This window comes from Mustela nivalis, assembly GCF_964662115.1.
Source record: "Mustela nivalis genome assembly, chromosome: 15".
NCBI classification, from domain to species: domain Eukaryota; kingdom Metazoa; phylum Chordata; class Mammalia; order Carnivora; family Mustelidae; genus Mustela; species Mustela nivalis.
Window position 1 is genome coordinate 81,278,536 of NC_139034.1, and position 144,179 is coordinate 81,422,714.

General features: G+C 36.8%; 1 protein-coding gene across 1 annotated transcript; it reads left to right on the forward strand.

The window, feature by feature from the left end:
• Positions 1-31,120: 31,120 nt before the first annotated feature.
• LOC309849215 (uncharacterized protein) lies at positions 31,121-119,273 on the forward strand (the record flags this gene model as incomplete). Its single annotated transcript, XM_082701517.1, has 5 exons — positions 31,121-31,351; positions 99,733-99,865; positions 103,361-103,450; positions 117,891-117,961; positions 119,127-119,273. 4 exons carry the CDS (start codon positions 31,121-31,123, stop codon positions 117,953-117,955), a joined length of 519 nt encoding a protein of 172 aa, XP_082557643.1. The 3' UTR covers positions 117,956-117,961; positions 119,127-119,273.
• Positions 119,274-144,179: the final 24,906 nt, after the last annotated feature.

Sequence of the window (144,179 nt, forward strand, 5' to 3'; positions counted from 1 at the left end):
TAAAAAGTACAATAAAGAATTGTTAAATAAATTGCTGTGTCCTGAAGATGTACTATTTATGAGCCATTAAAATCACATTGAATGAGACTATTCTTAAGAAAAAAAATTTCAAGTTGTATTGCCTGAAAAATATCAAGCTATAAAGTAATATGTGTAGTATATTACCGTAATGGAAATAGGTATACAAAAATGCTAACAGTATTGATTCTGTGTCTGTGTAAGGTTGTTGAGCTTTCTGACTTCTCAAAGATGATGCCTGCTCATCTCTGAGCAGGCATTGCTTTTATGATTTAAAAAAAATTAAGAAAATTATAAAACCTTTGTCATCAGTCTAATTAGATCATTCAGAAAATATATTGATGTTTTCAGGAGCCATATGTTCAGCCTTCCTTCTTGTCATCTTAGGAATTCATTTTCAGCCCAGATCATAATAAAGCAGCTGTGTGACAGTACTGGAGCTTTAGATGGTGGATCCCATCTTTCAGGAGGACTGGGTTTTAAAGACAACACTTCACGGAAAAATTGCATAAAGATAAAATTACCATTAAAGATCCCTAGGGAAGAGACCATATAGGAAAAGGTCTTATCAGTTTTTCTTCCAAAATTGCATCAAATCCCCGTTGTTCAGTTGAGTGATTGACTTGTGTTTAGGGACCTCTGGGTGGCAAACTGATCATCATTTAGGAGGCAGGGGATGGATCAACTGGGGCATCAAGAGATTCCATCTCTCGTCTCACCTTTACTGAAAACAGGCACTTCCCGAGCAGAGTGCTGGGAGGAATCATGGGCATGCTTTCCATTCCCTCTCTCTGACCAACCACAGAGAGCACAGTCCTCAGATGTTATGTGTACATTTGCTTTAATGTCATTGTGCTTTTTTCAAAGTCAGCTCCATTAAGGAAAAAAAAAATTAAGAAAAATGTCAAGCATTAATTTGACAGTGTACTTGGCCCTGGTCTATTTTGATAAAAATGTGTTGAGCTGGCCTCCGCTAGTTGAGATCATGCATTTTTAAAGGGACATTAGGACCCCCCCACCCACCTTTCTTTTTTCCAGAACAAGGAGTCATTTTTGGAATTTAAGACTGCAAACAAGCTGCATCATTCTTGCTAAGGCATTTGGTATTAGGGATATTTATTATACTCTAAAACCTTTCATCCTGACCTCACAATTCATTTTTCTCTTGTGTAATGCAGCCCCTGACTGAAGTGACTCAAATTAGGAGGAATTGCAGATGAATACCCATCAGAGTATTTTAGGATCATGTGCACACACAGTCAAGTTCATGCATGTGGTCTGCTTTTTTAAAATGGAGAATACATTGCAAAGTGTTTAATGAGGTGCCAGAACTGGAGACTTAATACAACCTTCTGTAATTTCACACCCATATCGCGTGCATTTTGTATAGAGAAAATTAAAGTTTCCAGCTGCTGTTGCATGAGATGCAGAAGACCCCAGTACACTTATAAATGATATTTCCCTCCACATGGAAGAGATTAGGACCACATCTGCTGCAGTTTAGTTGACAGACTTGGGGTAGATGGTGTCAGGAATCACGCTGCACTGGATTCTAGTAAGAGACAGGAGGCCACCACCCACGGAGGGACAAGGTTCACAGGTTCTTATGGGACACCATTTAGGTAGGTTAGCTTAGTTCATTCAATAAGATGAAACACTACACACTACTCCCTGCAAGCTCTTTCATGATGTTTGCCTACATATGACACTCTACTTGAGAAGTATGCTAATCATAAATTTGATTGAAGTCATCAGTTGTGGTGTGTCTCCATGATAATGAACCAGTATCAAATGTACAGAAGGTTTGCTGTTGGTCACCGTTAGGCATGGAGACAGACCAGCTCAAGGGAAGGGGACATCTGGAATGTATGTAGGTGAATTAGTAAGATATCTCAACAGAGGGGAAGTGGTTGTTGTTCTGTAGTCCAATTTAACACTAGCCTAAGACCCATCGTAACAGTTCCAGAGGACATTGTTTTAAAAATGGCACACGTATTATTGCATGGAGCACTGGGTGTGGTGCAGAAACAATGAATTTTGGAACACTAAAAAAAATAAAATTTTAAAACAAATGGCACACATATGACAGCAACACGGCTTTCTCCTTTAAGGACTGGAAGAAAACACAACAGCAGAGGCATGAGTGTGCTTATCATAAGCCATTTTGATCTAAATGATATTTTGCACTTGCTTTTAGAGAACCACCCTCTGCAACTTTTCTCAAACAGCAGTGGTTCCAAGTGCTGTTAGAGTCACTGCTGTTTGTTCTCGATGTGGTGATTCCTTCTACAAGCTGGGGTTTTCTTTTTTTTCAAATCCTTGTGTCCCCCTAGGGTGCATTTGGTGTGTAGAATTTTTTTATGCAGCCGAGAACTGAATTGGTTGAGGTTTCTATTACTGAAAAGTCTGGTGTCATTTCAGGTTGCATCTTTTTGTCAAGGTCTTGTCTTTGTTTTCACTGCTGTCACTTCGGACGTTGTATCTCTCTTACAGCCTGCTGGTCTGCCATTTGATGGCTCAAAGTTTCCATGTTTTATCTTTCTGGGCTATCAAGTGAGAGCCTTGGAGTAGCCTGGACCCTCAAAGTCTCTTTCTTCTGAGTAATGATGATGGCTATCAGCAGTGATAAATTTACTTCAGGGATATTAACTGGATCTCTATTTCTATTCTGAAATTGCTTTTGATTATAAGTTTATAAGCAAAGATTGTGATGAGTTTTTCTGACTTTTTCCTTTCGAAACCTCTAGGGTAACATTTGGCTCAAAACTCTTCTACCTTAATTAGTTTGCTGAAACATTAATCCGTGTGCTCAGTGCTAGAGGACTCCACTTCCCTAATGGTTTCTAGGCCTCCGAGTCATCTGTAGGACTGAGAGTTAATGTAGAGTCTAGCCACTAGATTAACTTAAGGAATATAATGTGTAATGAGAAAGCACTCAGTAAAATAGGAATTGTATTTTATGATTCAGAAAAGCAGCATTTTGAGTTACCTGAGCGTGAGGTATATCATGCTCACCCACTTAAGCAGTTGCTAGGACCGCTCCTTTTATTCTTACTGTCTTGAAAATCGACCCACTCCATCTCCTTCCTGTTACCACTGTTCTATCCTGGCCCCAGGTATTTCCCTTCTGTCCTGTTGTGCCCCACTTGAGGATTTTTCAAATGTCCAGAGGGCAGGGGAGATGTTGGGGGGGCGGTGGTAGAGAACAATACAGGGGTGAATATAAGGGACAGCGGGACTGAGGTCTTCTGTCTCTTGGAAGCCTTGAATCAGCCCAAACAGGTAAAGTCTAGCCTGGGAGGGAGCTTCAGTAATAGGGTTACGTGGCCCGCACCCTCAGCCCCACCGATGTGGGCAGCTGTGGTAAGGACAGCAGTAGCTGTGGTCCCAGAAAGTACTGGAGAGCACAGGCACAGAAGGTCGCTGATTTATGTGTTTTCTTCTGCTCACCCTGCATCAGTTAATTCACTTGTGCTCTTGAGAGCCATGATCTTGACAGCTTTGTGGAGATGGGAAGAGAGGGGAGTGCTGGGTATTTGGCTAATGAACAAAGTGTACCCAGGTTTTTCTTACTAGTAAAATTTGCTTTTTAATTTTATATTAGTTTTATTTTTTTTTTGAAAGGATAAAAATACCATTATTCATAGACACACTGAGTAATTCCTCAGAAGCATGTTTCTGAATGGGCAGTTTGCAGATTGCTCCAGGCAGCTGAGTTACAGAGTCCTTCTCTGTGACCTAGAACTTCTCATGGGAGAGATGTTGACAGGAATCTGGAAGAGGGTTCTCAACCGATTCCTTCACTTTCTTTTCTTTACTAATCTACAGTCCATCATTCACTTGACTGGCCTCACCTCCAGAAAGCTTATCCCGGCTTCTCACTCTCCAGTACATTTTTATAATCTTTGATTCCCCCTTCTGTTGAACACAGTTTACCAAGGACCTGGCACATGCAGGGGAAGGATCTCAAGACACATTCCTGTTGAGCAAATGTTTATTTTGACTTTGTGATCTCTTTGGCTGTGAGTTCCTCGAATGTGGACTGTGTTAGGGCACCATCACGAAAGAAAACAACTGTGACAAATGAGTTAAGTATTTTGAATTGTTGTGTTATGGAAACACAGAGACCCTGAGGGGGAGGGCCTGTGCTCTATGCATGTTTTTAGCTGCTCTTCCTATAGCGTGCTGATGCCTTGACCTGTAGGTTCCTATCATATGTTTCTTATGACCAGGGTTTCTCTGATGTTGAAAGTCAAAAAATAGAGACCATTGTGTTCTGTGTCATGGATACAGGTCTTTGAGGGAAGCAATTTCTACTCTACACACAAAGCTTTTGTTTGAACTGAAACCCAGTTTTAAAGTATCTCTTGTGTAAATGATGAACACAAGATTTGGGCGCTATCCCCTTGTGTGTTTGATATCCAGATTTACTGTCTGATCTTGGATATAGTTCAATGAGATGAGACTGTTAATGATAGAGGAAAAGATATTTGTGAAACAGTATAACCGATAGCCATTATTATGAAAACAGAAAGCACTACATAAGTGCCTTATACAGTCATAACTGTAAGAGTTAATTTGGAGTAACATTTCCTTATTTGCTCAATAAATCCTATTTAATTATGTGCTATAGCATTAAACTTCCAAGGAAAGTTATGCATGGTCTCCACCTGTTTTAAATACTGTGCGTCTCAATTACAAACCTGCCCTCGTGAAACATTAGAGTCTCACAATCCATGTTAAAGCTAATGTTTAACTGGAAAACACATCAGTTAAATTTATCTTCTAGATTTTATGTAAAACCAGTGCATGCTGGCACTTAGGATGCCATTAACGGAGACTGGAATCCTATTCTTTTTTAAAATTTCATTTTCTTTTTCAGGACCATGAAATACCAAACTGAACTTGACCCTGAACAGGCTTTCGGTTTTCAACTGGATATGAAAACCACTTAAGAATCATAGGTGAGTCAATTTGATGGAAAGAGAAGAAACATTTAAAATTTCTAAGTCCTCTCTGAATTGCTAGACGCTCATTCAGCAATTCAGGGATGCAGCCCTGGATATACAATGACTTGAGTAATTGGTATTGCTATAGAGGGAACCTAACTTCTTTGTGTCAATACTATGCAACCCTCCCTCAAGTGCTGGCCTGTGTCTCCACATTTACAACTCTATCTACTGCCAAATGTGATACGAAGTGGATAAATGGGTCACTGGCTCTCCACAGGTGCGCACATATTCCTAAACCAGTTGCAGTTCACAAATAAATAAATAAATAAATAAATAAATAAAAAGTTTGGCTGGAATTCTGGAACTAGCACACCAAGTTATAGGGGTATAGCTATGTTTGCAATTTAAACTATGTCTTAGTTACAATAAATGGGGGGGCATTTGAAAGTAAGCTGGTGACCGTGAAAAGAGGGGAGATGTTCTAGCTGAGACTGTTGTTTGAAGCGTGACAAGGAAGGCTGTTGGCATCAGTACCTAATCTGCAGCAAGAATGGGTGCAAAAAGAAAGACTTCTGTGATGCTACACTAAAAATGGAGCTTTGCTTTGAGAAGGTCCTGTCTGCCAGTGCAGCAGTCACATGTTATAAAATTTTTATGAGTGCAAATTTATCTCTGGTTATTATACTCTGAAGTTGAAACTTTAAGAATAAAATCACAAAAAATTACTTTTCCAGTTTTTATAAATATAGGATATTACTTTGCTTTAGGGACCTGCTTTTTGATTCTAAGTAAAAAATGTGTAGAAATTCTGATAATAAATTTAAGTTTATTATTACAGTTATTTTATTAATTACATGACCATATATTCAATATTACTTTGTGCCAGGCTTTGTGAGACTCACCAAAAATATGAGCTTGGATAAAATAATCTTTGCCTTTGGGAAGGTTGGCTCAGTTTGAAGGAGGGACACTCAAAAGAATATTCCAGAAATTAACTACAGGATAAACATCACGATAAACACCATGATAAACACCATGATAAACATTAGTTCTCTCTCTCTCTTTCTCTTTCCTTTCTCTCTCTCTTTCTCCCCTTCTCTCTCCTCCTTGTCTTCTTCATCTTTCTCCCCATCTCTCCCCAAATTCAAATTTCTAGTTATTATAGAGGGCACCATGGAAAGATGATTGTATAGTGTAAAGACTGTGGAGTCCAACCAACCTGGGCTTGCATGGTCTTAGTTTCTTAACTCTGGGTGAATTATTTTATTTCTCTCAGTGTAGTTTCTACATCTGTCATGATGCTGTTGCAAGGATTTGATGAGATCATTTGGGTAAACGACCAAGGGCCTCAGCTGCCTCCATAAACACCCTGTCTTTCATGTTCAGACCTGAGGCTTCCCTTTAGTGAGGGGTCAGAAAGGCAGACGTGAGAAAAGTGGTAGTTCCTAACACCAGTGAGGATTCTTTAAAATAATCAATTAAGGTACAAGTATAAATTTTATTAAATTTCCCTTTTCTTTATCTTTGTGAGACTTTGGTTAAGTTAGTCTTTCTGTGTCTTGTGGTCCTCTTTAAAATAAGGTGGTTTAAATGAATGGCTTTGAACGAGCTTTTCTGCTCTATTTCCTTCTTTTCTGTTTGCTCTGAAACAAACAAGGAGGATACAAAAACAAAAAGGGAAAAAGATGATATTCCAATAGATTTAAAAGTTCAAACAGTGAAACAAAAATATGACTCTAGAAGAGATTAGTGTTGACTACTGCCACATACATCTTTCTGTGCAAAGAACAAGATCCCTGACTTGACAAGTATGGGTGTACAAATGTGTCAATGGAGACCATATTAGAAATCGGGACTCTTCAGGAATATTTAGGGGAAGTATTGCTTCTTATTTCAGTGGATCTGTTAGGATGATAGTAAATGGATATATTATAATCAGCAGTTGAATTATTGCCAGTTGATGTCTAAAAATAAAATGAGGCCAAAGTAAGCTTGTCAGAAGCTTTTCTACCTCTCAATCAAATGAGCTCCAAGAATGGCCAACTTTAGTTCTCAAGGAGCCAAAAACCTATGTGTAAGGTATCTTTTGGAAAGATACAATTACAACCAATGACAACAAGAATGAGAACCATGAAAGGTCTATAAGAGAGATCATTAAGAAGGACACTTGATGTGCACTTTTGGGGCAATACAGCTTGATATATGAATTGTTTTTATTGCCATGGAATAATATGGAATACACCAAAGAATATTTCAGTGTCAAGAGGCACATTGGAACCTAAGTAAAATGAGGTGAATCAATTTTGTGTAAGATTACTATATAAATACTTATAAATTTAAATGTCAAAGATAAATTCAAAGATGATGGTTTTCTTCTTCATTGTATTTCTGTCTTGTTCCCTCTATTATTATTTATTTCCTATTCTATCACAATACAGTTGTATCGCCTATGAGTACAAATAAACTCAGGGAAATTTTATATTAAGTATTCTTAATAGTTCTTTTATATAAAATAAGCTTAAGAATAAGAAAAATGTGTATTTTTTTGAATCCTTTTTAGAATTGCTTTCAAAGCCAATTTATTTACTTATTTGACACAGAGAGAGAGATCACAAGTAGGCAGAGAGGTAGATGGAGAGAGAGAGGGGGAAGCAGGCTCCCCGCTGAGCAGACAACCTGATGCAGGGCTTGATGCCAGGACCCTGGGACCATGACCTGAGCTGAAGGCAGAATCTTAACCCACTGAGCCACCCAGGTGCCCCGAAAAATGTGTATTATACTTAAAATTAATTCATTTTGTAGAGCAAAAGAGTCTCAGGTTTCTCAACTTCTCATTAAAATATTTCTTAATTCATGATTAAAATATTAAGAGTTATAGTAGTAGGAAAAGTTCAGTGAAATACCAGACACAACTATGCTAAGGTAGACAGAGAAGTGGGTTAGTTATTACTCAATTCATTGATTCCTATTACGAACTAGACATTGGGAGAGCAAGCAGACTATGGCAGAGGTCTTGATATCAAATAGCCACAATCTGTCTGGGAAGCAGGTTAATACTGATATCATAGTGACAATCACAAGGCAGTGTGGTGCATGCAGAAGAGACTCTTGTTCTTACAGAATGACAAATAAGGTTTCTGAGAGGGCATAGCAGCTGGACTTTATCTTCTAAGATGATGAATTTATAGATGTGAAGAGAAAGGCACAGTTAGCAGAGGAAGCAGAGTATGAGAAGACACAGAGAAGGGACATGGAACATTCAGAGATCTGTTGGTCTGAAGAAAGAGTTGCAAGCTGGAGATTGGTGAGAGATAAGGCTTCTGTAAATAGACAGGATGACATCAATATTTGACATTGATGAAGTAACAGGGTCTGGATTTATCTTCCCACATGGAACAGATAAACAATGGGGAAAAATACATGAAAGAACAATTTTTAGGCAACGCACAAGGTGGCACATGCAGTGAACCCAGACAGAGGAAACAAGCAGGTGAGGCTTACAATTGTTTTTCTTCCTTCTGAGAGGGTTTCCAGACCACAGCACAGCAGGGGGGAATTCAGATGAATTCTAAGTTTTTGCCAAGTTGAGAAGATAAGTCTGGGAGTTCACAAAGGCCAATGAGGTCACACATACAAAAAAAAAAAAAAAAAAAAAGAAAGAAAGAAAATATTTGAAACAATCCAACGTTCATTCCAAATAAAAGCTCTCCAGACATCAGAAAGAGAGTGGTAAGAGATGGCTCTGAAAAACGTACAGCTGCCATCATATTTGATGGTGGAAAACTTGAATTATCTTCCTCAGTTTAGGAATAAGGCAAGGGTATACACACTCATTATCTCTACTAATAGTATACTAGTGGTTATAAACAGTAGAGTAAGGCAAGGAAAACGAATAAAATGCACTGAGACTATAAAGAAAAAATTCAAACTGCCATTATTCACAGATGATGTGATTATCTAGATAGGACATCCTACAGAGTTTTGTTCATGGATCACAAGACACATTATAAGAAGTCTACACTCCTGGCAAATGATCTATAGATTCAATGCAATCCCAGTCAAAATTGTAGTAGACTTTTGTAGAAATTAACAAACTGATTCTGAAATTCAGATGGAAATACAAAGGATCTAGAATAGCCACAACATATTTGAATAAGAAAATTAAAATTAGAGGTCATGTGCCCTCTGATGTTAAGGTTTATACAAAGCTACAGTAATTAAGATACTGTTGTGTTGGGGTTTGTTTTAACAAATATATCAGTACAGGTGTAAAGTCCAGAATAGAGTCTGGATAGACCCACAAATACATGGTCAATGGATTTTTGACAACGGTGCCAAGATAATTTAATAAAAATCATAACCTTTTCAGTAATGATGGTGGAATGCTTTGATAGCCATCTGCAAAAAATAAACAATGAATCTGACCTCACAATAAATTCAAAACTTCAGCTGACATGGATTATACCTAAACTTAAGAGCTTAAACTATAAAACTGTAAAACACAGGAGAAAAGTCTTTGTGACTTTCAGTTTGGGAAAAATTTTCTTAGAACACAGGAAACACAAAGTGTAAAAAGAAAATTTAATAATTGAATTTTAACAAGAGTAAAATCTTTTACTGTTCAAATGACACTGTTATAAAAATTAAATAAAATACAGATGGGGAGAAAATATTTGTAAAACATATATTTGACAAAGAATTGATACCAAAAACTCTACAACTGAACTATAGAGACAAATAACTAAATTTTTTCAAATGGGCAAAAGTTTTGAACCAACACCTTGGTTATGAAAATATATAGATGGCCAATAAGTCCATAAAATAATGTCCAGTATTAGTTATTAAATAAATGTCAGTTAAATCTACAATAAAATATTACTTACATAACTGCCTAGAATGGTTAAGAATAAAAAAAAAATAAGAAAGGTCTGATCATACCAAGTATTTTTGAGGATGTGGAGCAACTGGAATGCTCATACTTTGCTCATACAGGTATTCTGGAAAACAGTTTGAGTCTGTCTTAAAAATGAGATATATATCTACTATATGTGCTAGTCATTCTACTCCTAGGTGTTTACTCAAAAGAAATAGTGCATATATTCAGTCAAAGACTTCTACATAATTGTTCACAACACTTTGTTCACAAGAGCTCTAAAGTGAAAACAAAATACATGTCTACTGATGAACGGATACACAGATCATCTATTCATTGGGTTCTTACTCAAGAACCAAAAGGAACAACTACTGATAGACCCAACCATATGGAGAAATTTCAAAATTATTATGCTTCATGAAAGAAGTCAGAAAAAATACATCCTTTATGATTTTTGTTTATACAAAATTGTAGAAACTGCAAGCTAATTTTTTGTTGTTGTTTGCTTATTTTTTGTAGTGTTACGTTTTTAAAAAATATTTTATTTATTTATTTGACAGAGAGAGAGAGACCACAAGTAGGCAGAGAGGCAGGCAGAGAGAGAAGGGGAAGCAGGCTCCCCACTGAGCAGAGAGCCTGATACAGGACTTGATCCCAGAACCCTGAGATCATGACCTGAGCCGAAGGCAGAGACTTAACCACCTGAGCCATCCAGGCACCCCTGTAGTGTTACATTATTAATGGCTGCCTGGAGATGAGGATAGAAACTCGGGGTGATGGGCATGTATAGTATCTCGGTTATTTTGATAATTCTACAGGTGTACACATAATGTCCACTCTCACCAGTCTGTATACCTCTTTTATGTGCTGGTCAATGATCTCATTAAAGCTAAAAAGAAACAGGAAGCGTTTTTACTTTTGCCATTAAATGTTATAGGAGCTCATTGTAAGACTGTAGGCAAAAATCACTTTGTTAGATTTGCATCTGGCGTGGGTCTCTTTAGACATGAAAAAGAGAGGAATTGAAGTACACTAGCAACTAGGGGATTAGCATGTTCACTCAGTAATCCAGGCAAGAGTGAATAGGGTTTAAGCTATGAGAAAAGTAGAGGGATGGAAAGATAGGGTCTAGGACATTATCCAGAGCAGGGAGAAAGTCTGGATTCTCAGTTACCAAAGCTGTGGCTCATGAAATATGGTTTCCTTCTTTGGTAATGTTTCTTCAACAGGAGAAAGTAAGGCACAATATCTGAGTATGAATTAAATAATATTATTAAATATTAATACCAGTTAATTCTGAGTATTAAATAAAATAATATACATGGGTATAGGCATCCAGTGGTAATGTGAATTGTCATATATTTGCTTTGAGTGTTTTAGTACTCTATCATCTTATTTAAGGCCTTGTTTTATGTCATTTTTATTTAGGTAGAAATAAATGAATGCCAATATTGTTGTTTAATGAGTATCAGTTTCAGTGTTGCAACATGAAGAGTTCCAGAGATTGGTTATACAATAATTTTAACATGCTTAACACTACTGAACTGTATACTTAAAAGTGGTCAGAATGGTAAATTTCATGTGCTATGTATTTTACCACAGTTAAACATTTTTAAAATGATGTCAATATAGTACACAAAAATTCTTAAAAATTGACATAGTATTAGGGGCACCTGGGTGGTCAGTTAACCATCTGACTTCAGCTCAGGTCATGATCTCAGAGTCCTGGGATGGAGCTTAGCAGGGAGTCTGCTTGTCCCTCTTTCTCTGCTCCCTCCCACTCATATGCTCTCTCTTTCTCAAATAAATAAATAAAATCTTTAAAAAAATTTGGCATAGTATTAGAAGTTTGCACATACTATGGAGTACCTGGTCTTAGCTGAGTCTGGTGTGTTACTGAGTTTCTTTCTCAGTGAGGTCTATGACCTGCCAATCATACGCAAGATGGCTCTTGCTAAATTGGCTTTTTGGGCCAAACATCGATATAGAAACCTCTACACTATATTTTTCTTTTTTGTTAAGTTAACTAGGCAAATTAATAAAACAAAAAATAAATTAACTAGGCAAATAAACTAAAGCAAGCTGTGGATACTCTCCTATTTACTCTCTTAGCTAAAACTCAAGTTTGGGATTTTAAGGGAAAGTTGAACCACGTATGTCTTCCAGAACCAGAGAAAATAAATCCAGAAAGAGCAAGAGGGGAGCACAGGTGAACATCTGTGGGAAATTCGTGTAAAAAGAGATGCCTGCATTGCCCACACCTCCACCTTCCAGGCTAGGTCACGGCCACATCCAGAGAGTAATGAGATTTGCTAGGTGCTTAGAGTTTTACATGCTCAACCCTCTCTCAGGAGGTAGATTTCATTATTAACGTTTCACAACTAAAGAAACTGAGATTAAAAATTTGCTCGAGTTTAGAGAAGTAGGAAATTTCAGAATACATATTCAAATCACAATCTTTTCATTATAAAAAAGATATATTATAAAGTATATAATATATATCATAAAAAGATGTATATATATATTTTGACAAATGTATATAGGAAAAACGTACAATATGCAAGGATATGCATACAGTAACCAAATAATATAATTCTGTTGTTTATTTCATTTGTCTATAAAATTAAAATAAAATTCTGGGGTAATACTTAACTGGGCCCCAAATCTGTCATCCAATGTTGTAAGAATATTGGCATGTGCTTTATTATAGCTTTATTCGGGTCTGATAAAAATTACTGAAATGTTTCATTCAATCATTTATTGTAGTTTCCATTTCCTAAGAACTGTGCCACTTGGTGAAAATAATAAATACATTGAAGAGATTTTTCCCTATTTAAAATGTTTGTAATTCCCCATACAGTCCATATATATTTCTTTTTATTTTCATGTAAAAGTGTTATAAATCATGCTTATTAAAAATATACTGTAGCATGAGATTTTAAAGAAGTGTTTTTACAGAAGCACTAAGACTATAAATTCTATATATTATATTCTGGACTTTTTGTGCACAAAAATTATTCATAAGCAAATCCAAACTAGATTACTATATACGTTTTAGTCTCAAAGACACGTTTGGTGTAGGTATCTTTACAAACTAAAGCAGTAGGATCTTAAGATCTGATTTAATGTGTTTAACTCTATTTGAAATTTAATGATTATCATAATAAAGACATCATTACAGAATGATAATCCAAATGGTAATTAACATTTCTATTTTGTTGCTTCAAGGTCAACATGGTGGCAGAGCAGCCTGTTCCTTCCTTGGCTCTGTGACATTCCATTTCACTACGCTAAACATTGATCGCACAGATTGATATGGCTTTTGGCCTCTCTCTCTGAGCCGGATCTGAATCTCCGTGGTTAAAGGCAGGGAAATTAATGAGTCCACCACTCTGCCTCATTCTCTGCTTCCCTCTTTAAATGGTAATTATAGTGACACCATTCATGCTATTATGGTTAAGCATTTCCTTTAGAAAACCAGTCTTTCTTCTGAGATTAATACTTTACCTATCAAAACAGTCTACAAATTAAAATCACAGAGAAAAACATATAAACCAAAAATACTGAAAGCTTAAGAACAAAATTGAGAAAAAGAGTAAAAACAGCGCTGCTATGTAATGTAGTAGAAGTTGTACACTGAACAATTCCAGGAAATGCCTTTCACATGGAGCTGTGCATCAGCACTTCTATGCTACAAATTAGGTTAAGAAACTTAAGCAGTGGAGGAAAGAAACTACAGCTGTAATAGGCTAAAAGTTAATCTATGAATAAGTACTCTAGAAATATTACATTAAAATTACGGAAGAAAGGCAGTCTTAGAGAAAATTTATCTAAGGTGTTGTGTACTGAGTGTGACAGATCTAGCTAGGACAGAAGCTACTGAAGGTGAGATTGTAAGAGCTGGTGAGTACCAGAAAGCTCCCATTACATCACATGGGAATGAGAGTTCACAAAAGGCGTCTTTTCCCCACTATTTGGTTCCTCTATTTGTAACAAAGGAGTAATGATCTGCTTTTCAGCTGGACCTGGGCAGCTGGCAAGGTGCAGCAATTGTTCTGAACTGCTGGAATAAACTAGATGTGTTTATTTAGAGATTAATTATTCTACCATGACAGATGGTCAACCAAACATGGTGTAGTCTGTTTTTTAGAGCATATTTTCTGGACTTCTAGTTTTTATTTAGGCCATGATACAAGGTGCTCTGAAACTCCACTCTATAGTAGTAGTAGTAACAAATTCATTTTAACCTTTTTTTTTTTTTTTCTGTAATTGGAGGCAATTTCGTTGAACCATGCTATAGAGGTCAGTGCAAGAGGGATCTATCAAATGAAAGGAAGAACATTTTGCCAAGCCCACTTCTCTTTACTGCATTGTCTTAAATTCTTATTAAGCCATTCTTCAGGGTTTATTTATTGAATTCCCCACTGAAAATGCAAATAAGTTTCCATTTCTTTTGCAGCTGAAAGTAGTTCAACCCATACATGAGAAAGAGAAGGTCTGGGGCCTGGGGAACCAAGTTGGTGTCCTAGGAAAACCAAGAGACTGGTTTCCTGGACAAGATACTGGGACATTCTAGCTCAACAGCAGTCCCAAGAGAGAACACCTGAGCTCCCACAGAAGCTTATTATTCTCCAAAATGCCTGGGGCCAAAGTACTGATACAGGAACAACCAAGGGCAGATGATGAAATTCATGACTTTTTATATTTAATACCTGGAGGGCCTGAAAGGGGGGGGGGGGGCTGTCCTCCGCTTTCTTTCTACTGCATGGCTGGGAATTTTCCTAGAATCCCAGAGGTTGGGATGGTCGTCTTTTCACAGAGAAGATATCATTTGATTCTGATAACAGATTCCTGTGACTGTCAAGAAGACTAACAGATATGGTCAAGATAATGTTCCCGATGTGAAGAGCTCAGAGTCTAGTGAGCATCTAAGAGCTGTCACTATACCAAAGCACATTAATAAGGTACATAGGATCAGAAATGTCAATGCAGCTAACGCAGGATGGGCGTGAGGTAGTCAGGAAAGGACTGATTAACATTTGTGTGCCCCTGTAGTCTTGAAAGGTAGAAAGCAGAGACCTTTTAGACACTCAAATGAAGGCAACTTACTCAAGGAAAAAGCTCTAGGTCGGTGTAAATCTGGAGATCTCATCAAAACTCAGATTCTGTTTCAGCAGGTAAGGGGTGGGGGGTCTGAGGTTCTTGGTTTTTGTGTGTTTTTTGTTTGTTTGTTTATATATATATATTTTGAAGTAGGCTCCACACCCAACATGGGACTCAAACTCATGACCCTGAGATTAAGACCTGAACTGAGATCAAGAGTAAGGCACTTAACCAACTGCGCCATCCAGGTTCCCCTAAGATTTTGCATTTCTGATATGTCTTAGGTCATGCTAATGCTGTTGGTCCAGGGACAGCCCTTTGAGTATCAAGACTCTGGAAAAGAAAAAAGAAGAAGCCACATTTAGACAAATATAAATACTATGTCCAGGGCACTATCTTCAAAGTGGTGAGCTTGTGTCCCAGGGGAATACTCAGGTTGGGAGTGGGAAGGAAATATTCTTTTATTTTAGTGTCAGCTTCTGAAATTTCTATTTTTTGTTCATGGTTAACATACATGATATATTAAAGCATTAATGAATGTGTAACACATGCAAACATATAAATTCGTATTTGTTTAAGGACAGGCTCAATTTTTTTACTAATAGAGGTTAGTGCTCAAAGAACAGCAAGATGGTTTTAGGCAGGAGAAGGTGAGGCGTAGACTTATCTCATTTTTCAGATGAAGACGCAGAGGCTTTCAGATATCGAGTGATTTGCCCAGTTTCACAAAGCTGAGGCCCCACCGTAATCCTTCTGACTCCTCGTCTAGTGCTCTTCCTTCCCCTCTGAGCCGCTGGATCTTAGCTTGGAGAGCAGAGCCATAAAATAAGTCAGAGCACCAGGGAGAAACCTCACCTACAAATGCACTTTCCTTCTGACCTCTAATAAAACACAAGCAGAAAAGGAAAATTAGAAGAGCCAGATTGTCTTACATAAGCATCTCATTTGAGATAAAGCCTGCCTTGCCAGGGCCGTTAATCACCTTACCTCTTCCCTTCCCCTAGGAACCCCCAGTGACGGAGCAACTACAAGCTGTTTTGTGTCTGTACTGCAGCCATCTCAAGATCAATTAGTATTTCTCTCAGAGCTGTCGCGTAGAAATACAACAGGGGATGTGGACCAAGTCAACCCTTGTGAGGCCGCCGTGCACAGTTGAGTTGCCTACAAGCCTGTGGGGACACCGAAATGGTTAGCACATTTAACGGTGTCAACCTGAACTTTGAATATGGCCATTTATGATTTTAATGTAGCAGAAGAATGAAAACCATAACCTGGGAAGAGATGGGACAGGAGGTTGACTATTATGGGTGGAAGTATTTGCTTTGTTAGCTACCCTGCAAATGAAATGAATGCCATTTGGACATTGCAAGAACTTGAGCAAGTCCCCTCCTCCAGGGCTGTGGTGCTGATCCAGGAATCAGAACCGGTAAAACGTCCTGGGCTTTCCTGCTCTGTGTATGAAAAGTAGAAAGTATAGGCAACACTGCGAAACAATTAAAAATCTACTTAGAATGTGCTTGTGTCTGTTCTTCAGGCACCCACCCCTTTACCTCAGCACTTGCTCCTTTGTTACTTTTGTTATCCCTGTGGCTCTGCCCTACAGTGGTTTGGACTCCTGTCAAGCCCTGATGCGGCATTCCTGACTTTGGGGGGCTCAGAGGCAGCAACTCCCCCCGGCTCCTTACCGTTTTGCCCGCTGAATTATTCTCGAGTACTTTGTCACCATGATTACAAACTAAGTCTCAGCAGCGTCTTCCTGTGGACTGATGGACTCATTCATTCGATCATTCACTCAGCTGTTCAGTTATTACCTTTAGCAAGGAAGCCTTACCTAGCGCCTACTCAGCGCTCATCATTTTGGGAGATGTGGAGGAGAGAGAATCGATACCATCCTCTCCTAAATGGAACCACCAGTAGGTCCGGCAGCTTAACAAGCAATCATGGTCTGATGGGGTGCATGCTGGGCCAGGGCGGAAGCAACAATACAGAACCGGTTTCTTGTCCAGACCCTGCATCTGTTGGTGGTGGGAGCTAGTACCCGGAAGGGCTTGGCCATCTCTGACACAACAGCAAGCATCACAATGGCAGGCAGAAAAGTGGCACTTACTGAGAATTGGGCTAGCTCTCTTCATTATCTCTCCTCTATCATCTGTCTATCATCTCTCTCTCTTGCTCTCTCTGTAACTTTTGCATGTATATACATTTATACACATAGACATATACCCATATATTTGAATAGAGACATAAATGTAGGGACATATACACCTGCACATAGAGTATATACATATATACTAAACATATATGTATGTATATACCTACAATTTAAAATTTTCCTCCAAACTATCCTGAGATATTTTCAATTTATAACAAATTAAATTAAAATTTAAAGGTTGTGAAGGAGGGGCGCCTGGGTGGCTCAGTGGGTTAGGCCGCTGCCTTCGGCTCGGGTCATGATCTCGGGGTCCTGGGATCGAGTCCCGCGTCAGGCTCTCTGCTCAGCAGGGAGCCTGCTTCCTTCTCTCTCTCTCTCTGCCTGCCTCTCAGTGTACTTGTGGTTTCTCTCTGTCAAATAAATAAATAAAATCTATAAAAAAAAAAAAAAGGTTGTGAAGGAAGAACCTGCCAGAGTTACTCTGCACCCACCCGGTTCTGGCTTCAAACCCAATCCTATTTCTGAGAACCTGTCCTCACTGGGCAGACTCATCACCTGGATCTTCCCACCTTACCATCCACGTTTAAACTGTGTCCACAGAAAACAAGCATGGTCATTGTTGTTTCAAACTTCTTTTGGTTATGGAAGCTACTCATCTTTTCTTTTTATGCTGGATTCTTTCATATCCTTTGGGTCACTATAAGAACACACCACAGTCCATTAACCTTTGGGAAAGGAATCCACGAAAAGAATGGCCACCAGATAACAGATGTTTCCATGTTAGTAACTCCCTTTTGGAGTGTTTGGATCTTAGACAATCCTCTTTCAACAATTGAGAAACCGTATTTTAGAACTTCAGCAGAACATGTCTTGTGTTATGTCCTGAAATGCTCAGTAGCTGTGAATCTAATCTCTTGAAAAAATATTTTCATAGATAATAATAGAAACAGACGTTTCTGCCTAATCCTGCTAGACATTTTCTAGGTTTCGCATATTAAATATATGCACTCTTAGGTCTGAGATTTAAGAAGCCTGCTTACTTGAGAGAGAAGGAAAGGGCACATAGTGAAGCATCAAAGCTCTTTCCATTTTTCCAGCCTATGGAGAGTACAGGTCATAGACCATCAGCTCACCTCAGGGCATCTTAAATTGGTTCAACCCAGCCTCTAAGCTTCCCTCACTTTGGTCAAAGTATAGATGTGGTAAGTAATCACCCTATCAGATACCCCACTTACTTGATCTCTTCATCTGCTTGGTCTGCCATACAGATTATCATAGACAGGGTGGCTTAAACAACAGAAATTATTTTCTCACGCTTCCATAGGCTGGGAAGTACAAGAGTGCTGGCTGATTTGGTTCCCTGGTGAGAGCTCTCTTCCTGGCTTGCAGATGGCCAGTCTCTTGCTGTGTCCTCACAACAAGAGGAAGTAATCTCTTTCCCTATCTCTTCTCATTAAATCGCAAATCCCATCATGAGGGCTAGCTCCCATGACCTCACATAACCCTAATTACTTCCCAAATGCCCCACCTCCAGTTACAACCACATTGTGGGCTATTGCTTCGACATATGAATTTGGGGAGGACAAAATTGAGTCCATACCACTCGAGTTTAGTGTCCTGGGCATTTGTGATGTCTGATGCTCAGGTCAGGCTGGGGAATGATCACTCATACCAATGAGTCATACTGTCTTGAGGCAAAATCTTGAGTTGTGGACCATTGTCACTCCTGGTGAGTTTTTGCAAGGGAGATACCGGAAGCTGATCAAGGAGATCCTCCACCAGTTCCTGAAAGAGTAGGCAATGAGAGCTCCCTTGCCCTCAGACCAGCAGTGGCAAGGATCACAGGATGAAGGAGGTGACTTCGTTCCCTCAAGGTTTCGTAGGTCCCCAATTGCCCCTCTTCCTTTTAGAGCAAAGTCCAACATCCAGTGTTCCATGCAATGCCTGCCCTCCATACACAAACAATGAATCATAGAACACTATGAACACTACATAGAACACTACATCAAAAACTAATGTGCTGTATGGTGACTAACAGAGCACAATAAAAAAAATTATATATATATATAATTTTTTTAATTTATTTTATATATATATATATATATATATATATATATATATATATAAAGTCAAGTCCAGAGATTTCTCTCCCTCCCAGCTCCTGCTCCACATTCCCTCCATTCCTACCATCCTTCTATCCCTCCTCTCCCCAGAGGCACTTCCTATTACGTCCTTCTTCATGCTCCTTTATAATTGACCCAATGATGCAGATTTTCAACAACTATGACAGGAATTAGTTTTTTCTCGATGGCCAGAAGGCTTTTTTGGAAACACTACCAGGATTTAGGAGTGGGAAAGGGAGGAAGCATTTGCATTGGTATTTATTTAACTTTTATTTTATATGATGAAGAAAGAAAAAATAAACAATAAAAATGTCACATTGCCCTTTTAAAATATCATTCACATTATTGCTCAATGGGAACCTAACTCTCAAAGAACCTATATAATATAGTGTGGTAATTGGTAAATTACTATATTACCAATTACCAATTACCAATTGGTAAATTAGTAAAACCAAACCAAACCACATTTCAAATATATGACATTGTTTTTGCCTGGGAATACGTCACTGGCCCTTACAAATAGAATTTAACATCTCTTCCCATCTGTGGCCACTGTCCCCATCGTCTACTTTCATTTGAACATCTATCATGAACATCTACAGAACTTCATGTAACTTTCCCACCCGGATCTGCACAGTTTTTGGAAGTAGGGCTCTATGGCATTCACCATGGTATACTGAGTGTTGAGCGAGATACCAGAGACATGGCAGGGCTGAATTGAAGTTTATTTGCTGAAAAAAGTCCTTTGAAGATCACGCAAACTTTAGTTCCTTCTAAGGCTATTGGGAATGTAATCCATGTGCTATAGATGTTGCTAACGTCACTTCTAAAACTGACCAGATGAGGAAATTCTTGACATCTTGACAACTCTTCATCTTGGCCATTGCACACAATGAATGTTTCTGGGGCTTAGTCCTGTCCCCATGGAACACAAAACAGACCTGGACTCAAGTTGCCATTACCTCTCATTAGCTAGGTGAGCTTCAGCAGTGTAACCAATGGGCCCTAAATCCTCTTGGGAAAACAAGTAGATCATACAGGGCGATGTCTTAGTTCACTTATATCCATTCTTTCATGTGCAACCATAGTATGAAGATGCTATAAGAGCTGGGGTTATTTTAACACAAGGCTACACCAGACAGCTTTGAGAAACTTGGAGAAATTGTGGACAATTATTAAATTTGCCATAATTCCCCAAGAGGAATCCTTTTCTCATTTTCTATAATTTTTTTTAGAAGAAGTTGCCATAGAGTACTCATACCAGCTGTGACAATGCAGAGTATTATTGAACACAATACCTACACTGAGCAGACTGTAAGACTCAATACTTTTTGTGAGATCCAGTGAAGTTTCCTGGCTGTTTGTTTGGGGAGAAGATACTGGAAAGGCTCTGTGAGCTGACGAAAAAGAAATAGAAGAGTGGGTCTTTAGTCAGTAAAGTACTACCAAATGGTAGTATTCATTGGATAAGGCTCAGGATGACTTGTTCTGAAAAGTTGGGCTTGTTTTTTGAAAAAAGAATCTGCAGAGACAATAACGTATGGGCTCATGGTTTGCATCTCAATTATACATTTGCAGGCGCTTTCCTCATGTTAATGAGGCTTTTGCCACCGCATGGCCCCAGTGACAGTTGGATCCACAAACAGCAGTTCATCAATTGATTGCAGGTGTTTCCCCTTGGAAAATAAAAACTGCATGTACAGACCACAAGGTGAGGGAAAATCGATTTTCAACAGCCACACAATCTGGTGAGTTCTGAAATGCAGCTTTGAGAAACAAATTCTCTTGACCCTGTTTTCATATATATATACATATATTCCATTTATAAAATATAAGACTCAATTTCTCAATAGTAATAGAGATTCATAAATTACAAATTGACGACAATGTCCAAAGGAAGGGACAGAACATTTGTTTCCTAATTAATAAAAGATAAAATCTCAAAATATTAAATGCCATTATGGACTTTTATTCTGATGGAAATTATTTGCATTTGTATTATATTTGCAAGTTCCTGTCAAAAGCATTTCTTAACATACCTAAAAGAATAATTTGATTAGAAATATGTCCAATTTCAGTTTAGGCAGCTACCAGTAATGCATATAGCCTTGCATCCCCCAATTTTGGCATTTCCTTTATGTTTATATTTTATTCAAATTCTCACATAAATGCTAGACAAAATCAAGTGTCACTGGACCCCTTTTCCAAATGAGATTTTCTTCTTTATACACATCTAGGCTTTTAGCAAAGAACCATGTTTTTCTGCTAATTGACCTTTTTCCCTTCCTTACACACTTGGCTATGGACGATTCCACCAACCCCAGCTTCTGGCAATATTTTTCACACCTTGGCCCAGCTGTCTTAGAGTCTAAATAAGAATGCTGTTATACCCCCAAAATTGCATAAGTTGAGATATATTCTTTGAAAAAGAACTACACGTATTGGGCTGTTTGTAGATAATAGCTTATATGTTCTATGATACAAAGATAAGCCCCCCAAATAAATACTGATAAATATCCAAATATATTCATGTTCAATAAGTTTTAATAACCCTAAACCTTAGGGATGAGTTTCTACCCATGTTTCCTGGCCTCAGTATGTTTTGTATAAGGTCTATATGTATACAAATTATTTATTATGATATGCTCATGTTCCCAAGTTTACCCATGACTTTTAGCTCTACATCTAGGGCAGTGTTTCTTAATCTCAGCACGACTGGCATTTGGGGCCAGATAAGTCTTTGTAGGAGGCTTGTTCTGTACGTGGTGGGGTGCTGATTCCTCACCTCTGCAAACGAGATGCCAATAACATCTGCCCTTGGAGTCTTGCCTCCAAAAGTCCCCTGGGAAGCAAAATCATCCTAGTTGAGAAACACTGACCCCGAGCCTTTCGGAGAAAATATGTGATTTTCTTCTCCCTGTACGTAAATTGAAACAATTGACAGCAGGCCATGAAGAAACAGGAGTTCTGGTGTCCAGTTTCGCTTCTGTCCAATTTTTAGGACCGTGACAATTTGGGAGAGAGCACTCTGAGTTAGGACAAGAGACATCAATTTTACTTGTTTGTTTTTTGTTTGTTTGTTTGTTTGTTTGTTTTGTTTTGTTTTCCACATCTCTGTGATTTGGGACAAGTTTCTTAAATTCTGGAGGTCTGATTTTCTAATTTATCAGAGGAGGTAGTGAGTCAATAGAGACTCTTGTGTTCTTTAAAATGCAGTAATTCTGTGCTACTCCTTTACACATTTATTTTAAGGATGAATGGTGGGACATGCAAATAATAATCAAAATTTTAAAGTTAAAATCTCTGCAGAAATGTAAGTACTACCTGTTCAGGTCATTCCTCGTGGCTGCTAATCCATTACCTTTCCGCCTGCTGCTGTAAGCCTGATTTGAAACTCACTCTTTCCAGAAGCCCTTTCCTGATGAAGTTGACCCTAATTCCAAATTGTGTAAGTCTTCCTTTGGAATTTTCTTCAGAGCCAGTTTATGAGTCATTCAAGGAAATAGGTCTCATTACTTTATAATCACACCTCGTTTGGGACCCCAAATAGAATTACATAGCCTGATCACTCACTTAATTCACTCAATTTGGCTCCAAAAGACTTTCACTGTTTCCAAAACAAAATCAGTTTTCAAAAGTTAAAGATTTGTCAACTTTGCATGTACTGCAAAGGTCATGCCGCGGACTCTGAAAACAATGGCAAAAGAAGTTTCGCAAGATCTGAGGCACAGTAATTTGTGGGACTGAACAAGTGAAAAGAGTGACTTTGGATGTGGGCAATGATCGTTTGAGTCTATTTCGTATTAGTTTAAAAAACCCTATCCCGCAAATATTTCCACGTCACATATGTTCGTATGAGGTTATTCATGCTTGTGTGTCTGTTCTGCTGTAATTATTTTGTTGCTCCTGTCCTCTGCCTTCTTGCCTCTTGCTGGCTGTGCGTGCTCTCTTCCCTTGTCCACAACCTTAGTTAAATCTGACTGTTCTTCACTTGTGCTTCCTCTGTCGTTTTAATAGGGCCAAAGTAAAAGACAGGTCATCTTGACTAGCCAATATCCTTGATTCTTTTTCCTCATACTCTTCCTTCAAACCTTCCTTCAAACAGTGAATCTTGTTAAACTGATCTACGATGTTTGTCCCGAGTCTGAACCGCTTCTCCCCACTCCAACTTCCACCCTGCCCTTAACAACAGCACGCTTCTTCTGGATTATTCCAACAACCTCATAACTGGTGCCATAATTTTACTCTCATTCTCTTACCCTCTGTCATTAAGACAGCATTCACAGTGATTAGGCATCTCTTTATAGAATGTCCTCGCTCTGCTCAAACCAAGTTTTTGTTTTGTATTGTTGTGTTGTGTTTCTCAGTAAGTATGTCAATCTTTGTAATAGCCTTTGAGGTCCTGTGTGATCTGACCTCATCTGTTTCACACCCACTTTATTTTCTGTAACCACCACTTACCCTTTGTAACTCAGAACCCTGCCTTTTCACTGGTCATCAACCAGGCACGTAACTGCTCGTGGACATAGTCTCATCTGTTTCTGAATGCCACCTGCTCACCGGGGGCTTTCTTCACCCCTGGATCTTAAATTGCCCCACAGCTCCCACTCCTGCCTATTCTCTCGAGGTGCACATCTTTTTTCCACCCATTTTATTAAGCATCTGTAACATTTCCATATCATGAAACCTAAATGGTATTATAATTCCGTTATTTAATTCTTATTGTCTGTTTCTCCCACAACAAAATGAAGGAAGAAAATTTTTAATTTTTTTCTGTTTAACACCCATATCTAGTTCAAGGGTCTAGACTTGTTCCCAACCAATAATAATGAGAGTTCAGTGAATTTTTTTTTCAATAAACAACAATTAAATGTCAATAAGAATTTGCCTCAGATGTCAGTGATGTTATATCTCTTAGTGAATTCAAATTTGCTTGAGTTCAGGAATTGTAGTCCGTCGCTCATAACCCTTACAGAATGCTAAGAACATATTTATACATATAGGAAGAGTTCAATAAATGCTTCCGAGATGATGAACATTTACAAATATAATCTTTCCAAAGCTCCTCTCAGTGTGGAGTTAGTCTAGAAATACACCATTTTCGGAACATTGAATACAAATGAAATAGACATACACATGGTGCAGGGCTCTCGTTAATGTAATGTTTCTCTGTTTCTTTTATTGACTGGCAATTGTAACAATGGAAGTGTCACTGTGGCAATATGTATGATGGGTAGACCGAAACAATGGTGTAAAAACGCTTGAAATTATATACATCTTTCAGAGAATTATTTGACAACTTTCTCTGTGTAGACAGTGATAACAGAATTACATTCACAAGCAAGAAGTGAAAATTAGGGAACTGATGACACAAAACTTGAGTTTTCTTAGAAAACTGTAGAAAAACAGGTCACACTTATGTCAAATTTGCATAATCCTAACAGTAAAAGAGGCAGGTGGGGCATGGAGGCTGTGCAGGAACCTTGATCATTGATCACCCCCACGTCGGGTGGCTGGGGCCTGGGAGAAGCATTGGGAGCTGTAGTAACTGAGCAGGTCAGATACACAATTTCTTAACCCCAGTGAGGATGAGTAGAAACAGATACTGGCACAGTCCACTTGTGGCCGTTTTTGCTTCTCACTGAAAAAATTATTTTACAAATTACTCAGGTAGTACGTGAATGAATGCTTTTCCTTTGTCCTCTGTCCAATTCTCCCACATCCAGAGGTAGCCGCTTTTTTATCATTGGGAGGACCCTTCCAAATCCATTTTCCATACCGTTACATGTATGTGTGTGTTCATAAGTGTACATGCACACATGCAGACATGCGTAAACTGGTCTTACGTTTAGTTAAGTTCTGCATATGGTATATATTAATTTGCGATTTATGATTTTCTCTAATGTTATGTCTTGGAGATGTGTATCTGTCATTACCTGTAAATCTATCTCTTCTCTTACTGAGGTGTAATTGACATATGACATTTTATTAGTTTCAGCTGCACAGCATAATGATTCAACATTTGTGTATATTGCAAAATGATCACTGCAGTAACTTTACTTAACATCCATCACCATACACAGAGAATTTTTTTTCTTTGTGTTGAGAAAGTTTAGGCTCTACTCTCTAAGCAACTTCCAAATATGCAACAGGTGTCATCCATTGTAGTTACCATGACGCACGTGACATCCCTTGGCTTGTTTATTTTCTAACTGGGAGATTGTACATTTTGACCTCTTTTATTCATTTTTGCCTACCTTCCCACCTCCTGCCTCTGGCAACCACCAATCTCTCCTCTGTATCTACGAACTTCTTTGTGTTTAGATTACACGTGTAGTTCAGAATATACGGTATTTGTTTTCTCTATCTTACCATAATGTCCTTAAGATCTATTCGTGTTGTTGCAAATATCTCATCCTTTTTTTTTTTTTATTTTAAGATTTTATTTATGTGTGTGTGTGAGAGAGAGAGAGAGAGCACAGACAGCATGTGTGAGAGAGCACGGGTGGGGTGAGGGGCAGAGGGAGAGGGAGAAGCAGACTCAGGCTGAGCAGGGAGTCCAACTCAGAGCTCTAACCCCAGTACCCCAGGGTCATGATGTGAGCCCAAGGCAGACGCTTAATAGACTGAGCCACCAAGATACCCTGCAGATATCTCATTCTTACTAGTGGTTTTATAATATTCTCTAGAAGTCGTACAAAACAGTTTAATGATTATTCCTATATTGATATACACTCGTATTGCTTCTAGCTTTTTACATTTAGATACAAAGGGCAAGTAAACACATGTACATGTCTGCCAGTGTTTCTGAAGGGCAGACTCTTCAGAAGCAGGACTGTTGGGTCAAAGAGAGTGTGGCCTTTACATCTGATGGATGGTGCTAAAGTGTCTCCACAAAGTTACGCCAATTTATGTTCCCTTCAATATTATTTGAATTTCTAGTTCCCTATTTCCTCACCAATGTTAGATATGATCTATTTTTAAAATTAAAAAAAAAAAAATTCCCAACCTGGTAGGTAGGAAAGGAAAACTTCTGATTACTTTATAGTTCAATTCTTTAACCTTAGCTGAGCTCATTGGCTTTCTATTTTGTATACCTATTAGTAGATTCACACTGGACTTCAAGATGTGGTTGGGGAAGAAAAGAGAGAACTTATGAGTTAGAGACATTACATCAGCATTGATTAGCTTTGTCTCCTATTAGAATTGCTTACCTTTCGGGTTTGTTTAGCTGTGTGTTAGTACTGATGTCTGGCCATACCCTAAATGTGTTCATTTAAATATTCTGGGGTGAAACCACAGAAATTTTTTTTTTTTTTAAAGATTTTATTTATTTATTTGACAGAGAGAAATCACAAGTAGATGGAGAGGCAGGCAGAGAGAGAGAGAGAGGGAAGCAGGCTCCCTGCTGAGCAGAGAGCCCGATGCGGGACTCGATCCCAGGACCCTGAGATCATGACCTGAGCCGAAGGCAGCGGCTTAACCCACTGAGCCACCCAGGCGCCCCACACAGAAATTTTTTTTTTTTCTTATTTCTCATGTAAGATAGTGTTCAGAACTATTTTTTGGGAAGTCCATTTATTCTTCTGGCTTCTGCTCAGTGCCTCTGGTAATGGTCAGTTTTTCAGGACATAGGATTTTTGTGGATCTATCCACAGATTGGTGAGATGAAGCCATTTTTGAGGTGTGGCTCTGGTTCCCTTTCCTGGTCAGATTACCTCATCTATATCACAAATAGCTTATGTTTACTTTTTAAGTAATTTTATTTTGGAACTTCCTCTCTCTCTCAACTCTTATAGCTAAGCATATACACTAATATATTTGTATGAAATGTAAATCAAGTCCTGCTGCTTAGGTGCAGGGGTTCCAGGTTCCACTGCAGGGCCACGGGTACTTAAGGCAGAAGATAGGACCACAGTCAGCCATTGCCTTGGCATTGGTCCACTGGGCGATGTTGCCCTTTTCTTGTTCAGTGTACTTGGTGGTCTTTGTAGGTGTCCTGATTATGTGCTACTGAGCAATGAATTATCCCCAAACTCATGTTTAACACAATAGCATTAATCCAGTTTGCTCGCTAATGTGCATCTTTGTCAGGGGGTGGGGGAGAGCTCACCTGCATTCTACATGGTGTCAGCTAGGTCAGGCAGCTCTGTGGGAAGGGGAAGAGCACCCAGGATGGCTCCTTCATGGGGCCCACAGAGGAGGTGCTGCGGTCAGGTCCTCTGCATGTGGGGCTTGCCCCAGGGGTCTCCTCGCATGGAGGGGTTGTTCTGTTCAAGAGCAGACAATGTCTGAAGGCCTGGGCAGAGAGGTCAGCACAAGATCCCTTCTTCTCCTCCCCCCCCCTTTTCTTTTTCTTCTTATTCTTTTTAAGATTTTTGTTTATTTATTTTACACAGAGAGAGAGAGAGAGAGAGAGAGCCAGAGAGGGAACACAAGGGAGTGGGAGAGGGAGAAGCAGGCTTCCCACTGAGCAGGGAGCTTGATGCAGAACTTCATCCCAGGAACTTAGGATCATGACCTGAGCCAAAGTCAGATGCTTATATGACTGAGCCACCCAGGTGCCCATTTCGCCCACTTCTAGATCCAAAGTCATTCCAATCAATTTGGGACCCTATTTTTCGCATTTTTAAAATGCCTCATGAAACAAAATCCTTGTTTATAAAATCTGTCATAAAATTCACATGAATTAAACTTTGGTATGTTTTACAAAAATTTTTATCCGAAACATGATTTTTGGTCTGTGAAAATAAGGCCAGATTCAGAATAAGGTACTGCCATGAACACAGCAGGCATAGAGATATTGGTATGGAAATTTATCTACACCTGAGAAATCCATCTTTACTCCAATTGAGCGCTCATAGCACATCTGAGGGGTGCAAATAATACTCATCCTATGCATTTTTTTTTAAAACATACTTTCACTACATGCACTTAGTTATGACATATTTCACAACCTGTTAAAGATTTCAGAGCCGATGAAGTGAAGTACTCCTGGTCAGTTGGTGACATCTTCTTAAAATAACGAACAGAAGATTTTATTAGTTTACTTGCACCTCGAATCTCTCCTATTTATTCAATGTGCATTAAGGAGACTTTGCCAAGGAACCTTGTTGGCAAATTTATCAAACAAAAGAGTATTGGACTGAAAGCGGTTCATTCTACAAACCACGTATGATGACACACTTTTGGTCGAATTACAAAGTTTCCATAGTTTCTAATTTTTTTTTACTTTTTTATTAGTTGAACCTATGTAATAAATGTCATAAAATGCAAATATATTTGTGAGCTAATATTAAAACTCACTCCACTTTTCCCCAAGAAATTCATCTCAGGAGCTACTATACGATTCTTGGATTGTTTTAATATAACAAAGCAAATGTCATCTTTTTTTTTTTTTGTAGCATGGCTCCCTTCAAAAAGTATGCTGAGCACCTATGAAAAGCAATGCTCAGAGGACGGGACCAGAGGTTACAAATGATATTCTCAACTACCTTCTGACTCCATTAGCACATTTTGCCTTGCTTGTGAATTCAGGCAACTTTTATTTATAAAAATTATAATACCGTATATGCAGAATGTGTAGATCTTTTGAATAAGATAATGATGCCATAAATTCTTCTACAATATAATAAAATCTATTAACACGAAGAAGTGAAACCCCCACACAAGAAATTTATCATTTTGTTCATTGGACACCTTGACTTTCAGTAGAGCTAGCTCTTCCTTTGATTTTTAGAAATGTCTTCAATTTCAGAAATTTTTATTTTTTTTTAATTTTTGATCATACTGCTTCTTCTTCTTCTTTATAGAAGGATGCATGTAACCTTCATAAACAGACAATTATCAAAAGGCAATGGATGAAACAGTACAGCAGCTCTTTACTGTCTTACATGATATTTGGGAGTAGAATCCTAGTGTATTGCTTTTTCTTACAATGATTGTATTTGCTAAAACTCAGTATCCTTTTGGTATAAAGTCAGCAATAGCTGAACATACAAAATAGCTCCATAGATCTCGGTGGTAGAGTGTAGCTAAGTAGGCAGTGGTAGTGGAAAGACAAAGGTTCTGGAGTCAGGCCTGTTTGTATTCTAATCCATATTCCATTATTTACAAACTTACTGCGCTATCAAACAAGCGATGACGTCGTACTGACGCTCTTCTGTCAAACGAAGCTGACAACATGTAACAGGAGGGTTAAGTGAGAGAGTCTTAGCAGAAGTCGCCGCCAAAACACCTGGTCCTGGATGAATATGTGTTTGTCCTCCTTCTGATTTTCCTAAAATAGCACATTCTTTGTCTGGCCAGGGTTTTCCACACTAGTAACACTGAAAGCGCTGAAAGCATGCCTGAGTGTGTGTGCACAAATAAGATGTGTTCATCATAAGGAATTGGCTTACATAATTATGGAGACTGAGATGTCCCACAATCGTCTGTCCCCGAGCTGGAGATGTATGTAGCGAGGCCTGTGGTATGATTCAGTCTGAGGCTGAGAACAATACACCCCAGCCCCTGGGCAAGAAAAGTTGAGATGAGATGTTTAACTCAAACAGGCAGTCCAAGAAAGGGGTCAAATTCCTCCTTCCTCTCTGCCTTTTGTTCTATGCAGGCTCTCAAAACAGTGATGGAGCAGGCAATCTACTCAGTCTACAGATGCAAAAGTTTATCTTATCCAGAAACAGCCTCAGGAACATACGGGAGAATAATGCTTAATCTGGGCACCGTGGCCAGTCAAGTTGGCATAAAATTAACTAACACAGTTCTCTTTTTGTATTGTCTCTGAAGTGCCAAGCAGCTTAATTCATTAAATGTTTTTTTTTAAGTATCATCTTCTTTTTGCCTTGTCTCCAAATCTGTATCAGTAGGCATTCAAAAATAAGGTTACAGCTTTACAATTTGCTTAGTTTAATTGTAACTTGAGCATAGAAAAAAAAATCACATAAGAGGAAGGGTTATTTACCTAGATAAAACAACAAAATATAGCCTCCCATGTGACCACGCTGCCTTTTTATTTTGTTGATGTCTTTACAGATAAGAAAACCAATAGTTTCCAAAGTCCAAGTAGAAAGACTTCTGCATCTTGTATTTCTGGTTGTTAATTCATTTTCCTTCCAAAGAACTTAGAAATGAGGAGGGACCACTCTAAGATCCAGGACAATTTAGTCTGTTCCTGTAATAATTTTAATTCTAATAAATTAATTTTTAAAATAACTTTATTTTATTTATGGGTTCAAAATACCCATACATTTTGTCATTTTTCTAACCTCTCCTCCCTTTTCGTCAGTAAAGTAGAAGGAGGCACCACAGAGACACTTGGCATTTCACAGCTGAGTTTGGGCTGCCAGGAGAACTGTGCAGGTCTGCTCCTCCTTGTCCCCACAGTGAATTATCCCAGCATGTTTCCTCGTATGGTAACAGCCCACACTTAGTTAGCATTTCATGAGGGAAAACTTTACAAGGAGAAGCAGATAGTAGTCTGTCAGAAGCACAGGGAAAAAATTGAGAAAATACTGAGTCAGCTGAACTACACCTTACCAGAGACAAAGCAAAACACCTAAGAATCAAATAAAGTTTCTGACAGGAAATGTGGTTGTCCATACCAAATGTTTACTCTGAAGGTGAAAGAGGAACATGCTGCCAATCAGGGCAAATGGTTTCCTCAAGATCCCAGTGAAGCAACAGGAACATAGTCTGTGAGACCGACTCCTACCACACCTTACACCACCGTCTTCCCTCATTCTCTCTGAACATGGATGTGGATGACCACGTTGTCATGTTATGTACTTGGGAATCAGTGATAAACCATAAATGAAAAGATAGAATGTCTAATGTTAAGAAGCTGCTATGATAGAGGAAGTTGGGAAATGAAAATACTGAAATAAGCATTTTTTAAGAGGAGATGAGACTGGAGAAGTTGGCCAGGGGCAGAGAGTACAGGGCCTGTTCACCATCCCACGCCTTCGAGACTTCTCCAGACGCTGTAGGAGCGCTGGCAACGCCGGTGCTGTCTTTGGTCTTCCATCTTACTCATGTTTGCTGGATGACGTCTCTTGGGGCTCCATGTTCCAGGACTCTTGGAGATGAATATACTTACCTGAGAAATGCCTGCCGAGGCCAGGATGGGAGGAAGGTTTTTCTGGCGACCCATGAATCTGTCAGAGATAAGACTCTCCCATTCCTGACCCACAGGTGGAACCGTACGTTCTCCTTAAAGGTTGGTGGTCAAGCAGGTGTATGCAAGCCTTTTGCGACGCGTGGGAACTCTTTGATCTCACTACAGTGCCCTTCAGCATGTCTCCTCTCTAAAACCTGGGGGCAAAGATCTGGGCTTTTCAGAGAACAATGGTGCAGCTTCCATGGATCACGCTACACAAGACCCCACTCCCCCCGGTCAATAAGTTACCCTGCATAAAACTCTATGTGAATTATACAGAGTGGCTTGCTTCATCTTTCAGGCTCAAAGTGCCTGCTCAGTTTGGGGACTCCTTTACTGTCCCTTCCTCCCGTTCCAACAGGCAATGTGGCACCAGCATAGGGCTTTTACTCAAGAAGGGAAATGAAGACATTTGCACTTTGGAAATATAACTCGCTGTGCTGCAGTGCTAATATGTGTGAGGGGTCAAGAGAAGCAGGTGTTGCATCTGTGGTCAGCTCGGTGGGGCATTGATTGTGGTCTGAAATGAGAGGTGGTGGCAGATGGGAAAAAGGACAGATTCAAAAGATGTCATGGAGAGAGAGCTTGGAAAAGTTGGTGATTGGTTAAGTGTTGCAGCTGAGAAAGAGGGAAAAAAGATGAACACCAGGCCTATGAACTAAACAACTGGGTGAATAACGATATTTTCTTTTTTTTAAAGAAAGGAGAGCATATTGTGAGGAAAGGCCATTATCCTTCTATTTATTGGTGTGGATATGTACCTATGTTTTAACCAGTTGGACACTCTGGTAGAAATGGAACGTAACATTTCTGATCTATAGGAAAAGTTGGGTTCGAGAGACAGACTTGAACTCCAAACACAATTAATGAAGTGGTGAGAACAGATGACTTAACTCCAACCGCCCGGTGTTAATATTTTCCCTTCCTCTCTTCTTTCCTCCTCTCCCTCCTTCCCTTCTTTCCTTCCTTGAGAGAACACGAGAATGAATGGGGGAGAGGCAGAGGGAGAGAGAGAGAGAGAGAAATTCTTAGGCAGACTCCGCACCCAGTGTGGAGCCCTACATGGGGCTCTCATGATCCTGAGATCATGATCTGAAATCAGGGGTCAGATGCTTAACCAGCTGAGCCACCCAGGTACCCCTGTCTGGTGCATAAGGGAGACGGGGGAGGAGAAAGAGGTTTTAAAATTGGGGGAAACTTTCTAACTAATTCCTTTTGTTTTAATGTTTCTCCCAAAGAGATGGGATTTCTGGAAGTATTGAAGTAGAATGAGGTGGGAATGTAAACATGAATTCAGCCTGAAGTTAATTTAACTGACAATTGTATGTGCAGTTGTGCTAATGATCAAAATCAAACAAAATAAAAGCAAGAGATCTCAGTTTAAAGAAAGGCAAAATTGTTGTCTATTGAATAGTGTGCCACAGAAAAAGGATTCTCAAGTTCCCAAGTGCTGTTTTCATCTGCTGCCTGCTGTCATTCTAACGTACCCCTTATGCATTGGAGATTGCCAGAAGGCATCCTCACTGACGTCTACTTTGCTAATTGCAGAAAACCCTGCATTTCCTTCTTCTTTTTAAGACATTATATCCTTTGCCTTCTTCAAATTAAAGATAAAATCTTGGTTCAAGTCAACATTTCTGGCAGAATTTTAAATGTTCAAAAGACATTAAAATTCAGTTGAGAAAAAGAAAAGGAAGAGAGGTACCTGTAAAATGCCCTGTCTATATTAGAATTAGAAGTGCATGCATTATGTGGTTGCTGACTTTTGGAAAGCATATTGATGCACTTGAATGATTTTCTTCCCCCTGCATATTTGCTGATTGATGTACATTCCTGCCAACCTAAGAGGTAAGGCTGGGAAATTAGGGTCATCTACGGGTTTGTGAGAAGAAGTAGCCAGCAGCTAGCCTCCAATGACAATGATGATTTTCAGAGGTTTAACCAGGCACTTGGGCAGCAGTTCTCCCCCCACAGAGACCCTAGATTCTATTTCTGTTCTCTCTTGAGCCTAGGATGACAATCATGATAAATTGTATCATACTGTGAGGTGGTTTGTGATGAAAACAAATTTCCACTAGGGACTGTAACACAACCTCCAAACTCATGCTCTGATAAAACACTTAGAAATGTTCAGTTGTCTCCTCTGTCCTCTTCCTTTCTTTCTCTTTTGTCTTTGTTGAAAACAAAAATGAAATTACAAGCAGAGAACTAAAACGTGTGTTGGGAATAATCATTTTTTTTTCTTAAGATGGAGATTAGAGTTTTGATGGTTTTTATCCGTATCTCTATTTCGATTTGGCTATCAACTATCTATCCCATCAAATTTTTTAAAATTCAATTTTAAAGTGGAAAAAAATAGAAAATGAATGGATAGGGACTGGAAAATGATGAATAGGGTGAGTGGAGTTAGGGAGTTGTTGAGTTAGGGAGGCTGAAGATTTCTTTTAAAAAATAGATGATGGCTTTCTCTTTGGAAGGGACAACTGTACCTCTATCCAGTGTTTCTCTATAGATATAGCACCATGGTAGGCATGTTGGTGGATTCCTTTTATTGGAAGGGCTAATGCATCTCATCACTTGAAGGCAGGGATTAAATGGGTCACCTCCCTGTTTGTGGATTAAGCCTGTTATTTGGTCAAAGTGAACGAAATTAGTCTTATTAAAGGAGAAATGCAATGATCTGGCGATTTTCATGATTCGATTTCTTGCTTTCAATCATTTCGGCTGTGTGGTACTCTTGCCTTTCTTCTCTCCGGGGTCTACTCAAGATCTTGGCAGATTACTTCTGTGACCTATCTTCATACCTTTGGAAGAGCACTCACAGAGCTTGGGAAATTCTGGAAAAGCTAGAGATACAGTTCAGGCTACTCTGCAGATGAGTATGGGTTCCCAGGCCATTTCTCAGATGGAAGATTTCCCAGTGAGGCAGCTCTAAAGAGTCTTCAACAAGGCAACTTGCTTACTTTGTCTGTCTTTAGAAGATGCGAGATTATATTAGTTGTTGCTTCTTGACTCCTGATCATTCATTCATTAATTCACTTATTCCTGCAGCAGGCATCTAATCTGATTTACTGTGCTGCATGAACACTGTGGGATTTACAAAGAAATCCATACTTGGACTGGACTGCACTTCCCAGGCATTCCCTATCTTATTCTTTCTATCATGTTTTCCTATACAAGACCCAGGTCTGTTCTAAGAGGTTGGGTGAGTCTAAGTCACATTCTTGGACCAGGGTCTTTCTGCATCTGATTAAGTTTCAAATGAGTCTGAATAATCAAATGCAGATAAAAATTATAAATAATGGAAAAATATAATGGGTGAGGTGAGACTATTACATAAAACAGATGTTTATGAAGGCAAAGCACATGTTATGGGCTGAATTATGTCCCTCACAAAATTCATGTGTTGAAGCTTGAATACCCAGTACCTCCGTATGTGCTCATATTTGGAGACAAGCTCTTTTATAAAAGTAAGTAAGTTAAAATGAAGTCATTAGGGTGGACCCCCGTCTAAGTAACTGGTGTCCTTATCAAAAGAGGGAGGAGACAGCCATCAACAAGCCAAGGAGAGAGGCCTCAGGAGAAACCAACCTTGCCAACTCCTTGATCTTGGACTTCCAGCCTCCAGAACTATGAGAAATTAAATTCTGTTGCTTAAGCCACCCAGTCAGTGGCACCTTGTTGCAGCAGTGCTAGCAAACTCATACAGCATGGGACTTGGAAAGTCAGTCAAAAGTAAGTATTGAGCAAATATTGTGTGTATGCCATAGCAAGTGATGAGTGGTAAACATTTATTTATCCAGGCCTGAAGCTGCATGAAATTCATTTCTCAGACAAGTGCAGTTATTCATTAGGTACCTGGAAACACAGACACACACACACACACACACACACACGCGTGCTCGCATGATCCTACAGTCAAGTGGGAAATGTCTGTTAAGATCGGCAGTTGGGAATAAAGATTAAAATGTAGGAAAAAGTCATACTAATGATAAAGATAATAATGACGATGGCAGGTGCTTCTGTTTTGTGACTTCTCTGTGCCAGACAGAGTAGTACTACGCATCATAACACCTCTCCTTATTAGAGGAGAGACTGTGTCTGTGTTGGTTGGTGATCTGAGGCTCAGAGAAGTTAAATCTTTTATTCACCCAAGATCTCGCAACTAGTATATTGACATAAACTTACCTGAGTCCTACCCTGAGGTTCTCATGGCTAAAGGGAGTGAATTAGCACTTGCTTTCCTTTGAGGGGCAGCATGTGCTTTCAAAGATCCACCAGGGGAAGAAAGGTTAGGTCTGCTTCCCAGGGGTCATTAATGCTGCTGGGTTGACCCTGGGTTTTAATAACAACCCAGAGCTCTGAAATCCATAATGGCACATTAAGGCTGGAGCTGTCCTGGGAGAGGTTGTTTTTTTTTTTCTTTTACGCTGGCCTCTCCTAAGTATTTCAGATCTCTAGGAAGTTACCCTACCCTTCCACCTTCCTCATGTATAGGAAAACATGATAGAAAGAAACCATCCAGTGGAGCTAGGAGTTGGTTCACAATAGACCTCTCCTTTACCTAGTGCTCTAAAACATTAGGTAGGAATTGTTGCTAAGGTCTTTACAAGGTCACAGCCAGATATGTGAAATAGGCAGGAGGACCACATATAAATTTGCATAAAAATATGCCTTGAATTTGCATTTAAATGTATTTTAATTTGCATAAAAGTCTATTATTATGCCTTTAGAATATAAATTTTATAATTGTTCTTTTTTAAAGCTGTCATTTATTTTCTTTTTTTTTCCCCCCTTCCCCCACCTTCCCAGTCCTTACCCAAGATTTTTGCATTCCAGGAGTGCCTGCTTTCATGACCCAATCACGATGTCATAGAGGTGCTGGTGTTTTTACATAAAGAGCTCACAAGGAGGAATGCTGGCCCCAGAAAATCCGCTTATGCACTTTTCTTCCCTTTTCCTGTCTAATGTCTGCCGTCCTCCATGAATGTTAAAACCGCCACTGTCAAAGAAATCATTGCATCAGATGTAGTTAAACAGAAAAGAGAAACTTTGGTCAAGACCATTGCAGCAGGAGAGAGACTGAACTCAGTTCTACTGATGCAGAAGATGGGGGAGTTGAGCACTGGGGGAGCTAGTTTAAAAGCACAGGAGGACATCAGCAGGGAAGTTGGATGGATGTGATTTTGGTAATTGGTGCTCCTACACTCCTAAAGAGACTGGGAGATAGAGGCACCATCTCTTCTGATTCCATTTCAAAGGGATGGCTCCCAGGTCCTTGAGAAGGACAGTCCTGGATTCTCAAAACTGGAAAGAGGCTGAGAGAAGATTTGCAACTCAAAGGACAGAAAAGGAATGTACAATTATGAGTTTTCTACAGTAAATGCTCCATGAAAGGGAGATGAGGGGCCCATAATCAGAAAGACACCTACCTAAAGGTTAGTCGATCTGAAAGAGAAATGTGAAGCCCTTCCAGGTCCATGGAGACAGGGATAAAGTCAGTCAATAATTATATATGCAGCCACGAAGTCCCTTCCTCATCTCTGGACTTACTGCCTTCTCTCATTAGCACCTCTGAAATGTGTTACTTCTCACTTTATTTTTATTAATGTGAAGGGAGAAAAAAGTCACAGCATGAGGCTTACATCTGGAGGCTCAAAGCAAGTACAACTCAAGACTGTAGTAAACAGGTTACTTAACAAAGTCCCCCACCTATCAATTAAGAACAATAAGGAACTTTCTCATTTTAGACATTTGGGAAGGATATCGGTCCTTTCCTTTTTCTGAGGTCCCCCCCCAAAAAAATCTTTGGTGACCTGTCATGATGTCATAATGATTTCAACCAGCATTGAGCTACTATTCTGCAGAAATTAATGGTTCTGATGCTAACCCCTAATGCTCTTCGTGAGATTTTGAGCAAAATTGCGGTGACCAAGTGAGATGACTTTCCTGGAGCCACCCAGCTGGTGATACTTAGGGCACATGAAATATTTCCCAGTATAGCTCTGCCACTTCCTGTCTCTTTGACCTTGGCCAAGTAACTCAGCTTCTCATAAATCAGCTTCTCATCTATAAAATGGTAATAATGACACTAAATCATAGGGTGGTTGGAGGAATTTGGTGAGAAATGAATTCAGGTACAGCCTGCGGAAGATCCCTGGGCACATAGGACGTACTTGACAAACTTTACCCATCATGACTTGCTGGCTCATTCTGTGTTCTGCCTGATTCTAGAAGTCATGCTTTCTCTCGTAAATTGTGATGTCATCTATGTTACTATCAACTACCTCATCAATTATCTAGAACTAAATTTGAACTAAATTCTTCCATTAAACATAAAATTCTATGGGTGTAAAGGAATGCATGATGGCCATGGATGCCATCGATATTTTTCCTGATTGTATTTTTCAGATAGATAGACTTTATTTCTCTTAATGTCAAATTCTTGCAGAATATAGAGTCTTTTATTCCAGTTGTCCAGGTATTAAGCCAATGTTCATGGCTACCTAATGTCTGGCTTGGTAGCTCTTTGTTCTATCATATTCATAAAAACAAGAAAAGATAAACTTTTGTGCATTTTATTTCTGCAGCCAAAATCCTAACAACAATATTATATGCTCCAGTTTTTACCCTAATCGAATTTATGACTCTCTTCTCCTTTACTCTCTTTGAAGTACATCCTTTCCTTCACCCAACTTATTGTTCTCTTTTTAAAATTTCCCTTGAGATTTTCCTTAAATTTAACTCATTGTCTGAATTTATAATCCTAATTCATTCCCAAAAAACATAAGGTTGACAAAATGTTTCTCCCTCCTCAGTCATCTGGACTTTGGGGGTATCTATTTCTAGCTGTGGACGTTTCTAATTATCACAACTTGATTGTATTTCATGGGTAACTTGAACGGTATATCAATTCTATGACTTCTCTCTCCCAATGTGTATCTGCTTTAGATTGTAATCTTTCAGGGGAATAGAGTGACTAATGTTTATTCTGATCTTGACTACCAGCAGCTTGAAATATCTAAAAGAAAGCAGATTTATACCTCAATTGCTAGGATAATTCTGAGATGTTTTGTTTGTTTGTGAATGTGATATTACTAATTTCTTTTGGTGAAAATGAAACATGAACTTTAAAGGGGTTATCAGAGGCTAACTGCTGTCACTCAGTGTCAGTGTTGATATTTTGGGCATTGTTCCAACAGATCATAATCTGAGAGATAATGACTCTGGTTCTGTTTTTCCCAGCTGTTCTTACTAGTGGGAACAGCTGCCATTGTTACACTTGTAAACTCTATGCTTGGCAGAACTTGTGATGGGGTCTGAAAATGCATTTTTGTTTTGTGGGTTTCTTTTCCTGCATGGCCAACTTGTGCTCAGTTTTAAAACAAGAGCAATACAGCATGGTCGGGTTGACAATAACGACGCCTAGGAGATATCAGAGGGATTCGATTGCACTTACAGCCAACACCTTGGATTTTCCCTTTCTCCTGGTTGAGTGAACCATTTGTGAAAAATTTTTTTTTTTTTTTTAATAAACTTGTTTTACTTGTTAACAAAAACAAAAAACCCTCAAGGACAAATGTAGGTGACTGGAGTCCACGGTCTATTGTGAGATACAAGTTAACTAGGTTAGAAATTTCTGCAATTTTTGTAGATGTCGTTCCTCATCAGAAATTCACCTTCTCCCACCAGGGTCCCTCTGTGCCCGGTACCAAACTTGGAGACAGCTGGAGTTGATTAGAGGCATGTACCAAAGAGCTGTCCCCGTGTGGGGCCTATTGGCAGTACAGGGAGCGAACCAGCCACTTTGGCCTCATTAGCACAGTGTTCTACCAGCTGGCTCTAGGAAGAATTAATACTTGACATGAAATGATTTCTCAGAATGATCAAAAATAAAAGCAAATGGATTTGAATCAGAGTGTTTTTTTTTTTTTTTACCTGAGTAATACTGTATCCAAAGAACCTGCAAATTTCCTGTGTCATAAATCATCAGCGGGCATCAGACATCTCCCCAGATGTCAGATGCACAACTTTAGGATTATGATGTTTTAAACTGTATTTATCCGAACTATGGAGTTTTCTTTGTAATTATTATTATTATAAAAAGCTAGAGGTTTGGCAGAGACTGTTACAGTGTTTTCAGCCCTTTTTAGCTATATTTGAAAAACACTTCACTCTTTCCTTTAACAAAATTACTTTGAAAATTCAGGATCTTGAATGGAGCTTTGATAAAAAGAAAAATGCCTAAAACCCAATAAATGTGGATATGGTCCAGGATTCCTTCTCTTCTCTTTTCTTCTTGCTTTGTCTCTTAGACTTTCTCTCTCGAAAGAATACTCAACATCCAGTTTTGGAATCTTTTCTAAATGCGATCTTTTAACTACTCCCAGGTATAATTTTTAATATGCATAAATCCTTCCTTTCATCAAATTGCAGCGCATCTCCTATCAACTATATTATGTCTTAAACTGGCTTTCCCTTTGGTCATTTGTTTCTGTTGGTGTAGCTTCCTTTCCTCAACCACTCAAGTTGTCAATCTAGGTCCTGATTGCTTGTCAGCTTCTTTCAGTCGAGTGCATGTGCCTTAAGTACCAGAATCGTCATCCCTTATTCCCCACTGCCTCGCACAGTTCTTGCCACACTGTAGGTGTCAAATAAGCAGTTTTGGGATAAATGAATATATATATATGTCTATTTGATGAATATATAACATGTATATGTATATTATATATGTATATTTTAGCCTTTGCTTGCTCTGGTACTCTTGTGATTAAAGAAATTGAATAGATAATCAAAAAATTTGAATGCAAAATCCAAAGTTACAAAATATAAGCAAGGGAAAGTCTCTTGTTCTCATCCTCCGTCTGTACAGCCGTCCCCTCCACCCCACCACACACCCCCATACACCGGAGACCACGGCCACTCATTTCTTATGCTTCCTTTCAAAGTTCTGTTTTGTGTATGTAAACATACACATGTGTACGTTCTTATTCTTTTTGTGTACATACATAGGGGTGAGCCACATGCCACAGCCACTGACCCCACTCCCTGTCTTGTCCTCTTGGAAATATTTCCACATTTGAATACACTCTTACCAGTCTCTTACTTTAAGCTGTGTCACGCTTCATTATAAGGCGTTAACTGTTCATGTTATTCCCTATTGTTGGATATTTGAGTTCTTTCCCATCTTATAATCCTATCAAGGATGCTGTAGTGAATAATCTGGTCTCATTTCCCACGAGTGCAGGTAAATTCCTAGAATGTGATGGTTGGGTTGCTGGGTCCAAGTTCATAGTGATGGCACGAGGTTGCCCTCTGGAAGCCTGGTGCTAACCTACCCCAGCAATGTATGAAAGGGCCTGTTTCCCTGCAGCCCATGATAGAGTGAATTACCAGAATGCAATGTTTTTCCTTAAATGTCTGAAAAAAATATATATATAGTTCCATATAACTTCAGCAAACATTTCATGTACTATATGTGAGGCTGACCATCTTTTCGTGTGTTTAAAAATCCTTTAAATTTTCTTTTTGGTGAGCGGTCCGCTCACGTGTTCCTCCAGGGCTTCGTGTTGGTTTATTATCATTGAAACTTCCAGGCTTGATTCTTGTGCGAAGTTTGCACACTTGCTCCTTCTCACCCGCCGCCATCCGCCTAACTTTGTTTTGGATGAACTTTCTACAGCAGGAGGTTTTGATTTTTAGGCAGTTAAATTGATCAAACTCCTCATTTATGGCGTTTGGGTTTTGAGTCTTAGTTAAAAGACTTTTCTCATTTTAATATTATAAAAGGATTCAACCATGTTTTCTTCTAGTAGTTTCTTGGCTTACTTACTTCACATATAAATCTTTGATCATTAAAAGTTTATCCCGGTGTGTATTGTGGTGCGTGGATCCAACTTTATATTTTTTCCAAATGTCCACCTACTTTTTCTGCCATGTCGAATAGCCTCTTTCTCCTTGCTGATTTTCTAAGTTAGGAGCAATCCTTACGTTATACTAAATTCTTTTCTTTATTAAGTTTTTAAAAATTTTATAGATCCTGAATTCCGTTTGATGGACTATTTATATACCAATACCGCATTATCGTTATTATGGATGTCTTATAAGATATTTTAATATCTAACAGGACCAATGATTTTTATTGGTCTATCCATTCCAGTATTTCTTCCCTGTGTTTATTACTCCGTATTAACTCTATAACCATCTGGTCTAGTTCTAAATAGCACAATGTTAAACGTGCAAATGAACTTACAGAGAATTACAGAGAATTAATTTGTACAACGTTGAGTCTTCCTCTTAGAGAACATGATGTGGCTTTCCTTTGGTTCAATTTTTAGTTTTTGCTTTTCAGTGGTCTTTTAGAGTTGTTTTGTGTAAGTTTGGGATAGATCTGATTAAATTTATAGATGTTTCATCATCTTAATTTTCTTATATAAGTCCTTTCCTTCAATTGTATCTTCTAACTATTGTTTATATGTGCAACAGCGTCTGATTTCTTTATATTAATTTTATGAGATCTTTCTGAATTTTGTTGTTTGAAGCCATTTTTAATTATATTTTTCACTTTCTTAGACCTTTGTCTTCATCAGCTAAGACTGTTTTACTTCTTTCTTTTGGATTTTTACAAGTATAATTCTTTCTTTTCTGTTTTATTTTTTGCCTAGTTTCTCATTTATACCATAATATGATAGTAGTTCCATAGTGATCCTTGTTTTACTCCAGATTTTAGTTGAGTTTGTTTCAGTGTTTTCTGATTCAAGCATTCTGCTGACTTTTGGGCCTATCTATCTATCTATCTATCAATGTCCTTAAGGTATCTATTTATATCTCTATATATCTGTATTGATATCTATATTTATATATGTCTATTTGTATAACTACATATGTTCATAGGAAGCATATGTGTGTATGTGTGTATATATATTTATACATATATGATTTTTTAACATCTACATTGTTCACTTTTTTTTTAGATTTTTATTTATTTATTTGATAGACAGAGATCACAAGTAGTCAGAGAGGCAGGCAGAGAGAGAGGAGGAAGCAGGCTCCCCGCTGAGCAGAGAGCCCGATGTGGGGCTCGATCCCAGGACCCTGAGATCATGACCTGAGCTGAAGGCAGAGGCTTAACCCACTGAGCCACCTAGGAGCCCCTACATTGTTCACTTTAATACTTGTGTCAATTTGAGTTCTCTTAGAAGCAGACACTCAATGGGATTAGACAATCAAGAGAGTTAATGGGGAAAACATCTGAGAAGAATGAAGGGCAGAGAGCAGGAGGAGGTAGGAAAGACTTTACCATGGAACACAAGTCTGGCAGCTATGAGATGGGAGAGGGAAGGAAGGGAGATTTGGTGAAAAGGGTCTCAGGAGCTGGTGGGGTCCTGAGAGTCCTGAGAGTTTGATCATGATTATTGGGGGGAAGGTTTTAGAGCCCAAGTTTCCCCTTTGAGGAGTTCTGTGAACATGCAAATTGGAACTTCACTAGTACCCTTTCCATGCTGACTCTGCTGGGAGGAGCCTGAGGGGAGTGTGGCACTGGTGTTTCCCGAGATGGACGATCCAGCAGGTGTCTGCTAGGACTGCCGATCCCATGGCAATCTCTCTTGAAGCAGAGCTGAGAAGCCCATTGGAATGGCTTCTACAATATTATACTTCCAGTTAAACGCTGGATTCCATTTAATTTTTATGTAAAGCATTTGTAGGTCTACTGCGTGAGCATGTTGGAATTCTCCTGAGTGAAGAAGGGAGCTCCATTGCCTTTCCATTCTTAGGCAACACTCATGATCATGAACTTGGTGGATGTGTTCCTACCCCACTAAGTCACACTTAGATGCTTATAGTATCAACTTTTAAACCTGAAGATATTGAATGCAGGAGAATTACTTATTCTGGCTTCTTCAGTAACTCAGGATAGAAAAAAGGAAGAAAAAAATATAAAAAATTATTTTGAGCTTGGGAGTAGAAGAAACACAAATTCTTTAAAACCTGAGAAACAGAAACTATACAAAGTTTGGAATCAAATATACCTGGGTCCAACACCTGGTCCCTATCAGAAATTATTTGACACTCAGAACCTAAAGAATGCCTTTTTTGAACACACAGGTGGAAAACATTTTCTAGGGCTCTTTGTATTGGTCATGGGTTTGAGTTCTTTCCCGATGAACATGAGGGGAAATGATATGTGCCACTTTCAGGCCTGGTCATAGAAAATTCAATATGAGATTTTTTCCTTCTCCTTATGGGATTCAAGTGACAATGAGCCAGTCAGGGATGGTAAAGTCACAAGATAGAAGGAGCTCTCCTTAAATATAAGTTAGAGGACAAGGGCCATTCTTCCATAAGCATCCATCTAGGATTCTTCCATAAGCAGGAAATAAACATGCCATATGTCTTAGCTGTTCAATTATTAAGTCTATCTATCATTTAGAACACTGATAACATGATAAAATGAGAATCCAATACCAATGCATAAATTATGTTGAATTCATAGTAGATGAGCAATAAGTTTTAATTCCTGTCTTCATCTATGGCATTACCATAATGTATAGTTTTAAAACAATAGAGATAAAATGTAAATAATCTCAATCTAGGCTACTTTTAAAGCATATATATGTAGTAATCAAATTCTCATTAATCTATTATTTTATAGCCTATTCCTGCCTGTCAAATAGTAGCAGTAAAGCAACTGCAGATCTTTTCCATAGTTTTCCTTAACTTAAAAACATGTAAAAGGATGAGTGTGGAACTTTTACTCATCTACATATGATTTAAAAGAAACCCTTACCCAATGCATAGAGTTCTTTGGAGGAGAGCACTAGGGAAGGAATAATATTTTGTAGCTGACATTTAATGAGTGAGTTTTGGGGAAAAGTCATGACTCTCTATTTTTGGCACCAAACAACATCTGCCTGATTGCAAATTTAGCAATATTCAAAACAATATTTTTTTGAACAACTTTGATGTGTCGGTCATCTTTTGAAGCATGTAAATTTTACCTTCCACATCACTCACAAAAGGCATAGAGTAATTGCACATCCTATTTAGTAAAGGAAGAAAATACAGATTTCCTCATCCTCCATGAGAACACTTAAACCTAACTCTGCTTCTACTAGGAGCTCTCAGTCAAACCTTAGCCCTGTTGATAGGAGACAGAAGATGTGTGCATAACGGCACAAATCTGCAGGATGGCATTTGTGGAAGGACTGGTAGAAAACACACACCTAATCTCCTTTGAGCCTCATACTAGCCCCTTGAAATGGGCATTTTCCACTTTTTAGAGAAGGCATAAGTGAACTTGGGTGAAGGTAAACAAGCAGAGGCCATGGGACCCAAGTGTAAAACATCCAGCCTGGATTTGATTACAGGCTTGACTGTGCCCGGACCCGCGTTGCCTCCATCAGGACTAATTTCCCCAGGATTATCTGTGTTTGGTTGAGTGTATTCCCCACACAACAGAAACTCGCCGCCTGAAGACATAAACTTTCCACAATTAATTTGTACGGAAATCTTTCTAAAGCCCAACATTTCTTAAGATAAGTTGTTACACATTATCTATTGCGGTATGACGCCAGCTGCACCATCATCAAAGATATTTACTAACTGTGGGATTTTGGTTAAATTATGTTTTCTCTGATGTTTATTTTCCACCTATGGCAAGTGTGGATATTAATACCTATCTCAGAAGATTATTGTGTCAGTTTAATGAGATACATAAAAAAGCATTTTGAAATCTAAAAATGGCTCTACCAATATTAACTGGTATTTTTTTTTTGTATTAAAATATAAAGATGTCAGCACTAAAAAGTTCTTCAGATATTCTGAGCAGCAACTCACATCATTGGACATTTACTCATCTGTTCGCAAATGTCTCAAATTCTAGCAGAATGTACTTCCACTGTTTGCCTTGATTGGAAGGAAAGGGTTATATATTGCTGTTACGTGTGATTATGTACCTTGTGTATGTGTGTATGGGTGTGTGCACTGTGCATGTGATATGTTGCAAAGCATCCTTATATTCTGTTTTTATTTACATATTTGCAACTGCAAGGTAGTCTTCAGCCTTCTATTTCAACACAACAAGTAATTCCTTCCTTAAAAATAGAATTGTGGTCTGTGTCTCCTCTGTGTACTTAGGTTGCATTGAAGCCACATGTGACTCCCAGCTCTAAAAGTCTGATCCCATCACGGTGGAACTGTCTCCTTCTTTTCCCTGTGCTTTTGAAGTTTATGGTCACACTTCATTGAATCAAGCCACAGAAGTGATAGAGGCTGACCCAGGTTTATGTGCTATTTTCAAAGGGTTGATCATGGCTGTTTTATAACAACAGTTAAACCTAAATTATATATTGAAGTTAAATAATACTCTTTATTTAAAATTTAACATTGTTTCAAAAAATCTATACTCACCTGGCAACTTTAGTAATGGGTCCCTGGGGCATGTAGAAAATAATCATAGAATCTCTCTCTTTTTTTAATGCTACATGAAATATGAAGAAAAGAAGATTTTGGGAGGTAGTTTCTGAACACAAATGCAATATGACTATGTTATGACTAACGTTCATGTTTCTGAACTTCTCCTGATGGCCAGGTGGGTAAACTATTTGCCATAAATAAATCACAAAATATGGGACAATAAAACGACAGCTGGTTAGGGTTTGTCTGAGATGTGTGTGTGTGTGTGTGTGTGTACTCACAAGTACCAACACACACATACACACTTGTATACACACACGCACACACACACATAGACATCCACATATTAGAGACAAATATTATCCATTACTTTCATTGTCTAAGTGACATGGAAAGTACCAATAAAGATATTTATCTGGGCAGTGTTTTCTGTACCAAGTGATGTTTCGGTTCTGTCCTAACTTTTGAAGACCTCCTTTGGGAACAGCCTCTTCTTCTAGAAGTTCTGTTTCAGATGGAAGAGGCCTGGCGAGCTGGCTTCAGACTGTAGAGGGCAGCCCAGCAGGTTTTTCATGCGAGCGCTCCTGCTGCTATAACTTCTGTCACCCGAAAAACACAGCTCTGAGGGTCACTTGTGTTGGTGCCAAAGCATACTCCTGGGTTGTGGGTCAGAGGGCACATTCTGCTTATTCCTGTGCCAACACGAGAAAATCGCAGTATTAATGTCTTGGAGACTGAACCAAATTCAGAGTGGCCTCCTGGCAGTCCAGAGAGCAAGATGGAGAGAGACAAAAATGATGTGTAGGGAAGCTTTTAAAGAATAAGCTGTTTCTAATTATTACCCCTGATGAGGGGACAAGGAACTACCTTAGACTGGCGAGGAAACTCTACATTCTCTGAGTTACACAGGTGCGGTTTGCCTTAACTCCAGAAATCCCTTTGTTCAAGCAGAAAACTTAATGACTATTCTCGCATCTCTAAGGATTGTGAGTCAATCCTTAGAGATGCTTTTTGAGTACTTTTTGCTTTGTAGTCAATAAAACAGTGGTTTTGCATTAAACCATTTATTAAATGTAGATTTTTAAAACCAAGTCATAGTTCTATTGACTTTTACAATAAAGATAATTCTATTGGCAGTAAAATATTAAAAATTGTATTTTGTCCTATGAAGTAAAACAAAACAAAACAGAACAAAACAAAACAACAACAACAACAAAAACCCCAAAAGATATTTCTTAAGGAATGACTAGATTGTACACCCATGTTCAGGTATGTGTGAAGAAGATTTTTAACATTACTGGAACCTGGACTTTTGATATGAGTGTGGTACTTTTCTCATTAAAAGAGTTGAAGTCCACAGGAGTGAGTGCTGTAAATGGCTCCCAGTTGGGTTGCAAGTCATGCGTGTTAAGATATCAGACCCTTATGAAAAGACAGATGCCTAAAGTGGACCTCTTATGTCTACTCATTGTCTCTAGTCATTCATCTGAAGGATCTTTAGCTTTTCTATAGGGTTGAGAAGTGCTTTGCTCTGTAGTTTTAGTTGTTCCACACATGCATTTATTTACTTTTCTTTCTGTCTGGAAGGAAAACTTGGGAGAGTTCAAGAGCTCTTTTCCTAACCTCTCCTGATGGTGATGTCCTCCAAACCCAAACCTAACAGATTTGAAGGGTTTCTGTTTTCATCACTGCTTTTGCCAGCATCTAATTATAACAGGTGTGTCATTTTAGAATATCGCCATGTTTGATGCTCTCCCTTGAATGGGTTTGAGGTCCTTGAGGTCCTTGAGAACCTGTAGCATGTTTGTGAATTCTTACTTGTCAACCATTAATATATGCTGAGTATTCACAATGCTAATTATTCACAAGAAGGGAAAATTATGAATAACACATATCACAGAACCTGTGGTGGTATATATTACAAACCCACCTGATTGCCTTTTTCATTTTGATTACTAGAAAATCAGTCATTTCCTGGCAGTTAATCAAATGCTACAGAGATCCTCATCTTGGTTTCAGTTATCCTGCTTATTCCATTTATTTTTTGATTTATAAAAAATTATTACCATAACAGTCTTTCAGATTTGATTACTAGTGAAGTTAACAAACTCATTTGCAGTCACAAACCTTTCCATTCTAAGCAGGCTGTTACCTACTGGTTGGTTAAAATGTTATTTCATTAATTAAGCATATTATAGGTTCATATAGCCTTCAATTTATTGCCATTCAAGAAATTTTGCATATACATCTCATTAAACTACTGTGTGTGTTAATTATGATATCAGAAAATACAGAAGTCTACTTATCATCCACAGAAATATCAACATTCAACTCAGAAGAGTGACATTGAATTTTTTATTTTTCCTATTACTCAGATCAACAGGCATATTTATTAAAACTATTTCTTTCCCTGGTTTTAAGGCTTCTTTTTTCTTCGATTGTTAACTTCTATGACCAGGATTTTTCTCAGTCTTTTCAAGTGACTTTATATATGCCCACTTCTTATTTTACTTTTAAAAAAAGATCTATTTATTTATTTGGTGGGTGCAGAGGAAGAGAGAATCTTAAGTGGACTCCAAGTTGAGTATGGAGCCCAATGCGGGGTTCGAGCTTATGACACTGAGATCATGACCTGAGCCGAAACCAAGAGTCAGACATTGTGACTGTGCAACACAGGTGCCTCTATAGGACTCCTTTTTAAATGTTTCTTTTTTTTTTTTTAAGATTTTATTTAATTATTTGACAGAGATCACAAGTAGGCAGAGAGGCAGGCAGAGAGAGAAGGAGAGGCAGGCTCCCTGCAGAGCAGAGAACCTGATGCAGGGCTTGATTCCAGGACCCTGAGATCATGAACTGAGCTAAAAGCAGAGGCTTTAACCCACTGAGCCACCCAGGCACTCCTTAAATGTGTCTTTCTGTGTGTGGTTTTGCCCTCAATATTCTTGTTCCTTGATTCTGCACATTCTTCTTGGCCACTTACTCTCATGGTGTCAATTGCATCTCTGTAGACTAGTCATGGGCACAAATATAAAACTGTCTTAAAATACACATCTATAAATATAAGATCTGTCCATCTATCTACATATTCACATGCTAAACAACTTAAATATGTGCCTTTCACACTTCTTACCATCTCAAAATACACTTCTAAAATGGGTTTGTTTGTTGCCAGAGCAATTATCCTCTATCTGACCTTGAGTCCAACATGCCATTATCTCTTAGCTGCCCAGCAGTGGTCACTTCTGCTGCTAGCAGTTCCCCAGCAACCCCAGCCAGGCCAGATCTGATGGGCAAAGTATTTTGGTGCTTCTCTTGTATCATAGTAGTCCTCTCAGAAGGTAGGAGATTGGGGCGACTTTTATAGATCTTTCATTTGATGACTCCCCTGGCAGGTGACGGAATTATCAGTGGCTTAGGACAGGTCACTTTCATATGGCTACCTAAAAAGTCCGATATGGATAGATACTGGAGTTCTTGAAATAGAAAATGCTTATATTTAAAAAAGAGTGTGAGACCTAGTTATACAGAAAATTACGTCACTAGATGGGATCTGTGCATGCTTCTCTCTTTGCTTATTCAGCCTTTTATAATATTATGGATGCTTATGAGAAGAAACAAGGGAAGGTATATTAATACCCACAAAACATTTGCCAAACATGTACCTATGTCTTAGTTTGATCAAGAATTAAGTTTATCTTCCACAGTTTACTTAATAACATAAGAATAGTACACCTTCTTATAAAGAGCTATTATTTCCAAAATGTCTCCAACATCTATTAAGAACTTCTTCTTCTCTTACCATCTACTATTTGAATTCATTTTCCTTCATCTAAATTCCTGCAGTTATTTGTGTAACTTACTTTTAGTATCTTCTACTCCTGCTAATCCATCTTGCTTTCACCAAATGAAATTCTGGCAATTTCTCCTCTTGACATAGAATCTGTCCAGGTTTACTGTATTTCCCACATAGACCAGTGCAAACTCTTTAACACAAGGTCTGACATAAAACTCTGTGACTCTTCCTGCCAAAATGTTTGACTGACTACTCCCCTTCCCACCCCTACAAGCCAGATAACCCCTATGTCTTTCTGTTCGTATAATGAAGCAGAGTCTGCATGTTTCTGCCTGGCTTTTTCTCTACTTGGACGTCCCTTATCCTCTTCTTTCCCTATCAAATTCCAACTCACACTTGGTCAATCCAAAGCAAAGGATACTTTTTCTTTGAAGACTTGTGGAGGTCCACTGTGAAGAAATGGGTACTCCCTTTGTTACGTGCCCATAGGATGTCTATCAATAATGTCAGTTTCTGTCCACTCCATTGCACACATATTCATTTCTGAATTCCTTCGTAGATTGACTGAAACCCTCGAAATCAGTCCCTTGTAGGCATCTTTATTTATAACAGAATGTGGCATAGTATAAAGCACAAAACAGATGGTCAAGAAACATCAACAGTGACTTACAGAGTTGATAAATCAATTCTACTTACAAATAATGAATTATAGGTTTCCCCACTATCTGAAGGTAGAGCATGCGTATGAAATCTCTCACAAACTGAAATGTCACAAAGTGAAGAGTATCCCCCTAATTCAGGGAGTTTTTGTTTTTCTGAAAGAACTACAGTAATACCTGCTGCTGTCAACCAAGAGATCGAAGAGGCCTTTTGCTTTTATGAAAAATCATTACCGTACAAATATAGGTCTCCTGTAAAAGTCAAGCGGCGAACTCAAACTTTTGGGAAGCAGGGAAACCTGCACGTACACGTCTGTAGACTTAATCCAGTAAAAGGTGATTCTGTGCATCATTTAAGTCTTGATGGAATCGGTATTTTTGATAATTAAAAATCTCCTTATTTGTACTGTCTGAAACTTACATGAGGGTTGAAAGAAATTAAGACACTGGGAAACATAAAATAAAACTCTTCCTTTGGAAATGAAGCATTTTTGAAATTTAAAACACTTTGAGCCAGTTAATGATTAAGAATTCTATGAAAGAAAAATGATTTTTTAAAAGATTTTATTTATTTATTTGACAGAGAGAGATCACAAGTAGGCAGAGGCAGGCAGAGAGAGAGGGGGAGGTAGGCTCCTCGCTGAGCAGAGGGCCCCATATGGGCGGGGCTCGATCCCAGAACTCTGGGATCATGACCTGAGCTGAAGGCAGAGGTTTTAACCCACTGAGTCATCCAGGCGCCGTGAGAAAAATGATTTTAGATGTAGTGTTAAATAAAGAAATTTGGGGGGCACCTGGGTGGCTTTGTGGCTTAAGCCTGTGCCTTCAGCTCATGATCTCAGGGTCCTGGGATCAAGCCCCACATCCGGCTCTCTGCTCAGCAGAGACCCTGTTTCCCCACCCCTGCCTGCTGCTCTGCATACTTGTAATCTCTGTCTGTCAAATAAGTAAATAAAATCTTTAAAAATAAAAAAAAAAGAAATTTTGGGAAAGGAACTAAGGAGCGTCAACATAGAAATAGCAATAGAACTTACATTACAGTACGTTATTTTCAGTTTCATAGAAAAGCTCCTGGTTTTTATAAAGTTCAGTTCTTTGAAACAGCTCATCAAAATCAGGCTCAAAGGAAGTTTTATTTCACTAAAGATATGATCTCACTTAGATCACAAATTTCCTACAATGAACCTTTAAATATAGAGGAAAACTCTTAAGCAATTTGTAATGTTTGTGATTTTGAAATGTGTAAAGCCGATCATCTATATATTGAGGAAATACTCCAATTAAGGAATATCAGCATGAATTTTTATACAATGTGATGAAAATGATATTTATTCACTGTCCTTATTCATATTAGTAGTATATTACATGGAAATTGGGCTCTCCTAAGAAAAGCCACTTCCATCATATAGACACTTCACCAGAAGGTATGTTGACAATCTCTTTTTTCAAAAAAGTAAGTGAATTAAAGAAGAGATGCAAGTAAAAGGAAGTTTTTTTGTGAACTCATGTATAATAATTGAAATACAACAAAACCGATTTTTTCTATATTATAATTTTTGCAAACTAGAAAAAATAAATGTATAGATTAAAAATATATTTTAAAATATAAAATATATACATACCCAACCAGTATAGATTTAGTCCAATGTTATAACAAATATAACTATATAGTTAAAATTAATGTTCATAATGATGATGTTTAATTCTGAAGTGACTTCTGAAGTATACGAATTTTGGTGTTGATTATATTATAATTCTGCAATTTGTTAATTTTCTAAATATTTTGGTATTCTGTGCTTGGCTTATGTATTAATTTTTAGAAAATCAGTATGTTCAATTCACCAAAATAAAGAAAACTGATGAATTCTTGCACTGGACTTAATATGTCCTGTGATTTAAGGTTTCTTTCAGAAGAATAATGAAAGAGAAATAATAAAAAAAATTTAATTGCTCCTATAAAAAGGTGAAGCCAGACCTTTCAGAAAGATATTAAGAATAATGAATCATAACCCAACATCTGGGAATCTGTATTTTGAAAGGAAATTTTATAAAGCAACTAAGTTATTAATATGAAATACAGTCTAGTGGAAGTTCATTCTATAGATTCATAATTATGCTACTGTTTATATTTTAGCAATGATGGTAAACTAGGATTTTATTTCCTTAATTATATTTACATTTATTTTTGCTTAGTTTCTTTGGTTTATTTTTCTGAGCATATACACTTATGCTGGTGTGTGAATGGAGGTTGCGATTTTAATGACAGGACACCAAAATTCTTCACAAACTAAAAACAAGAAAAGGTGACTTGTAGCAATTAAAAGGATGATAAGATTTATTATGTATTCTTTAAGGCACAAAATAATTAGAGGCATTGATCATATAAAACTTTGGCTTTCTTAACATTTGCCTAATACAATTAAATATAACCAACAATAATGCTATATTTAGGTGTTTTGTAGATTTCATTAATTTTTTTTTTTCATGGATAAGTATTTTTAATTTTTATTTTTTATAAACATATATTTTTATCCCCAGGGGTACAGGTCTGTGAATCACCAGGTTTACACACTTCACAGCACTCACCAAAGCACATACCCTCCCCAATGTCCATAATCCCACCCCCTTCTCCCAAACCCCCTCCCCCCAAAAACCCTCAGTTTGTTTTGTGAGATTAAGAGTCACTTATGGTTTGTCTCCCTCCCAATCCCATCTTGTTTCTTTTATTCTTCTCCTACCCACTTAAGTCTCCATGTTGCATCACCACTTCCTCATATCAGGGAGATCATATGATAGTTGTCTTTCTCTGCTTGACTTATTTCGCTAAGCATGATACGCTCTAGTTCCATCCATGTTGTCGCAAATGGCAAGACTTCATTTCTTTTGATGGCTGCATAGTATTCCATTGTGTATATATACCACATCTTCTTGATCCATTCATCTGTGGATGGACATCTAGGTTCTTTCCATAGTTTGGCTATTGTGGACATTGCTGCTATAAACATTCGGGTGCATGTGCCCCTTTGGATCACTACATTTGTATCTTTAGGGTAAATACCCAATAGTGCAATTGCTGGGTCATAGGGCAGTTCTATTTTCAATAGAAAAAATCAACGAAAGTAGGAGCTGGTTCTTTGAAAGAATTAATAAAATTGATAAACCCCTGGCCCGACTTATCAAAAAGAAAAGAGAAAGGACCCAAATAAATAAAATCATGAATGAAAGAGGAGAGATCACAACTAACACCAAAGAAATACAAACTATTATAAGAACATACTATGAGCAACTCTACGGCAATAAATTTGACAATCTGGAAGAAATGGATGCATTCCTAGAAACATATAAACTACCACAACTGAACCAGGAAGAAATAGAAAGCCTGAACAGACCCATAACCAGTAAGGAGATTGAAACAGTCATTAAAAATCTCCAAACAAACAAAAGCCCAGGGCCAGATGGCTTCCCGGGGGAATTCTACCAAACATTTAAAGAAGAACTAATTCCTATTCTCCTGAAACTGTTCCAAAAAATAGAAATGGAAGGAAAACTTCCAAACTCATTTTATGAGGCCAGCATCACCTTGATCCCAAAACCAGACAAGGATCCCACCAAAAAAAGAGAGCTATAGACCGATATCCTTGATGAACACAGATGCGAAAATACTCAACAAAATACTAGCCAATAGGATTCAACAGTACATTAAAAAGATTATTCACCATGACCAAGTGGGATTTATTCCAGGGCTGCAAGGTTGGTTCAACATCCGCAAATCAGTCAATGTGATACAACACATCAATAAAAGAAAGAACAAGAACCATATGATACTTTCAATAGATGCTGAAAAAGCATTTGACAAAGTACAGCATCCCTTCCTGATCAAAACTCTTCAAAGTGTAGGGATAGAGGGCACATACTTCAATATCATCAAAGCCATCTATGAAAAACCCACCGCAAATATCATTCTCAATGGAGAAAAACTGAAAGCTTTTCCACTAAGGTCAGGAACACGGCAGGGATGTCCATTATCACCACTGCTATTCAACATAGTACTAGAGGTCCTAGCCTCAGCAATCAGACAACAAAAGGAAATTAAAGGCATCCAAATCGGCAAAGAAGAAGTCAAATTATCACTCTTAGCAGATGATATGATACTATATGTGGAAAACCCAAAAGACTCCACTCCAAAACTGCTAGAACTTATACAGGAATTCAGTAAAGTGTCAGGATATAAAATCAATGCACAGAAATCAGTTGCATTTCTCTACACCAACAGCAAGACAGAAGAAAGACATTAATTTTGATAAAATATATTTGTTAATGAAGAGAAAATAAGAAATGTTTGCTTTTCTAGTATTTATTTATTTATTTTTAAATTTGTTATTTATTTAGTTATTTGAGAGAGAGAGGGAAAGAGCCCTGTGTGTGCACTTGCTGGGGGTGGGGTGGGGAAGGCAGATGGCGAGGGATAGTGAGAGGGAGAGAGAGAATCGGGGGCGGAGTGTGGAAGACAGTACAGGGCTCCATCCCATGGATCCTGCGATGACCACCTGAGCGGAAACCAACAGTCCTTGGTGCTTTAACTGACTGAGCTACCCAGGTGCCCCATTTTAGTCTGTATATATGTACATTATTTTTTTAAAAAGATTGTATTTATTTATTTGATAAAGAGAGAACGAGAGAGAGAAAAAGTATAAGTAGTGAGAATGGGGGAGGGAGAAGCAGGCTCCCAGCTGAGCAGGAGCCCTACCTGGGGCTCTGTTCCAGGACCCTGGGATCATGACCTGAGTGGGAGGCAGATGCTTAACCGAATGAACCACCCAGGCACCCCTCTAGTATTTATTTTTAATGAAAAAATAGTCCTTACCAACATAAGCTTGTTTCCCAAGAAGACGTTAACTTCCGGATTTACTGGTTTATTCATTATATTTTCTGTTGAAATGAAAAAAATCATCGGAGTTATAGAATCATAAGAGGCCAAAAAAGTTGTAGGTTTTATTTTTTATTTTATTTTTTTATTTTTTAAAGATTTTTATTTATTTATTTGACAGAGAGAGATCACAAGTAGACGGAGAGGCAGGCAGAGAGAGAGAGATATATAGGGAAGCAGGCTCCCTGCTGAGCAGAGAGCCCAATGCGGAACTCGATCCCAGGACCCTGAGATCATGACCTGAGCCGAAGGTAGCAGCTTAACCCACTGAGCTACCCAGGCGCTCAAGCTGTATGTTTTAAACTATAGAATTTTATAAAGGAACAAGGGAAGATCAGTTGAAGCAATATATTTTCATGAGTTTTCTCTAAACAGAATTAATTCATTTATAGGGTCTGGCAGATAAACATTCATTCTGCCTGAAATAGAGCTCTATTGATGATGGCAATTTCAAACATTCTAGTATATAAATAATTATTTATTAAGCGGTGATAGATATTTCAGAAAGAGCTACAGAAATAATGATCACATACAATAAACGTTAAGCCAAAATATGTTATTTTTTCCCTTATATAAAAGCTGGTTAAAAAGCAAGTGTGTTGCTGTCATCAACATATTGGTGAAGAAACTGCAAAATGTCTGAATTCCAGAATTCTTGCAGGACAGTGGAATAATGAAAAACTTACCGAGGCATTGGGTGAAATTTCAGTAGAAGCTATATAAAAGATTTGAAGGCATATATACATTTCTGGATGTTTTCAGAAATTCTCTGTTAGAAATATGTGTCCTTCTGAGGTTGAAAACCCATTAAGAAGCTTTCAAAGTGGTTAAGAAAGTTTTGTTAGGATATATAACTTCCGCAACTGGTTAGGGATGAAGGAGATAGAAATTCCTTCATTTACAGTTAAAATAAATTTATATCTCGAAATGCCAATTAGCAGGCCCCCATTGGCTCTTGGTGATTCATTCTTTAATGAAATCATAAATGTTTCTGTAGAGCGATCCTGCACATCTCCCCAGAGAGCAGCAAATGTATCATGAGACGGAACTTGGACACCTGCCATGTCCCACCTGCAGGCAGTAGGGGTTCTGATTTCCTTGAACAGCAGTGTCCAGGTGGAGGCACGAACACACAGGGCATCTGGCTTACACATCATGTATTATGTACATCTGGAGCAATGTCAAAGCCATAATTAACACAAAAGCATATTCTTCCACTATATTGTGGAGCACCAAAAACCCCAGGGTCGGACACATTACCATTTTCTTCTGAAACTTACCTCTTGGATGCCCCAAATAATTCTGAGTTAAAGGAGAACCATTAAAATTGTTCTTCCCTCCAGATCTATAGAAATATAATAAAAAGTATTTAAATGTAGATAGGATTTTTATATTATTCCACCTAAAATTAAAAATTCTGAGGACATTGTGAAATTTTAAGAAAGTATTGCTGAAAGTAAGCTCAAGAAAACTAATTTCAGATTTTAAAAATAAATTCAGTGAGATCGAAAAAACTAATTAAATAAAAACAAATTTCAGGGCAAAAGAATCTAAGATAACATGTATTGTAGCATAAACTATGAAATTAAAGAGAATTTATAAATTTTGATTTTTCTTAACAATAGTATTTTCACTGTACAAAATACATGACAGTTATATTGCCTTTATGATAAATATCTCTATTTTTAATGATACTCTGAAATTGTAGCTAAGGGCCCCAATAATGCAGAGAGCTTATTTTTTCTGGCATTTTATTATGATGATAAATCCAAAATGCCTCATCCAAAAAATTATTCCAATTTCATGAATAACACACTGATCTGTTTGATTTTCACTGTTGAATTTAAAAAACAAGTATCAGACATTATCTTTATGAATTAAAGATCTTTCTATGTCAGTTATAAGCTCTGTTTTGGTTTAGAGAACTTATCAGAAAATATTTCTCAAAAGAAAAAAAATTCAGAAAATTTTTAGTAGGTGTTACACGGAATAAAATAAAAATTAGAAGGAAATGACAAATTATTTTCAGAAGGTCTATAATGGAAATGTATTCCTTTCATATGTTGAGTTTTTCAACCTTCTTGGAAAATTAATAAAAATTTTATTTAATGTTCTTGCAGAGTTATTTGACAATTTAAAAATTACTTTTCACATAAAAATGATTCCAGTTGAATAAAATATTAAATATAACATAAGAAAAAATACACCCAGGTAATATCCAGCCAAAGAAAATAAAACACTAAAAGATTTCGATTTCAAAATAGGAAAGTGAGGCACATTTAGCTCATGGTCCCTCATGACACTACTAATATCAACAAAAGAAAAAAGAAAAAAAAAACAATATTGGTCCTCTGTCTAAACATTGGCATAAATGTAACAAAAGAGAAACATTAGCAAATGTTTTCTGAATGACCTATGTAAGAAAATAAATTATCAGAGAAATACAAGATTTCCCAAAATTGTTTTCCATTCTCTTTGAGAAGTTTCTAAGAATTCCTCTTTAAAAAATGAGGAGAGAAAAAAGCAAATTGTAATACATACAAGGGCTTAAGTATGGAATTATTCAATAATAAAATGAAATGGCAGGTAAGTTGACAGATCTTAGAAAAGAATCAAAAGAAATTATAGACATGAAAAAACATTAAAAACAGCAACAGAAATCCCCAGAATACACAGGAGCTAAAATAATTATAGATGTGTTAGACAGGCTGCAGGAGAGGAGATTGGAAAATGACAAGTGTATGACATAGGATGGTGGATACAGAAGAAAACACAAGAGGGGCAACAAATCAATTCCCAACAGATCCATCGTATATGTGACAGAGTAAATGAAAAACAAACATTCAAAGATGAAATAGAAAAAAAAATCCAAAGTGTAAGAAGAACTGAATCCAATTGGAAACCACCCATTATATATATATAATTTTATATTTTTATAATATAATATAATATGTATATATGTATAAATATAATATAATATGTATGTATTTATATATAGAACTCCTTAAGCTTATAAATGTATGTTGAGTTCTTTCTTATTGGATTTAATTTAAGAGTTATTGTATCTCCTTGTGAATAGTGCTTATTTGATCATCCTCTGTTCTAATTTAATTTCCATCTCTCCTGTTAATAAAATTGACATTTTAATTCAATCACTTGAATTACTAAAATGTTATTCACAATATAATTGTTATTTCTGTGACATTTTTGTTAATATTTAACTCTTTATATGTGTGTCTATATATCTATCCTTCTCTCTATCATAAAGAGATATCTGAAATCATGTTAATCAAGTACTAATAATGGTTGACTATAAGTGGCAGAATACTAGGCAATTGTTTTAATTTTAATAATTTCTGTATTATCTGATAGTTTTTAGATGCTATTGTTACAAAACAGGTAATTATTTAAAAAAAAAGTTGATGATTCCTTTTTACTAAAAATATTTAAAATTAATACACACACATTTCTTTTTCTAACATATGTAAGTACACATCTCTGTACATATGTTTGCTATGGAAAGTCAAGTCTGTATGTGATTGTGGAAGTTCTTTTTATTACTTGTGAATCATTCTGTATATCTAGAATATGGACTTATTAAGATATTTTTTATTTATGTACTTAGTTATTTTGATCTTATTTCATTTAATTTTATGGATGCACAATACATGCATTTACACAAGTATTAAAATAAAATACATAATATATTTAAACATTTATTACACATTATATTAAATATAAAATCCATATATGGAGGTATTCAATGTAAATATAAATGTATTTTATGTTAAATTTGAAGTAGATATAAAATTAAAATAAAAACACAGGAAAAAATTAAATGAAATAAATAAAGTAATGATGGATCAATAAGTAAATCAATAAAGCAACAAAATGTTACCAGGAATCACCTGATAAGGAAAGAGGTAATAGCCTTATTATACAGACTTCTAGATGTAGAGAAGGCACAAAGAAATAATGATTCTGGAAGGGTCTAATAAGCATCTAATTCCAAATGAACTCTTCCTCAACTTTCCCGTCTCCACCCCTGGAGTTGTTCTAAGAAACAGTTCACAGAATCCTGAGAATCCATATTAATGCTCTCTGGCTGGAGAAAAGCAGACTGGGGGGCCAGTGGACCCAGGGCAGAGGTCAAGAGAGTCTTGAAGTATAAAAGCTTCCGTATACCACTCTGAGATTTGATCATAGGGAGCAGGGGCTACTTCTTCCTCCAGGGCACTGGCTAAGTTGGGTGAACAAGCGTTTTCCAGATGGATGGGATACCCAACTGCCTGTGAGAAAGAGGTCCCCCGCATATTTTAGGTCATCTTAGAAGAGAGGTGACTTCAAGTGCCCAGAATGCAGGTCAGGATTCAACCCATTGAGCCTGCTGTCCTGTCACACCAGCTCCTGTGGGACAGAAGAAATACAACTAACTGACCTCAAATTGTAGTATAAAAGGGAGAAGACCATCTATCAGCTAGAAATATCTGGAGAGAGCTGTTGTCTTTAAATATAAGTAAGATAAGAAGAAATAGGACAAAGATGCTGCGCAGTACTATTGCAGAAACAAACAAACAAAAAATTGTCCGGGAAGGAAAATTGCATGTAAAGCATACTCTGAAAAAAGAAAACACAGCCCAAGAAACAGAAGATTGCACTTTTATGTTGTACATTATATAAAGTGAATTAAATAAAAATAGAAATGTAGGAACATACAGATGAAAAGATACAATGAGAAGGAAAGATAAAGCAACAGATATAGGCAACAGATAGACAAACTAAGTTGTGCCGTTCCACAATGAATGCACGAATTTGAATCAGAATTTGAATCTGAAATAGAAAAGAAACACCCGAAATGTGGAATACTGACAGAACAAGTCAAAAGTCAGAAGAAATGATGGAATATAATGTGAAGACAGAACTGAGCATGACCATTGAAAGGACATACTAGGCATCACAAAAACACACATGCAGGAGATCAACATACAGACACATCACATCGCGGCAAGGCAGCGGAATGCCGGATCAAGCAAGATTTCTCAGCACAGAGAGACTAAAAGGCGTCAGGCTGTCCCAAGCATCTCCAGAACTAGGAGACGAGACAACAGAGAAAAGCCTACATACATTATTCCGAGGGAAAGGACGTGTGACTCCAACATCTCATACCCAGGCAAGCTGTTGTTTGAGCATCAAGTAAAAAGACATTTTCAAAAATAGTACTATTTACATGCCAATTAAATAAGAAACCCCATAATGAAATACAGCCACTCCATAAAAGACTCAAAATAAAGAAGTATGAAAAGAGCAGATGTGGTAAAATGAATGGGTTTGAGAATTAAACTCATCTAAATAAAGAAACAAAATTATACATCTGAGCAGGATGTAAATGCAATTAAAATATGACAAGGAAAAAATAATCCCAGCAATAAAAATAGGTCAGTGGGGATGGAGGAGTTAGAAGGGAATAGATGGCTACTAAAATTCTCATTTTTATAGCGTGGAGTCAATCTCATAGAGCTGAAAGTAGAAATGTGTAGGTTAGAGGAAACCACGATGACTCCAAACTCAATACCAACATTTCTTCTTTCAACCTTGAAGAAGTTTTTAAAGAGATAATATGTCCTGGCGTGAAGAAACATTCACATGAAATTTCAGAATTCCTTCAGTATCAGTTGAGTTTGTTTTTCTTTTCTTAGATACAATTAAAATTGAATTTAATAAATTTAGTCCTCTTTGATGTAACCGAATCATTATAAAATTATTTCTTTCTGGAGCTCCAGTCTCATTCATTCTCGAGAAGTCGGTGGCCTGACCCACCAGACGGTGCCTATTTTTAGGAGACCTGATGCCAGGTTGTCACTTAGGCTCTTGCTTGGTGAGGTTTCAGTTTTCTTCTTTGTTTCCCATTTTCTCAACCTGATGCTTTTAAGGAGGATGTATTATTTTAATAAATCAATGCATTCTTTGAGATAATTTATTAAAAAAACACAACCCAGTAGGTGAATGAGGAAAATAAATACATAGATAAATGTGGAACTTTAAATATTTAATGAACAGGAGGGTTGGTCTGTCGAAGGTTTACTTCATAGATAACAAAACAAATAAAAATGTAAAATATTGAGGGAGTGTAGGGAACAAACTGAGTATTGCTGAAGAGGAGGTGGGTGGGGGATGGGCTAGTTGGGGGATTGGTAGTCAGGAGGGCACTTGTGATGAGCACTGGGTATGACTGAATTCTACTCTTGAAACTAAAATTACACTTTTGTTAACTAACTGGAATTTATTTATTTATTTAAAAAGATTTTATTTATTTATTTGGCAGACAGAGATCACAAGTAGGCAGAGAGGCAGGCAGAGAGAGGAGGAACCAGGCTCCCTGCTGAGCTTACAGCCCCATGTGGCTGGATCCCAGGACCCTGGGATCATGACCTGCGCTGAAGGCAGAGGTTTTAACCCACTGAGCCACCCAGGTGCCCCAACTAACTCGAATTTAAATAAAAACTTAAAACCAGATGGGACCGGGTTGGGAGACATACCGTAAGAGACTCTTTTTTTTTTTTTTAATTTTTTATTTCTTTTCAGTGTAACAGTATTCATTGTTTTTGCACCACACCCAGTGCTCCATGCAAACCGTGCCCTCCCTAATACCCGCCACCTGGATCCCCCAACCTCCCACCCTCCACCCCTTCAAAACCCTCAGGTTGTTTTTCAGAATCCATAGTCTCTCATGGTTCACCTCCCCTTCCAATTTCCCTCAACTCCCTTCTCCACTCCATCTCCCCTTGTCCTCCATGTTATTTGTTATGCTCCACAAATAAGTGAAACCATATGATAATTGACTCTCTCTGCTTGACTTATTTCACTCAGCATAATCTCTTCCAGTCCCATCATTGTTGCTACAAAAGTTGGGTATTCGTCCTTTCTGATGGAGGCATAATAATCCATAGTTATATGGACCACATCTTCCTTATCCATTCATCTGTCGAAGGTCATCTTGGTTCTTTCCACAGTTTGGCAACCGTGGCCATTGCTGCTATAAACATTGGGGTACAGATGGCCCTTCTTTTCACTACATCTGTATCTTTGGGGTAAATGCCCAGTAGTGCAATTGCAGGGTCATAGGGAAGCTCTATTTTTAATTTCTTGAGGAATCTCCACACTGTTCTCCAAAGTGACTGCACCAACTTGCATTCCTACCAACAGTGGAAGAGGGTTCCCCTTTTTCCACATCCTCTCCAACACATGTTGTTTCCTATCTTGCTAATTTTGGCCATTCTAACTGGTGTAAGGTGGTATCTCAATGTGGTTTTAATTTGAATCTCCGTGATGGCTAGTGATGATGAACATTTTTTCATGTGTCTGATAGCCATTGGAGAAGTGTCTGTTCATATCTTCTGCCCATTTTATTATATGATCGTCTGTTTTGTGTGTGTTGAATTTGAGGAGTTCTTTATAGATCCTGGATATCAGTGGATTTCTTATACACTAACAATGAAAATACAGAAAGGGAAATTGGAGAATCAATTCCATTTACTATAGCACCAAGTACCATAAGATACCTGGGAATAAACCTAACCAAAGAGGTAAAGGATCTGTACTCAAGGAACTACAGAACACTCATGAAAGAAATTGAAGAAGCACAAAAAGATGGAAGATCATTCCATGCTCTTGGATTGGAAGAATAAACATTGTTAAAATGTCTATACTGCCTAGAGCAATCTACACTCTTAATGTCATTCCAATAAAAATTCCACTGATATTTTTCAAAGAGCTGGAGCAAATAATCCTAAAATTTGTATGGAACCAGAAGAGACCCCAAATCACTAAGGAAATGTTGAAAAACAAAAACAAAACTGGGGGCATCATGTTACCTGATTTCAAGCTTTACTACAAAGCTGTGATCACCAAGACAGCATGGTACTGGCATAAAAACAGACACATAGACCAGTGGTACAGAGTAGAGAGCCCAGATATGGACCCTCAACTCTATGGTCAAATAATCTTTGACAGAACAGGAAAATAATATACAGTGGAAAAAAGACAGTCTCTTCAATAAATGGTGCTGGGAAAACTGGACAGCTATATGTAGAAGAATGAAACTCAACCATTCTCTTACACCGTACAGAAAGATAAACTCAAAATGGATAAAAGACCTCAATGTGAGACAGGAATCCATCAGAATCCTAGAGGAGAACATAGGCAGTAATCTCTTTGATATCAGTCACAGCAACTTCTTTCAAGATATGTCTCCAAAGCCAAAGGAAACAAAAGCAAAAATGAATTTTTGGGACTTCATCAAGATCAAAAACTTCTGCACAGCAAAGGGAACAGTCAACAAAACAAAGAGGCAACCCACGGAATCAGAGAAGATATTTACAAATGACAGTACAGATTGTAAAAGACTCTTAATCTCAGGAAATAAACTGAGGGTTGCTGGAGGGAGGTTGGTGGAAGGGATTGGGTGGCTTGGTGATGGACATTGGGGAGGGTACGTGCTATTGTGAGTGCTGGGAATTGTGTAAGACTGATGATTCACAGACCTGTACCCCTGAAACAAATAATACATTATATGTTAATTTTTTAAAAAGCAAAAACAATAAACTTGAAACAAAAAAGAAAAGAAAAACACTGTGGTAATAAAAGCCCATGAAGATAAAGTCACGTGGGTACTGGGAATGTAATGTATATGAATTTCCAAGAACTGTCTGGAGATTGCATCCCAAAAGGTAGGGTCGATTTATGTCCTTTATCTATGTGACTCACTTTAAGACACAGTCTGTGGAAATAACATGAAATGAAATGTAGACAAATAACTGATGCTTGTAAAGACTCTTCCCTGCATTATTTATAATTCAAAAAATAGGTGTAATGTATTATCTGCCAAAGGAAAGATTTTATATAAATATTATGCATTTATGATAGTCTACCCTACAGAATGAATGTTTTGAAGAATTTTGAGCAGTTGAAAAATACTTGCAGTATTAGGTTAAATGTGTTTTCAGAATTGCTTGTTCAGTCAAATTGCAGAATATATGTTTTATAATGTATGTACTAAAGTATATGTGTGGGTGTGCACCTATAATTTAGTATGCCAATAATTTACAGTGGCTTATTCTGGATTGTTGGATTATGAAGAGTGATTTTTTTCAATTTATTTATTTTCAGAAAAACAGTATTCATTATTTTTTCACCACACCCAGTGCTCCATGCAATCCATGCCCTCTATAATACCCACCACCTGGTACCCCAACCTCCTACCCCACCCCCCGCCACTTCAAACCCCTCAGATTGTTTTTCAGAGTCCATAGTCTCTCATGGTTCACCTCCCCTTCCAATTGACCCCAACTCCCTTCTCCTCTCTAACACCCCTTGTCCTCCATGATAATTGTTATACTCCACAAATAAGTGAAACCATATGATAATTAACTCTCTCTGCTTGACTTATTTCACTCAGCATAATCTGAAGAGTGATTTTTTTTAAATAATTTATGTTGCTTTATGTATTCTTTGGTTTCCAAACTTTTTACTGTGAATTTTATTATTTTAATAATCAATAATAAAAAGAGTTCAGCTCGAAAATATCTGATATACTTTAATAATTTTTGTACCATGTGGATGCTTATGCCATTTGAGTTGGAAAATTATGTGTAGTGAGACGATTTATTGGAATATTCTTTTACTTACATTTTTGATGGTCTGTTGTGTACCTGGTGTTAGGTTGTACCCTTTTGGGTCTCGTTCATTTTTCATGGCTGTGTCTAGTGACATCGCCTATAATGAAATTTAAATATTCTTGCTCAATATAGCAACAATTGAAGACTAAAACTTAGTGAAATGTAGATGGATTTTTTAAAATGAAGACATTGCTTATGAGTTAAATGATATGAAAACAAATTCTAGTTAATAAAGGAGCAGTCCAGCATACATAATGACTACACTCAAAGTCAAAAGGTACCACTTTATTTTTCATTGGTGAAACTGCTAAATTTCCCACTATTTTCACTTATAAAGTGGTTATTACAGTTCTTTTCACCTACCTACCTTGCAGGGATGCTGTGAGGATTAATGAGATCATTCCTACAAAGAACTTGAGTTCCTTGGGGATGAGAGACATAGAATGTTATTATTATCCTGTCATTCATACATTAGCTTGCTCACTCTTCCAGGACCTCAAGGTAGAATCAAACAGAAACAAATTCTGATCCACAGTGAGAAATATTTAATGAGATTTTTAAAAAGTTTTTTCCGTGTTTAATACCTGAGGTTCCCAGTACTAGATATATTAAATTCATTTCAAAGACTTTTTGCATACCAATTTGATATCTTTTACATACAAACCTGGATTGCTTTAGGTTACTTTAAAAGTGAAATCAGATGTGTATTATTTTCATTTGTTTGAAATGAAGTCCACTGCTTTGGCTGAATTAAACTATCTTCCAATTTAGAAAATTAAGATACAACATTGAGCTGTTAAACAAGAAAGGTCCGTATAGATGCCCATAGCACAATTAAATTATGAGTTCACTTCTTTGTGTTCTAGCTAAGCCATTACTGCTTTGCAAAATTTCTTTTTAATTTTATGTGTTCAAATATTCTTACCAGCTGTTGAATTACCTGTTAGCTCTAAGAACTGAAATATGTCTTTCTTATAAAGCCAAAAAGTATTAAAACTTCTATTAGACATCGTTTAGTAAAGCTGAACTATAATTTTTTCCAAGTGTTTATTACCATCCCACAGTTTCTAAGACTGCATATGTCTAAACTGTGGTACCCTATAGGCTGCCCATCAAAGTGAAAATACTCCTGCAAATTGGATTATGTCAGTACCACCTTGTCAGAAATGTTATTTAATTTTCTATGATTGGCTATTTAATGTATAATAGAAAACATAAAGTTTATTGACAAATTTTAAAAGGGATTTTGATGATTTTTTAACCTGCTGTAATCTTTTTAGAAGAGGATTTTATATTGGGCTAAAGTATTGCCAAAGTGAAGAGAATTTTTTGGTCTTAAATTTCAGACTTTCTGAATAACAAAACACTGACTGCAGTCTTTGCAAAAATCCGGCAAATTTTAATATTGGTATTTCTTAAGAGAATGTTTTTTAGTATATGTGCTGCTGAAGCAAGCACTCTCAAGATAATGTTTATAAAACAAATAACATTTCACATATTATTTCAGACATTTTCTCCAGCTACTCTAGAGTAATAACAACAAAATAAAGTGTTCTCAAACTCTTACATTTTGTGTTTAAAATTTTTAGGTAAATGAGTTAAGTCTTCATAAATAATGAATGAAACCTTGCTTCACTTTTCTAAAATCTTGATTTTAGTTTTCAAGAGATACTTGCAACCAACACAACCATACATTAATGAGTTATATAAACCAGTACAACCATAAATTGTTATAGCCATACTCGAACTATGATAATACTATTTTTAAGTCACTTCAAATATTTCATGTCTTAATTTATACTGTCAAATATAGTGTTAACATTATACTAGAATTTTACTGTATTTATCTGCATGGTTTGTCTATGATTTTTGAAAAATTCAAGCCTATAGGGGTATAGAAAAAATAATAAATTTAACATATATTTCTTAAACAAGTCACATTTTGTTGATCTTTTGTTACTGTTTTTCTCCTTCTCTGTGTCTTTTACAGATACACACACACACACACACACACACACAGACATTTTTCAAGTGGTGTGTCTCCTGAGACTGACATAACCTTACATGGCTAGAGTAACATTATACATAAGACTACCAACATTACTTTGAAAAGTCATGTAGTATGTAGTCTATATTCAAATGCCCCAACTTATCCCAAAAATATCATTGGAAGCTTTTCCCTTTCTGCACATCTAATCAAATCAAGATTTACACATTACATTTAACTGTTTTGTCTCTTTATTCACTTTGGATTAAGAATAGTCTGCTCACATTTTTTTCTTTTTCATTTTACTGTGTTGTTTTGAAAGTCTGAATCAAGTTCCTGTAATCAGGCCAGGCAAAAATAGCCTGCATTCTGGGTTTATTTATTTCCTCATCATAGAAATACGTTACACATTAGTGGTAAAATAAAATCTAAGTGATAAGAGTTATGGCATCATCTTAATGATGGCACATGTCAATGACACAAGTTTGATCATTTGGTTAAGCGAGAGTCCATGGATCTGTCTACCCCAAGATTGCAACTCCCCCCTTCCCTTTTGTAATTGGTGGGTTATCTATGTATGGGGTGATAATTTGATAATTTGAGATGAGGAGAACGTTCTTGATTGCATCACTATCTTTCACCCAAAGGCTTTAGCCCCAGTGGATGATTATCATTTGGGTTTGCAATGCAGTATAGTGATATTCTAATTTTATTTTTTTTCTATTTATTTATTTGTTGGCATTTTGTTTTCTCTCTTTTATTTTTTAAATGAATATTGCTATAGATTCATGGATTGGTTTTTAGTTTAATGTGATATAATTCAGTATAAACAACACTATTGGACACTCCCCTTTCCCCAAATTCCCTACAAATTCCCTTCTGCTTTGTTTTTGTCATGATTTTGGGGAGGGTTAATTTTAAGATTCCAAATGCTTGATTTTCATACAATTGATTTATAACAGTTGCTATTTTTTCACATTGACTATTACTGTTGGTTAAACTATGGGATTAACTAGACTTGATTGTCGTTTTTAAAGAAGTATGTTTTCACACATTTCACTCTTAATGTTACAAACTTTGAACATAATTTTCATTCTTCATTTACATCATTAGCAATAAGTAACTCGCCTTTTTGAATTATCAAGTTTTCTAGTCCAGAAAAAGAATTGCTTTATGTTTTCAGCAATTTAAAAAGATTTTTTGTAAAAAATAAAAAATTTTATTAAAAGCCTTAAAAAAAAAGATTTTTTGAAGTTTTGGGTTTTTTGGTTCAATATTAGATATTTGGTTTGTGTTATGATTTTTATTCAATTCCTTTTTATTATTTGTTATTCATTCAATTTTTTTTTCTTTAAATTCAATTGATAAACATACAGTATAGTATTAGTTTCACTTAGAGGTCAGTGATTGCTCAGTCACACACAGCACCCAGTGCTCATCACATCACATGCTCTCCTTAAAGCCCATCACCCAATTACCCCATCCCCTGCCACGTCCCCTCCAGCAACCGTTTCCTATAGTTAAGAGTTTCTTATGGTTTGCTTTCCTTCCTGTATTTGTTTTATTTTATTTTTTCCCTCCCTTCCTCTATGATCTTCTATTTTGTCAAATTCCACATATGAATGAAATCATATGATAATTATCTTTCTCTGACTGACTTATTTCCTAATAAAAGCATAATACCCTTTAGTTCCATCCACGTAGTTGCAAATGGCAAGATTTCTTTTTTTGATGGTTGATTAATATTCCATTTTCTGTATATACCACATCTTTATCCATGTATTTGTTGATGGACATCTGGGCTCTTGCCATAGTTTGACTATTGTGGACATTGCTGCTATAAACATTGGGTACAGGTGTCCCTTCAGATCACTACATTTGTATCTTTGGGGTAAATACCTAGTAGTGCGATTGCTGGGTTTTAGGGTAACTCCTCCACTTTTTGAGGAACCTCCATACTGTTTTCCAGGGTGGCTGCCCCAGCTTGCATTTCCACTAACTGTGCAACAGATTCAAAATATTCATGTTGTGTTCTTATAAGGAATGCTAAGAAAATTTTACGAAGTTTTGTTTTCCTTGCATTTTGTGGATTTATTTCCTTAAACATAATTTTACTGAGGTATAATTTAAATAGAACAAAATGCTTTAAAAGAACTGTTTAAAGAATTTTGAGAGGTACGTTTCCTCATACCATTTCACAATAAATCTGGCGCCCTTCACTGGCAACCCGTATTCTGCTTTTTGTCACTAAAGAGTAGTTTGTCTTTTTTAGAATTCATATGAAGGTTATCATACAATGTACTTGTTTCAGCACGTTTTATGTTTCTATTAATGAGAGTACCACTAGTTTATTTTTCCTTTATTGCTAAGTAGTATTCCATTGTGGGTGTAGACCTCAAGTTGTTTATCGATGGATTATATTAAGGGACACTTAAATTATGTCCAGTATCCAGCTACTTTGAATAGAAATGCTTTTGATACTTATCTACTATTCCTTATGGAGATAAACATTTTCATTTCTTTTGGGAAAAATGACTGGATCTGAATGACTGGGTTGTATGATAAGTGGGAGCTTAACTTTATAAGAAATGGTTTTCTAGAGTACTTGTACAGTTTTACACTCTTATGGGCAAAGTATGAGAGTCACAGCATTATTATCAGTATTTATAATTTTAGGCATTCCAATGGATATCTCGCTGTGGTTTTAATGTGCATTTGTACGACGGCTAATAATCAGCATTTTTATGTGCTTATTAGCCATTTGCATCATCTTTTATACAATGTCCATTTAAATCTTTGGGTTAAATTTAATTGAGTTGTTTGCATTCTTACTACTGAGATATGAGGCTTTATTTTAATATATTCTGTATACCAGTGCTTTGTTAATATGTGAATTGCAAAATTTTTCTGCACCTGGTAGCTAGCCTTTTCAAAGTCTTAACACTGTCTTTTGAAGGGCACAAATTTTTCAGTTTGATGAAGTCTAAGGGATCAATTTTTCTTTATGTTTTCTGCTGGTGGTGTCCTATATTAAAAATTTTTGCTGGGGTGCCTGGGTGGCTCAGTGGCTTAAAGCCTTTGCCTTTGACTCAGGTCATGATCCCAGGGTCCTGGGATCAAGCCCCGCATTGGGCTTTCTGCCCAGCGGGGAGCCTGCTTCCTCCTTTCTCTCTCTGCCTGCTTCTCTGCCTGCTTGTGATCTCTGGTTGTCAAATAAATAAATACAATCTTTAAACAACAAAAAAAAATCTTTTCCTTCTTCAAGTTCACAGTGATTTTCTCCTAACTATTTTTGGAAGTTATAGCATTTACGTTTAGATCTATGATCTATTTCAAGCTAATTTTTCTATATGACATGAAACTAAGGCTGTGGTCTATTTTATTTCATGGATGGGATCAATAGCTACTGGTATTCTTGGCTTTGCTCTTCTGATGTGGAACCCCAGCCTTAGGAGGGTGATGGGATGAAGGTGATAGGGCTCTACTACTCATGACCCTCAGCCCCTGGGATAAGAGTTGGTGATATGGAGGATAGGGCAGAGTTCAGAGGGATGAAAATTGCTGGTAGTCTACCACTTCTGGGGAAACACCATGACCTTTGGCTGACACCTTCAGTGAGAGCAAGGCATATGTTTTTGGTCCTAACTGCTCATAATGGAGTTTCCATCATGCTCAGCTTAGGGTTTGTGAAGTAGATCCTGCTTCAAGTTCCAGAAAAACTACCTGTTCTTACCAAGATTTGATACATTTCCTTGAATAATTAAAAGAAATTTGTTTAAAATTTGGCCTTCTGGAAACTTCCGGAAACTGTAGTAGATTTTTAAAATAATTGTGACAAGTTATGGTTATCCCCCTGGGGAGGGGTTTCCACAGAACTCTTTGTTCTGTAATTCCAGAGTTGTCCCCACTGTATTTAATTTTTTAATTATTATTACTGATTTGGAGGGATTTTGTTGTTGTTGCTTGGGTGGCGAATATTTTCCAATAAATGGTTTGTCTTTCACATCTTTTTTATGGTCCCTATTTTATTAAAAAATAAAACTTAGTTTTAATGTATTTGACAAATAGCATTTAAAAGATCATTCCTTACCTCAACATCAGAACCATGCCTTTCGTATTTATATATTTAATCCACGTCGATTTCATAGTTTTATTGTGTCAGAGATGAATTGAATTGCATCTTTTTCTATGAACATAAACAATTTTCCCATCAATATTTATTATATAATATATCATTTTCTCATAAATTTGCAACTGATGCCCTGTCATAAATCCAGTTTATGCATATATTTGACCAATTTCTGGGCTCTCTTATTCCATTCCCTCCCATTATTTGTCTACGTCCAGTACCATTGCCAAATCATCCAAATGGCTTTCATTTTCTAGTAGATCTCAATATTCAAAAGGGTAAATCCCATCAAATTATTTTTGGTTTTCTCTTTCTCTTATGTTTTGTTAGCTGCCAGGCTTGTATTTTAAAGGAGCAGTGTTTGGTCTCATCCAACATTATACTATCTCTATTTCATTCACAACTTTTCAATTTTCATTCACTTCTGTCATATTTTCTACTTTCTATCTTTCCGCCTTCAGATTTATTTTCTAAATATTTTTTGACTTTATAATTTAGATGCATATTTTCATTAAGTTTGAGGTTTTCTTCTTTTGTTTTAAAGATTTATTTATTTATTTATTTATTTATTTATTTATTTATTTATTTGACAGACAGAGATCGGAAGTAGGCAGAGAGGCAGGCGGAGAGAGAGGAAGGGAAGCAGGCTCCCCGCTGAGCAGAGAGCCCAATGTGGAGGCTCGATACCAGGACCCTGGGATCCTGCACTGCCTTGTTAATTTTCTGTGTCTTATTTCCATTATCTGTTCATTTTGAATATTTGTAAGTGTCCTATTTTAACTTCCTCTTTGACTCATGAGTGTCATAGATGTCTGTCTTTCTTTCTTTCTTTCTTTCTTTCTTTCTTTCTTTCTTTCTTTCTTTCTTTCTTTTAGTTTCCAAATCTATACCACAGTTGTAGCTGTATTTGCAGAGATGTTCCATCTGAGAGTCAACACTAGTGTGTCTTCCTTGTGTGATTTTCTTCATGTCATCACTACATCAGTTTGTTGATCACCGTGCCAGTTATAAACCGTCACCTTTCATTCCAAATCCACCCTCTGGAACTCTGCTTGTGGTCTATGACATTCTGCTCTTACCAGATTGCATGGCGTCATGCTGCAATGTGAGAGACACAGAGACACTGAAGGCGGGAGAGCTCCTGAGACATATGGTGGCTGTGCATTTTCTACAACTCTTCCTGGGACAGCCTCCCTAGCACATAGCTCTTCAGACCTTCCCAACAAGGTCTATAGATGGCATCTCCCTGAAATGGATGTTTCCAAGCAACTCAGATGAAAACTTCCTAGCGAGTTCTGCCAGCATGGCACCCTTGGCCACTCTGTGACTTGTGGCCAAGCCCATCTAGTAAGGTCTAGATCTCAGGCCTAGAGGTGGGGATCATGGAAGATTTTCAGAATTTTTTCTTCTTTTAGGTACTATCTCATCCCTGGAGGTAGGAGGTGCTCCTGTATCTGCCATTCTTCTCTTCTCTAGAGTTATCTTTACCCACAGTAACCCCTTAGGTATAGTTAATGATTGTTCGAAGTGCCATGTGATTTTTGTGTCTTGAGTGGACCCTGACTAGTACAATTGTGCTGTTCTAATTCATACTACTTTTTTAGTGGTCTACTTCTTCTTTTTCAAAGATTTTGCTTATTTGCCAACGAGAGAAAGAAAGCCCAAGGAGAGTGAAAGACAGACAGATGGAGAAACAGGCTCCCTGCTGAGCAAGAGCCCTGATACAGGACTTGATTCCTGGACCCTGGGATCATGACCTGAGCCAAAGGCAGATGCTTAACCAACTGAGACATCCAGGTTTCCCTATTGGTCTACTTCTAATATCTTAGAGAGGTAAACTCTAATTTTCTATCCTGATGGCAGATTTATACTTTATGTGTAATTCTTTCAATTCTTGCTAAATATATTTTAAAGCAATAATGCTAGAAATGTGTACATTTAAATAATTTATATTTTTCTGATTAGTGGATTTTTATTTATTTTATTTTATTTATTTATTTGACAGAGGGAGATCACAAGTAGATGGAGAGGCAGGCAGAGAGAGAGAGAGAGAGAGAGGGAAGCAGGCTCCCTGCTGAGCACAGAGCCTGATGCGGGACTCGATCCCAGGACCCCGAGATCATGACCTGAGCCGAAGGCAGCGGCTTAACCCACTGAGCCACCCAGGCGCCCCGATTAGTGGATCTTTAACCATCATGTAGAACCACCTTATCTTTACTGTAATTTTACTCCAAAGCCCAATTCATCTGATATTAATACTGCTGCATCAGCTGACTAGTGCTTAACATATATCTGATAGAATTTTTTATTCTTTCTCTTCAAACATTTTCATGCTTTGATGCTTTTAGAGGATTTAGTTTGTTCAGTCAAGTCTAATTATCTTTATCTTTTTTTTTTCCTCCATTAGTTTGAAATGCTTATTAATAGTCTCTAACTTTAGTCGTTCCCCTATATATTTTGGTGTGAATACACAATTTAATGAAATATAAAGTGAATTAATCAATCTACTCTTTTTTTTTTTTTTTTGGATTTTATTTATTTATTTGAGAGAGAGAGACAGAGATAGTGAGACCAATAGCGTGAAAGAGCACTAGTTGGGAGGAGGCAGGGAGCCCAACTTGGGGCTCGATCCCAGGACTCCAGGATCATCACCTGAGCCAAAGGCAGATGCTTAACTGACTGAGGCTCCCAGGCACCTCAAGTCTACTCCATTTTTAAAATAATAAAGGGATCTTTGCTCTAATTTTAATTATATTTCTCAGATCATATACTGTTGTTGAATATTTTTGTTTTATACTATTTGTGTGTTATCCATGTGAAATATCACTTTTTATTTACATTATTTGCATGTTTATAAATATCATCCACATAAATTCTTATTTGTCCTTAAATTTGCCTTTAATCTTACAGTCACTGGAGACCCACTACTGGGAGTTTAAAATTAATTGACATTAATCCAATATTGTTCTTGAAGTTGTACAGCACTGAGGACAATAAAAAAAAAAGAGACCAAACTTCCAGGGATACCTGGGTGACTCAGTCAGTTAAGCTGCTGTCTTTGGCTCAGGTCATGATCTCAGGGGTCTGGGATCGAGTCCCACAACGTGCTCCTTCCTCAGCAGAGAGCCTGCTTCTCTCTCTGCCTCTGCCTGCCTCTCTGCCTGCTTGTGCGCTCTCTCTCTCTTTCACATAAATACATAAATATATGAAATCTTAAAAAAAAAAAAGAGGCAAAACTTCCAGTTATAAGATAAATACATCCTGGGAATATAACAACCAGACCATGGCTATAGTTAACGATACTGTACTGTATGTTTGAAAGTTGCCAAGAAAGTAGATCTGAAAAGTTGTCATCACCAGAAAAAAAAAATGTAACTCTGTGTGTGATATTTAACTGAAGTTAACTAAAGTTATTGTAATAATTATTTCACAATATAAACACACACATCAAACAATACGTTGTATGCCATGATCTAGCACAATGTTATATGCCAATTCCATCTCTATGGAAAACAAAACAAAACAAAAAAAGGAGACCTGACCACAGAAGGACCAATGTGCAGGAGTGCCAGGCTGGAGTAAAGAAATAGTAAGACCCTAAACTAATGGTGTGATACCAGGTGTAGATAGGTGGGCATGAAAGTGCGATGTGTAAGGAAGTTAAAACCGTCCCCAAGTGTGTCTTTGTGTGAGAGGTTACATTTGGTAGTCAGGGAAAAGAAGAGAATTGAGGATGATTTCCAAGTTGTTCATTTATTTACCTGTACAGGAACTGGCATAGAGATTTGACTTGAACAATAGACACACTAGTTTCCTTCTGTGCTTGTGTTAGAGGTGCCTCTGACACGGCCAGCTGGAGATGTGCACTAGGGAGCTGGGAATGCAGGTTGGAGAGTGATGTGGATGGACATGGAAGATTGGGAATCTTTCCTACAGAAGTGGACAAACCACACCTGCGCCGTATGAAGCCTGGAGGGCTGGACTCACTTGTGTGTAATTCCTTCTAAAGGCTTGTTGTCAGATGGGTACTTCTATCTGGCTGTTCAGGGAGGTGTTACTATAGTTATTCTGCTCTAAAGTTTTGAAATTTAGGGAAGTGTCACTTTGGGGACATATATTCCTGTTAAAGTCTGCTTTTTCTTATGCTTTCCTTTTTTCGTTTTGACCCTCAATATATTACAAGTTGTAAAATGCAAGATTTTCTGTATATTTTATAGCACTTTTATAAAGAAATGGTCTCCTACATCAGTGAGCAAAATGTTTCTAAAGAAGATTTTTTTGAAAAATAAATATAAAATGATAGTGATTTTAGACTCATTTAAGTTTCCAAGTGCTGTAAAGAAAACTGTAAAATTCAAAATGAAGAAATCAGATATTCAGATCTTTTGACTGTAGTAATTTCTCACCTTTCACTTACTCAAAAAGCTTCCTGTAATTTTAAGTTTTTGCCAAGTACATGTCTTTCAACTACAAACTTTCACACCTACAATATAATCCAGATGGAGGATTTATGCTTCTCGAATACTGAAGCAGATCTATACCATGTTACACAGTGAAGGCATTCAAGACAGCAGTTAGTCCGATAGGAAGCTGAAAAGTTTAACAAAATCACTTCCGTTCTGCAATAAAACTGGCCAGGACTTGAGCTGGTTTATTTGTTCTTTGGGGGAATTTATCGCATCCTATTTTTCTACTGTTTGGAAAGGATACTTTTTCTAAGATGTACCTTTTCATTAATAAAAACACCTAAGGTATACCAGTTATAAGAGTAAAACGATTTATAAATTGGGCAGATTCTAGAATAGGAACATGAATTGTTGCTTTCACAACTGATACCATCTTTCTATAATTAAGAATAAAACTTGAATGTGCCCTTTTTTATTCCAGTGCTCTGAGAGTTTCACATCTAGATAGACTGTTTAGTATTATAATTTATAAGTTGAAACCAAGGTTGCAAATTACATTATTTTCTACAAAACCAATTCTGTATTAGGAAGGATACTTTTTTATTTGCCTTTCATTCATTTTTTGTTTGCTTGTTTGCTTGTAGAGTCTTCTTCGTTGAAAGAGTATTGTTTAGTTTTCTAAATATATTTGGAAATGATTTGGAAAGACAAAAGGAAGTTTAATCAGGTGTTGTTAAAAGAATCACAGGGACATAGATATGAGTCAGTCTGAACAATGAGTTGGTAATGGTGGAATTAAAATGGTAATTTATGAAAACTACGGTTGTGTATAGGATAGATGATTTGGATCCTATAACTTCAGGCTGTTGCTTCCAAAGGATTACTTCCCTCCTTGGCAAGGAGTTCTTACTTCATATGGAACTTCTGGCCCCAGAAGGAACCTGCAGGCCTGGCTCTGGGAGAGACTATGCTCAAATCCCTAAAGACAAAGATGTTTGCTGAAACAGAACTAATTACAACTAGGTAATGTGAAAACGAATTTAAATTCTTAGAGGAGTAATCCAGTGATTTATTTCAAAAAAGCAAAAAGACAAAGAGGGGGAAAGGATGATAGGAAAAAAAAAATTTGAAAAGCTATTATGGATAAGTTCAGAATAGTTAATGCCACTTTCACAGAAATTTCAGAATTAGAAAAATAAATATATAACAGAAAACCCATAATTAGATAAATAAATAAAATTTTACTGAGCTTAATAAAGACTGGTATGAAAGGGTTCAAAAGGACAACCTAATAATATAGTTGTAAAGGGGTAGATAAATAAGTAGGTATTGAGAATCACTGTTTTTTCTTTGAGAACTTCAAATACACTTTAGTATCCCTGTGAGCATGCCAGATCCCCTGGACACACTGCTTGAGAACTGTGACTCTATGACTGCAAGCCAAGTCACCTGATTTGAATACCCAGGTTGTGAGTATATTTAAACAAACAAACAAACAAACAAAACAAAACAAAACACAACCAGTGCCATTTTACCACTTGTGGACCAGTTATGTAATGATGCATACAGGTAGGGCACCTGTGTGGCTCAGGTGGTTAATCAATTCTTGATTTGGGCTCAGGTCGTGATCTCATTGTCCTGGGATCAAGTTCCAAGTCAGGCTTGGCACTCAGCGGGGATTCTGCTTGAGGATTCTCTCTCCCTCCCTCTGCTCTCCCCTACCACACACTCTCTCTAAAATAAATAAATAAATCTTAAGAAAAAATTAAAAAAGTAGATATCACCTAAAGCAGACACACTGCAACTAAGCAATGACCCCAAGTCTCCATTCACTGACTTTATGATATTCTCAAGGTCTGTATATAATAAGTACACCAGGATGACAAGTGCTTCTGCAATAATGTGTTTCTTCTTATTAATGTATTTGAGGCAAAAATCAAATTAATTAATGAATTAATTGTCCAAGAATAAAGATCAGAATGGAATCAATCTCCAAAGCCTAAGAAGTTAAACATAAAAATCACCCTATTAATAAGTCACTTGAATGAATATCTCTCAAACATCATTTTGTTCCATGATAACTACTTCATACTCAAAATGTAAACCTGGGGAAGGGTTTGGGATATTTGGAAGTTAGTAGACACATGTGAGTCCCAAATTTGCTTCTTTACATAGGTAGATGAGGGCATGAAAGTAAAACTCACACCACAGCCAAGGTGGGTCAACAATGGCGATGGCTCCCTATGGGGAAGCTATGAACTAAGAGTCAAATCCACACCTCTGTCCACTTTGTAAATAAAGTTTTATTGGAACCCAGCTCTGCCCATCAATTTCATATTTTCTATGGCTCTTTTTGGGTTGCAACAGCAGGCTTGAGTAGTTGCAACAGAACTAAATGGCTTGCACTCCCCCCCCCCTGCCAAATTACTGTATGGATCTTCACAGAAAAAATTCCCAACTCTGTACTTAACTGTGAACCCTTCAAAGCATCTGCATTCATGATGGTGCCAAGGGGTGATACGAACATGATTTCATCTCATATTCAGATATAAGTTTGTCCAATTCTCTGTAAATTCACTTCAAACAAGATATGAAAGCCCCACGGTGAATATATTAGGGAGAGATAATTACACTTAAAATTCTTCAGTACATCCGTATTTCCATTACACATCTCCAAGTCTCCTCCTGTGAAGCTAGGAATAGACATGATTGCATTTCAGCTTCACTCACAGCATAAACAGAGCAATCTCCTGGTTCCAATCCCTCATTGCTACCGTACAGACTGTCTTAGGATTTCAAGTAGAGTAGAGATATAAAGGCAAGACTGTACCCTAGAAAAGGTAAAGTAGTTTGAGAAGACATCAATAGGTGGATAGAAATAGTAATTTCAGAGACTTGGTGTGATGGGTATGAGTGCTTTTAATATTAAAGTTCCCAACACCTACAAGCTGTCCCTTAGGTGTCAAAGAAGTCAAGTTGTGACCTGGCTTTAGAAAAATACTCCCACTGTAGCTGATGCAGGATGAATAATTCCTTTCCTGGCCCAAGATTCTTGTTACAATTTCCAGCAGCGATTTCCATACAGTGAGAGTGTTCTGTCTCAGACTTTGGGAGAACATCTTATTGGAAGAAATTCATATTTAGAATTCATATGAAGTGAGTGTGAATCTTAATACTCTAAGTCAGGTCCATATAACTTTTTTTTTTCCCTAACCCAAGTTAATTTCCAGTTCCTAGACCTATCCACTGACCTCTCTGGTATAGTACCTTACACAGGCTTTCTGCGGTCAGGGCGGAGAGGAGGGGTGCTGCCCTTTCAAAGAATCCTTTATTCCCCAGGGTTTTACAATGGTTTCTGTATCTTCCATAAGCCAAATAATCACTTGTGGAAGAAACCTTATGGTTTCTGATGATCTTCCTAATACTGCATAAATAAAACGTCCCTTGTTACAAATAAAACGTCCTCTAATCTTTTTGTCTATTCATGTCTAGTAGTTATCTCTTGCTTAAAGGCAATATTCTAAGAACCAATAGAAATTTGGGACTTAAAAACATGCCTTGCAGTAAGTGTTTAATGGCTACAGAACTTTAGCTGGGGAAGAAGTCTGTGCAATGGTCACACAACAGTGTGAATATACGTAATATGATGAACCTGTACAATTAAGAATGGTTAAAATGGTAAATTTTATGTTATGTACATTTTACTACATTGAAAAAATGTGCTTTTCAAAATAAAAAAAGAAGATTACATGTTTTTACAATGAATTGTTTGATAGATATATTTAAGATACATCAAGTTCCTATTAGATAAGCTTTTACAGATTACTAAAAAGGAGGAAACTATTACAAGAGAGTACTGATACCCAAATGAGGTGAAGTCTGAAAAAAACTATAGGGCACACTTTCTCACCGATGTAGATGGTAAAGGCTGAAACAAATACTTAGCAATCCAAATCTGCCTGTAGAAGAAACAAATAATCCTTTGTAACAATTAAGCTTGCAAAAACAAAAACAAAAACAATAAAAAAATCCCAAATTTAAGTTTACTCCACAGCTTCAAGGATGGATTAATATTAGAAAGTCATTAATGTATTCCACTATGTTTATAAATTAAAGGATGAAAACATTTGATCAGGACAATAGGTTCTGTAGACTCTGTCACATATTTATGGCTCCAAAATGATCAAAACAAATCTTAACTAACTCTTTGAAGGAACATTTTTTTTAAAATATTTTATGTATTTATTTGACAGAGAACACAAGTAGGCAGAGAGGCAGGCAGAGAGAGAGGAGGAAGCAGGCTCCCTGCTGAGCAGAGAGCCCGATGCGGGACCCGATCCCAGGACCCTGAGATCATGACCTGAGCCGAAGGCAGCGGCTTAACCCACTGAGCCACCCAGGCGCCCTGAAGGAACATTTCTTAAACTCATAACCTGTACCACCCAGAACCCATGGGTAACATGATACTTCAGGTAAGAACATTGGAGCATTCTGGTGAAAACCGGGATCGAGACAAGGATTCTTGCTACCCCCCTTCCTCTTCAGTGTTGCCCTACAGATCTCAGCCAGAGCCAAAAAACAATGAATGGAGTGTTTTGTAAGACTTGAAAATGAAGAAAAATCCATATTCACAGATGATATAATTTTAACTTAAAAAATCGCACTGGAGTCATTAAAGCAGTCTAGCAGACGTTAAAAGGAGGGTATAGAACTGGCTAAAAAGTCAAAGATTTGACTAGTCTCCAAAGAAAAGAGGGGGATGTAAGGACCTATTTAGAAACTGTCCCTGCTCCCTTTCCCCCAGGGGATTGACTTGGAGACAAGTCCCGGAAACCAGCTTCAGGTAACAAAGCCCAGATACAAAGGTGGGTCAGGCCAGGTAGAGACATCGGAACAGTGGGGGGATGCATACTGTCTCCCTGGTTACCAAGGAGTATGAGCCCCGCCCTTTGGGAGCCTTTTGGGCGCCAATCCCAATCAAGGTGTGATAGGCTAGTTCAAATGTCTACTAGGGTAAATTGTAACTCAATTGGTCACCTAGCATCACCGTGGAGTTTCCTGTGTGTGTTACAATCTCATTGGCCACCTGTGCATGGCCAGGCCCGACCGCATGGTCTTTGCCCTTAAAAGGTAGACTGTGAAACAGAGAAGGGTTGCCCTCACTTGTAAGAGGTGTGGCCCCAAACGTTTGGTTAGATTCTTGATGCTTGGTGCCATGTAAAGCTTTGCTTGACCTTCAAAAAAAAAAAAAAAAAAGTCTACTGAAATATTCAGAATAGATAACAAAATTAACATAAGAAGTAAATTGATCAGTTTTGCTGGATATATGATGTATATAAAATATTAACTTTTTAGTATATCTCAGAAATGAAATTGAGAAAATGCAAATTTACATAAAGATGCTATTTTAAAAAATCAACAAAGTATGGCCACTGGGACCCACTTGATTTAATGAGGTTGTGCAAAGTCAGTGTAAAGAAAATTATAGCATTTTATTGCAATATATTGAGAGAGACCTCATCTTACTATTGTAAAGATGTCAATTATCTCGAATTTAGTATGTCCACCAATACAATTCCAATAAAAACTTGCTATTTTTTTGCAATGCAGAGAAGAATTGTAAGAGCTTCTCTCTCTCAAGTACTCATTCTATGTCCATATTGTATCCTAGAGAAACCTTTACAATGTTCCCAAAGAGATGCATACAGGAGTATTCTTAGAAGCTATTTGTAAAAAATGGACAAACAGTGAACAGGTTCATAAAAATGAGAATAAAATATGATACATTAGCACAATAAACTTGTTTATAGCAATGACAGCAAACTGACTCAAGCTACACACATAAATATGAATGAACCTTAGTAATAATATTTAGCAAGAGGGAGTTTGCTGAAGACCTGCTATGTGATACCATTTATATATAATTTAAAAACATAACATAATACTTCTGGAATTGCATATACAAACATAAGTTGTAAAATTTGAAGACATGCTTGGGAGTTATAATCACCAAAGTTAAGAGAGGGGAGGGGGGAATGGGATCCGACTAGGGGAGAGATTTCCTTTCAACAGCTGGAAATGCTGTCTCTTGTAAGTGAGTGAGTGAGTGCAAGGTTGAGTACCTGTGTATTTCCTGGGTCACTATTGCTATGCTTTGTGTGGCTTCCCTTTATTGTAATGAAGTAAAAGTGAGCAAATGACATAAAGAAAATTACCCTAACAAACAGAAGGGCAGATGACATCAAGGGATAAAACCAGGAGGGGGACAGAGTGGATTAGCTTTCCGAGCCTACTTCTGTCAGTAAGACATTTAGACTCCTGGCTCCTGGGAAGGGCCCTGGGAGTGAGGTGGGGTGGGGAACCCCAGAAGATGCCAATACAGAAAGAAAAACAAGGGGATAATGCATTCTGTCTCTGGGAGAGACAGAGAGACAGACGTGGAAAATCTTGCTTTAAAACAGATGGGCGTCTCTTTCTTGGGGCAGCAGGGGTAGATATTTCAAATGACACTCAAATCATGAACTAGATATTAAGAGCTTAGCTCTCAAGGAGCTTGGAGATCCTTGGGAAGTAGGTATGAAAAACTGACAAGAAAGTCAATTTCAGATATCAGAAAACTGGAGCTCATGGAGAGAAGTTTCCCAAGGTCAGAATCAGGCAGGAGGGGAAATAATGAAGGCCAGACTACCTACAACATAGAACACAATCTGTATCAGTGCATGACACCAACCTCCCTCTGAGGAATATTCCCCCATGTGAGGCGTTTCTTCACCTTCTGCTTTAGATGTTAGATTGTGGTTTGATAGTTGCAAGCTTGCCGTATCAACTTAAAAATTTCAGTTTCTTAATAACTGATATCCTTAAGTAACAAAAGCAGCACTGATCTATTTACTATATTTTCAACATATACCTACTTGGTTGGATGGATATTCCCTAATATTGGTTATTTGTAATTTCCTTTATTACTTAAAGATGCTAAAACATAATCTATCCTGTACGTTTTAAGATAATTTGTCATTGGGAGAGAGTATCTAAGTTTTAGAAAGTTTTTTTTTTTTTTTTCAACTTTGAGAGATTAAAACCTCAGACCTTTAATCTTTTATTTGGAAGCCCGTCATTTTTGACAAGATGAAGAGCCTTACACCTCGATGAAGAGATACTTTTTCTTTTGTGACAGGACCATGAAGGATACATGACATTTATTATCAGCTGGTGAAAGAAAAGGTCTGAGAAACAGCAGACAAAGTTCAGTGATAAATCTAAATATCTTTTCACCACATTTTGGGACTGTTTTTCTTTAGTCATTTTTGTTAGCCCTGCAGCTAGCAAAGCAAAATTATTTCTAACGCCATTAAAATGTTCTTCACACTTCAAGTGCAAATGCTTATTTGTTCTTAGTGTTTCTCTGAACAGAACAATTGTCTGAAAATAATGTCTGGCATGTCTTTTCAGAGAAAGGTTAACAGAGAATAGACTCAAAGCACAGACACATGAAATTCTACTCACTGCATTCTTCACTTTGGAAAACAGTTTTAAGTAGTTGAAATACTTATGAAGAGTGCATAGCAACGACAGCCGCCCCTTAAAACATCTTGCTTCTTGAAGTTTGTTTAATCAGTTGTGGCACTACTGAACTACGGGCTTCTTTCCCTTAAAACCCTAAAAGAGAAGTGTAATCTTCCAGAACAAACTACTGAACTTTTATTCTTCAGTAACTGTCATACTCTTTGGTGAAGGCCACAGATGTTTTGTTTTGTTTTTTTTCTTCCCTTTTTTAACACCTAAAAATTGGATTCATATTGAGCTACACTTCTTGAAAATTTTAGGAAGCCTAGGTTAATTATATTGAAGAATTATTGCAGAATAAAGATACTTTTTCATTCTATTTAATGCCTAAAGATATATTTAGGGACATTCAGTATTTGTCATTTTGTTATCAATAGTCAGGATCTGGGTGGACAAGATTACAAAGATGGAGAATCTATAGCTTATAAATATTATTTTAAGTTAGTTTAAAAGGATACAATGTGGTATATACTTCCCAATTAGCAACAAATTGCTAAAAGTTTACATGACATAAGCAAACATGAGTATGCTAAAAAGGTCTTAGTTTTTAACGCTTTTTGAATCCTCTCTTAAATTTTAAATGGTAATTAACAAAGGCACTTTTAAAAAGACCTATGTTTTCCACCTTCTTCTTCTGATTTAAAAGTATCCCCATAGTGAAATAAAGATTATGTCTTTGGATATTCTGATGACTTCAAAGCAAAATCCTTTAGATATCTGGAAGGTGCCATCAATACTAGTCATTTTAACTTTTAAAATATGAGTATTATATATAAACATATGATATACAATATTAATAATATTAAAGTATAAGAAATGCATTAAAATATATACCACAAGTAGTATAGACTATAGAAACATATTTCCATAATTTCTATATTCATTCTAAATTTACATATTTTTAAAATTTACATATTTATTAAATAAATATTTAAAAATATATAAATATAAAATATATTAATATATAACATAAAATACATAATACAAGAAATAATATATAATACATACTATATAACATATAAATATGTAAATAATAATATATGCTATTAAATGTTTTTATCTGAAAATTTTCATTTTTAAAAACATCTGTCTTTATTTTTTTTTCACAACTAAAACATCCTGGAGACTTGGTCTTGTCTCAAATGTATGACCATTAAGACTCATCTCAACAAATTAAGCCATAAGTCTTCAGAATCAGTGGCCTTTCATGTCATGAGTAAACGGAATCTTGCATTATTATAATAGACTAAAAACTTCACTGGAAAACTATATATTTTATTTATTTGATTCTAAGAATTTTTAATAAATACATTAAAAACATGAACATAAGTAGCATAAAGCACGCATACATGTGAAAATGTTACTTTTTAGGGTCACCCCTCATGCTAGACTCTGCTTTTATTTAATAAAATCACCTTCGCATAAAAAATAAAAACTTTATGTTGATCAGGAATGAGTTCAAGGCCAAGTAACAGTAACAGCCATGGCAGCAACAATAACAAAACAAAACAAAACAAAACGCCTAACTTACCATGGTTTAAATAATTGAGATTTATTTTTCCAACATAAACAGATTTCAGGCTTTTACTTGCACTGAGACAGTGGGTTGACACTCGTAGGGCCAATGATTCTGCCTTGTTGGCAATTCTCTCCTGGGCACAATGTGGCTGCTAAAGCTCCAGGAATCACATCCTGAGGAAAGTGTGTATGTTTCCTGTACTAACATTTATCTACGTCTATTCCACTTTTGGTTGCTTTCCCAGAAGCACCTCTAGAGACTTCCTTTTCATCTTATGGTTTGGAATCAGTCACATCCTAAGCAGAATATAAGCCCAAGAATATAAATATCTTTAAAACCTTAATTTGGTGAGAGGGTGCACCATAAGAAGAGTTTGTAAATGGTGCTTGGGTTGCCAGTTCTGTGTTAACCACTATTGTTTTTCTTTTTTGAAATTGTCTTCAGGGATAATTTATCAACCTTATGAAGAATTCAATTTCACTTCCTCATACTTTGTGCAGAAAATTGTTTGCAAACCCAAATATTTTCCTTTTCTCTCTTCTATTCTTCATTCTTTTACTTCTTGTCAAAGGGAGCTAACTGGGAGTAGAGGACACATGAAAAATTAAATCATCTAATATAGTACAGACAGAAAATCTAGTTTAAGACTCCCAGTTAAAATACCCTTAGAAGAGTAAAATGATGAATATATATGAGTTTCTGTGTCCTTTGCTATAACTGATTATATATATTTCTCTAATTTGTAAAAACCCCAGGACAGTGGTCTCTTCTTATACTTGGGGATATGTTCCAAAACCCCCAGTGGATGCCTAAAACCTAGTTCTGAACCCTCTATATACTATGTTTTTTCCCAAACATACATACCTATGATAAAATTTAATTTATAATTGAAGTACAATAAGAGCTTAACAACAGTAACTAATAATACAATAGTCATTATAACAATATATTGTATTAAAAGTGATGTAAATGTGGTCTCTCTGCCTATCTCTCGAAATACCTTATTGTGTTGCACTTACCCTTCTTCCTCTGATGATGTGAGATGATACAATGTCTATGTGATGCGACGAAGTGAGGAGAATGATGTAGGTTTTGTGACATAGCAACTACCGTCCTTCTCAGCGTACATGAGCAGGAGGATCACCTACTTTCCAACCACTGAAGCTGGGGAAAGCAAAACTGTGGGAAAGAGGGGATTACTATAAACAGAACTGAATCTTGTAAGGATTGACTACTTTCAATAGTGTACAAAATAACTACCCACATAATACCTAAGAAAATCAAAAAGTTTTCAGCCTGGCTTTCAAAATTACTCATTTTTACCTACCTAGATTTATGGCTTTATCAATGATTATCTTCCCACTCAGCAAACCATGCCAGACTGAATTAATATGTTCATACTGAGATTTGACCCTTGCACTATCTGTGATCACTCTGTTCCCTTCTTTCTTAATACCCAACATTCAATTCAATCTAGGTATAATTTTATTATGTATTATATATAATGTTATATGTAGTATATATAATTATATATAGAAATTACAACAGGGGCATCTAGATGGCTCAGTGGGTTAAGGCTCTGCTGTGAGCTTGGGTCATGATCCTAGTGTCCTGGGATCGAGCCCCACATCCGCAGGGAGCCTGCTTCCTCCTCTCTCTCTGCCTGCCTCTCTGCCTACTTGTGATCTCTGTCTGTCAAATAAATAAATAAAATCTTAAAAAAAAAAAGAAAAGAAATTACAACAAATATCCTACTGTTGTATTAATCACTTGGACAGTATTCTGTTACTCTATCTTGAAATGTTTTGGTAACAAGTTTGTTAACAGAATGGAAATGGAAGTTGGGAACATGGGTGTTCCATGGCCCGCTGGGTTGTTTGTTTTGTTGACATACTCAAATTGTGTGACCAAGTACCTTGCAGCTTTTGTCTGTCTCCTGAGAGCAGAGCATAGATTCAGGGTACCTGGTGATATCCCTGTCCCTTGATTTGAATGTGGTGCTTTTTTTTTTTTTTTTTTTTTTTCAGAATATATACTGAGATTGTTTATCAGAGAGGTTTTTTTTTTTTTTCTTTTTTTGCTTGAAATCTGGGGCATTCATATGTTATGCTATTAATATATTATGCTACTAGGCAATGAACCAAGACCTTCTATTCACTTCCTCCTTCTTACAGTCCATCTTCCCCCCAAAATCAAGAATGCTTTGATCCTAAAAACTATCATACTTTTCTTGTTACCAGAAGCAGATCTAGAGCTAGTTAGAGCCTAACAAGTAGTCACAAATGAGTTAAATTGCATATATCCAAGATCAACTGTATGTATACATGAGCAAGTGTTTCTTTGTGAGTTTTGGATAACTTGATTCATATTTTTCATCTTTTGTGTTTTCCCATTGATGAACATTTTATTAAGGGCATTACCTGGTTATTTTATTTTTGTGCATTCACTAAGAATAATTCAACCTTTATTTTATCTTGAATTGCTTAATATGACAGATAACATCTGATACAAACAAATGACTCCATATGCAACCAGAGAGACATGAGGACTGTGTAAGGTTCTGTTTGGTTGGAATGTTTCATGGTCAGTCAGTTGGGTAAACAGACAATGAATTACTTTTAACTATGGGTTCTGATGACCATCGCCGAAGGGAAGTAACGTTGCACACATTTTTTTTTTTTAAGATATTTATTTATTTATTTGACAGAGAGAGATCACAAGTAGGCAGAGAGGCAGGCAGAGAGAGGAAGGGAAGCAGGCTCCCTGCTGAGCAGAGAGCCCGATGCGGGGCTTGATCCCAAGACCCCAGGACCATGACCTGGGCCGAAGGCAGAGGCTTAACCCACTGAGCCACCCAGGCGCCCCACATTGCACACATTCTATATGTTATGTGGAAATGCCATTTGTTTCAATCATGCATTTGACAAAGTCCAATGCAACAGATTCTTTCAAAGAATGCCTAGAGGATGTTTTCTGATAATTTTTTTTAAAAAGCCTGAACCTAAGTGCATCAGTAAATGAATTACACTTGTATGAGTCATAGCAATGGACCACTCTAGACATTGAAACAATCTAGACACAATCCATTGATTGTGAGGGTGATCACTGAGATTTACTAAAGCACAAGTTCAAACTCATTAAGAGAAAATTAAGTGAAATACACATTACCCAATTTTGTTTTGCCTCCAAACAAATGATCTTTCAAAGCCTCAAATAAGGAGGGTTTTCTGCTGGTAACTAACTCACTAAGAACCAACATACAATTAAGGTATGATTGTCACATACATAATTTTGTTAAAATTATTTATTATTCAGACCAGCCTTTCTTCCTCTCCTTTAAAAAAAACCCTGTTATTCACAGGGTGTAGCATTCAATACCTAAACAAAATAACAAACCCCAAAATAACCCTCTCCATGTTTCTGTATTTTTTTTTTTCATGTGTGTGAAGGTGTGTGTGTCAATGTGTGTGTATAGGTAAGGGGATGGGGTGAACTGATGAAGGGTAGTGTTTAGGAATAACGTTATTCATATTGTGATAGCTAAAAAAAAAAAGGGTGGGTGATGTATAGATGGAAGAAAAGTGTCAAGCAGCTGACTTTGAAAAGCAATGTGGTTCCCGAGGAATGTCATTTGAGCACACCTACCTCCATGAGAGCAGGCACAGGTACAACTGAGCCATTGCTTTGTGACTTCTCATCTTTTAGACACCATGAACAGTATAAAATAAAGTGGGAGACTGAGTTCTCTTCTGCAAGAAGCTTTCAATGGGATAATTTGTTTCCATTAAAACACACAAGAAGTGGGGTGCCTGGTGGCTCACCAGTTAAGCGTCTGCTTTCGGCTCAGGTCATGATCCCAGGGTCCTGGGATCAAGCCCTGCATCAGGGTTCCTGCTCACTGGGGAGCCTGTTTCTCCCTCTCCTCCTAGCTTCTCCCCCTCCTCCTGGCTTCTCCTTATCCTCATGGCTTGGCTCACTATCTCTGTCTTTCTCACAAATAAATAAATTTAAAAAATCTTTAAAAGCATAAATAAAACACACAAAAAACAAGAGAGGGAGTGTGTATACAATAAGGTGCTAAAACACATGGGATAAATGATTACTGTGCCAAGAGTTGAGGAATGGGGGGGGGGTCTGTACGCTAAATCTTCTCAAATTTCAGGAAACTGGCATCCTATTGCCACAATCTCTACCAATTTTATGAAGTTATGAGTATATCAACGTATAATCTCTTCATTTACTTTTCAATAATCCATGTCATTTAAAATACAGTCTATTTTATAGGAATAAACATGACACACTAAGGTAGAAGATAAATAATACATTTGTGGAAATCAAGTTAAAGTGTATGGCATAAAATAGCTTGATTTGGCCCCAGAAATGAACCTGCAAGGAAATGCATACTGTGCAGTTCAACAGAGTTATTACACTTGGGTGGGGCCCTGGATAGACAGGGCTCTGTGACGACTTTTTTTTTGTTACCAGAATCCACTGGGCTTTCATCTTTCCGTTATATTTTCAAAGGAACTCTACTTTTAACAAATACAAAATAAGTAAAACTATACCAAGAAAACTCTCCAAACCGTTCCACCATATACACTGGTTATATAAAATGTGGCACAGATCCTCCTGCAAATTAGTCTGTGATTATGAGGTGAAGTGTACACACTGTGTAGTGTGAAGGGAATTTCTGCACTTCACAGTTAAAAACAAATTTCACAAAAAATGAAATGGAATCTTTCCAAGGTGACAAATTGTGAGATCCTTTTTTTAGCAAGTAGGAGCCATTTTCTTTTCCTTCTGAGATTTTTTCCAAAGTGCTTACACATCATTTTGTGGTTTGGGACAAATTCTGTGCCAAATGTTTGAGAAATTCTGCTGTCACACATCCTTTATAGCTATTAATTCCTCTTTTCAAAGTTGGAGGTCTTGGGAACAGTCATATCTTTACAAATTCCTATCCCTGCTCCTCTGGGTCCGTTTGAGTTCTGACCACCACTATTTCCTTCACTATTTCTGCTGGGATTTAAGACATCATTAAAATAAATGTTTGTGTATGTGGATATGTACATATGCCACAAACCTTCACAGAATGTATAATCCTATAAAGTCTATGAATTCAAATACTGTATTAAATGCAAGCTAGTTTAGTTTCCTAGTAATATAGTTAGGGTTTCTGCTGTTGGTGCTTTATCATTTGGAGCCTCACAGTTCATGTGCAAAATACAAACATGTGGGGCTGTTTTAATACTCTAAGAAAAAATCTTACTATTTCATTATACCAGATACCTAAAATCTTTCTTCCAATGGGAATGTTTTCATATTTACAGATATTTTAGGATTGTTGTTTTAACACAGCTCTGGTTTATCATAGCAAGCTTGTAGGATAGTCATATATGTCCATGTATGTATTTAGACTCCCATGACAGAGTTCTAGAAAAGCATTTGCCTTTGAAACTTCTTTAAGCACATGCATTACCATACTTCTTTTTTTTTTTTTCTTTTAAAGATTTATGGATTTACTCATTTGACAGAAAGAGAGAACGAGCAGGTAGGAGAGAGAGAAGCAGGCTCCTACTGAGTAGGGAACCCGATGTGGGGCTCGATCCCAGGAACCTGAGATCATGACCTGAGCCAAAGGCAGACGCTTAACCCACTAAGCCACCCAGGCGCTCCCACCGTACTTTATTTTCTTAAGAAAAAAACCCCAGCTACCAATAGGGCTTACATTTGTCATTGATATTAAATAAAAGTAAAACTTTTTGAAAACTAAGATTTCTTAAATCAGTATCTATTTCCTAAATGTAAACATTTTAAAACCTCTATTTAAAACATGTCTAATTTTGTTCAGAATCTATTGTTTCTCAAGGTAATACATTTGCCATTTTCTGCTTATAATTCTACTCCCCAAAGTACTGATATTTAGGATGTTAAACATCTCACTAGATCCTAAATTTCTTATAGATCTGGTCATAGGCGTAGAGGTAAAGTCAGTGATTCACGTCTGTAACCAGGGGGCTCTGATCCTCGATCCCTGAAGAAATCTATGCCATGCTATTCCATGTGTTTCTGCTTATTCTATATAAATCCAATCTCCAGGTGCTCTTTTGAGGTAAAAATTGAATTAATTTATTTTAATGTAACATTTCTATCATGTTTTGTGTCAGCAATTCAAGATAATTTTAGTGTCTTGTTTTTTAATTGTCAAGAAAAATTAATCATGGAACTAGCATGGCTGCTTAAAATACATTTTCACAAATCAAAGTAGTAAAACATTGTGTTAATATTGAAATCAAATGCCACAGTTCTATGGAGATGGAGATACAAAGTTAAGGGGCAAATGTGATGTAAATTTGCAAGATAAGAATCAGAATTTTGAGCTGTTCTTTGAACAAATAAGGGTCATTAGCAGGATGATCAGGGAAATGGTGAAATCAGTATTAGGTACCAAGTTGAAAATATACTAGCTGCATGGAGAGCACATCACAGCCAGTGTCTCCGACCCCGCGTCAACAGTGGGCAGCTGACACTCCATCTCATGTCCAACCTGACCCACTGACACAGATGAGGTAGCGAAAGGCAAGCCATCTCAATAGTGGGAGTTCTAAGAACTTATGGATGGAAAGTATCATCATAAACCTGTCAGATTAAAGGCACCTGGATGGCTCAGTTGATTGAGCATCAGACTCTTAATTTCAGCTCAGGTCCTGACTTCAGGGTCATTAGATCGAGCCCCATGTTGGGCTCTGTGCTGGGTATAGAGTTTGCTTAAGATTCTCTCGTTCCCTTTGCCTCTCCCACCTCTCTGAACCTCCTGCTCACATGCTCTCTCTCTCTTTCAAAGAAATTAATTAATTAAACTTGTCAGATTAATTACATGTGTATCTGATAATATGAAGGCTCCTGCTAATTAGCCCTGGAACTACATTTAGATAATACCTGTTTGTGTTCAAGTACAGGTTCCTTCTTAGAGCTAGGCATGACCCATCACTAGGCTACTCCTGGGGCCATTAGTAACAATAACCCTATTAAAGAAGCTCACAAAGCATTGGTGATGGTCTCATTATTTGGAGTTCTTGAGAAAATCTTGCTGGAGAAGCTTTTGAAGGACACAGTTGCTATAAGCAACCTTATTCATGAGGTCACCCTAATTAGGCAACTCTGAGGGAAAATGATGTTTGAATGTTTACAAGTGTCCATGAAACACTAAAAAAAAAAAAAAAAAAAAAAAAAAAAAAAATCCACGAAAACAAAAACAAAACAAAACAGCTCAGGGGAAACATTAAAGTGTCTCTTCAGCTTATGTTTCAAAAAAGCAGATGTGAGACCAGAATACATAACACAAACAAGTGTTTGTGAGCATGATGCCATAAATAAATATGATTGTTAAAGACATAAAAAAAGAAAACACAGCATGTCTTGCTATAGAAGATGAAGGACTATAGTTGTCACCATGATATTGTCTACTTCGAGTTATTCTTATAATCCTACGGTACTCAATTGTTTGAAAAGACCCGAGTTTAAACATAAATGTTGACCTTAAAATTCATTACCAGAATGATCTAATTTTACATGTGAAAATTCTCAGAAGAGCTCTGAGGTGCCTGGGATGAACTCACTTGAAATAAATCACAAATACTGGAAGCATTCAGAGAGAACAATGAAGGATACTGTGGTTTTCTAGGCGAAACTATGAAAAAGAAATTAACAATCCCCCGTAGGGAGCCTAGGTGATTTGCCGTATCCTCTCAACAATGTCTGAAATTAGAAAGGGATAGCATTTTATTGGAGGGTGTGGTTGGTAAAGCCTGAATAAAGTTCAAAACCTTTGGAAGAAATCAACGTCCATTGTCATTTAGTTAATAAGTATTCATTGTCCTCTTCTTACATGAAATATTTTGCAAGATACAAAAGATACAAAAATAAGTGAGATATAGCCCCTAAAGGAACGCACAATTTAGTAGGAAAACACCTGAAAACAGAAATTATATTCAATAGTGGTTTGGAGGCTATGGCATTGATACTTACTATGCTAGCTGGTGACTCTAGGTCACACCATTTTCTAGATGTCCTCTAAGTACTCCATTTCAACGCTCCTAACTGCCTCATAGCATAAACAGAGAACTTTAGGTTCAGGGGCAAGAAATACCTCTGTCCCTTGACTTAAATACCACCAGGGAGGTGCACCTGGATGGCTCCTTTGGCTCAGGTCATGATCCCAGGGTCCTGGGATAGAGTCCTACATCAGAGTCCTTGCTCAGCCTGGACATGGCTTCTTCCTCCACCTGCTGCTCCCCCTGCTTGTGCTCACTCTTTCTCTCTCTTTCTGACAAATAAATGGAATTTTATAAATACAAACATACATACATCCATACAGCCAAGGAGCCTTACATTAGAAAATTAAAACTCAGGCCAGAACTGAAATGAGGAGATAGACTTATTGAATATATTTTTTCACCTGGAATCCAAAAGATAACCAGCTGGAGAAAAAAATCCATAGGATTTATGAGGCTTCATCAAAAGAAGCACAGCCTGGATTTCAGGTGGAAGTGGAGGAGAGTACCGCCAGTGTGGTCCAGATGCTGTTGGCAGCAGCCAGGACATCTTTATAAAATATAGCACAGAAGTACAATTCTTACTCACTACTGTACCTCCAGGTCACACTCGGTGAACTTAACTCACAGTCAGAAGATGCTTAATACATGACTGTAGAATTAGTGGATGAATGCCCAGAGGTTGCCATGCTGTACACATCTCTGGAAGATGGGCTTACTGAAAAATATTCATTTCCTCCCTGAGAATTAGTTTTTTTTATTTCTTACTTAAAACAATTAATTCACATATAATTTACATGCAGTATTTTATTAGTTTTAAGTGTACAGTACAATGGTTCAACAATTGTATACATTTCCCAGTGCTTATCAAGACAGTGTATTCAATTTTCCCCATCCCCCACCTCCCCTTTGGCAACCACCAGTTTGTTCTCTGTATTTCAGAGTCTGTTTTTTTTTTTTTGTCTCTTTCTTCTTTGTTTATTCATTTGTTTTGTTTCTTAAATTTGACTTCTCTAAGATTTTTGCTATTACTACATGTCAGTATTGAGTACTGCTTTCCCTTTATTAAACAGTAATCTTTGTTTTAAATCTATTAGCCTGGAGATTTAAAAACTTATTTTGTTAAGTTCTGAAAATATAAATGTGGTATTTCTTTCTACTAAAAATACTGAGCAAATAAAATGTGAAAATAGAAAACATATGATGTATATGATATACATTTGTAAATTTCAATTTTTATTGATTTCTACTATGATCTATTTTATTTTCTTTCTTCTGCTTACTTTGGGCTTAATTTAATCCTCTGTTTTCATTTCTTAAGGAAGAAGCTGGGGTAATTTGAGATATTTCATTTTTCTAATTTTTTTCTATACTGTTGATCGACCTTTTATCGCTATTGAAAGGTGATTTTCCTGGTTTATCTGGGAAAATGTACTCTAACCACACAAGCTATTAAAAGAAGAAGGAAGAGGCCGAAGAATAGGCTACTGCCAAGGAATGTGAGATGAACTTGACACACTGTTTCTGGATTTGAAGATGGTCAGAAGGGCCAGGAGCCAAGAAGGGGGAACAACTAGAAGCCAGAAAATACAAGGAAACAGCTTCCATTCAAAAACCTCTGGAGGGAAAGCAACCCTTCTAACACCTGGATTTAAACCCAGTGGAGAGTGTGTTGGACCTCTGACATATAAAGCTGTGAGATAACAACCAATGCGTTCAGGAAACCACCAAGTCTGTGGTACTTTGTTATGACAGCAATAGAACCTAACCAAAGCTGGTCATCAAGTTTACTTATTTTTTCCTTTGCCGTGTTTAATCTGCCATCAATCTCATCCACAGCGTGTTTCCTCCCAGATATTGTCATTTCCAGCTCAGAAGTTCAGTTTGGGTCTTTTTATATCTCCATGATAGTATTGAAATATTTATTCCTTCCTCTACCTTCTTGACCATATGAGATACAGCAGTAAAAGCTGTTTAATGTTCTTGTCTTCTAATTCTGTTATTTCTGTTGTTCCTGGATGTGTTTTAATTGAATGACTTTTATCCCCATTATAGGTGATCCTTTCCTCCCTTTGTGTATACCCTGTAACTTTTGACTGGATGCTGAACAAGGGGAACACATTGTGATTCTGCCTCATTTTTATGTTCCTCATACTCTAGGGCTTGGAGTTAGATGGGTTACATTACCTGGGAAGAGCTTGGTTCTTTTATATCCTCCTTTAAGACTTTATTACATAGAACCAGATCTGCATTTTCTATGGAATTAACGTTTCTCTCTCCGGGGGGAAAAACCTTCTCAGGATCCTCACCGATGGCCTCTAACTAACGTTAATCACTCTGCCTATCAGGTAGAGGTACAATCTCTTGCTCTGTTTCAGCTCCAGGAACTGTTCTTTTTAATTCTTTCAGGCATTTCTTGATCTGGTCTCAGATAGTGTCCTCACATGCACACATTGATCAACAGTAGTCAACCGAATTCTTGAGGGAGACTCTCTGAAGAGATCTAAAGTTTCTTCTCTGGGAAGCTTTCTTGTCTGTCATGCTGCCCTTAGAACTCTGCCTTGGCTCTGCTGAATGCCAGATATTGGCCCCTGGAGTCCTGGCTCTGACTGTGTCTCCCATCCCTGTACTGTGGGCTGGAAACTTCCTCCAAGTAGCAAGTGGGACCAGTCTCCTGGTTCTCCTTGTCTATGTCCCCTTTCCTGGTTCTCAGAAACCACTGTCCTTCCTTGCCTAGCATCTAAAGTCTCGAGGGATCTTGTTTCACGTATTTTGTTTTAATATTTAGTTGTTACAAGTGGGACGAGGAATCTGTGCTGTTTCTTTCTTTTTTTTTTTTTTTAAGATTTTATTTATTTATTTGACAGAGAGAAATCACAAGTAGACGGATTGGCAGGCACAGAGAGAGGGGGAAGCAGGCTCCCCGCCGAGCAGAGAGTCCGACGCGGGACTGGATCCCAGGACCCTGAGATCATGACCCAAGCCGAAGGCAGCGACTTAACCCACTGAGCCACCCAGGCGCCCTCTGTGCTGTTTCTATATCCTGATTGGAAGTAGAGGTCTCACTTGATATTCTGGTGTGCATCTTCTCAAACCTTCTTTGACATATTTATACTTATACATACACATCTTTGTTTTTCAGATTGTTCTTGATGTATAAAATATAACAAGCACATTTTTTTAAAGTTCTTTATATATTTTACCCAGAATATGACTATCTTTTTTCCTACATATCTTTGTACATTTGGTTATTCCCTTAAGATAAATTGTGACTAAGTTAATATTTTTAATGCATTTGTACAAGTGGTCAAATAAGCCCCACCAACAAATATAATGTCTCTCCTTTTCTATGCCATTGTGCAAATCAGATTTTTAAAAAATATCTTCTGATACCAAAAAAACTTCAGTTTTTTAAATCAATCTTTGTCTTAATATAAGAAATTAAAAACACCAAGTTCAATGTTATTGAGATACAAGAGCAGTGATCACAACATATCTGTCCACTCAGACTTCAAGGTATTCCAAAGTTGTTTACTAGATGTGAAGAAGAAAAGAAAAATATAATTAAAATGCCACTAAAATTAAAGAGGAGTAAGAGCATACTTATTAAGACAAACACCAAGTAATGTATGGAATTGTCAAATCATTATAACGTGCACCCCAAACTGACATAACATTATATGTTAATTACACTTAAATAAAAAATAAAGATTTAAAAAAATAAAAGAAAAGACCTTTCTAATTATGTTGGTAGTTTATTTTATTTGATCCTATTTTTGACCATTATTCTAATTTCTAGCATTTATGTTTGCTTCAACTTTAATTTCAATTTTTAAAAATGTTACTGAAGTGAAACTGAAGAACATGTTCATGTGTAGTTCTTTGTGAATTGTCTATTTGTATCTTCATTTATTTCTATTAGCTCTCATCCTTTTCTTAATGATTTGTCAAATCTCTTTTTATTTTAAGCATAATTCCCAATATAATATTTGTTAAAGTGATGTGCCAAATTTGGTTTTGGTTTTTGTGTTTTAAGCAACTATTTCATTTAAAAAATATTGTTAGCTCTATCAAATTTTTATTTATGTTAAAGCCTTTGCTCAGAATGCCATTCAATATTTTCCATCAGCTAAATAGATATGCGCTTATTTTTAATTTTTATTTTATCTAACTGTAATTTTACACTTATTGCTATAATTCAGTGAAACTTGTTTCTTGATACATAATGTAGGATGAAGATCTAATTTTATTTTTTCTGTGTGATTAATCAAGTGTTCCCCTGTTTTAATATATATGTATATAAAACATTTAATATAGTATAATTTAATATAATCAATTATATTTCTGTGTGTTTGAGTAATGAGGCATACCTAGTTATAATTTACCAGAATTGCATATAATATCAATATCAAAAAATAAATTTTAATTAGGCAAAATAATAGTAGTATCTAGCATCTAGAGAGAGAAGCATATAGACTTTTCAATTCATGTGGATGAGTTGCTCTACTCATGTGTTACACTGACACATCATATAAGATCAAACCTCGCATTCAAGGATTTTGTATTGCTGTTTATAACTGGAAACAGCATGCTACTCCTTTCTTTACAATCTCTGGATTAGTGCTTTCCTATGTCTTGGACCAATACAATCTCTGTAACTATGCTCAGATGCCTGAGAGCAACAGAGTTAAGTGTGGTGAACAGGGTGAAAGTCTGAGATTCATTTGGCTAAAGCCAGGCCTGCAAATCTGTAGACGAAGATGCGTGCTAATGAGATGTTTCAGATACCATCATTACTCATTGTTTTAAGGAAGATTCTCTGGACAGATTTAATGATGCAGATAAGCAAAATACCTCATTTGTACACTTCATTATTAATAAAATGGAATCTTTGACTCAAAGAACAAGTTTGTTCTTATTTAAATAACTTCTACTTTGTATCAGAAGTAGACCTAATTTGAACAGCAATGTAATTGGTTTATGTTCCCATGTATGTTATTTTTTGTATTAAAACATAATTTTCTGAGATAAGGTTTATAGAATTCACCAGACAGTCAAAGGAATCTATGGAAAAATAATGATAATGAAGCTTGGTAATGATAAGAACATTTAAATATAGATTATTCAAAACTATTTCTGTGGTATATTTTACTGATTAAAGACATGAAGCATATGAATATTGTCCTACATCTTTTTCCTAATTTCTGCTCCTTTGCCACATACCCCTGGCCCCTTTTCTTGCTTCCCATCTCCTCCTGACTAATAATACGAAATGAAGGGATTGGAGCAACATACTGGTGTTTCATTGAACTATCAGGTGTCAGTGGTCAATTCACCTCTAGCCCTCTCAACAGATGGTGTGCTTTGGTATTTGTTTTGAAATTTCCTAGTTAGTGTCAATTTTTTTTTGAGATGCATGTATGATTTTGTGTGCATGTGTTTGGTTTTTGACAGCCTGTTTGAGGACTGAGGATGCACTGCTTTTTTTTCCTATTCTGAAACCTTGAGGTATGACAGCATGTAGTGAAATCATTGTGATAAAGTGCACAGTTACGATGTTTTAGCCACTTACACTATGTGTAACCATGTTTCTGATCGTGGGCACAAAATAGGACTCTTCAAGTAGCCTATTCTGATTTTGTCCTATTAATTTCTTGTGAAAATTTCACATTCTGTTTTTAAATATTTCAATGGCTTGCTTATTCACTTATGTTCTTCAACAAATATTTCTTTATTGCCCGGTCTAAGCCAGGTAGCCCATTAGGGGCTGGGAGTAGAATGATAATGAAGACGCAGATCTTGTACTTGAGAAGCAGAATGTTGCCTGGGAGACAGACAAAGTGGTTAAGGGATTACAGCACAACTCTGCTCGTTATGATAGAAGTTGGTACAGGGGGTTGTTGTTACTCAGTATGGGTACTTCGTTCTTTCTCATGGGGTTGGGAAAGCCTGCTTAAAGAGACGACATCCGGGGTGATTTCTCAATAATGGGGCAGATGAGTATAGACAGGTGGGGATATGGCCAAGCCGGCCCAAGGTGAGAAAGCAGTCCGTACAAAGACACAGAGGGGGACAGAACACAGCTTTCCATGGGTGGAACACAGCTAGCCAGGGACTGACTGAGAGGATGAGGAAGGGGAGTGATTATATTAGTCCCTTCAGCAGAAGACAAGATCATGACACACTTGCGAACCATTGAAGGAACTGGCAATTTATTCCTGGTCACAATGAATTTAAATGTGGATCACCTGGGGCTGCCTGGGTGGCTCATGATCTGGGGGTCATGGGATGGAGTCCCACATCGGGCTCTCTGCTAGGCAGGGGGCCTGCTTCCTCCTCCCTCTCTCTTTCTCTGCTTGCCTCTCTGCCTACTTGTGATCTCTCTCTGTCAAATAGATAAAAATCTTAAAAAGAAAAAAAAAAAAAAAGGTGGATCACCCGAAGGGGCCAATGTTGGTTTAAGTCAGCCAGGAAGTGAGCTGTGACAGCAAGGGAAGTTGTGACAGCAAGGGGGTAAACCCGGCTCATGGAAGAGCAGTGTAGCTGGATGGAGGCAGAGATCTGGGCAGTGCTAGGAGGGCTTAGTGGCTGGACAGAAGCCCTGCGAGTTCCTGAGGACAGACATTAAGAACCAAGTATTGGGAGTGCCTGGACGGCTCAGTCAGTTAAACGTCTCTCTTTGGCTCAGGTCATGATCCTCGAGTCCTGGGATCCAGCCCCTACCTCAGGAGCTCCTTACTCAGCAGGGAGTCTGCTTTTCCTCCTGCACTCCCCCTGCACCCATGTGTGTGCTCTCTGTCTCTCAAATAAATAAATAAAATCTTAAAAAAAAAAAAAAGGACCAAGCATTAGTGTGACTCCTGGGTTCCTCACTGGGGTCACTAAGTAGACAATATTGCTGTTTATTGTAAAAGGGGACACAGGAGGGATGGGAGACATGGGGAGGAAGTGAGGGTGGTGATGAGTTTGGATTCTTGAGCTGACAGTTGAAAAACACTCATTTTCTTCTTATACCTGCTTTATACACATTAGCTCCTTATTCACGTAGGATGTGAGCAAAACGCCCAATTCAGAGTTTTCCCTATGGTCTGAGATTTTTTAAAAGGCCTTTTCCATGAGAATTAACTCTTATCATCAAAGTGTGTTAAATGAAAAATTCAATAGTCTACATTGGTGCTTCTCCCCATTCGGTTTGTGATGGAAATACGTAATCTCTTCTGCAGGATAGCCAAACTCTCCAGAAGACCCTTGGAAATGTGTACAACCGTGGGTGTTCAGGTCTGAACGGGACTCCAGAGATCCTCTGGTCCAAATAGTTACTCTAGAGATGATGGAATCCATGAGAAGAGCTGAAATCTCAGGTATCGGATAGCTGTGATTTTATTCACCTGTCCTCAATTCATTTTGAATAATATGATGAGCATATGTCACAATTGTTTTGTTTGTATGGTCCAAGTGTTTGCCATTTCCTGCAATCAACTTTCTTCCTAATCCTACTTCTTGCTCTGTGTTTTGGTCAGGATTTAACTCCTTCACAGTAAGATCTTGCTTCTTTCGTTCCTCTGAGGTTAGGGTATTTTTTTATCTGTAAAGGGAAGATATTATATGTATTTCCTTTGCAGGCCATATGGCCTCTGTCCCTACACGTCAGCTGTGCCATGTGGTGTGTAAGCATCCACAGACAATGCATAAATGCATGAGTGCGGCTGTGTCCAGCAACACTTTATTTATGAAAACAGGAGCAGGGTAAATTTGGCTCATGCATTAATTAACTCAACAGAGACCACAAAGAGAATATCATCTCCTCTACCTTTTCTTGTACTTTAAACCCCACACTGCCTTGTTCACACACATATAACCTGGCCTGGCTTGCTGCTTCGTGTTTGCTGTTTTTGAGAATCTCCCGCCATGCCTAAGGTTCTGCAGACAAAAATCACGTCCATTCTGTATTTCCTCAACCACAGAGAGAACTCACCTGGCCCCTGGCTTCTACCTCCTTTCTCCCCTGCACACCTTTTCTCTGGCCGAATAGTTAATTATTCAAGTTCTCTGTACATGGGGTGAGCCTCGTTGAAGACATGGCAGGTCTTGCAGGGTGAAAATAAGTCCTTGTTAAGTTGTCCTCAGATGCAGACTGCTGAGTGATTGTAGCTCTGTGATCTTTTTATTTCAAAGCAGGGCACAACCTCAAACATCATAGTTTACCTTACAGGTGTCAGCAGTGTTCTGAGTGGAAGGCAGCTCTTTCTGCTTTTGCTGAACTGGTATATTTAATGGTGCTATTACATACCACAAGATGCCCTTACCTATAGGAGCTTCCCTTCAGAGAACCTGCCGTCTCTGCTCCTGATTCCATCACTCGAGCTAGTTGTTCCAAAGCCACACAAAGTCTAAACATGATTCTAACTACAGGAACTTCTTGGAGAGTGGTCCTCCCATTCAATTTTGTCTTCATCTTAAATATTGGTTTGACAAAAACTTTCATTTATATACCCCCTTAGAGTTGGCAAAAATTTTAAAAATATATTAAAGATTTCTGTAAACTCGGAGGTGGTTTTTACTTCCCTCACTTTTTGGTGACTAAAACTGAGACAGAAAGGTCAATGCTTTGATGAAAGTTATAGTTGCAGTTGCTGTGAAATTCAAAATTTTTTTTTAACTTTCATGTTAAATATGGTATCCCTTAATTACACATGCAGTCTTGCATAGGACCAAAGTATGTATTGATAGAAGAACTGCATTCGTTCAGTCCCTAAAAGGAAATAGTAAATGGGACCTGTAAGGGATATTATTTGCAGAAACCTTTATTAGAGAGCATATAATACAGTGTAGGAAATACCAAGCTAAAAGCTAAGACTTAAAGTCTTACCATGAACTGCTTAAATTAGTATAATAGAGCTTCTGAAATATAGCTGCAGATATTTCAAGAGAGGGCAATTAATTGGATCAGAAGAAAAGCTGAATGTTACATATCAAAGAGCTTTGTGCCCATTTTTATCAAGCAACTTTTATGTATCAATTTTTGGCTAATAAAATTGGCACAGTTAACATAGAAGTTTAGAAAGATTTAAAAATTTAATGCAATTATCACCAGTGATTCACACATTATAAAGAAAAGTGTGAGAAAACCTTAATATTTTAAGAAACTTAAAAGATTGGAAGGTTTTACCCTAAGATTTTCTTGTTCTCCTTCTCCTCATTCTGGCTATTCTCTTTGGAAGACCTCATTCACTTAGATAACTTTCTCTCCTGAATGGTAGTGATTTCCTAATCTCTTTCCAAACTCATATGCTCACTGGATTCTGTGTCCTGATGCTACTTGCCTGCTGGGCACGGTCACTGCCACTTGCTGCAGGTACCTGAACTTTAGCAAGTTGATTGGGAAATCCATTCTCCACGTCTCCAGCTTAAACCTTCTCATTCACCTGTTAAGGGTGCCGCCTTCTGTTTGGAGTTGAATAATGTCCACCCTGCCCCCCAGTCAGATCCATCAGAATTTCAGATGTGACCTTGTTTGGAAACGGAGTCTTTAAGATCTGATTAGTCAAGATGAGTCATACTGGATTAGGATGGGACCTGTATTCAGTGACTGGTACCATCATGAGAAGCCACGTGAAGGAGGAACACAGAGGGAGCATCAGGTGAGGACAGAGGAAGTAATTAGAGGGCTGCATTCTAAGCCAAGAAATGCCACGGATTACCAACAATGGCCAGAAGCTGGGAGAGAGGCATGGGACAGATTCCTTCTCAGAGTCTCCAGGACTAAATCTTACCAGCTTCTTTAAGATTTATTTATTTATTTGAGGGAGACAGAGACAGAGACAGAGTGAGAGGAGGGGCAGAGGAAGAGGAAGAGAGAATCTGAAGTAGGCTCCAAGTCCAGCTTGGATCCTGACTTCGGGCTCAATCTCACAACACTGAGATCATGATCTGAGCCAAAACCAAGAATCCAACACTTAACAATTGAACCACATAGGCAATCCTGCCAACTTCTGATTTGATTTTGGATTTCTGGCCTCCGGTAACATGAGATAAATTTCCATTGTTCTGAGCAACCCAGTTTGTGGTGATCTATTTGGGTAGCCCCAGGAAACGGATGCATTCTCTAGTCTGCTTCCCACTGCCAACTCTTCACCCTTTTCTTTCACACAAGAACCATCACACATCCATTCTATCACAGTTTGGACACACCTCTTAAATAAATTCTTCTCTGCTCCTCTATTGCCACCGACTTGACAATTTTCTGTTACTTAAAGATCTCCTTACTTGTTCCGTCCATTACCTCCCCTGCTGAAACCATCATGATCTTTCTCAAACAAAAACAGACTATGTTAATTTCTTGCTTAAAAATATTTACATTTCATGCATGAGTTATACTGAGGAGTTACTATGTTCCTGTTGCTGTGCTACAAACTTTGAAGGTATTAAAGCATTCAAAAGTTCCAACAAACCTAAGAGCTCTATGCTCTTAATATCACATTCTCATTTTAAAGATGACATTGGAAGATTAACCTGCCCAAAGTGACCCAACTAGCAAGCTCCTCAGACAGGAACAATGCACAGGCTTTCAGGCTGCAAAACCTGCCCTCTTACCATCATGAGCTCTCAAACTTATCTCTGCAATTTTCTTCCAGGCCCTATTTTCTTGAAATTACCTACTTTAAAAAATCCAGATTAAATACTGCTGTCTTTCAGGTCTATTTTGTTTACTGCTTTCGCTTTGCCTTTTAATACAGTGATCGGCTCATTGAAGGGACTCAGTGTACATTGTTTGAACAAATAACTGATAGTCACTGTAGGAAATCTTTCCCTGATGCCTCAGACAGAAATGGTGTCTTTGTTCTTTTTGTTCCCAGATCACTTTGTTCTTATCTCCATAATGTACGTGTTTTATTGTTATCCAGGGCAGGGCTCATCTCTCATTCGCCGGTATATTCAAGAACATAGTAAGTACTTAATGATATCAATTAAGTGCATTCAGTTATTAAATGTAAATTGATTGCATTGGAAAAGCTTAGAAAGGACTATTGAAATATGACATTATATAGGTTTATATTACTACTTATATTACTACTCACATATAGCTTTTTTTCTGTTACTGCATTGCTGTATGACTTTGTCCTTTAGCATTTTATTTATTTCTTTTTATATATTTTTTTTTCTTCTCTATTAGACTGAAGTTCTTGGTGGCAAGCTTCATGTCTTACTGTATATCTAGAATCTAACTTGTTAGTGCCTGACAGTCTAAATTTATAATCTATTTACTGAAAAAATAAATGGCTTATTTTTTCTATCTTCTAAATGTCTATCTAACTGACAGCCCCTCACCTCAAAGATGTGATAATTTAGCTGAAATACCGTGTGAATACAACAAGAAAGTTAAATGTCATTACATTTATTATATAAGCAAGTATGGAGAAAAAAAGTAGTGAGTAAAATGATTTGTTTATTGTAGAAAAGAGGAGCTAAAAAAAAGAGAAAACTGGAGTAAATAGTCTGAGACATGATTTTATAGGAGATAATATTTGTGTTGGACATGGAAGGATAAATGAACTTTTCTCACAGGAAGAGGAGGGAGATAGGACTCCATGAGGGAATTTAATTTCTTTCTGTTTTGAGTTTGCTGATAAATTTTTAAATCACAAATATGCATTTATTCTCCTCAAATATTTTTTATGAATTTGAGTTTACCAAAATTTTTCTCTTTATTCTCTTAACCTGAATAAAATTACTTCATCATCATGGATTTTCCTCTTAATATGGCATTCGATTTTCCTTGCAATTATTATATTTAGGGTTTTCATCTCCAATGAGAAAGGTTATCCAGCAATTTTCTCTTTTTGTAATGATCTTGACAAATCTTGGTTAACAAGTGTATGCTCTCCCCATGAAATGAATTGGTAAGTTTTCAATTTTTATATTCTTCTCTGGAAGAGTTCATGTAAAGTTGAATTATTTCTTCCTTAAAAGTGAAGATGAATTCCTCAGGAAAGCTGTCTGGGCCTGAAATATTTTCATACAGAGGTTTTAATTAAAGATGCACATTTTAAACAGATATATGATTGTTCACAGTTCATTTCTTACTACTTTAGTTTTTATAAATTTTATGAAAAACTTTTCTTCTTTTGTTTAAATTAGCAAATGTATGGACACAAGGTTGTTGATTATATATTTTTTTTTTTTTTGAGAGAGAGATTGAGAGAGAGCGCGCGCGCACGCTTGAGCTCAAATTGGGAGGGGCAGAAGGAGAAGGAGAGAGAGAATCTTGAGGAGACCCCCCACTGAGCACGGAACCTGAAGAGGGGCTCAATCTCAGCACCCTGAGATCATGACCTGAGTGGAAACCAAGAGTCAGACACTTAACCAACTCAGCCACTCAGGGGCCCCTGATTATATTCTGCTTATATATTTAATATTTTAAGCATCTTTAGTGATTTTTCTTTCTCATTTGTGTTATTGAAATTTATTTTTTTCTTAAATAATACTGCTATGATTTTATAAATGTTATTTTTTTAAAGAACCATTATTTGCCTTTTTAATACTTTCTTATTGAATACTTGTTTTCTATTTCATAGATTTGTGTTCTTAACTTTTCGTGAATATTTTATACATTCAGTAATACTATATTTCAGGTATATAGGGAAAGCTTAAAGGGACCAATGGATCAATATATTCCTAATAGGTAAATAATTTTTTAAAGATTTTATTTATTTATTTGACAGGAAGAGATCACAAGTAGGCAGAGAGGTAGGCAGAGAGAGAGAGGAAGGGAATCAGGCTCCGAGCAGAGACCCCAACGTGGGGCTCGATCCCAGGATGCTGGGATCATGATCTGAGCCGAAGGCAAAGGCTTTAACCCATTGAGCCACCCCAGCACCCCAATAATTATTATTTTAAGATATAAGGAAGTAAACAAATTGGAAAGTTAGAATGTTTGGTTCTGAATTTTGTTGCAGACTTAGTGAAATTGTACAGATGACAGGTATTTGGTGTGGCTAGAGACAGTGGGTGACAGGGCGAAGTAGCCTAGAATTGAGGGTCAAGGAAGATAAGACCGCAGGGATGATCATGATAGACTGCACTTGACCAGGTGGTCTTTCTGGGTCTCATATCAAAGTAAGTTTGTATTGTGGACAATATGTCATTTTCTTCTCTGTACACTTTAAAGAGCTTTTCACACAGAAGGGGCTTAATACACACTCAAAAAATAACAAAGTAAAACATTTAGCACAACTCCTTCATTACACTAAATCCTAAGGAAGTTAAGTGACTTCCTCAATTCATAGAGACAGTCATTGAAATACCTGAGACTAGGACCACAATCTTCTGAGAGTTGACGCATGCAGACAGACGCATGCAGCCCAAGCAGGAGATGTGGACCATGAATTTGACGACAGTGAAATGTGAAGTCATGTTTTGAGAAATCAAGTTAGCATATCATCCATATTCTATTAATATCCCTTTTTCTCTATCAAAGGGGCAGAAAAAATTAGAAGTAAGCTATAGAACATGGAAATGCAACCCAATCGTACTGGGGTATTGTGTGTGTGTGTGTGTGTGTGTGTGTGTGTGTGTAGTTGTTTATTGAACTTGCTGTTCCCGAATCTTGGGCTTCATAGCAGTTATCTACAAGGGGATTTAATTGCTTTAGAAGCAGTGACTGAGAGTCAAGCGCTGGTCTTCTTTTTAAGAACATAACTGGATGTTTATAGTTCTTTGAACAATGAGATGAAGTGACCTGTGTAGAAGAATATGGGGACCAGGAGACCAGAGGGAAAAGGGGAGCAAAGTCTTTTGTTGTTCTAAATTAAACCAAGTGATATGTGCCCTTGTCTGCTGACCCCATGCATGGAGTTCTCTCAGGGACGAAGGGCACAGGTGCCCCATGGATCACAGTTTTGGTTCCTCCCTTGCTTTTGTCTGCCTTTACATGCAAACTTTATCTTTTAATGAGATCTCAGCTATTAGAAATCCTTTCAGGTTGTGGGAACATTTAAGATCTTTGAGCATTTTCCTTTTTCCATTACTTTGGCCTCTCTCAGCATATTGAATTTTAGGCGTTGCATGGGATAACTCTCAGTTAACAGTGAACAATGATGCCCATTTGCCTCCTGCGTGAGTGAATTATGGAGGCTTCTGGGAAAAGAGCAGCAAAATGTCCCTGAAAGGCTTACTTTGGACTGGCAAGAGAAAGAAAGGTAGAGGGTTGGAACATTCAGGTAACTTAATAATGAAAACGAGGGAATGCTATTTTTTCAATCCTCCACCGAAGAATATAAATTGACAAAGTATTGCGATATTTACATGAATACACACAATAATTTGACTTTTCTACTTGGATAGTGTGGAGAATATAAACGAAGCATATGGGGGTATCCAAACACTTGCCCAAGGGAGGGAGCAAGGACATGAGTCTAAGCAGAAAGAGGAAGAGGCCCTTAAACCAAAAGAAAAAACGAGAGAGAGAGAGAATGAGAGAGATTTAAGCCATTTGCAAAACTTATGCAGAACATTTAATGAATTTCTGGTGTTTGTCTGAAAAGAAGAGGGGGACTTTTGGAGCTTTTATATCTCTCTAGTACAGAGTAGATCAGGGGAGGGAAATCCTATTTATTAGAAACTGCAATGAGCTGCTTGGTGGTGGGTGAGGGAGGGTGGAGAGAGAGAGAGAGACCAAGCACTGTATTCACTGAGCTGTTGGAAGCCTCTTAATAGTAATATTCTGGGCTTTCTGTGTTTAGAGAATGGCCCCGAGACCCTATATGCACTGTGCATTCTAGGTAAGTGACTAAACCCCAAAAAAGTGAGATAAGTGAACCAGTCCATAATCAACAAAACGCCTGATGTTAAAATAAGATTTTCTTTAAATTTTGTTGTAAAATTTATGTTTGTTGCTGCATATATCTTTTGGAAGACATTTATTAAAATGCTTATTTTTTTTAAAGTCTGTTTTGCATTACAAAAAGCTGAAATGAGATCTCAAATCCTTCATATTATGCTGAGGAGAAATGAACAGTTTAGAAAAACTGTGGTTTGCTGACCTTAAAAATCACCAAAATTCTGTAGATTATGTATTACAATAAGTAAATATTAGATTTTTAATAAGAAAAAGTCAAATTCACCTCCCCTCCTTCTGACAAACACACACACACACATACACACGTGTAAGTTTTTATTTCCGTGCTTCTCCATTAATAAGAAAGTGCTCCTAACATCAGTACCGACTTTTAAATGTTTGGATGATGGGGGTAAGGTGATTCAGTTAGGTATCACAGTCTAATTTATTGTGAAATTAGGTCATTTTTCATATGAGGGGTTTTATTTTGTTGTAGAAATATCATAATGAATTTTATTTTTATTAAAATGTAAATAATAATGTTGGAAAACCTGTCTTACGTAAGAAAAAATCAACTACAAAAATGTTTTCCTAGAGGCCATCTATTTTATCAGTCTTTTACTGTAAAGATTTTATCAGTCTCTCACACATAATACCACACATGAGATATGTTCTGTCAGTGAATATCTCTCTGTGCTGTCTGTCCCTGGTGCCTACAGCTTTTGAACTCAGACTTCTTTGGTTTTATTGGGACCACATGCCTCATTTGCCATCTTTGTCAAATGGTCCGTGATTTATTACATATCCTGGGGCTGCACTTGCCGTGCACACTCATCTGCCTCAGAAGACTCTGGAAGCTCTTCTGAGTCTCAGCATTTTCTGGATGGGTAAATTTGAAGTTTAATACTAGCTTCCAGACTTTTCTGATTTAAGCATCCTCAATAAATTTAGCTATACTAGACTTATTTATTCATCCCGACTCCATGACTTGAGTGAACAGAAATAAAACAAGTTACTAACCATGCCATGACTAAAACTCCACCAAGGATACCAAGGATGACAGGATCCCAAGCAGCTTCATTGGCTTCATGGATGCCAAGGTCAATCTTACTGATGATGCAACACAGCGTATTTCCACTAATATGTTACAGAACATGGGCTGTTGAGGGGGAAAGTCCAATACATTTTTGAGAAATGTCTTGTAACTTATACTCAACAATATGTGCTTCTATGGCCCAGGGATGTACTTGACCAATACTACTCAACTAGTTCTCTAGTGCATTTGAAATCTGTTATATCTTCTTTTTTATTTAAATTCAATTAGCCAGCATGTATTATACCACAGTTTCTGATGTAGTGTTCAAAGATTCATCAGTTGCATTTAGTACCCAGTGCTCACCACATCATGTGCCTTTCTTAATGCCCATCACCCAGTTACTCCATCCCCCCATCCACCTCCTCTTCTGCAACCCTCAGTTTGTTTCCAAGAGTCAAGAGACTCTTATGGTTTGTCTCCCTCTCTGATTTCTTCCCATTAAGTTTTCCCTCCCTTCCCCTATGATCCTCTGTATTATATTCCACCTGTGAGTGAAACATATGGTAGTTGCCTTTCTCTGCTTGACCTATTTCACTTAGCATGAGCCTCTCCAGTTCCATCTTTGTCAACATAAATGGTAGTATTCATCCTTTCTGATGGCTGAGTAATATTCCATTGTGTATACGAACCACAACTTCTTTATCCATTCATCTGTTGAAGAGCATCTCGGCTCCGTTCAGTTTGGCTATTGTGGACATTCCTGCTATGAACATTGAGGTGAAGGTGCCCCTTCTGTCCACTAGTTCTGTGTCTTTTGGGTAAGTACCCAGTAGTGCAGTTTCTAAGTGGCAGGGTAGCTCTATTTGTAACTTCTTGAGGAACTGCCATGCTGTTTTCCAGAGTAACTATATCAGCTTGCTTTCCCACCAACAGTGTAAGAGGGTTCCCTTTTTTCCATATCCTCGCTAACATTTGTTGTTTCATGTCTTGTTAACTTTAGCCATTCTAACTGGTGTAAGGTGGATCTTGTTGTGGTTTTGATTTGTGTTTTCCTGATGATAAGTGATGTGGAGCATTTTTTCATGTGTCTGTTGGCCATTTGTATGTCTTCTTTGGAGAAGTGTCTGTTCATGATGAAACATGTTCCATCTTATTTAATACTTTCTTCTTAAATTACAAAATTCCCTCTTTTCACATATAATCTATTTCTATCTGGCTGAGCTCTTACCATTAACTCTTACTAGGACAGAATTTTGAAAATGTTGGTATAGAACCATTTGGAGTTTGGTATATTTGATGTGCAATCTCCATTTTTTCCCCCTGCAATTATTCTATTTTCCTAAGGATCATCTTTACTGGTCAAGTTGGTGTCTTCTATTCTATGATCCCAGAAGGCATTTTTTAGTAATAGTCAAAGAGGGAAAACTGAGTTAAGACAGCTAGATGTATATATTTTGGAAACCTGGGAGCTGGAATATAACAAAAATATGCTATCCAACTGGAAATATAACAAAGTTTGTAGAGCTGTGTTTGGTTTTAAAAGTCCTGCAACCAGGAGCCTTGCACAAGCCACCTGGGCCATGTTTTGCTTCATGAGCAATTTAATTAGTGTAACTCCTGAGCCATGCTTAAACTTAACAGAAAGACAGAGTCAAGAAAAATTAGTCATGAGAACGTACTCCAGATGCAAGAGTTGAATCAGTATTTGCCTCTATTGGTAATGGATAGAAAGCTCTTTTTAGAAATCCCAACAAAGTGGCTGTAAGTAGCTGTCCACAGGATGGGTAAAAGAAAGATGATTAAAAGCACATAATTCAGCAAAAACTTCTGGGAATGAGGTAGACTGGAGGAAGGGGAGAAATTGTACACATAATAAAGACAAATATTGCATGTTTAGAGACACTGTGATAACAGTTTATTAGTAAGGAATGGAATTATATTATATTATATTATATTTTATTTTATAATAAATTATATTTATTTTCAACACAAGTACCAATGTCTGAGTCATGAATGCCAGGGCTGTTAAGGCAGTGTTGTTCAATATTCTCTTAGGAATCCCAGCTACTACCATTCTGTAAGCACTGTGGTGCATTCCTCCAACTCATGGTCAAAGGGTAGCACTATCAGACTGCAATTCTGGTAGTGAAATGGAGGAAGATACCATGATACAGATAAAAGACATACGCCAGTGATGTTTTAAGGAAGTTTTCTAAGAGCAGACACATAATACTTATGCTTCCATCCCATCAGGCAAGGCTTAGTTATGTAACCAAGCAAGTCAAAGAAATGTGACCTTACTCTGGGAAGTCATGATCTAGGTAAAATTTTACCACTCGGAAAATGAGAAGCTTTCTGGGTTGCTTGACAGACCATTTGGCCTCTCACCCTCCCTATCCAAAGACTGAATCCTGCTTAAATTCCAGAATACAGAGATAATGCAAAGTACTTGATTAAGATGGTGAATGGAAACTCATCTTTTTTACTGACCTATAAATGCAAAGACAAGCCATTTGCACCACCACTTTTAATATATACACTTATGGGTAAGAACAGGATAACCACAACTAAAAAGTCCCACTTGGAGAAGTAATCACTCCATTAACAAATCCTTTAGGAATATATTGCTTCATTTTTAGCTGTGGAATAAATTCCTAACAACCTTCTGGCTGCTTCTGCTTCTTTGATCTGGGAGAATCTCCCATATTTGTTCTTTGTGAGCACCTGGTTCTGCCTTCTGGAATATTCTTTCCCTCCATTGTACTCCACGGCCAGCCATGTCTAATGGACCGGGGAACTTGCTCTTTTTGGAGCTAATCAGATTTCATAGGTTGTGGGTTAGGAGACCCAGGGGTGTTTTTGATGTGAAAAAGCAGAGGTATTTGTATATCAGGTTTGCAGCTTCTTTAAAAATATAATTTCTTCACAAATTTAATAGACTTCTCAGCCATTTGCTCCTGGCTAATTCTCTGAGCAGGTAATCTCAGCTTTTAGCTTTCAAACTATGTATTTTACCAAGTGTCTGCATCTTATGGGCTCTCCATCCTTCTCTCTCCTCCGCCTATCCCACAAATCAAATGGAAGAAAAATGGTAGAGTTCTCTACATTCTGGGACCTGCACAGTCATCTTGTTGTCCTGACATGCTGACCCACCTCCTCACTGGGGTTCTGCTGATTTCCCTCCTACATGCAAAGCAGCAGCTACACTGCAATTGCTCTCCTGCCTCCTCTGTGGACTTCAGCTTTAACTCACTCTCCTGAGGTTCCAGCCTGTTGGTGGTCTTTCCTTCTTCATTCCTCGTCCATCCCCTACAATTGCACAATTTCCAGTAAAAGTAAATAACTAAATAATCTATATCTATATACCTCTGTATCTCTATCTTGGCATGTCTATACATCTACAAATATATAATCTCCTATTGCTGCTTCTCTGGATGAGACTATTTTGAGGACTGGAATGGGAAGGTGCTTGAATGGAAGGACAAACCCTTTCATAGTTTGCTCTTGGGTTGACTCCCATCAACTGGCATAGAACACTTAATGAGAAGTAGTCGAAAAACCTCTGGACCGGTCTCCTCCGGAGGCTGTCATTGAAAAGTCATGGAAGAGAAATGCTCTAGTTTTAGAAAGGGAAGCATTTGACCTTTTCAAATCTACCAGACTCCTGTGTACTAGATTCTCGATCTGTTGACAGCGTTGCCTATTGACAGAGAGTACTTCATTGATGCTCTCCCATAGTGATGTGCAGAAAGACTAGCATAGACAATGTTCATCTCTCCTCAGGGCATTGCTACAAGGGACAAGAAGCAGCCAGCAAAAATCAATAACCTGAGGTTTCTTTGTATTTCTTAGTATTTTCCTTAATGTCACTACATTAGTTGACATGTGATCTGCCTTTTAAGAAACAGCAGGAATACTTTCGCCATTGTTTTGTCCAGGTACAATAAGTTTTCAGGTGGCAAGAACTCAGATCATGAATTATTGCATCCTACCAATTCCACTAAGCAAATGCTATGGGTTTAGGTCCTGTTATTTGTAGGCCCTTTTTCCAGGTGCCAAAATCTATGTTAGGATTAGTTTATCTGTGAATATTAGTAATTGTGACAGTAGCTTAAATAAGACCCAGTTTCTTCCTCTTATGTTCAGGATTTTCAAAGGTAATCTGGGTTAGGTCTGATATGTCTCACCACAAGGTCAAAGACTCAGGTTCCCTCTGTCCTGCTTCTCTGTGATTCTCCTCCTCAAGGTCATTTCATGTTCTAATATGGCTGCTCACTCTGGCCACTGAATCACATTCCAGTCAGCAGAATTAGCCAGGCCAAAAGAGAGAATCTGCTCTCTCTTTTAAAGACACTTGCTAGAGGAGCATAATGACTTACTGCTGCACAGTGGAGGAGCATTAACTATTTCTGCCACTTGAGTGCCATGTGGTCTGTGAAGTAATGAGACCCAGAGATTCCAAAAGCAGCCGTTACAACGGGAGAACAAATACTGCCCTTCACAATCAGAAAGAGTTCTTTTATAGCTTCACCTATTCAGCACAGACACCTGAAAATTACAGAAACACAAGTGTTATAAGTTTATATTAACTCCAGGTAGTTTCTTTTCTATTTGCATGGAAGCACTGGTGATGTTTAAGAAAACAAAGTTGAAATTGGTTTTTACTCTATGTGTTGACATCACCATTATTTTTGTTGTTTGAGCTCATTTGAAGATTAAAAAAAAATAAATAAAAAAGAAATTTAGGTTTCAACATCATTCTCAGGCTCTGTGGTGTTGGGAAAAAAGGTCATTTATACAAAACACTGTTTACATCTGACTTCCTATGGGAAAGCTCTGAGCGAGACAAGGTAATGATTAGACTAAATTGGAACTTAATGCGAATGCTCCTTGTTAAAATGGAAAGTATCAGTTCAGGTAATCTGGAAGCCACTGAGAATTCCTTCTATGTATGGCCAAACAGCCTTTTCTAAAGGACAAGTTACTAGATTGAATTGATACTTTCAAGCTTCCCTGGCATGGTAGGTAGACAGAAGCATACTTTGATTTTGAAGATGTAGATCTTCACTAAAGCCACACTAAAGAATAGGTGTATAAACTGAGAATTGAGCTAGGTAATGAGATGGGGAATTAAGTATGCATTACTCACTGAATTCTTGTTCCTAGTGTATTTTCATTGTTTTTGTCTGTGTTTTTGAAATGTCATGAATTATCAGAATATTAAATAGATTCAGAACATTCAGTTTCTCATAATATGGTGAGTTCATATCCATAAATTCCATTTAGTAAAAAAACACCAAAATACACTAGATAAAACATAGAAATGTCAGAAAACACAGGAAATCATTAAAAACCAAAAAAATATAAGAAAATATTAGTCCACAGAAGTAAAATAGAGTTAAAACTCATGGATGGTTTGGAGCAAATACTAATCCCTTACTAATGAACCCCTTTCAGGGCACAGAGGACCATTCTAGTTTGGCAAGTCTAACTGAGATCACTGGAGCAAGCTTAAATGATGACACTGTTGGTGAAAGTTTACAACACAAAGTATTATGGATACTTGCTTGTCATGGTTTTGGACTAGAGTACAAAAAGTAGCACTTCTTACGAATTTCTGGGCATGGATGAGAGAAAAGCTCTCATGTGAGTCATTACCTAGAAGATATTAAAACTATCAGGAGATATTTATGCTAAAGTGGTTCCAGTTAGAAAGTACCCTCTCTGCTTGGGAAAGGGTAGCACATATTCTTTTTGCAGGTGTGCCCTTTTGGTCTACACTTTAAAGAATTCTCACTAATCAAAAGTTGTAAAATACATGAGAAAAAGTATCAGCATTAGAATACTCAAAAGAAAGAACAGAAAGCTAAAGCAAATTATGGAAGGATCAGACATTCAAAGACTTGATATTGGAAATATTTGCTACAAGTTATTACATGATTTAATAATGCTTAAATAAATAAAAAATTCCAAAATATGCTACAGAAAAATGAAATGAAAACAAGTCAGTTATATTTGATAATAAGAACTGCATAAAATTCTAAAAATGAAATATATTTTTGAAAGCCCAATGACTAGTCATAAATATTTGACTCAATGGAAGAATTTTAGAATATAGCATAAAAGTACAAGGAAGGAAGATACGGAGAAGTTATGCAAGTGGAGAAATAATGAATTTTAATCAGAGTTGACAAGGTTATAGAAAAGCAACTTTTGAAGAGAATATTGATTGAAATTTTCCAAAATGGATAAAAGGCACCAAGCTTTAGATTCACAGATTACAATAAATGTTAAACAAGATAATTAAAAGGCATTCAGCACCAAAACACAACACAGTGAAAGCAAGGCAAAAACTAGACACATGGAAGTGTTAAAGCAAAAGAAAAACAAAACAAAACAAAATCCCAGAGATCTTAATAGCAATTCAAAAGAAAAAGACTGATTTCCCACAAAGGTAACTAGGTAAATAACTGATTTCTCAATTGTAACCATGGAAGCCAAAAAATAATGGAAGCATTTCTTCAAAGTGATCACATAAAATAACTGTTAATTGAAAATTGTATGTTCCGCAACCTATCTTTAAAAAAAGAATAAATCAAAGCATTTTTCAGACAATATAAAAAAGATTATTTACTATTAACACATCTGAGCAAAGAAATTTTTAATTATTACACTATACGAAGAAGAAAAATGACATCTGGAAAAAGCTGAGATGCAAAAAGGAATGATAAGTAAAGTAAAATGCAATATATAGGAAAATCGGATAAAATGCTGACTCTATACATCAAAATAAAATGTCTGATTCGTGCTATAAAAACAAGACAGAAAAAGAATAAGAGTTAAAATATTTTAATGCCTTTTTTGTGGTTAGGAAGAGGTTAAGATATAGATTAACTTTTTACTTTGTGAAATTAAACATCTTCAATTAAACTATTATGGCAAACACCTAAAAGAAATGTACCTTCCAAAAAGATAGAAACATTGAACTTTAGGGGAAAATTACCTTAATCAATACAAATAAAGAAAGAAAAGAAAAAAAAATTATCACAAAAACTGATGCATGCATGACAATTATTATGAAATAAGATGTTAAAAATAAATGTAAATAAAACCATGATCCCAATACATATAAATGGACCAAATTTTTCTGTTAAAGATGGTATATATCAGATTAGATTAAAATAACTAGATTATTTATAGTGTTAATAAGAAACATGGAATTTTTAACAATAGAAATATGCAATAATTTCTACTTAATTTTATAAAGTTTCTGTAGCTATACTAATATCATATAAATTGGGGTTTAGTCAAAAATATTCATAAGATATAAAGATGGCAGCTACCTGATGATTAAAGATTCAATTTGCTAGAAGCATTTCTGACCTTAATTTATATCAATAACAGCTTCAAAATACAGAAATAAAAACATTTGCAGAACTATAAGAAGAAATGTGCAAAATCTGGCATCACTGTTAGATTTTTAACATTCTTTCTTAGTAATTTTTAAATTGAGATAAATAAATAAGTTATAACAGATTTGAACAGCACCATAGTTTGTTCTATTTTTAAAGTTAGTAATTTTTCCCCAAGTATACAGAGAATATCATGAAAATTACCTAATTTTAGTAACAGAGATAATTTTCAAATAATTCATTTCTCCAATTAATTAGAAATCAGTCCCAGAATGTTAAATTAAAAACCCAAATATTTGGATGTTCAAAATAAGACCAAACTAATAATAACAACAACAAAATAAACATGAAGAGGTTAAAGAGTTTAGAATATGTCCTTATTTATTATCAATTGAATGCTATTAATGTAATTTATATACATATGGGTTTTCTTGTAATTTCATATTAACACTTTTTGAAACTACATCATTACTTCCCTGTTGAAGATAACTCAACAGAGGCTGTTCACTACTAAGTCATTCACCCAAATTGAGGCAATGGTTAACATTGAAATGTATTTAAACCTCTAGGTTTTCCATATTTCGTTCTCTATTTTAAACCTTTCCCTTCTCCTCAATTCTGTCCCCACATACTCAGAATCTTGTCCTGTGTTCTTCTTTATTGATCTCCACCAGCCTTGGCTTTTGCTAATCTAACCATTAAATTAGTCTGGTTGAAATATAGCCTCATACTTCTATTCACATTCCAACAGCTGGGCTTAGCAGGGAGAGTTTGGATCTAGAGGCAGTCAGAGCAAGTTCCAATTCAGGCTCTGCTAGCTCTCTGACCATGGGCAAAGTATTTGCATATGGCCTCCCAGTTATTCAAGAAAAATGCTAACACTTCTTTTCCAAGATTGTTGGAGATTAAAATTCTGTATGGAAAGGGCTGCATTCATAGTATGACCCTGTTAAATATTTTGTGAGGAGAAATGTTTACAATCACCAAGTGTACCTAATTTTAAATCTTGGTGCCATTCCTGATTAGATATGTCACATTTGGCAGCTACCTAATTTCCTAAACTCAAGTGATCTTTATTTCTAAAATAAAAATATTACTCTTGCTGTTGTGATAAAGATCAATGAGACACTGGATGTGACAAATGGTTGCTAGTATTGCTGTTGTTTTATTTTGTGTTATTTTTCTTAGTTAAAAACTTGGTAGGGGCACCTGGGTGGCTCAGTGGGTTAAAGCCTCTGCCTTCAGCTCAGGTCATGATCTCAGGGTCTTGGGGTCTTGGGATCGAGCCCCACATGGGACTCTCTCCTCAGTGGGGAGCCTGCTTCCTCCTCTCTCTCTGCCTGCCTCTCTATCTGCTTGTGATGTGTCTGTCAAATAAATAAATAAAATCTTAAAAAAAAAAAAAAGACTTGGCAACCAAACTGATAACAACTTGTAATGATAGAATTTCAGAATTTGTAATGATTTACAAAGGGAATATACCTGTTTCTATTTAAGAAAAACAATAGCTTGTAAAAACAGCTCATTCTGCCTGGATCCACTGGAATACACTAATGGGACACAAATTTTTCCTTTTCGATGAACTTAAACATGAGTAACTTGGTGTTGCTCCTTACCCTTTCTCTGCACCTTCATTCAGTATATATTGTTAATTTTCAAACATGAGATATTACATTGGTAAAATATATTTTTTAAATATATCAGTGTCAGTGCTTTTAAACTTTTAATTGTTTTGAAGCCAGGGAAGAAATTCTAAATGGCATCAACATAATACTTACAGAATTGATAGAATAGCATATCCTAGAATATTCCTTATCATCTTTTTGATCTATCCAAAATTAATTTTATTTGGTTCATGAGCTTATTTTGGTGGTGAGTCTCATTTGAAAATAGTAGTCTCTTAATGTTATTTTAGGATAAATGTTTGGTAAATTTCGGTCCACAAGCCAAATACAATTGTCTGCCTGATTTTGTACATGAAATTATATTGAAGAACAGTCACACCCCTTTTTAATATATTTCTATGGTTGTTTTTATGCTAAAATAGCTGAGTTCACGTGTGATCACCAGGTCTGATATGTTGACTCTCTGATCCTCTACAGAAAGTGTTGCCCATTCTTGTTCTATGATTAAAATTAATGAGAAGATGTATTGTTACAGTGTTTAAGAAAAGGTATTTCTTGACACTTTATTCTCCTTTCTCTTTTCTTTATCTAGAAAAAAAATTGAAATGTTTGATTATGTTATCATCCATTTGTATAATATTTCATATGCTTTCAAAAGATTTTATTTTTAAGTAATATCTGTGCCCAGTGTGGGGCTTGAACTTACAACCCAGATCAAGAGGCACATGCTCTAAGAACTGTATGAGCTAGACTCCCCCTTTATAATTTTTTAGCTTATGAAATAAGCAATGTTGTTTTTCTAGTTTTTTTTTTTTCTAGTTTTTAAAGAGAATTCTGCTCAGGGAAAAATCCTCATTTTAAAAAGTGTCACCCTTCTTCATTGAAAGGCTGCCTATGCCATTGTTCTCTCAGATAAAGAACCGAGAGATACAACAACTATCATGCACTTTTTTCTAGCTTGTTTCCAGTAGTTAAGTATCTCCTACAGTGGTTAGCATCAGAGGGAGTTTGCACTGCAGGTTTTTAGTCACTGGGATTTAAGAATATATACACATTTTATAGTTATGGTAGTAATTTGTCACTCATTTTTGCAGTGGTGAAATTTTGCTAGAAACAACTAAATGATGGCTAAAAATATCCATTCAGTATGGATTGGATTAATACATTTCATACATCACTCACAAAAATGAAAGAATACAAATTTGTTGCTTAATACCTGTCCCCTTTGGGTATGCACTATAAAATTAAACACTATGGTCAATTATTTTTAGTTTTATGTTATTTTGTTAAGAATCTTATTGTTGATACTATTGCCATGTACTATATTTGAACATCAAAAAATAAGGATAATAATTTTGAATTTTAACAAGTAATTTATTAAAACTTTAAAAAAATCCAGCTCGAGTAGACAATGAGTCTAAATTGTGAGAGTTAAATAATCACATTTCACGGCCCATGTATTAGGAAATGCAGGTTATAGTTTCACAGGTATCCTAGGCTATGTTACTAATGAAGCAATTTGCTCTGCGTCCAGTCCCATTTCACTAGCTGTCATCAACGATTAAAGAATGCCATGGAAGGGTCACTCTGGATTAGCACCCTGTCTTTGCAGAGATCCCCACTTAAAGGAGAAGGATTTTCATTTGCGTTCTGGGCGACGCCACAGGTTAAAGTCATTTAACAGAAGCAGTATTTTCTAAATGTTTTCATTAGGCACTTATCATTGAAGAAGACAAATGTAGAGACATCCCCAAGTGAAACAATCTATTTATACGGCTCAGAAACTTACTTAACACAGGACTGAGTATACCTTGAAGCAATCTCCAGAGAAGAGGTAAGCAAATCAAGAAAACAATAAGAATACAACAATAAATAAGAAACAAGTAAACCTAGGAGTTTTAAGGGAGCAATTACTACTTAAAGTAAAAAACTGTTATTCCATTTCATTCCATTTCCCTTATATTCCATTTCCCTTATAGCTCCTACTACTAGAACTCCTACTATGAAGCCCTTAGCTTCACCAGAGAATTCTTCTTGCAGAAGATGAAAGCAATGACAAAGACCTCTTATATCTCTTCTCCTTTTGTAAATAAAACTCCTATCAATTTTATATGTCTTTCTGGGAATAAGAAAGACAGTAAGTCACACAATGTATCATTCACCTTGTAAAATGTGACATTACAAATGGCTGCCAAAAGTATGGAACTTTTTTATTGAAAGCTCTATTAAGTCATACAAGTAATTTACTTCCTCAAAATATATTTACTACGGTGCCTATTCTGTGGAGTCTCACCAACAGAAGTGCACGCAGACTGCTGCTTTTGAAAATTAAAGAAAAATATGCATGACTATGTTATTGATGAATGAGAAATCATATACTGTTTAAAATAATGTACATCTTGGAGTTTATAGAAAATAATTTCTACTTGTGTACAGAATCATGCCTTTAATAATAAACCTTTACTGATCACTTAATATGTGTCAAACATTGCTTATTCATTAATGCAGTTTAGTTATATGTATGTGTGTATGGGTTCCTGTATGTGTGCATGTACGTGTGTTTGTATGTACTTAGCAATTTTTTAACCAGATTTACCTACTAAAAAATTATTTTTTTAATGTGGGGACAAGTTGGTTTTATTGGTATTATTTGAAATTGGTAATAAACCTTGACAGTACCATTTGGAGGAAGAATATGTAATTTTTTTTAATGTAACTTGTTGAGTAGAATGGCTTCATTTCTTTGAGAAATGTCACATTAATCTTAGGGCCACAGTAATGGACTAAAGAAGTAGCAGTGATATTGACCCTGCTAACTGAATGAGGAAGCAATTTGTAGGGAGGTTCATAAAACTAATTGGAAAGGTTCATTTCAATAGAATCCCAAGATAGAAGACATGAGTGAAGTAACAGTGGCAAAGAGAGGTTAATAAAATAGTAACTATTTGTTGAATACTTGGGAGGTACTAACACCTAGGCCTTTATATAAATTGTATCATTTGATCTTTAAGAAACTCTATGGTAGTCTCTATTTTTACTCCCAAATTACAGGATGGAAAAAAATGCAGACAAGTTTCAGACCTTAGAGTTGCATCTTAACTTGTGCTTTTAACTGTATATCAAAAATATAAGTGAGGAGCACCTGGGTGGCTCAGTGGGTTAAGGTCTCTTCCTTTGGCTCAGGTCATGATCCCAGGGTCCTGGGACGGAGCCCCTCATTAGGCTCTCTGGTCAGCAGGGAGCCTGCTTCCCCCTCTCTCTCTACCTGCCTCTCTGCCTACTTGTGATCTGTCAAATAAATAAATAAAATCTTTAAAAAATATAACTGAGGGGCACCTGGGTGGCTCAGTGGGTTAAGCCTCTGCCTTCGGCTCAGGTCACAATCCCAGTGTCCTGGCATCGAGCCCCACATTGGGCTCTCTGCTCAGCAGGGAGCCTGCTTCCCCCTTTCTCTCTGCCTGCCTCTCTGCCTACCTGTGATCTCTGTCTGTCAAATAAATAAATAAAATCTTTTTAAAAATATTTAACTGAATGTAGCAGACAGACTTGCTTTTTTGGAGCAAACATTTGTAGCTGACCTCTAATCTAAGAGGCAGATTTGCAATCAATTTCATGTTCTTTGGAAAGCAGCTGCAGCCTCTAATCAAAGGGCATGTACTTGCAACCTCAGAAGAAAATGAGTAGCCCATTTGATTTTAGCAGCAGGTGCACATATAAAAATTAGAATTAGCAGTTTCAATGAAAATTAAGAGGATATATAAGGGCACTTATTGTTCATTCCTAAGTCTTCTTAACTTAAAATCATGATTCTGTAGTTCAGATAATGAAGATTTACCAACTAAAAAGTTCTTTAATATGTCCACAAATAGAAATATTTTTCTGTTTAAACATTTGATAAGGACATTGAAAATAGAAGTAATGCACTATTAAGGCTGGGAATATCTCCAAAAAAGTAATGTGTGTTTATAGGAGTAATAAAAGTATTTAACAACTAGTACAGTTTGGACTCTGGCCAATCAGAATAGAGGTTGGTTGTAAACAACATATTTGAATGTATGAATAGGACATATTTTTAAACACCTAGAAATATGTGGGTGTTACGGACAAAATTTTATCCCCTCATAGTCATGTGTAGATACCCTAACTTCCAATGTGACTGTACTCAGAGATAGGGCCTTTAAGGAGGTTATGAAGGTAAAATGAAGTACAGATGTGATCCTAATGCAATATAACTGAGGTCTTTATAAGAAGGGGAAAAGACACCATAAATGTGTACACAGAGGGTAGATCATGTGAAGACCCAGCAAGAAAGTAGCCATCTATAAAAACTAAGGAGTTGGTTTCACTAGAAACCAATTTTGCTGGCACCTTGATCTAGGACTTTCAACCTTTAGAACTATGAATAAATAAAGTCCTGTTTTACCCACCCAGTATGTGGTTCTGTTATGGGAGTTCTAGCAGGCTAATTTAGTGAGTGTAATTATTTATATTCAAAGTTTTTTTTTTTTTTTTTACTTTTGATTTCAAAAATCAAAGTTATATAAGAAAAGAGTTGAATTAATGAAACATGTCTTATAACAACCTTAAAAAAAAGCCTTGGAGTTCTATTTCTTAAAAGACAATGCTTTTATGGCCCTATAACTATTTCTCCTGGCATTTATCTTCCTATTTGTAAGTAAAATACATTTAAATTTTTAAATTATTTGCATTAACTAATAAATTAAAAATCCAAAGAATATAAACTTAATTGTCATCTCTCTGTACTGGAATCAAATACACAGACACACACACACACACACACACACACACACACACACATAAATATGTGCACACATTTCTCCCTTTCCCTCATCTTTTTGAAATAACTATATCAGAATTTTCAGTAAAATTAACACAAAGTATTTATATTATCATGACTATATTAATAATATTTTTATATAGATTAGTATTCTATGATTATATATTTCTGCTTAAAAATCTTTACTTTCTCTAGAGTTTATAATAGATCGATGTTTCCAATTGGTTAATTGTCTGTAGATGTCAAAGATCCGTTCCCTAAATCTCTCACCAAAATATATATTCACTCTCAATACTTTCAAATAACTGTGTTTTTTTTTTTTTTTTCCTTTTTGTTTTCCTTGGGTTTTTTCCTCTGGATGTAACCCTGTTTACTGACTCTCTAGGCCTGCTCCTGGATACCCAGCACCTTCCCTATTCTGATCATTCCTTTTAACTCTCTCCTAGTTTGGATTTTATGTTTCTGAATCCTGTATTTTTCCCTCTGTAGTTTGGTTCTTCATTTTAGTAGATGAAATCGTATAGCAGTTCCTTGAGCAAAGAGTGCATGGAGAATAAAATTTTGAGACATAATGTCTGAACATGTCTTTATTATTCAACATGCTCATTAGGTTGACAAATTGATTGGGTATAAAAATCTTCCTTGGAAATACTTTATTTGTTAACACTTAATATGAGATTTACCCCCTGAAAAAATGTTTAGACTCACAATTGTTTAAGGTCTTAATTGTAGATCTGAAAACATAAAATATCTAGAAGAAAACTACATAATAATGACAATTTCAATTGTATTCTTTTATATTGTAGTTGTCAGATTTTTCCAACACCATGTGTTAAAGAGTCTATATTTTCACTACTGTGTGTTGTTGTTGATCATCAGATGATCACATATGTATGGACATATTTTGGACATCCATTTGTATCAGGTTATTGCCGGCCTCATAAAATAAGTTTGAAAGTTTTTTTTTTTTTCTTTAAATTTTTTGGAAAAGTTTGAGAAGGATAGGTGTTAATTCTTATTTAAATGCCTGGTATTGCATTAATCTGTATGTCTGTCTTTATGCCAGTGCCATACTATTTTGTTTGTGGAAGACTTATAATGTATTTTAAAGTCAGGAAATATAATATGTACAGTTTTGTTCTTCTTTCTTAAGATTGATTTGGTTATTTGTAATTTTTGTGGTTCCATGTGAATTTTAGAATTTTTTTTCTACTTATGTAAAAAAATGCCATCAAGATTTTGATAAGTGTCGCATTACATTCATAAATGACTTTGGTTAATATGGATATTTTAATAAATATTAAAATTTCCAATCCATGAATATGAGATGTCTTCCCATTTGTTTGTGTCTTAATTTCTTTCTTTTTGATAGAAATGTTTTTCACCTCCTGAGTTTATCCCTAAGTATTTTATTCTCTTTAATGCTATTATAAATGGAATTAGCTTCCTAATTTCCTTTGCAGATTGATTAGTGTATAGAGACACACCTGATTTTTTTATGTTGATTTTGTATCTTGCAATTTTACTGTATTTATTAGATCTAACAGTTTTTTATGAAATCTTTCGGATTATCTCTATATAAGATCGTGTTTCTGCAAACAGGATGATTTTATTTCTTCTTTCTGATTTAGATACTTTTCTAATTGCTCTGGTAAGAACCTCCAGGACTCTATTGCATTTAAATCTCAAGAAGGGGTCTTTCCCTTGTGCCTGGTCTTAGAGGGAAAGGTTTAAATTTTTCCTTATTGAGTCTGATGTTAGCTATGGGATTTTCATGTATGTCTTTTATTGTTGAGGTAATTTCCTTCAATACCTAGGTTTTTTTGCTTGTTTTTTAGCATGAAAAGATACTGAATTTTGTCAAACACTTTTTCCCCGTCTATTTCAATCACCATGTAATTTTTATTCTTCACTCTTTTAGTGTGGTATATTGCATTAATTAATTTCTGTATGTTGAACCACTCTCCCATCCCAAGGACAAATTAGCTTTATTGCGGTGTACGACACTTTTAGTGTGCTGCTGAATATATTTTATGAGTATTACGTTGAAGACTTTTGCATCTGTATTTATCAAAGATATTGGTCTGTAGTTTTCTTGTGGTGGCTGGCTTTTTAACAGGTTTTGCCGGCCTCACAAAATAAGTTTGGAAGTATTTTTTTTTTTTTCTTTAAGTTTTTGGGAAAGTTTGAGAGAGATAGGTGTTAATTCTTATTTAAATGCCTCATAGAATTTACCAGTGAAACCATCTGTTCCTGGGCTTCACTGGGAAGTTTTTAATCACTACTTCAATCTCCATGCTAGTTATGCATCTCTTCAGACTTTCTGTCTTTGTGATTTAATCTTGTTACATTGTATGTTTCTGGGAATTTATCCATTTCTTCTGTGCTATCCAGTTTGTTGGTATATAGTTGCTCCTGGTAGTCCCTTTTTATTTCTGTGGTATCAGCTGTAACTTCTCTTTCATAGAAAATCTTTTTTATTCATAATTTAAAAACATTTCTCTACATATTTTCCATAGTTATTAATAAATCCAAAGATATTCTGAAATTTAATAATTTGCATGTAATTTATTTATTTTATTGGTGATTTAAAAATAGGGGCACATGTTGGTTAAGTTTCTGCCTTTGACTTGGGTCATGATCCCAGAGTTTTGGGATCGAGTTCTATGTAAGGTTTCTTGCTCAGTGGGGAGTCTGCTGGTCTCTCTCTCTCCCTCTCTCTCTGCATCTCCCTCTCAAATAAATATTAAAAAAATAAAATCTTAAAAAAATATTATGTGTCCTCAAGATTCTGAAATTTCATGTGGATAAAGCCTTATTATGGTCACTTTTTATTCATTTTGTTAAACATTTTTATCTTGAAAGCCAAGTCTTCAGTGGGACACCTCAAATATATATATTTATATTTGGTATTTTTTTTGTGTGTGTGTGTATATATATATATATATATATATATATTTGATTATATTCAAACACACACACACATATATTTGGTTACATTCTTCCTATTTCTATCTTTTTATTTTCTATTCCTCTTTTTCTATTCCTCTTTATTTTCTCACTTTTTTTTTTTTTTTAGAATACTTATTATTTTGTTTGTTGGGCTTCCTGGGATGCTCTTGTCCTTTCTTAACTTTTTTTGTCTTATTACATCCTAGTTTATGGAAATTATCTCACTTTAATCATTTAGATAAATTATTCATTTATTTTAAATGTAGTTTTATGTTTAACTTTCAAGTCCCCATTTTTTTCCCAACCATAACCATTTAGTGTACCCTTTCTTATTTTGTGGATGCCATACACTTTCTTATTTTTTGAAGATAATTATTATAGATATTTGAAGTTTTGGGGGGCTCCCTTCATTTTCTATGTTTCCTTTCATTAATATTGTTTGTTTCTTAATTTGTGTTTACATGTATCTGTCTTTCTGGTTAGAGGTTTTCCTCAGATATCTAGTAGTAGTAGTTATCTTTTTGTTTGTATTTAAGGTATAGGACCAAATATCTGGTTGTTATCCTGGAGGAAATGTTTAATATCTTCTTCAATTCAGTGATTAGATAAAGCCAGTTTTTGGAGGTCTCCAGCTGTTGGTATTTGAATGCTATATTTCTTAGACATGGTAGTTGTTCCAAAGTGGAATTTCAATCTGCTGCCGACAATTAAGCAATTTCGTAAACTATTGGTTAGGGCTATTGTTTCTATAGTAAAGACGCCAATGAATACAATATTTGCAACAATACAGTAGATATTGTTTTTCTTTCTTGAAAGGGACTCAATGTAAGCAAGTAGGGCAGAGACAACCCCTACTCCCCAAGACCATCTCAATTGCTGACCAGAGGAAAGAGTAGACTAAGCAGTTATCTCTTAAAAACATCATAAGCACGTTGTACACATCATTTCCACTTGCATCCCATTGGTGAGAACGTAATCATATGGCCTTACCGAGCTGCATGGTAAACTTTGAAGAGTAACATTGGCCTGTGTTCTCAGCTAAAACTAGGAGCTGCGAGAGCTTCCATCACAAAAAAGGCAGAGAAGGAGGACAGATACCGATAAAAAATGTTCAGCATCACACAGGTGCCGAATGCTTGAAATTGGCAATCTCAGAATTCAGCCTGTAGGAGTCCACTTAATTTCACATATGTCAGTGCCATGTGTATACCATCAGCTGTGCTTAATACTCTAGTCAAAAATCCCTCTTTCTTGCTGGTCTGCTTCTTAGTTGGCTTCTTTGATTTTAAAGTTCTCTTCCTTAAAGTAGGAGGGATAATTGCCTGGGTCAGTAGTTTGGGATAGAAACTTTTCTTTCTGTATTTTCATCAACTCTTTTCAGCCCTTTGAGAAACTTGACTTTGGAGCAACATGATACCTCCAGTTCTTGAGCCATTCTGGGATTCCATGATGTGAATAGGCTTACTGTGGACTTGCCTCAGGAATTTCTGGCCAACACTTTTGCAGGGCTTATGTTTTGCTTTCTGTACCACACTTAGTCAGTTTGCAGCTTCCAAATTGTGTAGTTATTGCTTTATCTCCTATTCTCTTTGCCCTTGTAGATATATGCCTTTTAAAAACTGTTAACTCTTTTATTCTACCTTTAGCAGAGTTTTTAATGTGGTTACCTATCTTGGTAACAGATAGAGATAACAGAATATAACAAAGTGCAAAATAGATTCTTCTTTGGCTTCCTTTCCAGTAAAATCAGACAATGTAGAATAGAGAAATTGAGACCTAAGGAAAATATGTTCATTTCTGCACAGCAGAGATATTGCAGTTTTGACCCTAAAAAAAATTCCCTTTTCACATTTCCATGCTGATGTAATTTTTTGTAAACAAAACTATGTAAACTTACAGGAATGCTAAATGAGTTGGAATGCGGATCTAAATGAAATGGAAAGGAAAACAAACAAACAAACATGTACTCTGATAATGCTTAATCCACCAAACATCTGCTGATATGGTGGGCCAGATCAAGGAAAACAAAGATAGGGAGGCTATACAGGCTTAAACAAAAAGGCTCATGGGAATTATATGTGGAAACGTGGCTACTGAAAGTTAAACAATTAGCAGAGATTATGGTAAAAGATAAGGAGTCTCGCAGAGTTTGCTGGTGAACTAAAGAAGGCTATTCTGAGAAAGGCTGAGGTATAACCAAGGAATCCAGTAATGGCTAAAAATAGATTCTGTTAACCTTAAAAGTAAATCTGTTATTTTACTAGCAAAGGTGGGTTTTTAGGGAAATAAAAGAAAATTACAATCCAGGACAAAAAAGCTTCAGCAGAACCCTAGGCCAGTTCAGGAACAAAAGAGAGGTCTGTTTTTTTGTTTTGTTTTTGTTTTTGTTTTTTAGAAAAGAGGTAAATTGAGAAAGCTGTTATGAACTAAAAGTCCTTTGGAGGAAACTAGGAGTTCAAAATGTGGTGACTTTTCATTGGTTGAGGTGTTGCAGGTGGGGGTGGAGGAATGAGGAATGAGGAATGAAGAAAAGGTCTCTTCTTCAGGCTGAAGTAATAGAGTAGTATCCCCAGCAAGGTCAAATCTGTGTAAGGTCAAGCCCACGGCTTTCTGTTGGGTTTCAATTGACTATGAGTGGTAGGCATGTGAGTTCTCCCATGTTGAAACCTACTTGTTTTAATTTACTGAAGCTTCCCATTATTTATTTTCACTATTCACATACCTTAGATCTGTAATTAAGAGTCTACAGTTAATAAAAATTGCTGATTTCAACATGGGCTGGAAGCAAATCCTAGCAAGACAGGCAATCTGGAAATTTAATATAAGAGAACAACTCTCATCCCAAAGAGAATAAAAAGATAAGACACTTTCCAACACTGAATAAGCTTGGGTATGTGCAGATTGGCCCAAAGGGATTTGACTGGCCTCATCAATTCAGGATCCAGTCACTAGGGATGCAATAGATAAATTATACTTGAGAAAAATAACACAGTAAATACCCAGGGACTAGACCAACACACATGTTCATTTAGGGACCAGTGATAAGGTCTAATTTGATAAGCCATTAAGCTACTGCTCTGAACTACTTAAATACAAACTTGGTCTTGAGTTTTAAGAGACTGTTTGGAGATAGATATTATATAGACTCAGGAGTGGAAATTATAGGAAAACTGAAGATTAAATTCAAGAAAATTATATATATTTTTTATTTACTTTGAAACATTCCTCATTATTATCTGTCCCTTTGGCTATAATGTGCCATCTCAATCATTATTACCTAAAGCCCCAGGAGGAAAAGAACTATATGCTTGAGTTTTTAATTACATTGTTCTCTGTTCTTTTCTATAAAATGCAAGGGGGTAGAGCTTCCAGATCAGTAGCCGATGCCTTAAGGGGGAGACTCTCTTAGTCCTTAGACAGCAAATAATTTTCAAAGCACTAGAAGTTTTGTGAGAAGATCCAATAAACAAAGGACAAAGAAGGATTTTACCCTAATATATTTTTTTAACCCTAATATCTTTTTAGGAAGAATAAAACAGTTTCAGCACATTGTTCTCCTTTCTTTTATATCCCAAACTGGCCACAAGTCTGTTTGTTCCTATCTTTAAAATGCTCCTAATTATAGCCCTTCCTCCAGTCCTATAACTTGTTTCTTAGTAAAGACTCTCATCATCTTTTTCACATGTTACTTCAAATGACTTCTGTCTTATCTCCTCATCTCTATTTCATCCTCACTGGGGTATGAGAGCTATCTGTCTGAAAGTTAAATATAGCTATGTTGTTATTCTGATGCTAAAGATAAAATTCAGTGGCTTACTGCACAATAAATCTAAATTCCACTGTATGACATATGGAGTATTTTATAATATGTTCTGTATCTACCTTTCTAAACTTCCCCAACAAACTCCAGACCCATAATATCTCTTGAGTTCCATGAATATCCCTTGCTTTTGACAACCTTCAAGGCTTTGCTTCTTCTGGCTCTTCTGTTTTATGCTTTTCTTTCGCTTGCCAACCCAAGAATCAGAAAGCATACGTATGCTTAGAAGGAAGGGGGTCTTTCTACTCCAAACCCTTGAGTGAAAAGGGATATTTGTTTTGCCTTTTGTTATTATTGTTGAAAGTGTATGTGTGTGTGTGCTTGTGTGCATATTTGGGTTTTTTATAGCTAAACTCTTGGAAGGGGAATGATGATTCCAAACTCTGAGCAAAATGTCTTTCAAATGTGTCTCCTTTTCAGTGAAGGAAGTCATGGAATGTTTTGGCCAGATACTTCCACTTAAAACTCTAAGATATATATATTTTTGTATCATGCCAGTTTAAAATAAGATTTAGCTAAAATATGGCACATGTCAAATCTAGAACAGAATGTCTCCCAGTTTCTAAATTCTGTACACCCCTGCCGGAGAGATGGAATGTGAATTTTGGTGAAATAAGAAATTACTGCAATGCATAAGCCCCAAGTAAAAACAGTGACATAAAGTACATTGAATTCATTAGTAATCTCTGAGGAAACAGAGTTTGTGGAAGCAGAAGGATAAGAGATGAGCACTGACAGATTGTTATGCAAATAATGACCTTCAAATTGATCTACAAGTGAAGATAGGCATAATATATTCTATACTCTATGTAGTATATAAAGGAGGCAGCTTATGGAACAGAAACATTTAAAAGACTCTATCTACAAGAGGCTTTTCAGTCCAGTTATTTGGACTGGCAAAATCCCATTAATTTCACTGATTATGTGGCTCTCACCTTGCCTGTGAAGACATAACTTTGTCCAGAGATGATAAATAAAGAGTCCCTAAATCACAACTGTGACTATAAGAAGTATGCATCCCTGAAAGATGGGTCTGTACCTTGGGCAGATCAAGAAGAAAATGTGTTAGTCTTTCTAAGTCCCAAGCTGGGATCAGAAGACATGAGGAATCCTACCTTACTTGCTTTTCCTAAACATCTTTGCAAACCGAGAAATATATATAGCTCACCATACCATGAAATGTCTTCACCACATTTGTTTTTTAAAGGGATATCCTTCAAAGGGTGTAGGATTCTTGGCAACTCAAACAGAGCAAGATCCACTCAGAATAATCTTATTTGAAAGGAGACCTCATCATTGGCATTTGGGGTTTTGTCAAAGGCACATATTTTAAAATTGAATGTTTATGATGTTCATTAAAGTTCTTACCCATATGCAGCCATGTTCACCTTTTACCCCCTAGCAACATATTTATCCTGGAATAATTTGCATAATCATATAATTTGTACATTGTAATCCACAAAAAATATATTAATAAAAATTAAAAACAACAACAACAACAACATTGTTGGCCTTGAATGTGATACACACCTGAGGCTAACTAGGAATGCCACCTGGGGAACATTAGATTATGTTAAATTTTTTTAAGATTTATTTATTGATTTATTTTAGAGAGAGAGAACACAAGTGGGAATGGTGAGGGAGAGAATCCCCAGCAGAGTCCATGCTGAGTGTGGAGCCCAACCCGGGGCTTGATATCATGACCCTGTGATCATGACTGAGCCGTCCAGGCACCACACAGATTTTTTAAACTTTTAAATGCTTATATGTAATAGAAAAATTTCTATTGTGATATGCAATAGAAACTGAATCCAGTTAACTTAAGGAAAATGAATATTTATTATGTGGATGTAAGGAATCCCTCCAGAAAGGCAAAAGACTGATGAGCAGGACTTGTAGCAAACACCACTTAAACAACTGAAATACACCTGAATCTTTTTGGAAAGTACTTGCAAGAACACCAGGGCACGGGCACCTAGGTGGCTCAGTGGGTTAAGCTTCTGCCTTCGGCTCGGGTCATGGTCTCAGGGCCCTGCGATCGAGCCTCATGTCTGGCTCTCTGCTCAGTGGGGAGTCTGCTTACCACTCTCTCTTTGCCTGCCTCTCTGCCTACTTGTGATCTCTGGCTCTGTCAAATAAATAAATAAATAAATCTTTAAAGAACACTGAGCAGAGGAGGCTCTGAGCAGAGGAGGATCTGAGCAGAGGAGGCTCTAAGAGCCATCCTCCTTTTATAGAGTGCAGCAAACTGCTTAATGTAGCCTACTCCCAAGCCTGGGACTGGGCAAAAAGAATGAAAGCTAGAAGACAAAACAAAACAAAACAAAATTAAATAAAAAACAAGGAAAACAATAAGAGATATTAACTACATCAAAGGACCAAAGTGTTATTTAGGAGGGTTAAATGAGACTTTGCATATATATTTAAGCAAAATAGTATATCTTTATTTGGCCCAGAATGGGAAAATAGACACAGCTGATGTATAATTGGGGACAGTTTCTACACACTATAATACAATCCCTTCTATAGGGCTTATTTGGAGATTAAGCCCAACCACTATGCAGTGAGTATCCTGATGTCCTGCTCAGACCTGCAAACGAAGCCAGGGCACCTAGCCTTCAACTATTGAGTTAAGTACTGTCAGCTCATACCTGCCCTGTCTCCAGAGAATTCCCCTCAGATCATGGGGGCCAACTTCTTAGGAGATTATGGCCAGCTCTGCTGTCTGTGAAACCCCATTTACCCCCACCCATAGGGTGATTTGCAGACAAGGATGGAGAATCTGATATGGGGTTCAAAAGACCCATCATTTTTCTTCCAGATGGGGGAGTAATGCCACACAGTGTTTGACCCTTTCAGTTTCCCAATGGATTGGGGCTATTCCTCGTTCCCAATAAATCTTGTGCTCCCAAGTCTGTCTCAGGCTCTACTTCTAGGAGATCTAAGACACATTTACCGCCCAGTATATGTGTAGTAGGAGGGAAGTCATCAATGACATTTATTAAGGGTACATTTATTCCTAACGTCTCATATTTTTGCTCTGGAGACAGTTGCAATTTAAGAAAAAAAAAAAAATAAAGCGCAGGGATAAGTAAGAGATTTTTAATGTGACATGAAGGAGCAGATGGACATATATCAAAAGACTGAGATTTCAGAAATAAATCTACATCTATTGAAAAGAACAGGAATAGACTTCAAAACATACCCTGCTGTCTGAAAAACCCTCAAACAGCATTTTTAAACCATGAGGACATGTTTCAGTTGATTACTGTATCAGCAAGTCCGGTCAGGGCCCCAAATAATTTAGGATAGCTTAGAAAGGAGTCAGGGATGAGTCCCCAAGGAGCAGCCTAGTATCAACTGACAGCACCTTTAGAAGCTGCACATTAGCAATTGGAGAGACTTTTTTGAATATTTGGGCAGTTGTACTAAGAAATTGGTAAAAATATGAGTCAATCTCAGAGGGAAATGTCAGGAAGATTAGAGATATTAAAGATAATACTCTCAGCATTATCAGATGAGTTTTGAGATTACCTTATTCCCATGGATGGAGATGGGAATGTCACCTGTTCCCCTCGAGAACATGCCTGAGAGAAGTATGGAATTAGGAGACAAGGAACATAATGTATATTTAAAATGAACCCATTATTTATATAGTAATTCAGCCAGAAGTATTTAATTTGTAGTTAACCATGAGGAAACCAATAGGCAAAAATAAACAAATAAAATCAATTTTATAAAAGCCTGAGAAAACCGCCAGATTAAAAGAGTAAAGAGATATGACAATTAAATGCAAGACAGCATCCTTGACTGACAAAACAAACAAAAATATAGCAGCTCTAAAAGACAACTTTGGGACATTTGGGGAGCCCTGAATGTGATGTATGTAATTGTATAAAGTTAATATTAGATGTTCTAAATGTGCCATTCTATTATAGATGTTCAGAAGTTCCTTTTTCTTAAAGGAGAAAGACTGAAGTATTTAGGTGGGATGTGTCATTATCGCTGTGAATAATTTTCAGTGTGTCAGCAGAAATCAACAACAGGAACATACATATAGAAAGAAAAATAATGTGACAAAATACTAACAGCTGCTGAATCTAGGAGAAAAATATGTAGGTGTTCATTGTACTATTCTTGCAACATTTTGTAAGATTCAAATTTATCAGTAGTAAGTGTTGTGAGAAAGTATATTGACTGATTTGGAAAAATAAATTCCTCATCCTTTTATTTTATATAAAATATAAGGAAAATAGAAGGCTGAGGCTCATGCCTGGTCAGCAGGTGGTCCAATGGAGGAATAACTTCAGAGTTCAATTTTTCTGCAAGGGCAAGGCAGAGAAGGTTGGTGTGAACCATGAACACTTTTCGTAGTCCCAGAACTTTCTTATTTCATATATTTTACTATGGGAGTCTGTTAGCCAAAGAAAGGTTGGGGCCAGAAAGCAAAGGTACAAATTGGTACTCAGATACAGCAAATGGTATCAGCCCTCCTAGAGGCTCAGACGGGGAAAAAGCAAATGAATAAACATGAACACAGAGGATTCTTCCTTCCTTCCTCCTCCCTTCCTTCCTTCTTTCCTTTCTCTCCCTCCCTCTTTCTTTCTTTCTTTCTCTTTCTTTCTTTCTTTCTTTCTTTCTTTCTTTCTTTCTTTCTTTCTTTCTTTCTTTCTTTCTTTCTTTTTCTTTCCTTCTTTCTTTCTTCATCAGATCCTTTCTTAAAGGAGCAGGGACCAATAGGAAGGGAAAAAAGAGATCCCAGGGTCACAGGAAGTGATGTGTACAGACAGATTTTCAAAGAGTTCAACCACGTTTATCAGTCTTTGATAGGCTCTTACTGTTACAGATTTAAGAAAACTTGAGTGTAGCTTCAGTCCTTGGATCTGAGATGGGTGATTCTTTAGTTACATGAACACCAGTGTAGGGGAGACAGGTAATTTGAGGCTAGGAGGTGATGGCAGTGACCTGCAGATCACAGGGACTGAGATGTTATTTCCAGGAGGCCAGAGAGGAGGTTGCTTAGTTACACTTTTTTTTTTTTAAAGATTTTATTTATTTATTTGACAGAAAGTGAGAACACAAGCAGGGGGATCAGCAGAGAGGGGAAAAGAGAAAAGGGTACCTGCTGAGCAGGGAGCCTGACTCAGCTCTCCATACCAGGACCCTGGGATCATGCCCGAACCAAAGGCAAACGCTTAACTGACTAAGTCACCCAAGTGGCTTCTTTGGATGGAGTTTGAGCGTCCCAAGAAATTTAGGACAGATGATATTTGGGGTGCACTTGGGTGGCTCAGTGGGTTAAAGCCTCTGCCTTCAGCTTGGGTCATGATCTCAGGCTCTCTGCCTGCTTGTCTTCTCTGTCTGTCAAATAAATAAATAAAATCTTAAAAAAAAAAAAAAAACATGATATTTGGCATTTGCTTTCTTTGGACTTTAAAGTTGGGACTTTAAACTTTCTTTGGAATTTAATTGTATAAGGGCCATAGGAATTAATTTGGGGAGCTTTACTTTCTCCTTTAGAGTTTATCATTTTTCCTAAACTGGTGAAATATATGGAACAAAAGGGTTGGGTATGGTTTAAGACAGAAATCACAATCAAGAGTACATCTTCAACCCTTGTGTGTAATATAGCTCTGGAGTTCACAAATGTCTTTCTCTGAACAATTTCAGGGCCTTAGGAAAAAATAGTAATGGTACCATGTTGCCACAAGCTACCTCATGGTACCACGTGATAACCAAGGGTTACTAAATGGTAACACTGTTGGTCCCAGTTTACCCACATGGGAATCTGCTGCAATTAGGGTGGCAGGTTTTGTTCTCAAACACCATCTTTAACATTGAAAAGAAAAATCACACATATTAACTCCAACAATGTTTTCGGGCTTGGCCACCCAATATGTTACTTATACATGGGGGTAATTGGAAGGTTATTGATGGCTTTTTAACTGAGCAAGTCAAGGCAAAGGGGTTACTTTTCTGGCACCAGGACTCTCTGTTTATAATCCAGAAGGACATCTTACCTGGCACAGGCTGTGCAGACTGTGCAGTTGAACCCTGCCTCAGGATGAGGACCCTGAAACATTGGCGTGATTCTCGTGGCTACTTCCATTTCAGACTGTGGTGTTTATTGAATCGAGGCTTTCTGAACGGACAAGCTGAGGCACTTCCTGCTCAGTTAGAAAAAAATAAAAATCTGTGGTGCTCTAGGTTGAAGGCAACCAGTGAGCAGTAAAATAAATGTCAGTAGCCTGTTCCTGCCTGATTATACAGAAGCCCTGCCTCCTGGGGTTTTCCACCAGGGAGAGTCTTATGATTGTTTGCTAGTGGATTCTTTGCTTTTGGGGGGCTACTTGGTTTTGACAAATTTGCTGCGATCCTGGGGTGGTCAAGTACTACTTCTGGCATGGATCTCTGGCTGGGTTATACTTCCACAGTCTTAAAACAACGTCCTTGACTCTTTCTGATATACAGTCGTGTTTTCCATAATATTTTGTAGAAAATGTGAAAGTAACAAAAACTTTATTATTAAACTGGCCTTAGAACTTGCCCTGCATTTTTACATTCTTATTTTGTTCTTGCTGGCTGTTTGCAAAATTTTACCAGATGATCTCCAGTGCTATGAAAAATAGCTGAGGTGTAGTGGAAGGGGAAAAACCGTGAGCCCTTAAAATCAGCACCGGGGAGACCAAACCACGCAGCCCTCATGAGGGATTCTTGGCTTTTTGTAAGAAGGTCTCTTGATTCTGTGTTTTCTCCAAAATTAAAATTTTTGTATCACAGTTAGATAATAGATGTTCGTTCTGTACAGAGTAAGAAAGTAGAGGCAATGGGAAAAACAACAGGATTCGGATTAATAGGAAATGACAACTTGACCAAACAGGAGGTGGCAGCCCTGCCAGCTCCACAGCTCAGTGGCTGTGACAGGCAATTAGAGATCACAGCAGACCAGATGTAATGGGAGGCAGCAGCAATTCACTGAGTGCTTCCTGGCTCCTCTGTTGCTTCTATCATTCATAGTGTTTGCAGAGACAAATAAGCACTAATGCATGCTTTTTTTTTTTTTTTAAATGGAGTTAGGTTAGGAAGAAAGAGTCATGAGACTAAAATAAAGCTCAATTTTAGTGCAAAAATGAGCACATTCTCTCCAGCTCTTGGCATAGTAGAGAAAAATGAGGATTATCAAACAATTTAACAGCAGATTTTAAAATTTTTACATGACATCATAGAATTTGAAGCCATTTCTGGAAGTCCTTTGGCATAGCCAGCACAGGAAATATGGAATGCTCTATCACACATGCAGCAATTAGGCTTTTTAATTTTCTCCTCCTAAATTCTGTCCTTCCTATTTCTACCTCGATATAAATAAATAAGAGTAGAAAGTATATATCAATAATAATAAATCTTTATTTGTTAATATATCCATTTAATTAAAAATGTAATTTTTTCTCTCTGTAGCTATATAAACAGGTATTTTAGCTATCATTGTAATCTGCATAAATTTAACTATACAGTGAGTTAATATTAACTCTTATACTGCAGTTTGTTCCAGAATGTCTATGGTACAGTATCCTCAGAGATGCCTTCACTATCACAAAATGGAGAATGAAATTGATGATACAGTTAGCAGCCCATCTGCCCAATAATTTATAAGTTTTCCTCTACACACATGGACACATTATACCCACACACTACATACTCTCAAATGCAAACGTATATTAACCTGTTTAAATTAAATGTCAAATTCTTGAATAATCTTTATAAATTTAAATATTGTGAACACATTAAAATGTGAATATAACAATGAAAAATATAAACTGTCAGGTAAGACAGGTAACTCACGTTACCAATGTGCCATATGATCACCTGAACTGCAATATAAGAAAAAAATCTCAAAATGACAAAATTGTGTCTTCCATGTATGCGATATGGAAGGCAGAAAATGTTAAGATACTAAAGCTTTGGACATATGCATTCGTTCAGAAGTGATCTGTGAACACGTGTTACCATTCCAAGTTTCCATGACTTTGAAGCGGATGTTTCTGACTACTCATTTATCTAGACATTGGGTATGATGAAATGGAAATGAAAAGAGAGAAACATTTACTGAATGCATCAATCTACAAAAATGCAACTTTACTATAAAGAGAGGTTTAAGTAAATCTACCCAAATTTATTTTGCTAAATGGGTATTAATGTGAGATTATAGGACTTCGAATTTCAGTCTAAGTTAATTTAGGAATCATGATTTAAAAAGTTCACCTTATTACTCCACAGTCACATTTATTTTTTAATTTAAGTTTAGTTATTTAGCAATCTGATCACTTCTGTCATCACCAAAATAAGTTTCAAACTATTTCAAGTGTTTCCAACATCTAAAATTTACTTTCAGAGAATGAATATAAAGTGTTTTGATGAGATTAAAAAGAATGTGCTACAATATTTCAATATTATTTTAAAAGTGAAAATCCAAACAAAAATATTTGACCCATGACAATAACATTGGTATAATAAGCTTTTGAATGTAGTAAAACACATTCAAATGTACACATTCCAATTAAACACAAGTTTGAGTTTCTTATGTTGGAAGAATTGTTCTCCTGAAACATGTGACAAAGATTAAAGAAGCCATACCATTATCTCTGTTACCTGGAGATCAGAGTTTAATAAAATTAAAAAAAAAAAAAACAAATATCTGATAAAAATGAACATATTTATAGCAGAAAGAAAAGGAAACTGTAAGCTAGTTGAAAAAAAAAATCCATAAAAGCCCATTGTTCCCATGAATATGTTAGGTTATGTTGTTTAGTGTAAATATCCTTCAGAACACAACTAAAGATGCTAGATAACATGTAAGATAAATCTTAAGAGCATGAAGAGGGGATAATATTAATGGGAATCATCTGGAAAATGTAAGCAACACAAGAATTTAGAGGGATAGGTGCTGTGTAGCTGCTTTTGTCCTGATGCTTTTGCCATACTTCGATTAACTGAACCATCTGTTTTCAATGTTCCTTGTGTTATAGTGGTGAAAGCTTGCTCTCCATTCATGGTAGAAAGTCCTTTGAAAAGCATCCTAACATTAATCCAGAAATGCAGAGGTGTATTACTATGTAAAGTTAAAAATGCTGAAAGGGCAAGTAAGAGAAATACTATCTTGAGTCTGACTGGGATGCACCCCACCCCACCCAATTGTAAAGATTAACACAAATAATTATCTAAGAAAAAAAAAAATATATATATATATTTAAAACAACTAAGAAGCCAAAGAAATAACATTCCCATGAGTGTGAACCAGTAAAACAAAATCAGATCTGTAAATACTTCATATATGTAAATATGTGTCATATGGAAATATGACACAAAGATTATAAAATATGTGTATCCTGTATAATGACAAATTATCTAAGTTTTAAAATTTTTAAGAGTAAAACAAATTATTAAAAAAGGAAAACAAACAAAAGTAGCTAAAAGTTTGGAAAAAGAGCCAAATAAATTACCCGGTAATTAAAAATACTTTATTTAAAACATAATTTTAAAGACATGAAATACTTAAAATTAAAATAAAATTCAATCATTAGTTTTAAAATCAAAATAGACACCACTAAATAGAGAATTAGTAAACTAGAAGCCAGGTCACAAGACATTGTCTAAAAAGGTATCATAGAAAGAAATAAATATGGAGTTTACAAAATATTAAAAGACAAGAGCAATAAAGAGAGAATGTCTGGCAAATATTTAACTTGAGTCTAGAAGTATAGGAGGAGAATAAAAGAAAAAAAATTTGGAGAAAAAAAAAACTGAGCATTTTCCTTACTGATTAAAAACAGTGGACTGCAAATTCAAGAAATTTAATGAACTCCAAGATGTATAAAGAAATATAAAAATAACCTAGAAACACTTTTAACAAAACTGTATAAAGCTGCAGTCAAAGGAAAAAAAATTATAGCTATATAGAGGGGGGACAAGATTATCTCCAAAGACATTGCACTTTGACATGGACAACAGAGGTGTGTGGAATGATATCTTTAATATGTTGAAAGGCAATAATGATTAACCTAGATTTTTATAGCTAAAAAATATATACTCCAATAATGAGAGTGAAACGACTATTTCCAGGTAATCATAATCATTAATAACATTTGAATATACTTATATCATGTGATATATATATAGATATATGTATCTATCTATATATATATATCTGTCTATCTATATATCACAGACCTTTACAGTGATCTTATGGGGTAGCTATTTTAATTTTGGTGTTTTTAAAATGAGGAACCAGAGTAAAAAGGGCTCATAATTTGTCCAAGACCACATTATTAGTATAAGTCATGATGGGATTTGAAGACAGAGTTCCAGAGCCTCTTTGTTTAACCACCGTGACAACTGTCCCCACCAAAACATAACTACCTGGAAAGATTTTCATTGGCAATGAGAATTCTAAAAAACCTATTTTAGATAGAAAGTATTTGATCCGGGGGGCCTGGGTGGCTCAGTGGGTTAAAGCCTCTGCCTTCAGCTCAGGTCATGATCCCAGGGAGCCAGCTTCCTCCTCTCTCTCTGCCTGCCTCTTTGCCTACTTGTGATCTCTGTCTGTCAAATAAATATATAAACTCTTAAAAAAAAAAAAAAGAAAGAGTTTGATCCAAAGGAATTTTAGAATTAAAAGCAAATAGTGTTAAATATGACAAATTGTGCAAATGATTAAATAAATCAGCTTAGAACACAATTTTTCTTAAAAAAGAAAAAAAACTGATATTAAGGGGTTAGAAAATACCAGAAAAGCCTTTGGGGATAAAGATAAATCTTAATCCAAAGAATGTTAATAGAAGCCAGAGTGACAAAAAATTATTTTATGTGTAGTTACTATATGCCAGACAACATGTCAGGCACCTCACAAGTATTGTGATGGTTTATGACCAATGTATTGGTCTTTGGGACAGGTTACCTAAACCTTGTCTACCCCTCTAAAACTAATTTTTTTAAACCTTAAAATTAATGTCACAAAAACCTTCCAGATAGTATGTAAAGATTAAATAAGATTATACTACATTTAGCATTGCGTATAATAGAGAGAATATTCTTTGAACATTTTTTTCTAATTTTTTTAAGATTTTTTTTAAAGATTTTATTTATTTATTTGACAGAGAGAGACAGAGAGAGATCACACCCAGCAAGAGTGGGGGAAGGAGAAGCAGGCTTCCTGCCAAGTAGGGAGCCTGATGTGGAGCTTGATCCCAGATCGCATGATCCTGGGATCATGACCTGAGCTGAAGGCATACACTTAATAACTGAGCTGCACAGGTGCCCCTACTTTCTTATTTTTGACATTGATACCTTCATCCACAATACATCAGTATCTACTCAATTTGGACTGCCTGAATGCACGCCTGTGTGTGTGTCAAAAATAGTTGGATTTTATTTATTTCATGATAAAAGGAGAGTTTAAGTACATTACATGGTGGCATCTCAGATCCTCATTATATCCCCACAGACATTCCTAATGACATCATACCATTACGAGGTGGACATTTCACTTGGTGAGAAAGAGGATTCTCTAACATATCCAGTTTCTTCTCTGTCCAACTGCCTGTTTTTTATCACCACCTCTGACTCCTGAGTCCATGCTGTCTAGCTTCTACCACTCTGTGGTCAAATGTGTACTTCTCAGCTCTCATCTTGCTTATATTATCAGCAACATTTGATAGACCAGCTTTTTTTTTTTTTTTTTTTTTTTTTTTTTTTTTTTTTTTACCAATTTTCTTTCTCTGGCTTCTGGGAGGTCACACTCTCATTAAACTCCTCAGGCATTTTAGTCTTGTTTGCTATTCCTCCTTTTCTAAGACTCTGATGAATCTAGTCTTATTAGGGACTTGTCTTGGGTCCACTTCTTTTGTAATTTTACAAACCCTCCTTATAAAATCTCACCTTTTAAAAATGGCTTGAGGGGGTGCCTGGGTGGCTTAGTCGGTTAAGTGTCCAGCTACTCTTGATTTTGGCTCAGGTCATGATCTCAGGGTCCTGAGATGAAGCCTTGCACCTACCTCTCTTTTCCTTTCCCTTTGCCCCTCCTGCATCTCTCTCTCTTTCTGCCCACCGCATCTCCTCCACCTATAAATAAATAAATAAATAAATAAATAAATAAAATTATCTTTCCCTGTCCCTCTGCCCCTCCCCCATCAATCAATCAATCAATAACATCTTTAAAAAAATGTTTTGAAATAATTATGGTTGAAATAGATACTACCAGAATAGTAGCTTGGTAGTCATAAGCTAGGGTAATTCTCGTCCTTAAAATTCCTGGGTTTTGGTTTCAACACAATTTCCATGTCAAGACCTGCACCTTCCAGACTCCTGTAACGAGGTAATGTGAACCAGTTCTCATCCCTAGTGCATGTGGGCACTCGTCAGAAAATCTCACATTTTGCATTAAGATGTAAAACTGAGCCACTCAACTTAGGATGTTTTGTTCCAAAAACACTATTAAAAGACTATAATGATTTGCTACGAAGTAGAGTGGAAAATGTGTTGTTTCATTAAACTCCAAGTTTTTATTTCAGGTTTTCTGGAATTCAAGTGATTATAAATAATGTTCTACTGGGTATTTTTCCCTTAATATTTAGGGAGAGGCATGTCGAAGTCAGCATCTTCATGAAGAACTTGCTCTATTTTCTTCTGAACCTGGTCTTTCTCCTGCATGTTCCATCTTTCTCGCTGTACATGCCAAGAACCTAGGCCTTAGCTTGTGTCTTTTCTCTCCAGTCATCACACCCTTTCCCACTCAATCAATTGCTGATCCAATTTATTTTTCCTCTGTGTAACTGTTCATCCATCTGCTTATTTCTCCTTTGAGTGCCATTTCTCTAATACCTGCCTCCATGCTCTTTGCCAATCTATAGCAACAGTCTCTGAACTGTGTCTCTGCTCCTCCAGCCCTGCCCTTTCCTGTCTCCATCACAGTCAGGGGATTTGCTAAAGCCCAAAGCCAAGGATGTTGTGCTTCTATTCACATATTTCCACAGATTCTCATTTGCCTTACAATTAAGGTCATGATCCTTAAAGTGGCTTGTAGAGTTCTTCATGATCTCTGTGATCCTCTCCCGTCTCATCATGGCATTTATCACAATATTTACACTCAGTCCTCTTGTTTATTCAAGCTTCAGCTCTGATAAAACCATGTTCCCTCTTGTTTCTGAATGCAATTATGGTTTGCCTTGGTCAGAAAGATCTTTCTAGAACTCATTCCCCTCTCCTCTGCTTGCTCAATATCTACTAATGCTTCAGGTTCTGTATTAGAATTCTTCAGAGAAACAACAGATTCTGTTTTTGTTTTTTAAATGAAGAGAGTTATTATAAGGAGTTGGCTGGTATGGTTATGGAAGCTAAGAATTCCCAGGATTTCCAGTCAGCAAGCTGGAGACCAGGAGACCAGTCAATATAGTGTAGCTCTCGTCCAAATCCAAAGGTCTGAGAACCAGAAAAGCCAGTGGTATGTCTGAATGCCAGCAGGCTCAAGACCCAAGAAGAGCCACTATTTCAGTTTGAGTCCAAAGGCAGGAAAAAACAAACAAACAAACAAACAAACAAACAAACGATGTTTTGGCTGAAGATAATCAGGCAAAAGCTGTCCTCTGTTACTCAAGGGAAGGATCATTCAAGCCTTCAATAGTTGGGATGGGGCCCACCCACATCACAGAGGGCAATCTGCTTTACCAGTCTGTGGATTCAATTGACGATCTCATGCAGAAACACCTTCAAAGATGCATCCAGGATAATGTTCAATCAAGTATCTGAGCACCCTATATACCAGTCAAATTAGCACATAAAATGAACCATCACAGGTCCCAAATTACGTTATTTCTTCCATGAAGACTTCTTGACCTCCTGAAACCAACTTAGACATCTCTTTGCATGTTTCTAAAGCACCGTTTTAATCCTCTTTATTAAATCACTTGCATTGTCTTTTTTTTCACTAGATTGTGAGTATCATGAGTGTCTCATTCTTGCATCCTGGACATTCACCACAGTGTCTGCCACATAGAGTCACTAATAAATGCTTGTTAAATATATGAATGAATTAACAAGTGTTTTATAAGGTATATAATAAACTGAACTATTGAAATGGAGAGGACTGCCTTCTGTCATTAGTGATTAGTAGGTGATGGCATCTGTCTTTTTGCCTATGTAAAGTTGAAAAATAAAATATTTATCATTCAAGCTATAATAGTTTAAGGACAGCATTGACCTTCAATTTTTGCTTAATTGACAATGCTCCTGATGTCAATTAACAGTAGTACAGGAATAAAAATAGGCTAAACTTATACATAAAGAATACATTGTCAATAAGTTCAATTATAATTCAAAATACTACCTAGATTCTACTACCTAGAATACTAAATACTACCCTCAAAATACTACCTAGAATCTACCACCTAGATTCTATTCTTAAAAAAAAAAAATTGCAATGATGCAGTCATCTAGGATTGCACTAATGAAGAAAATAAAATTGTTAAATAGGCAATTTAAGATAGCTATAAAATTCATAGCACATGCAATTGGATTAATTTTCTATGGCTGCCATAACAAATTACCATAAAGTGGGTGGCTTAGAATCACATAAAATTATTCTCTAGTGGTTCATGAGGTCAATGTTTGAAATCGAGGTGTTACGGTAATGCTGGTTCTTTCAGGTATTTCTGAGGGAGAAACCATGCCTCTCTCCTAGCTTCTGGTGGTAACAGTCAATCCTTGGCATGCCTTGGTTTGGATATGACTTCAGTCTTATCTCTGTATTCATCTACACATCTCCTTTTCCATGTCCCTTTGTTCCTCACTCCTTCTTATCAGGACACTAGTCATTAGAATTAGGACCCGCTCTAAAACCAGAATGATTTCCTTTCAAGATCTATAACTAATTACATCTGCAAAGACTCTTTTTCTACATAAGGACACAATCTGATGGTCCAGGTGGGCATGAATTTTGAGGGGACAATTTTCAACCCATTATAGTAATAATTTTTCATTGTTCATAATTTTGAATTTTTATACATAAAATTTCTGAATGTCCTGAAATAACATTAGAAATAATTACATATTTTCAAATAAAGTTCAAATTGTGTAAATTCCTTGGTACAATAGTAAACATGCTTTTTTCTAAAATAACCAAATGTTTGTGGAATACTACAATTTCTAT